The sequence below is a fragment of the Dioscorea cayenensis genome, chromosome 3, assembly GCF_009730915.1.
Source record: "Dioscorea cayenensis subsp. rotundata cultivar TDr96_F1 chromosome 3, TDr96_F1_v2_PseudoChromosome.rev07_lg8_w22 25.fasta, whole genome shotgun sequence".
NCBI lineage: Eukaryota > Viridiplantae > Streptophyta > Magnoliopsida > Dioscoreales > Dioscoreaceae > Dioscorea > Dioscorea cayenensis.
Genome location: NC_052473.1, coordinates 17,033,999 through 17,163,152, shown reverse-complemented (window position 1 = coordinate 17,163,152; position 129,154 = coordinate 17,033,999). Strand labels below are relative to the sequence as shown.

The 129,154-nt window shown below is 35.2% G+C and overlaps 14 protein-coding genes, 2 long non-coding RNA genes and 1 pseudogene across 25 annotated transcripts in view; 7 read left to right on the top strand and 10 right to left on the bottom strand.

Moving 5' to 3' along the window:
* Positions 1-19,423: 19,423 nt before the first annotated feature.
* On the bottom strand, positions 19,424-21,244 carry LOC120251094. Its single transcript, XM_039259637.1, has one exon. It carries the CDS (start codon positions 21,242-21,244, stop codon positions 19,424-19,426), a length of 1,821 nt encoding a protein of 606 aa, XP_039115571.1.
* A 75-nt stretch (positions 21,245-21,319) lies between these two features.
* Positions 21,320-22,040, bottom strand: LOC120282503. Its single transcript, XR_005542976.1, has 2 exons — positions 21,951-22,040; positions 21,320-21,777 (listed from the first exon to the last, which is right to left on the bottom strand). It is a non-coding gene; the product is annotated as an uncharacterized LOC120282503 (long non-coding RNA).
* Positions 22,041-26,859: 4,819 nt separating this feature from the next.
* On the bottom strand, positions 26,860-28,060 carry LOC120252194. Its single transcript, XM_039260635.1, has 3 exons — positions 27,640-28,060; positions 27,399-27,554; positions 26,860-27,324 (listed from the first exon to the last, which is right to left on the bottom strand). Exons 1-3 carry the CDS (start codon positions 27,985-27,987, stop codon positions 27,046-27,048), a joined length of 783 nt encoding a protein of 260 aa, XP_039116569.1. The 5' UTR covers positions 27,988-28,060; the 3' UTR covers positions 26,860-27,045.
* A 650-nt stretch (positions 28,061-28,710) lies between these two features.
* LOC120252210 lies at positions 28,711-36,938 on the bottom strand. Of its 6 annotated transcripts, none has more exons than XR_005533761.1 (6): positions 35,458-36,938; positions 34,845-35,383; positions 31,179-32,259; positions 30,984-31,109; positions 30,797-30,906; positions 28,711-28,774 (listed from the first exon to the last, which is right to left on the bottom strand). It is a non-coding gene; the product is annotated as an uncharacterized LOC120252210 (long non-coding RNA). The 6 variants fall into 6 exon arrangements; XR_005533767.1 differs by lacking the exon at positions 28,711-28,774 and adding an exon at positions 34,715-34,844 and having other exon boundaries at positions 30,516-30,906; positions 35,031-35,383; XR_005533773.1 differs by lacking the exon at positions 28,711-28,774 and having other exon boundaries at positions 30,518-30,906; positions 35,458-36,677; positions 36,797-36,818.
* A 1,094-nt stretch (positions 36,939-38,032) lies between these two features.
* On the top strand, positions 38,033-39,061 carry LOC120251084 (proline-rich receptor-like protein kinase PERK2). The gene is made up of 2 exons (XM_039259627.1): positions 38,033-38,676; positions 39,055-39,061. The coding sequence occupies exons 1-2, from the start codon at positions 38,033-38,035 to the stop codon at positions 39,059-39,061; spliced, it is 651 nt and encodes a 216-aa protein (XP_039115561.1).
* A 1,657-nt stretch (positions 39,062-40,718) lies between these two features.
* On the top strand, positions 40,719-46,828 carry LOC120256828 (putative leucine-rich repeat receptor-like serine/threonine-protein kinase At2g24130). Of its 2 annotated transcripts, XM_039264508.1 has the most exons (3): positions 40,719-43,155; positions 43,846-45,069; positions 46,222-46,828. In XM_039264508.1, the coding sequence occupies exons 1-3, from the start codon at positions 42,894-42,896 to the stop codon at positions 46,641-46,643; spliced, it is 1,908 nt and encodes a 635-aa protein (XP_039120442.1). In that variant the 5' UTR covers positions 40,719-42,893; the 3' UTR covers positions 46,644-46,828. The 2 variants fall into 2 exon arrangements, with proteins under 2 accessions (XP_039120442.1, XP_039120433.1); XM_039264499.1 differs by having other exon boundaries at positions 40,719-45,069.
* A 232-nt stretch (positions 46,829-47,060) lies between these two features.
* LOC120256813 (putative leucine-rich repeat receptor-like serine/threonine-protein kinase At2g24130) lies at positions 47,061-52,758 on the top strand. 2 transcript variants are annotated; one of them, XM_039264489.1, is made up of 3 exons: positions 47,061-49,779; positions 49,858-50,799; positions 52,232-52,758. In XM_039264489.1, the coding sequence occupies exons 1-3, from the start codon at positions 48,243-48,245 to the stop codon at positions 52,642-52,644; spliced, it is 2,892 nt and encodes a 963-aa protein (XP_039120423.1). In that variant the 5' UTR covers positions 47,061-48,242; the 3' UTR covers positions 52,645-52,758. The 2 variants fall into 2 exon arrangements, with proteins under 2 accessions (XP_039120423.1, XP_039120416.1); XM_039264482.1 differs by having other exon boundaries at positions 47,061-50,799.
* A 6,033-nt stretch (positions 52,759-58,791) lies between these two features.
* LOC120256330 lies at positions 58,792-62,859 on the bottom strand (annotated as a pseudogene).
* Positions 62,860-64,168: 1,309 nt separating this feature from the next.
* LOC120283734 (AUGMIN subunit 8-like) lies at positions 64,169-70,240 on the top strand. 2 transcript variants are annotated; one of them, XM_039290462.1, is made up of 7 exons: positions 64,169-64,323; positions 65,582-66,951; positions 68,062-68,181; positions 68,771-68,887; positions 69,024-69,113; positions 69,462-69,569; positions 70,015-70,240. In XM_039290462.1, exons 2-7 carry the CDS (start codon positions 65,647-65,649, stop codon positions 70,081-70,083), a joined length of 1,809 nt encoding a protein of 602 aa, XP_039146396.1. In that variant the 5' UTR covers positions 64,169-64,323; positions 65,582-65,646; the 3' UTR covers positions 70,084-70,240. The 2 variants fall into 2 exon arrangements, with proteins under 2 accessions (XP_039146396.1, XP_039146404.1); XM_039290470.1 differs by lacking the exon at positions 64,169-64,323 and adding an exon at positions 65,121-65,460.
* A 953-nt stretch (positions 70,241-71,193) lies between these two features.
* LOC120283866 (pentatricopeptide repeat-containing protein At4g30700-like) lies at positions 71,194-73,764 on the top strand. Its single transcript, XM_039290637.1, is given in 2 exon segments — positions 71,194-71,757; positions 71,759-73,764. Coding segments are annotated over 2 exon segments (2,337 nt in total). The 5' UTR covers positions 71,194-71,298; the 3' UTR covers positions 73,637-73,764.
* A 132-nt stretch (positions 73,765-73,896) lies between these two features.
* On the bottom strand, positions 73,897-79,297 carry LOC120253706 (translation initiation factor IF3-2, chloroplastic-like). Its single transcript, XM_039261976.1, has 10 exons — positions 78,903-79,297; positions 77,838-77,877; positions 77,690-77,749; positions 76,502-76,563; positions 75,818-75,873; positions 75,660-75,693; positions 75,081-75,153; positions 74,876-74,968; positions 74,410-74,583; positions 73,897-74,185 (listed from the first exon to the last, which is right to left on the bottom strand). Exons 1-9 carry the CDS (start codon positions 79,151-79,153, stop codon positions 74,449-74,451), a joined length of 804 nt encoding a protein of 267 aa, XP_039117910.1. The 5' UTR covers positions 79,154-79,297; the 3' UTR covers positions 73,897-74,185; positions 74,410-74,448.
* Positions 79,298-81,059: 1,762 nt separating this feature from the next.
* Positions 81,060-84,159, bottom strand: LOC120251073 (protein MULTIPOLAR SPINDLE 1). The gene is made up of 10 exons (XM_039259619.1): positions 84,015-84,159; positions 83,885-83,942; positions 83,651-83,800; positions 83,494-83,553; positions 83,325-83,401; positions 83,192-83,249; positions 82,756-82,866; positions 81,901-82,093; positions 81,743-81,813; positions 81,060-81,244 (listed from the first exon to the last, which is right to left on the bottom strand). The coding sequence occupies exons 1-10, from the start codon at positions 84,147-84,149 to the stop codon at positions 81,060-81,062; spliced, it is 1,098 nt and encodes a 365-aa protein (XP_039115553.1). The 5' UTR covers positions 84,150-84,159.
* Positions 84,160-89,875: 5,716 nt separating this feature from the next.
* Positions 89,876-98,120, top strand: LOC120251063. The gene is made up of 4 exons (XM_039259608.1): positions 89,876-90,556; positions 97,294-97,344; positions 97,422-97,474; positions 98,045-98,120. Exons 1-4 carry the CDS (start codon positions 89,876-89,878, stop codon positions 98,118-98,120), a joined length of 861 nt encoding a protein of 286 aa, XP_039115542.1.
* An 18,224-nt stretch (positions 98,121-116,344) lies between these two features.
* LOC120254347 (shikimate O-hydroxycinnamoyltransferase-like) lies at positions 116,345-121,058 on the top strand. Its single transcript, XM_039262467.1, has 3 exons — positions 116,345-116,792; positions 118,316-118,410; positions 120,142-121,058. The coding sequence occupies exons 1-3, from the start codon at positions 116,355-116,357 to the stop codon at positions 120,914-120,916; spliced, it is 1,308 nt and encodes a 435-aa protein (XP_039118401.1). The 5' UTR covers positions 116,345-116,354; the 3' UTR covers positions 120,917-121,058.
* On the bottom strand, positions 120,694-122,918 carry LOC120254357 (probable acetate kinase). The gene is made up of 3 exons (XM_039262471.1): positions 122,509-122,918; positions 121,409-121,836; positions 120,694-120,827 (listed from the first exon to the last, which is right to left on the bottom strand). The coding sequence occupies exon 1, from the start codon at positions 122,916-122,918 to the stop codon at positions 122,550-122,552; it is 369 nt and encodes a 122-aa protein (XP_039118405.1). The 3' UTR covers positions 120,694-120,827; positions 121,409-121,836; positions 122,509-122,549.
* Positions 122,919-124,309: 1,391 nt separating this feature from the next.
* On the bottom strand, positions 124,310-126,733 carry LOC120283302 (hydrophobic protein OSR8-like). Of its 2 annotated transcripts, none has more exons than XM_039289948.1 (3): positions 126,568-126,733; positions 126,302-126,453; positions 124,310-124,619 (listed from the first exon to the last, which is right to left on the bottom strand). In XM_039289948.1, exons 1-2 carry the CDS (start codon positions 126,655-126,657, stop codon positions 126,316-126,318), a joined length of 228 nt encoding a protein of 75 aa, XP_039145882.1. In that variant the 5' UTR covers positions 126,658-126,733; the 3' UTR covers positions 124,310-124,619; positions 126,302-126,315. The 2 variants fall into 2 exon arrangements, with proteins under 2 accessions (XP_039145882.1, XP_039145889.1); XM_039289955.1 differs by having other exon boundaries at positions 124,310-124,613.
* A 1,969-nt stretch (positions 126,734-128,702) lies between these two features.
* Positions 128,703-129,154, bottom strand: part of LOC120251053 — a 5,993-nt gene continuing 5,541 nt past the window's right edge. The window contains exon 8 of the mRNA XM_039259597.1: positions 128,703-129,078. Coding sequence (XP_039115531.1) covers positions 128,884-129,078 — 195 coding nt within the window. The 3' untranslated portion in view covers positions 128,703-128,883. The remainder of the gene's footprint in view (positions 129,079-129,154) is intronic.

Here is a 129,154-nt window from a genome sequence, read left to right as displayed (position 1 = left end):
CATTTGCAAACCAAACTTTAAACAGTTGTGCATGCCATTTCAATCGGAATCAACTCAATAAAAGAAACAATAAAGTCAAAACCCACAATTCTTTGAACAACAGCATCAAAGCTCGTTTCCTCATTTCAAAATTGACAATTGCGAAGACACTACCAAACATTGCTGTGCTCAAAGCACACATCAACTAAAAGTGACAAAGTCATCAATTCCCACCAATTCAAATGTGATTCACACTACTTTTAATCAACATAAACATTAAAAAAAAAAAAAAAAAACAAAACAAAAGTCTATCTTTCAGCTCAAACAGTGTCTCAACTCAATAAAAAGACGCAAGTGCAACTTGGGTTTGGATCTTACCCTTCTCCAGCAAATCAGCCTCGAGATGAAGAAAAAGGAAGATTAAGAATCAAAAGAGGAAACAAAAACTTGGGTCCTCGCCGTCTGATGTCCCGCGGAGGAGCATAAGCTTCTTTTTATCCATTAACAACGGATACTTTGACCCACATTTGGGATCAGCTTGTAGTGACATGGCCCAACCCGACATTAATATTTTTCACTTTTTATTATTTCTATTTAATAATTTGGAAAAAAATTTAAGATAAATTAATCTTCTTAAACTACATATTTATCATTTAATTTATTACAATTTATGTTTTAACTTCTGGTCAAAAATATTTGCATAGATAAAAGCTCAAAACATTAATTAAATTTTTAGTATCTTATTAATCAAAGATGAATGGTACGTTCTTGTGAATATTTCTTACGTTTTCTTTACTTTATGTTGGTCCCCTCTCGCACTTACGTATTACTTCATTATATTTATATTCTCCGATTTTACTTAGTTATGACTGACGGTATAAAATTAAAGTTGTCGTTCATCGTTTTATCAAATTTTATTATATATTTATTTGTGAGCCAAAAAGTAAAATTCGATTAAACGTATGAGTCGATGATTTCACCCAAAAAGCGAGATATATTAAAAAGAGGAAAATTACATGACCCCATTCGTAATTTTCAGCTTGAAACCCTCCTAGTTGGTGTTTGAGACGTACTACATTTAGTGTTGCTTCGACTTTGCTGCATATAATTGACTGCAGATGGGTCGATGTTGTAAAATCGTTTTAGCGTCGAAATAATGGTGAGAAAGGAAAAGCGTGAATCGCGTCGTGTTCGGCGCTATTTTGAAGGGCTTTACGCACTTGGTTTAACGTTTAAATATTTCGCTAACATGTTTAATCAGGTATCGATATCGTGTAACTGTCTTACAAATCTGCGTTTAACGTTGTCTACACGTGTATAACTGATCGTATTAACGTGTAGTCTGAGTCTCTGGCTGTCGAGCGGTGACCTATAAATCGTTGTCGAATTCTTTGGCGATGTAGGCGTGGCGAGTCGCGAGGACTATGGTATCCGTGCGTCATGGGAATTAATAGCGGCATTAAAATTTATGCTCGCGGTAACATAATCTCAAGACTTTACGATCGTTCTCGTCGATCGATGTCGACATTTTGTCACGTAAGTTCTTTTTCTCGGAGGATGAAGCAGTCGAGCTTTGCTTGTGGAATTCGCACGTAAAATAGCACCGGAAAAGAACCCTCCCAGATCAGACGCCAAACCGCTCATGGGTAGGTGCTCACATCATCCCGCACACATCCTCAGTATGCTCCTCTCGTCACTCCCTCTTTCCCATGGACGACCACTCTCTCACGAGAAAGGATGTTTAGAGTAGAACCTTAACTTCCTTATCTTGAGAATCGTGAGCCATGAGCGATGTGACGATGAGTTAAACTATCTTTTCTGCTTGGTCGAAATGCTCTCATAATTGCACGAATCGCGAGAGGTTCTTCGGCGATGATGGATGACGAGGCTGACGATTAAGCGAGCGTAGGCCGGGTAAGAAGAGGGTACCGGCGTGTTCGTTGATTGCTGGAGGATTCCCTGCAGAGGGAGATCGGAGGCTTATGCTAGGCCGGAGTTGATGTTTGTCGCGAGACTTTTCTGTGCATTTAAGAACATTACGTCGAGTGTCTGACTAATGCGTTACGTGTTTAACTATTGGTATCTTACGTTTAAGTCGGGCCGCGACTCGTTACGTGATAGTCGTTTTCATGAATGTGTGTTGTTTAACCTAATGTTGTCACGTTATGCGGGTTCAAAGATGATGCGCGTGTTGCGGCCATTGTGGCGTTGAGATGTGCGAGACCAGCTTTGTTTTGGTTATCACGGTCGAGTCGTGAGGTCAGTCCCAGTCAGAGGCGGACGTTGTAAATGTTGTAAATGTTGTGAATCTTTTACTCTAGATACAGCGAAAGCGAGCTTATTTGCGTGTGAACCCGACGAAATTTGAAACATGGGCGCTGGTAAAACAAGAAACAGCGATGGGAAACGAAAAGAGCGTCGTTGTAAAGCGATATCGATAAATATGTTTAAGCGGCGACAACGATTGTTTTAAGAGAGAGAGATTACTCATCGAAACAATGACAACGATTGTGATTAAGCAAATAGAAAAGAGTTAAAACACTACTCAAGTTACTCTTTTCAAGCAGTAATGGCGGTGTTTAGAGAAAATACGTAAAGATGTTTAAACGATGACCGAGGAGATGCCGTCTTCATTGTGATGTCGTTGAAAGCGTTGATTTAAGCGACAACATATTATTTAAAGTGATGCTGGAGCTTTAGTTAAACAAATTAACCATAAACACTATATGTATCTGATTTAAACGTAGCAGCGTTTACTCGAGGACTACACGTGTTGAGATGAGAACTTTCGTTCGAGACGATGTGTCAATCACGTCTTCCTCGTGACAGTGACATATATTTCACTTTTTGCCCTTGGGATGGAGGAAAAATACTGTGATCACATCGGACGTCTAGTCCCAACCTCTGCTCATCTGTTGTCTGGCACTTTTGTTTCACCTTTCTGACTGTACATTTGTTCACTTTACATCTTCTACTTCTTCTTCTTACTGCTTCTTCTTTTGTTCTTCGTTTCATTTGGTTATGCTCTGATTTTGGTTTTCGACCGATATATTATGGAAGTTTTTGTGGTATTGCTAGATTGACGGGGAGGGAAGGTGCTTGTATTCACTGCTCCGGACTTCTTGGGAGTTGGTGTTGTTGAGATATGTGTGGCGATAGAGATGCCGAAGTTTCTCTTCCCTCGAGAGTTAGAAGTTCCTCGCACCCAGAGATGGATATAAGCAGTTTGCCCATGATCGAAAGCTTGATGTTGACTTCGGCAGGATGTGTCGTGCGTCGGTCCAAAGTGCGAGATGTCTTGTAGTTGATGCTTGTCGTCGGCGCAGAAATGTGCCGTGCTTACGAATCCTAATGAAAGCGAGGTTTACTGCGTGAGCCAGTTCCCTTACTCTTTTAATTATTCGGGTGTCCGCAGGGGTGCGTTATTGTTTAATATAGTCATTTGGTTACACATGATGCCGAGTCCCTTTACGTTTATTAGTTAATTGCTTGAAAGTATTTAATTTTAACGTTTAACTATTGTAATTATCGCTTAAGCGTTATACTCTCTAAAGCAACGTATTGATCTTTCGTTTGGTGAAGTGTTGGCGAATTGAGGATTACTGCGAGTGCTCGAACTACGTCCCGGCCCAGGTGACCGCAGCGGTGTGGGATGTCTTCGCTTTCCTCGTCGGGATCGTACGATGTCAGCATCGTTGGATATTGGACAACGCGTTTGTGCCAGTGTCGAACATTTTGCGAGATGTGCCGAGTCGATGCGATTCAAAAGGAATTTTGACTTGAGTCGTAAAAACGAAAAACATCGGGTGGTAGTCGTGGAATCTTGTTGCCGATGGTTGTCGATTGACGCGCTCAGCGTCGAGAGTATAACAAGAAGTACACTGTAGTCGAGACCAATCAACTCGCGTCGCACGCTCGCGGTGGTGCGCGTGGGTTATTGCGTCGCGTCAAAGCGTCGATGGGTTAGCGCGAGAGTGATTCGAGTCGAGACGATCCCTATGCCGAGGCCGTCGACGTTCGAGAAGGACATGTTGCGGGGAACATGGTGTGCACGTACGCGTGGCGAGGCTTGTTGGGAGAAAGAAGCGTGCACGAGGTGGTCCTCGGCCAGCGGTGGCGTCTCCAGTATATGTTGTTTGCTTTTGGTATGTGGATTAAAGGTGGCTGACGAGGATCCGAATCGAGCGGTGCGATGGTGGAGAGAGCGGTGATGGTTTTAAAGCGTCGTTCATTCTTCTTTTAGCGTGGCGTGTATTGTGCTGGGATCAGAGGGCTTGCGAGGGCGGCTATGCTTTTCTCGATGATACCACTCATCGCTTGAAAAATATCGAGTACTGCTCTTTGGGTGCAGCGAGGGAAAAGATAATGCGATGGTCCGTTGCGGCGAGTACATAGTCGACGACGAGGCCGATGCGATTGGACTTGGTTCAGTATCTAAGTTAAGGCGATGCCTTGTCAGAGGGTGGAGATTATCGTGGAGATAATTACCGCCGTGTCGGACAGGTCCGAAGGGCCTTGTATTGTGATTCAGTCTTCCACTTCTTAGCATCACGCTCTCTTGTCTTACATTTGGAGGCGATTTGTGAAAGCTTGATAATCGAGACTTGGGAAGCGTTGAGGGAGGTCTTTGCAGTACATGATAACTTCCGCGTGCAGTGAGGCGTCGTGACTAAAGATTTGGAAGTATCTGAGTAGATATTGCAGGCCATTGTATCACTGGCTCATTCATTTGGTTGATTAATAAATCCCGGATTATGTGCACATTGGGCCAGATTATACTGTTCGGAGGTGATCGTTGGGGTGAGATGTATTCGAGCGGCGGCGAAGATCGTTGATGCTTGGATCGAGGAAGCTGCGTGGATTCTGGGTGGCCGAAAATGGGTCCGACTCCGTAAGAGGCTGCGCGAATGTTGGTTTTTACGCTTAACGTTTAGTGTACCCTTTAAGCGTTCTCGATCTTTGTTTCGTTACGACATGCGACTTTAAATGTGATCAGTTTTCGTTTAAATAATTACTGATAATGTTTCAAACATGTTGTGCCGAATGTTGACTCGTGAGCTGTCTTTGTTTAACATTAGTTTGCAGTTTACGAGTTGATGCGCGTGTATATGGCACAGGCGTGTGATGACGGCCAAAATGGGAGAGCTTCTTGCGCGGTCATACGTTCGAGAGTTAGAGATCGTTGTTGAGGGCGTGAAAGTCTTACGTGTTGGTACGTTGTGTCGATGCTGGTTGACAGTAATCGACGATCTGCAATGACGCTACGTGGATCTACGCCCGCCGAACTGATGCCGTGTCGGAAGTCATTGGCAGGTTGTGGTATCCCTTCTGGCTTGTGCTTTAGCAGCGGCAAATAATGCAGCATGGGGCTGACAGCGTACGTGATTTATTAGCGGGTACTTCGCTGTCGACAATTACAAGCTGGCGTCTAGGAGGCTATATTCCCAGTACCCGACGATGAGCCAGAGACGCGTATAATCGTGAGCTTACGTTTGCTGACCGCGTTTGTAGAAGGCACTCGAGGCGGCTTTGAGCGAAAAGAGGATCGCGTCATAGCGTTTGCATATCCGTGAGGTTACATTGCGAGGCGCAGGATCCGGTCGCTTGTCCGACGATCTATCTTGATGGCTGCCATGCGACTAGGCATTGTTAGTCGTAAAGCGATGACGGAAACATTAGTGTATCGATGGGAACCTTTCCATTTAAACTCTTACTCTTCATAAACCAGAATTGAATGCTATTTACACAGGAGACATTGTTATTTTAAAGCGGATACAGTGTAATTTGAAAATATTTCAGCGATGTTTAAACAATGAGTCGTTTATTTAAGCAGAGGCGAGTGTTATTTTAACACGGTACACCGTATTTTGAAATATTTAAAGCGATGTTTAAAGCTGATATATAGTATATTTAAACAGATGAAAGTGAAATGTACACAATTCGACGTAGATTAAATAAAGAAATAAAACCGGAAATTACTTTTGCTACAATTCAAAACAAAACAAAATTTACATTAAGATATACTAAGTCATGTTCTTTGAACACGAAAACAATGTGAATTGAATTTGTCCGGATTTACATTTGATTGACGATCGGATATACAGACATGTTATTAAAAACAAAATTTAACTTAGACTTGACCCACCGCTCATGGACGTACGCGCCCTCCCTCCTGAAATATCACGGGTAGCATCACAGTGGTGATCGAGGTAAGGAACGTCATCTACGGTAGCGTAGCTTCTCACACGGAATGCGTCGATAAACGCATGGCGTGAGCGGCTGATCGGCGCTTCCTTGTTTTTAGGCGTGGGGTTTACGTAGCGTCGCAGTGAGGGTGCCTTTGCTCATGCGACTACGGCAGAACTCCGTATCGGCACGAAAGGTGGCATCAGGATTCCTTACTCGAGATATGCAATCGAGATTAGAATACCGATTTAAATACCAAACAGATATTAACGGACGTAATTAAAGAACTTACCATGTCGATAGCGTCCTCGCTGTTTCGGACATGAAGAATATCGCATGTATTCTTGTTTATCATTGTCAGACGACGGCATCGGAAGGTGGCCATTCATGATTATCGGGAGGATGACGATTTGAACTTCATCGAGTTGCTGCGTGACAGTCCCCGATCATAACCCATGGTAGTGTTAATACAGTCGTCACGCTTTGGCATAAGCAGCTGTGAGCTCGCCCTAGTGACGGAGGCGCCTCTTGCTCAGGATGTGGCTCTTTTGCTCAGCGACTTTTGTATGATGCATGCGAGCGTCATCACATCATCGTGCCGATCTCGCTGCCCCTCCGGCGGCGTGTATAATGTCGCGTGCGTTGTCGTTCTTCTACGCGGCAAACGGTCTTGCGGTTAGCGATATGATATAATAAAGCACTATATTGTAAGTATTTAAATGATATTATCACAATTGTTACATGATATTATATATAATTAAAGCGATAAGTAGAAAACTTAAATGATAACATAAAAGGTATTAAACACTATTAGGAAATAGTTAAACACTATAAAAACCCTTTAAACAATAACATAAAAAAGCGTTAAACACGCTTACAGCGGCGAGTTGAGGGAAGATCCTCGTCAACTCACTCTCGTATTTGTTAAAGACGACTCGAGCCAACCCATTTCTTCTTCTTGAATAAAAGCTTTCCGATGACACTGCGTCCGATTTTTGATTGGCCTTGATCATCTCTCGTTGCTCGAGTACGGGGGTCTTCAGTCGACATCTTCCTTGATGCGGGGGACGATGGCCGACGGCGATCAACTGCGAGACATCCTTATGGATGTTGTTGTTGCTGGATTGATGTCCCGGGCTTGGCGATGCTTGTCGACGCGCGCGACGCGGCACGCAGCAGCCGGATTCGACGATCTTCTAATGGTGGCTGTGACAACGAGCATCGTTGGAGATACACAACGTTGTCCCGATCTTGAGGATTGTGTCCATCTTTGATGCCGCGATCTCGTGCCCGATCTCACCGGTCGACGACTTTCGTCGAGAAAGTCGGCGACGCTTCTCAGCAGCGGCGAAGCATGTCTGATATCCTCACGCGTCGTATCCGTACTATCGTCAGCGGCCGGACTGCGATATGACGATCGGTGGCGAGATAGTGTTCTTTATTGTTTCATCGTCGGCCCGTGGTGGAGCGATGATTGTTCTCTCTTTTTCGCAAGTCTCTTGAATGTGGGCCGCCTTGGAATGACCTTCCGGATGATGTCGTCGTCGTCAATTCGACGCCTATCAGTTCAAATCCAAGTGCTTGAGTTTCTTTTCGAGGATGGCGCATGGTACGGTTGTGAACGTCCTTCCAGCGCCTCCGCACCTGACGACAATGCCGAGAAACTCGGTCCGTCAATATCTGCGCGCCTGCATAAGAGTTGCGGTGACATCTTTCGCCCAATGTCACCCGGTGGGTCCTGCGACGGTCGGAGGGGGCTGCCATGGTCGAGGGGCTCCCGTCGTCGTGGTGGTGAGGGTTGTTGATCCGCTGCGGGTAGGGGAGGGCTTCTCCTGCTCGAGGAATCGTGCGCGTGGTGGGCTGGAAGTAGGAGAACGGCGTCCAGCGCGCACGATAGAGGCTGCCCTCTCATCCTGCCTTCGAGCAAGTGGTTCCGGAGCAATGGCATCCATCCGTCGGTTGGCCCCAACAAATATTTCTTCTTCAGCATTCGCCGGAACCAGCTCAGGAAACTAACATATGTAAACCAAACAATTTCAGCGAGATCATTCATTTTAAACTATAAAAACTATATTTAAACAGAGTGTTTATATATTTAAACGTTATAGAATATAATTAAACGGAGAACAAAATATTTAAACCGGTATGAATAATAGTTAAACGGTAAATACTAAAGTTAAACGCTAAATAAAATGTTTAAACATTAAAGACTTATGTTAAACATTGTCCATGATTTATTACCTCTTTTCCATCGAGCGATGACAAGCTCGTTTCTACCGTCGCTTGCTTCCGTAAGTACTTTCACCGTAGACATCCTTGCGGATCTTGCCGAAAAGCGGATTCTTCCCGTTCCGGTCGACCAGTAAACCAGACGTTAAGCGCGACCGAGCAACCCTTTAATGTACCATGTGTGGATCTTCTTCCCGGCGCGATCTATCTTGCAGCTCGGGTGACGCTTGTGGAATATCCTCCATAAGCACGCGGCGTCGCTGCGCCCATGCGTGACGCTCCCATGGCCGGTAGATCATCGACGTAATCAGCGATCCAGTTCGGAGCGAAAGCATGATGTATTTGGGAAGAGGATCGTCCCCATGAGGTACACCATCGAGAGTTTGACAAAAAGTATCTTCTTCTCCCTCCGTCGAACAAGTTGCACCGAGTGCTCTTGATGGAGTCTCCGTGTGTCTCGTAGGTCTTTGATAGATACCGCCTTGAACGTCGACCTGGGTTTTCTTCTAGAAGACCAGCTGCGTCAGCCATCGCAGACGCAGACCAAGAACGAGGGCCAGCATCTTGAGGTCTGAAAACTCAGCAGCTTTCCCGATCCCGAATTTATTAGCGCGACCGTCGACTTTGCTACGAGAGAATCGAGAAGGGCCTCTCTTGGTATATGGCTTCAGCTCAGGTGAGCAGCGCAAACGGTGTCCTTCGAATAATCTCCCAGTGTCGAGGGGTCGTGTTAACTTTCAATTCAGCTAAGGTCTCACTGACCGGTGTCAAATAGCAACGTCCATTAACTAGGTTGACCGCCATAATCACAAGCCTGCACATGATAATAACAACATTCAACATGCGAGTGATTGACAAAAGTTTAAGCGGAAATATAAGGTTTTTAAGCGGTAAACTCTCGGTTATTAAGCAGAGATATAAAATGTTAAGCAGAGACCCATTTTCATAAAGCAGAGGCGAGAATACTTTAAAGCAGAGACAACAAATGTTAAAAGCAGTAACATCTCATTTCTTAGCGTCAACCCTCATTTGTAAAAGCTGCAACCATATCAAAGCGAAGCGGGAAATGTACATTATAAATATTACACAAATCATAACAATCGAAAAACTATTTCGATAGTGTATACATCGAAAATGGCAAAATAAAAACAAAACCCTAACTCGATAAATCTCCTGCAGACTAACAAAACCCCACTCGAGAAATCCCTCACGGATTTCAAATATCTTCCAACAAAAAGCGGAGCACAAAACAAAACCGAAAAATCTTTCTTTGAATGTAGCAGCGTTAACATAAAACCATACTCAATACATAGATTGCAGAAAGCTCGATGAAATGCCAACTAGTTCTTGTGGGGGACTTCTCCTTCGAGATACCCAGAGTGGAAAGGGAAAAAGTCGATGAAATGCCAATTCCGGAGGCTTAGCGTGAGAGACAACTTTGAGATGCCGAAATGGAAAAAGTCGAAGGCGTGAGTTGAGAAAAAGCAATTAGAGCTCCAATAAATTCGTCTCTCGGGGTTACCCTACGGGAAAACCGCCCCACTTCCTCTCAAATCGGCCAGAGATGGGCGCCACGACTCCCCATGCAAGGGCATTGGTCCCAAAAATTTGAAACTCACTCCGTTCACATCCGATTCTGGGGTTTGGGGTTTGAAAAACATAGACTTTAAAAAGGAGGGTTTTGGGATTGCAAAAACTAACGAGGTGTTTTTGGCGATTCTGCAAACTTAAAAAGGTTTTTAGCAATTTCACTATATTAACAATGCATAAAAAAGTCATATAAAAAAAACTAAACTTCAAAAATTCCATAAATTTTTGCCCCAAAAAAATAAAAATAGATGAAAAATGATATGGACAAATGTGAAAAAAAAGATAACAATAGAGACTATATATTAAATATTTTTTAACAGGCGGAACAATAATTTGTCTTACAACCTTGCAAGAAAACAGTCATCAATAATTTCATTAATAATATTAAACATTAATGGAATGGAATAATATCCCAGCAGAGTGGAGGTACCACTCACAATTGTATAAATTTTCAAAGGAACAAAATCATAACTAGCTCCCTCAACCCACAATTTCTTTTCTTATTTTCAAATACAACATTTACTGAAAAATGAGAAGAAACCATTAATGAGAGTTTATTCATAGATGTGATCACAAGAAAACAAAGTGTCAATATATGGATTATACAGAGTTATATATGTGAAAGAAAGAAACAACTTTAAAATATGCAAATCAAGATGATCCAAATAACATTATATATCATGTATTCACAATAGAAATAAAAAATAGTGAATTGGAGAGATAAAAATGTAACATTGCTCACCTTGAATATTTGCTCTGAAAGATGGAGAATGAAATAACGTATTGGAAAGATATCCAATAAATTTAATTATGACTTCTTTTCATTTAAACTTTTAAAAAATTTGGTATTTGCATAACATAATGTAGTAATTCTTTCTTATCACTTCAACATATATATATCACTAGTCTCTGCAAGGGGTATCTCTATATTTAATTATACTTATCAAACCTTCTTTTGAACACATACAAACCTTTAACTAAACACATTTGTCCATATACACATATTCACCGAAATTAACTTCCTTATTTACATTTTTGATTTGACTCTTAGCACAAAACTTCTATAAATATTTAACTAATTTTTTCTATTTTTAGCTTATGGACAAGACAATTTGGAAGTTAGCTTCTGATGATACCTTAGCTCTTGTGGATGGTTAATTGATGGTGGATTAGATTTTTTGGAGATTTTGGATGTGTTTAATTTCACCCAAAAGCCATACATTTATATATTTTATAAACCCTTCATGTTAGTCAATTTTATTTTTTTTTTATTTTTTGGGATTTAAGACTATAGACAGGATTTAGAACTATTTTTTCTAAAGGTATTCTTGAGTTTAGTTATATCAACAAAAATAAACAATAAAAATAGAAGGTTGATATATGTAGAAATTAACCTTGTTTTTACGTATGTGAGTCTTACAATATCTATTATTATTATTATTATTATTATTATTATTATTATTTACACAATTTTCTCAAACTTTCAATAGTTTTTTTTATTTTTATTTTTATTTTTTTAATCATGAATCAGTGTTACTTGGGCATAAATGGAAGAGTTAATTCTTTGAAAGCTATAATCTAATCCCATTTGAGAAGATTGTCTTTTTAAAAAAGTGTTTCACAGAAGTGGAGCAATTGATAAAATGGAGCACTTTTCTTTAGCTTTGTTTTATAAAAATTCAAGATTTATCATACTTGGGCCAATAATTAAATATTTTTAAGTTTCATATTCCTTATAATCAACTCATAAAAAAAAAAAGAATATATTGATAATGTGATTCAACATATCAAAGATATTCCACAAGTAAATGTTTTAGGTATTTCAAATTTTAGACTCATGTTACTAACTAATAATGTCCATATATGCAAAAGAAAATTTATGAGTACATTTAAAATTATATTATTCAATGAGCAACCAAATATAACTTTTTGTGGGGTATATATGCATTTTCTCAAATATTTTTATAAATATTAATTTTTGATGAAAGTATAAATTGGATTTTATATAATTTAGTAATATCATTTAAACTTCCAAGAACATATGCACAAAATTCTTCTTTTAACTATATTTTTTTATAACTTAAACATTTTCCCAACAGAACTTTTGTTAAATTTTATGCTTTGCAATATTTAAAGGCTCAATAGACAACTCAATTTATATATCTCCTAATGACAAAAGAAAAAAGTTTCAAGCTAATATCCAATCAAAGATCATTCATAAGGTATTAATGTTTTAATTTATCTTGAATAAATTATAATGAAAAACAATGCTTTAATTAAAAAACAAATTTGTACAATATCTAACAAATCAGAGAGAAAACTTTTCAAGTCATCACATTAAAAATCTATAAAAAAAAAATTAATGAGTAAGAAAAGACATGCAGCTTCACAATTTCATCCCAACAACTAAAAAATATGACAAGTTTAAACAATATTCAAGAAAATGCATCACAGTAAAAAACTAAACAACGTTAATAGTTTTTTATTACAGTCAATGGAAAAAGTTTGAAAGATTTTAAACTACCTGATAATTCATTTCAGAACATAAGTGATTGCAACTTGACTAAATGATTTCTTCAACTCATATAGCTTTTGGTAAGTTCCGGCCGACTTCGTCAATGGATTATTCCTTGCTCGTATCGGCATCTTTTTTAGCATCGGAGATGCAGCAAGTATGAACGACAAAAATGAAAACTCATTTTCAGTACCCAAAAAATCATCGAGCTTCACAGTGAGAAGTTGATCAAGGATAAATTTTGAATTCCTGCTCATGGCATGTTTCCAAATGTTTGGGCAATCTGTCTGCAATGACAATGTCTATAAAAAAAAATACACAGGTTAATAGAGTTGTGATTAACTTGGTATTCTTATAAGCAAGAAGATTTCATATACCCTTATTTCAAGAGATTGTATAGCTTTGGCCTTCTCCATGTAACAGAAGAGTGCATATTCACTTTTCAGGTCCCCGAACATTACACTAAAAGATAAATTCATCAAGTGATCGAATGTCGAAGTAGGGGTAAGACTTGTGCATAAATTTGCCACTATCTATGACAAAGAACAAAAAGAAACATGAGCCCAATGCCATGAAAATTTGCAAATAATAATGAAGTTATGCATCGGTATATATTCACCTCTAGGTTTTCAAAATCCTTCTCTATCTTTTTGTAAAAAGATCTGGCCACGCTACAACTTTTTTGACAACTAAGTAAATTGAAAGATGCATCATGAAGTAGAGGGGCAACCAAATGGACATGTTTGAAATTACTTATCTCCAAACATTGGAGGCTGTTTGACTGAATCTTGAGAGTATCAGGGCCATGCTTTATAGCCATCAACATCAACAACTCATTTAACTGAGTGCAATTCAGAATCAAGTTCTCGAGTTCATCCGGTGAAAACATTACATCATAAAGTTCAAGAGTCTTCAACTTGTCCAAGCCTTGGAAATTTTGAGGCACAATAAGCTCACCGTCACAAATTTTTATTTGCACAATAAACTGACCTACTAGCAAATTAGTTGGAAGATTAGCAGAGCCGGCAGTTAAGTTTATGTCTTTATCAATCGGATCATAATTTGCCAAAATGGAGAAGGAGGAAAACTCAGATATTGTTAATTTTTTCGCATCTTTTCCTTCTATATCAAGACTATTACCATTCTTCATCGATACCAGGTCTAGTTGTTGCAACTGAGAGCAACTAGAAACCAAATAATTTAAATCATCCTTTGAGATTGCGATTTCATGGAGTCTAAGGGTCTTTAACTTGCCAAGACCTTTAAAGTTACGCGGCAGGGTAATGACGCAATTGACCAGCCAAAGATGCCTCAAATTATGATAAGAAAAAAGACTAGAATGGACCTTGTACATGTTATCCAATGGTCCTGATAAAACAAGTCTAAAGTTTTGGACTTCCTTTCTTGATACCACAAGAATCCACCTATCAATGGTTTCAATTGATTCAAATTTTATCATAAGATGGAACTTAAGTATCGGACCGTCATGTAATAAGAGAAATCGATCAACAAAATCAGGAAACATATCATAAACATACTGATAAGATGCAAAGTCCTTATCATCGAAAACCAAATTCTGCAATGAAGCCCATTCATATCTCCACTTGGTGGACAAAATGCTAGTCCTTACAGCATCTTTTATGGGCAAACACTCAAGAATTTTTTTTTTGATTTCAGATGGAAGATTGCTAATTCTATCTGAACTTTTAGTAGCCATTTTTTATGTCTTTAAAATGATCGTAATTTCAAATATCTTTCCACGCCTCTTGATCACCTGCAACTATTACAAAAAAAAAGAAATTTCTTAAACACAAATCCAATTCCAATCTGAAATTCTTGATAATTTATCCATTCATCTTGCAATGACAAAATACATGAAAAAAAATAACACAACCAAACAGAAATCAAAACTTCAATTCTTCTTAGTTATATATGTGTGCCCTATATATTGCCCTAGATGATGAAAGCAATTACAAATCACTGGTGAAAAAAGTTGTGAAATCTTAATAAAAAATGAAAATTTTCCTCAAAATCAAGAATAAACAAATAGTTTTATGGATCATAGTCTAGAAAAATAACACTAATTAATCAACAAAATTAATTTTATTTTTGTGAACTCTACCCATTATAATATATGTTTCCAGTTTCCCAAAAATCATATCATGATTCCAAAATAAAAATAATAAAATTCCGAAGAGAAAAATAGAGCAACCTGATCATCAAGAGTTACGGCTAGAATCTAAGATCGACTTCAAGATGAGGGAGAAGGAATGGTGACTGCAGTGGGATTTGGGAATTCAGTCACTGATGGATGGTATTTAAAGGATCTTTTTCATCTAAACCCCTAAAAAAATTTATAATTTATAATAATTATTATTTCTAAGTTATTTAAAACTTATTTTCTTATTGTATTTTCAAAATATTAATAGGGTTACATATCTGTAAAGATATATTTTTTAAAACAAAGATTGCATTAAAATAGATAATGAGAAATAAAAAAAAAAGATTCAAAAACTATATTTTTACAACTTTCTTAAGTATTGTGATGTTAACTATATTTTTACCTAATATAAACCACCCAAATTCAAAATTCATGTTAACATTATAATGGTCATATATATAAGAAACTTTACTCCAACCATCCACAAATTAAAATGAAATAAATTTAAATTATAAAGCTATTTATAAAAATGTTTATTCTTTTCTCTTTATGAGAAAAAAATATATTATATCTCCTTGAAAAACCACGTTTTGATTCTGCAAGATTAATTAACACAACATTACTAGTTCTATTTATTATCTTTTAAAAAATACTTAAGTGGTAAAATTTAGATGTCAAAACTTAGTTTTCTTGACTATTTATGAATTTTTGTTTTTATTTTGATTTCTTTGTTTTTTTTTGTCTTATTCACGTTCCTACTAGTGTTTTAAAATATATTTTCATATAACCTACAAGAGTGATTTACATCAATGTTACAAATAAAATATATACAATTATAATGCAACCAATAAAAAAATATATAAAAAAAACTTTAACTCAAGGTTAACATATTAAAAGCATTTTTCTGAAAGAAGTGCACATGCAAATATAAAAATTTCAAGGAGGTAATGAAAACATATAATAAATTTTTTATTAATTCTCTTATAATTTAATATTAATTACATCATTTTTATTGACCCAAAAAATAGAAAAAAAAAAAGTTCCATCTTCAAATTCAAAGGGGTTTTAATCTCAAACATCTAGATATTCAATATCTAAACCATTCGATTCTAAATAGGCTGCCAATGATTACACGGTCTATTGGTATACGGGTCGCCGATAGGACTCTTGCCGAGTGGTGAGAATTCAATTCTCGGTTGAGGGCACATTGCAGTGGTTGTGTGCGGATGGTCCCAGTGCCCATGTGTGTACGGACCCCGCTCCCACCTGCTCCACCGAAGCTTGTGCATGCCCTGACGATTCTAGCGGGTCCCCCGCTCCTCTTATCAAAAATCTAAATAGGCTGCCATAAGTATTAAAACATCACAAATTTTTATTTATTAGATTGGATCCATTAATTTCCTGGAAAAGGATTTTCTAAAATGACCAATAATCTCAACCATAAATGATTTAAATTTTTTTGGACAAGTTCTTAAACTTCAGTGTAATGATCTTCTAATCAAGAAACAAATCCTATAACAGCAACACCGTCTAAGAGCCGATTTAGCTCAATTCATTGCAAAGAAAAAGCATCCAAACAAAGATCAAATCAAGTTCGGGCAAACAACAAGTTAACCCCGCCCATTCAACTAGAAAAATTGATAGAGTTCCTCTCTAATCTGGATTATTAATGACAAGGTATCAAGAAACAAGAAATTATAGAACAATAACCGAACTCCGACGAGATCGCCGGCCTCTTCCCTCCTCGACGAGTCGGGCCTCTTCCTTTCCTATTTCTTTGATGATGCCCCCTGGTTCCTCACCTTCCCCTTTTATCTTTCTCCAGATCCGTGAAGACGAAATCCTTCCGAATGCATCCCTGTTCCCTCTTTCCTCTATTTTTTTCCTGGGCTTCTTCTCCACTGTTGATACCTCTTCCACCGCTTCTATCCCATCGTCCACGTGTCCTGAATTAACCAGCTCACCTTCTTGATCACGTGTCCGAAAGAACTGCGGGGTAAGTTGAATCTGAGAAGATATTGGCTGGATCCGATAAGGATACATAACATTGCCCCCGTCTTCAAGAGTGACCTTGTCCTCAAGGTCCAATTGTGGATATTGACTGTGAAGGAGAGCAATGTCTTCCCAAGAATTCTCTGACATTGGTAGCTCGCCCCATTTCACAAGGACCTGACGAATGTGCTTATTGTTTCTAATGATTGTGCGCTGCTGCAGAATCAATTCAGGCTGAATAATAGGTCCTGATTCCATAGTAACTGGTGGCAAAGGAGCAGCTTCAGTAGCCATACTAGATATAAATTTCTTCAGCAGTGAGATATGAAAAACCGGGTGGATGCGTGAACCTTCAGGCATTTCCAATTTATATGCAACTGAACCAATACGATGCAATACTTTGAAGGGACCAAAGTACTTCATGCACAGTTTATGATTCTTACGCAAGAATACAGAATGTTGCCTATATGGTTGAAGCTTCACCAATACCAAATCCCCTACAGAAAACTGAATTTCTGACCTTTTCTTATCAGCAAACCTTTTCATTCTGGCTTGAGCCTTATGCAAATTTTGCTTTAACTGTTGTAGAACTCGATCCCGCTTGGTTAGCAACTCAATTACTGAAGGAGGGTCCATGGCATCCTGTTGATAAACAATGAGTCCCGGTGGATCACGACCATACACCACCTTAAATGGTGTCATCCCAATACTAGTATGAAAAGAAGTGTTATAGGACAATTCAGCCCATGGCAAGAGCTCAGTCCAAGATTTTGGATTATCTGATACAAAGCAATGCAAATAATGCTCAATGCATTTATTAAGACTTTCAGTTTGTCCATCAGTTTCTGGATGATAGGCTGTGGACATTGATAAAGTGGTGCCCATCCGACGGAATAAATGATTCCAAAATTTGCTGGTAAATGCTTTGTCACGGTCACTGATAATCGTCTTGGGGATTCCGTGAAGTTTGGCAACATGGTGTATAAATGTCTCGGCGACCAATTGACTAGTAAATTCACACTTCAATGGAAGGAAATGGCCATATTTGGATAATCTGTCCACTATGACATAAATCACCGAACATCCTTTGGATATAGGCAACCCCGTGATAAAATCCATTGATATATCCTCCCAAATGTTCTGAGGAATTGATAATGGTTGTAATAAGCCTCCGGGGTGGGTAGTAACAGATTTAGCTCGCTGACAAATAGAACATGCCTGAACAAAAGTTTTGACATCCTGTCGCATGCCTGGCCAATAAAACTGCAACGCCAGTCGAGCATAAGTCCTCAGTTGACCTGCATGTCCCCCCAACTGAGTAGAATGAAATTCCTGTAGCAACTGGGTTTTTAATTCAGCATTGTTTGGAATCACAATGCGATTGTGCCACCATAAAAAATTCTTCTGCCAAGTATAATCAGGATGCTTAAATTCAGAAGATTGAAATTTGTGTATAATGTTGGCCAATTGAGAGTCCTGAAGTTGCAGTAATTGAATCTGATCCAAAATAGAACTCTGTGAACTAGAATAATTCATCAAAAAGCACCTTGACAAGGCATCTGCTGCCAAATTGTCTGAACCTGGCTTGTATTCAATAGTAAAGTCAAAACCCAACAGGCGAGGAAGCCACTTCTGTTGTTCAGGGGTCTGAATTACCTGTGTGCCCAGTTGCTTAAGTGCTTGATGATCAGTCTTGATCACAAATTTGTGACCAATCAAGTAATGACGAAACTTGGCTACAGCTTCTGTAAGAGCAAACAATTCTCTAGTGTAGGCTGATTGCGCTTGCATCCGAGGAGACATCTTCTTAGAAAAAAATGCTATTGGATGTTTGTTCTGGCTTAACACTGCCCCAATACCTGACCCCGAAGCATCAGTCTCAATAGTGAATGGTTGGGAGAAATCTGGAAGTGCCAACACCGGTGCTGAAGTAATTGCTGATTTTAAAGATTGAAATGCTTCAGTTGCTGCAGAAGTCCATAGAAAGCTGTCTTTCTTTAAGAGATCAGTGAGAGGCCGGGCAATGGTAGCATAATTGGAAATAAATCTGCGGTAATAACCACTGAGACCCAGGAATCCCCTGAGTTGTTTCAAAGTAGATGGAATCTCCCATTGAAGTATAGCCTGTATCTTAGAAGTATCCATCTCTACTCCATGCTTTGAGACCACATGCCCCAAATACTCAATTTTCTGGACACCAAAACTGCATTTCGAAAATTTAGCAAAAAGTTTGTGATGAGATAAAGTCTCCAACACCTGCTGTAAATGACTCATGTGATCTGTCCAATTGCAACTGTAAACCAATATGTCATCAAAAAATACTAAGACATATTTTCTCAAAGCTGGTCCAAAAACATCATTCATCAATGCTTGAAAAGTGGCCGGAGCATTCGAAAGCCCAAAGGGCATGACCAGCCACTGAAAGTGACCATGGTGAGTCCGAAAGGCGGTTTTGTATTTATCTTCCCGATCAAGTAAAAATCGATGATACCCGGACCAGTAAATCTAATTTAGAAAAAAATACTGAAGCACCATATAATTCATCAAAGATTTCATCCACTGTAGGAATTGGAAAAGAATCTTTTGATGATAATAGCATTTAAAGCCCGATAATCGAGTACAAAAACCTCCATGTGCCATCCTTTTTTTCTTTACTAACGATGCAGGGTGATGAGAATGGACTTTGGTCGTGTTCAATAATTCCATCTTGCAAAGATCCGAGCAACCATTAATTCAATCTGCTTTTTTGATCGTGTGGATAACGGTATGGTCTAACCTTCACGGTGCGAGCCGAGAAACAAAGGAATCTTATGATTGTAATTCCGATATGGAGGCAAACCACAAGGAATCTGAAAAACATCTTGATATTGCAATAACAAGTTCTGTAATTGAACTGGCATGTCTGCAGAAAATTGCAAAGTGGATGTCATCGTATTACTTACTGCAGATGAAGCTGAAGATTGAGCTGTAGCAGAATCAAGTTGTGGTGCTCTAGTCAATGTGAAACACGCTGCAATGGATTTAGTAGAATACAATCGTGACAATTGATGGACGGACGATTTGTGAGGCTTGAAGTATGTATCACCCTTCAGTGTAATGAATTCATCATTGAGGTAGAATTGTAATGTCATAGCATTATAATCGACAATATGGGGTCCAAGAGTGGCTAACCAAGACGTACCAATGATAATATCAGCTCCAACAATAGGCAGTAAAAATACTGAAAGATGTATGATATGATTTTGTACCCTAAGTGGAAGATTCTCCACTACTCCTTCCACTTGAAGAAAACTGCCATTGCCCACAAACACTTTAAAAGCTTCAGTTGGCAACACCGGAAGTTGTAAGAATTTTGCTACACGGGGTTGGATGAAATTATCATCACTACCCCCGTCTAATAGGATCTGTATCGAATAGCCATTAATATAACCCGTAAACCGTAAGGTACCCGACACCATCCGACGGTTCATGGCATGCAAAGAAAGACTCTGAAACTCTTGTTCTAGTGTGTTTGCCACCACTAAGTCATCTTCGAATTGCAATTCCTCAGGCACTTGAATATCATCATCCCATTGTAAGACTAGTAGGCGCCGATTGGCACACTTATGCTGAGGAGTAAAAATTTCATCACAATTATAGCACAGCCCTTTGGCTCTACGCAATTGCATCTCATTATAGGACATCTTTCGAAATGGAGGTGAAGCCGTTGAAGTACTAGCAGCAACTGGTGGCTTGGGCAAAGCTCCAGGAGGAGCTGGTAATGCTAATGGAGTTGGATTCCCAGTAAGTTGTGGTACTGGCTTCTTAACAGAAGCAGAATAATTTGGATAAAACCCATGTTTGATCTTACGGCCTTTGTCTCCAATAGCATGTTTCTCCTCAAATAATTTGGCCAGTGAAAAAGCTTTGGTAATGGAATCAGGTTGCCAGGGAATTACCTCACACTGTAACTCTGTCTGCAATCCACTTAGGAAACAATCTAGCATAGCATCATTAGAAAGACCCTCTACACGGTTAGCCAAAGCAGTAAATGTGTCATAATATTCGGCAACTGTACCCTCCTGCATTAATTTGAAAAGAGAAGATCTAGGGCAAGCAAACAAAGAAGGACCATAAGTGCTTTCAATTGCTTTAGCTAGAACACTCCATGAAGTGATTGTGCCAGACTTCTGTAACATCTGAAACCATGGAACAACAGGGCCGTCAAAGTGAATGGAAGCCATTTTCAGCCTATAAGCATCAGAGACATCATAATAATCAAAAAATTGTTCGGCCTGGTAAATCCACTGCAGAGCATTACTACCATTAAACCTTGGAAAATCCATCTTAACAGATCGCATATGTGCTGTTGGAACCAACTGATGATCTGATCCAGAAGGAAATTCAGTAGGAATATGTGTAGACTGAGATGATGAAGGTTGAAATGCCTGAATCTGTAGAGCTTCCATACATCGTGCAATCGATGCTAGTGATTGTTCAATCAAAGAAATCCTTTCCTCCTTTGCACGATCCTTTTCCTCCTTTTGATCCAAGACTGCTAAGACGGTCTCCATCTTCGCTGATAGCTCTTTCATACGGGTGTTCTCTGCCATTGCACAAGAGTTCGAGAACGAAAGCACCAAATGTAATGATCTTCTAATCAAGAAACAAATCCTATAACAGCAACACCGTCTAAGAGCCGATTTAGCTCAATTCATTGCAAAGAAAAGCATCCAAACAAAGATCAAATCAAGTTCTGGGCAAACAACAAGTTAACCTGCCCATTCAACTAGAAAATTGATAGAGTTCCTCTCTAATCTGGATTATTAACAGCAAGGTATCAAGAAACAAGAAATTATAGAACAATAACCAGAACTCCGACGAGATCGCCGGCCTCTTCCCTCCTCGACGAGTCGGGCCTCTTCCTTTCCTATTTCTTTGATGATGCCCCTGGTTCCTCACCTTCCCCTTTTATCTTTCTCCAGTCCGTGAAGACGAAATCCTTCCAGAATGCATCCTGTTCCCTCTTTCCTCTATTTTTCCTGGGCTTCTTCTCCACCGTTGATACCTCTTCCACCGCTTCTATCCCATCGTCCACGTGTCCTGAATTAACCAACTCACCTTCTTCAGTCACGTGTCCAGCAACCTGCGGGGTAAGTTGAATCTGAGAAGATATTGGCTGGATCCGATAAGGATACATAACATTCAGCAACTTATTAGAGATTTCAATACTACCCTTTTTATCAAGTATTTTCAATTCTGTAAGCAATGGTGCAATACTGAGTATGAAATCCAAAATTGAAAGTTCAGTATCATAACCTGGAATGCTGTCAAACTTCAACACAAGAAGGTTATCAAATCTAAATTCCAAACGTGCACTTCGGATAATCCCAAATGTTTGTAGAAGAGCGTTCTTCCAATGAATATGCCTATAAAGAAAATACATGGATTAAGAAATTTGAGGTTAGTCAAATGGCCTGAATGCAAGAGTGACAATTTCATGTACCTTTAATTTCATGTTCTAGTGCAACATTAGCTTTTCCAAATACACAGAAATTTAAGCTGTAAAAAAGGATTCAACAAGTGATTGAATTTATAAGGAATGTAACTTTTGTAAGTAAGTTTTCCAATACCTATGAGAAATGAAAAGAAAAAAAAATAACGCACATGAGTTCAATGGCATACAGAAATGAATTTGCCAAAATAATTTTGCAAGTTCACCTTCAGAAGTCGATTATTTTTCTCTCGAATTCATGACGGTCAATATGTTGATGGATGCATCATTAAGTAGAGGAGTTACCAAATGAAGATGATTGACAATATTCATGATCCTTAAAACATCGAAGAGTTTTTGAGTGAATACTGAAACCAGTGTAATCTCACAATAAACATATTTCTATGTCCTTTAACGGACAACTGCTTGAAATCGAATTCTAAGTCCTGTTATCCAGCTTCTCAAAATCAAATTCTTGTATTCATCCAGCAAAAGCAATGCATCAGCAAGGTGAAGGCTCTGCAACTTTTTAGAGCCTCAGAAATTTTGAGGTAGTGTAAGCTCACTGTCATAAAGTTTCAGATGCACCAAATCATGGCATGAAAACAAGTTAGCAAAAAAATTATATGCGTCGGTGATCTTAAGTTTATGCTTGCATCCAGTGGATGAAAATTTGTCGAAAAGAACTCAAATAACCCAAAGGTAGTCTATTTTTATTGTTTTGTCCCTTTGCTATCAAGACATGCAGAATCACACAGATATATCGCTGTCTGTTTCTGTAACTGAGTGATCAGAAACTTTAAATCAGCATAAGATCATTTTATGATGTTATTGAGTACAAGTGCCTTCAACTTATTGAAAACCTTTAAAGTTTTGTGGCGAAGTACAAAATTGCAGAGCTGAAGATGCCTCTGTTCAAGAACCCATATTTTTACAAGCACATCATAAGAAATTAACAGATGTGCAAGGGGGAGGCATCAATTAGCAGACATGGTAAAAAAAAAAAAATGAGTAATTTGTAAATGAAATTTAATCCATACAGGCAGGACACAGAAATCTTCAACCAGAAAATAGTTCACCCTGCGGCAAAGTACAAAGAATTGAGGAAAATAAAATAAAGATTGTATTTGAAGTTATTTTGATGATGCATCATAAATATCTAAATCTCTCACTAACACTAGCTTTGAAATAGTAGTGACAAATCGAAGTCAACCAAACTTTTTCCCTGGTAATTATCTCAGAAGCGGGTCGTTAACAGGAAAACTTATATATGAATTAAACAAGAGCGTAATATACTCAACTGATTTGCAGGAACCATTATAAAAAAAGACCCAATAAGACTATTTCAATGAAGCAATTTAAAAATGACTGAATAATCAGAGAAAGATTTCAATGTGAATATTTTTTAGTAGAGTGGATAACACCACTGCTTATACATGCTTTTAATCAAACTAATTATCATACACAGAACCAATATAATCCAATTTTCTTGAAAATATAACACTTGTGATGAGTTAGAGCACTAAATAGCAGAAGAAGTTCTCGAAAAAGCCTATATTCATATGGTATTGCATATGAACACACACTCATGTTATATTTAATGTAAGCTGAGAATTACTAGTCAACCTTAAGCCCATCACAAACTGCAATATCAGTGACCAGCTAGCAATTTTATGACCAGTTTCATTTGTGATGCAACTAAAAGAAAATTGCTAGGCTCATTTGTAAGCTCATTTGTAATCAGCCTAGCAATTTACTTTAAAGCAAACATCATTTATTTAGATGCTGATGTGATGCAACTAAATTTATCCAAACTCTTATAACCAGTCTCTCAATTCAATTCTTGTTGTACACACAACGAAACCAATTTCTTACAAGTTACAACCCTCAATGCACCAACAAGTTCACAAAACAAATTAATACCCTGAACAAATTGACAGACTAGACTGTTTCAGTTTTACAACGACATTGCAAACCAAACCTTAAACAGTTATTGCTTCCATTTTTCAATCAGAATCAATTCAGTAAAGAAACAATAAGATCAAAACCCACAAATTCACAGACAACAGCATCAAAACTCACATTTTTCTCATTTCCAAAATTGACAATTGCTGAAGACACTACCAAACATTGTGCTCAAAACCACACATCAACTAAAAGTGACAAAGTCATCAATTCCCACCAATTCAAATGTGATTCACACTACTTTAATCAACATAAACATCAAAACTAAAAACCAAAAAAAGATCCATCTTTCAGCTCAGAAACAATGTCTCAACTCAATAAAAAACAGAAAGAATGCAAGTAGGGTTTGGATCTTATCCTTCTCCAGCGAATCAGCTACTCGAGATGATGAAAAAGGGGAAGAAGAGATCAAAAGTAGTGATAAATCCGGGAAAGCATGCCACAAGGTTCGCAGTCTGATGTCCCGCGGAGGAGCATAACCTTCTTTTGTCCTTTAACAACGGATATTTTTGACCCACATTAGTAACGAAGCCGGATTGTCTCAGCCCATTTTGTGGGCCGAATTTTGCGGTGTGAGTTAAGATTTTCAGATTTTATTAAAATATTTTAATAATACTTAAAAAAAAAACCATAATATTCATAGCCCAATCGCATTGGCCTCCGTCTCACTACAAAAAAACATCAGTGTGAACTGTGAAGATTTAAGAGCCCTGAGTTTAAATCCCGTTAGATACAGTGGTGGTAATGAATCCCTAATTGTGAGTCCATGTTTACAATTTAAATTCTATGTCATCAAATGAGAGGGGACAGGCTAGATTGACAAATTCCTTGTTCATGCACATGCTATAACTGTATATACACTTGTATGTTATGGTAAAATCTATATATTTGAGTGGGCCCTCTAAATGACCCGTGGAACATTAGAAAGATTAAATCCACAAAATATACTTTATTAAATGGGTTAGAAATCTAAATAACAACCCGAACTTGAATTAAAACCTTACTAAATACAAAGTGTGTGATTAATTAACTTGTATTTATGATTTGATTAATATAAAAATAAATTATATATAGTTAGTTTTGCAATTAAAGAGCTATATAATAGAACACAAAGGATAATAAAAATTATTAAAAAAAATTAATTATAGCAATATGAATTGTAATGAAGGGCACTTAAAGTGTTGAAGGTGTTTAGTTTTCTTGAATGCTTTGTCACATCGTAGTTCAAGAACTTACTAGAAGTTTGATTAAGAGTTCAGTTCTATCTTGTTTTTATTACTGGTTTGGAAAATGAAGCAAACATACATATAAAGCAGTAATTATTAAAGCTTCTTATTGCCAATCAAAATATTTCCCGGAAAAAAGTTTAAAAATTAATTAAAATTGAAAAAAAAAGTTCTAATTCAATGCATCTTGAAATATCTAAAAATTGTATGCTAAAACCACCAGGCTCAAGTGGCTAGCAATACTAAACTAAATACCTTAGGAAAAATTGTATGCGCCACTAGAGACTAGTCCCATTGTCAATTTATATATATATATATATATATATATATATATATAAATAAATGAAACAATTGTCTGTGGGCAAATATGGAAAAATTCAAAATTTGTCACTTCATAATTTAGGATTGGTGAGCTACTTGCTTTCTATTCACCACTGGTGAGTTGCATTTGGCCCCTTATGATACTTGTCCGATTGTTTTTTTTTTCTTATTATTATGATTTTTTATATCCTCCAGTTTATAACTTCTGATAAAATTATAATTTATCAATATTTATAATAATCATAATAATATATCCTTTTATATATATATATATATATATGAAAGAAAACCAAAAGCAAAATACAATTAAACATAACATTGCAATAGGAAGTAATGATCACCCCCAAAGCCAAATATATGGAAAAACAATTAATAATGCATAAAAAAATATTAAAAGAAAAATCTAGACTTTAATATTCCTTGCATTTTGCAATAAAATAGGAATAAATTTGTTTTGCCTTTTTTTTAATAGGCAAAAGTGAAGAAGATAACCATAGAGACTACATGTTAAAATATTAAATATTTTGGATCATGCTGAACAATAAGTTGTCCAACTATTCACTCACCTCAATTTGCATCTCTCTTTCAAATATCTAAGATTTGACAACTTCTTCACTTAAGAAATTGTAATTAGCAAAACACAGGCTTACATTGGCATTCTTCAATAAAAAGGATTTTTCCTCGGTAAAATCTACTCATTTGACTCTCATACGGAAACTTGAGTATTTGATATTCTCCCAATGCATGTTTATGGCATAAATAAAGTGTGTGAGATGGCTTCTCCGTGTTATTTAAAAAAAAAAATCTGATCCTGATCTCGCCAAAATAATTCAATTGTTTCAGCATAACTGCTACTCAAACACAACATTTACTGAACAATGAGAAGAAACCATTAATGAGAGTTTATTCATAAATGTGATCCAAAGAAAACAGAATATATGGATTTTATAGGGGTATGTATGTAAAAGAAAGAAACAAGGAATAGGCACCACTAAAACATCCAACTCTAAAATCTAAAATGGTCTAATATGAAAACAAGCCATCAGTGTCCAGTGACCAATGAAAATTGATAGTTAGTGAGAATTCTCAAGCAGAGCCTTTCATTGGACAATCTCTAGCAACCAAAAAGAAAACTTTTCAAGTCATCACATTAAGGATCTATAAAAAAAATATATATATAATTAATGAGTAAGAAAAGATCTGCAACTTCACAATTTCATCCCAAAAGTAAGAATTAAATGGTCTAATTCAAACAATTCAAAGATAAATGTCGAAATATGACAAGTATAACAACATTCAAGCAAATACATCACAGAGACCTGTTTGTTGGTCCAAAACTCAACAACATCAATAGTTTTTTTATTACAGAAAGGGAAAAAGTTTGAAAGATTTTAAAATACCTGATAATTTATCTTGGAACAAAAGCGATTCTTGCTTGACTAGATAGTTTCTTCAACTCGAGCAGCTTTTGGTAAGCTTTGGTTGACTTCACCAATTGTTCTTTCAATATTGTCATCTTTTTTAGATTCGGGGACGCAGCCAAGATGAACGACAAAAATGAAAGCTCATTTTCAGTACCCGAAAAACCATCAAGCCTCACAGTGAGAAGTTGATCAAAGATAAATTTTGAATTCCTGCCCATGCCATCTTTCCAAATGTTTGGGCAATTTATCTGAAATGAGATTGTCTGTAAAGAAAATACACAGGTTAATAGAGTTGTAATTAATTTGGTATTCTCGTAAGCAAGAAAATTTCATGTACCCTTATTTCAAGAGATTCTACAGCTTTGGCCTTCTCCATGAAACAGAAGAGTGCATATTCACTTATCAGGTCCCCGAACATTACGGTCAAACATAGCTTCGCCAAGTGATCAAATGTTGAAGTAGGGGTAAGTTTTGTACAAAACTTTGCCACTATCTATGAAAAAGAACAAAATGAAACATGAGCTCAATGGCATTAAATTTGCAAATAATAAAGGAGATATGCGGAAGTATATATTCACCTCCAAGGCCTGAACATTCTTCTCTATCTTTCTGTATAAAGATCTGCCGCTGCCCCATCTTTCTTGACAACTAAATAGATGGAAAGATGCATCATGCAGTACAGGAGCAACCAAATGGAGCCGTTTGAAATTATTTATCTTCAAACATTGGAGGCTGTCTGAATGAATCTTGAGCATCTCGATGTCATGCTTAATAAACATCGACAACTCATTTAACTGAGTGAAACTCAAAATCAAATTCTCAAGTTCATCAGGTGAAAACATTACATCATTAAGTTCAAGAGTCTTCAACTTGTCCAAGCCTTGGAAATTTTGAGGTACAATAAGCTCACCGCCACAAGCTTTCATTTGCACAATAAACTGACCTACTAGCAAATTAGTTGGAAGATCGACAGAGCCGGTAGTAAAGTTTATGTCTTCATCAATTGGATCAGAAATTTGCAAAAATGGAGATGGAAGAAAACTTAGATATTGTTAACTTTTGCGCTTCTTTTCCTTCTATATCAAGAGTATTACCATTCTTCAACGATACCAGTTCTAGTTGTTGTAATTGAGTGCAGCTTGAAACCAAATAACTTAAATCACTCTTTGAGATTACAATTTCATGGAGTCTAAGGGTCTTTAACTTGCCAAGACCTTTGAAGTTACGCGGTAGGGTAATGACGCAATTGGCCAGCTTAAGATGCCTCAACTCATGACAAGAGAAAAGGCTAGAATGGACCTTGTACATGTCATCCAACGGTCCTGATACAACAAGTCTAAAATTTTGGACTTCCTTTCTTGATACCACAAGAATCCACCTATCGATGGTTTTGGATGAATCAAATTTCATCATAAGATGTAACTTAAGTATTGGACCGTCATGTAATAAGAGAAATCGATCAACAAAGTCCTCATTAGATATAAATTCCTTATCATCGAAAACTAAGTTCCTCAATGAAGCCCACGCATATCTCCACTTAGTGGATAAAATCCTAGTCCTCGCAGCGTCTTTTATAGGCAAACGCTCTAGAATTTTTTCTTTAATTTCAAATGGAAGATTGCTAATAAAATCTAAACTTTCAGCCATCATTTTGTTTGTCTTTAAAATGATGGTAACTTCAAATATCTTTCCACACCTCTTTATCACCTGTGGCTATTAGAAAAAAAAGCAATTTCTAAAACAAATGAATTCCAATATCAAATCATTCATATTGCAATGACAAAATTCATTAAAGAAAACACAAAACCAAACCAAAATCAAAACTTCAATTCTTCTTAGTTATATATATGTGCCCTATATATTGCCATAAAAACAATTACAAATCCCCGGTGAAAAAAGTTGAGAAACCTTAAGAAAAAAAATGAAAATTTATCCCTAAAATCAAGAATAAGCAAATTGTTCTGTGGATCACAAAAAATAACACTGATTAATCAAGAAAATTAATCAATTTTGTGAACTCTAATGTAATATATGCTTACAGTTTCCCAAAAAAATCATATCATGATTCCAAAAAATAAACAATAAAATCCCCATGATAAATATGTATTGCCATAAAAACAATTACAAATCACCGGTGAAAAAAAGTAGCGAAATCTTAACAAAAAAATGAAAATTTATCCCCAAAATCAAGAATAAGCAAATAGTTCTATGGATCACAAAATATAACACTGATTAATCAAGAAAATTAATCAATTTTGTGAACTCTACGCATGCTTACAGTTTCCCAAAAAAATCATATCATGATTCCCAAAAAATGAACAATAAAATCCACAAGATAAATATGTATTGCCATAAAAACACTTACAAATCACCGGTGAAAAAAGTTGCGAAATCTTAACAAAAAATGAAAATTTATCCCCAAAATCAAGAATAAGCAAATAATTTATATGGATCACAAAAACTAACATTGGTTAATCAAGAAAATTAATCAATTTTGTGAACTCTACACAACATAATTTATGTTTACAGTTTCCCAAAAAATTCATATCATAATTCCCAAAAATAAACAATAAAATCTGCAAAACAAATATAGAGTATACCTAATGGCCAAAAAATACGGCTAGAATCTAGGATCAACTTCAAGATGAGAGGAAAGGAATGGCGGCGGCGACGGGATTTGAGAATTCGAGCAAAGGGTGGTATTTAAAGGATCTTTCGAGTTAAACCCTAAAAAAATAAAACTTATAATTTGTAATAATTATTATTTATAAGTTATTTAAAACTCATTTTCTTATTGTATTTTCAAAATTTAAATAGGGTTACATATTTGTAAAGAAATATGTTTTTAAACAAAGATTGCATTAAAATAGAAAATAAGAAACAAATAACAATAAAAAATAAGATTCAAAACTATATTTTTACAACTACTTAACATCTAATCCAAACCATCCAAATTCAAAATTCTTGTTAACATCATGATGCTTACTAGATCAATCCGCAAAATAAAATGAAATAAATTTAATAATAAAGCTATTAATAAAAATATTCATTCTTCTCTCTTTATGAGAAAAGATATTTTATATCTCTCTCTAAAAAACACATTTCACATTGTGCAAGATCATTTACCACAACATTACTAGTTTTATTTATTATCTTTTGAAAAATGCTTAAGTGGCAAAATTTAGATGTCAAAAACTTTGTTTTCTTAACTTACTTTGATGAATTTTAATTTTTCTTCTGAATTCTTCTTTGTATTTTTCTATTTTTTTCATCATCCTACTAATGTTTTAAAATATATTTTCATATAACCTACAAGAGTGATTTACATCAATTCTATAAAGAAAATATATAAAATTATAATACTACCAATGAAAAATTATATATAAAAAATTATAACTCAAGGTTAACAAAAACAATTTTTCTTCAAGAAGCGCACATGCAAATATAAAAATTTCAAGGAGGTAATGAAAACATATAATAAATCTTTTTTATCAAAACCCAGCAATATTAGAAGTTTTGATTATAAGACTGGATTCATTAATTTCCTAGACAAGGATATTCTAAATGACCAATAAGCTCAGCCATAAATGATATAAATTTTTTTGGTCAATCTCTTAAACTTCAGCAGGTTATTAGAGATTTCAATACTTCCCTTTTTATCAAATATTTTCAGTTCTGTAAGCAATGGTGCAATACTGAGTATGAAATCCAAAATTGAAAGTTCAGTATCATAACCTGGAATGCTGTCAAACTTCAACACAAGAAGGTGATCAAATCTAAATTCCAAATGTGCACTTTGAATATTCCCAAATGTTTGTAGAAGAGCGTTCTTCCAATGAATGTGCCTATAAAGAAAATACACGGATTAAGAAATTTGAAGTTAGTCATACGGCTTGAATGCAAGAGTGGCAATTTCACGTACCTTTATTTTAAGTTCTAGTACAACATTAGCTTTTTCAAATAAGCAGAAATCCAATCTTCAAAAAAGGATTCACCAAATGATTGAATTTATAGGGAATGTATCTTTTGTATGTAACTTTTCCAATACCTATGAGAAATTACACATGAGTTCAATGGCATACATAAAGAATTTGCCAAAATAATTTAGCAAGTTCACCTTATGAAGTCGATTACTTTGCTCTCGAATTCCATGACGATCAATATATAATAGGTTGATGGATGCATCACTAAGTAGAGGAGTTACCAAATGGAGATGATTGACAATATGCATGATCCTTGAACATCGGAGAGTTTTTAAGTGAATACTGAAACCAGTGCAATCTCACAATAAACATATTTCTAAGTCCTTTAACCGACGGCTGCTCAAAATCGAATTCTAAGTCCTGTTAACTGACAGCTTCTAAAAATCAAATTCTTGACTCCATCCAGCAAAAGCAATGCATCAGGGAGGTGAAGAATCTGCAACTTTTAAAAGCCTTGGAAATTTTGAGGCCGTGCAAGGTCACTGTCATAAAGTTTCAGACGCACCAAAGCATGGCATAATAACAACTTAGCAAAAAAATTATGTGTGTCTGACCTTAAGTTCGTGCTTGCATCCAGTGGATGATAATATGTCGAAAAGAACTCAAACAAACCAAAAGTAGTCAAGTTTTATTGTTTTGTCCCTTTGTTATCAAGACATGCAGAATCACACAGATACATCAGTGTCGGTTTCTGTAACTGAGTGCTCGGAAACTTTAAATCGGCATAAGATAAGTTTATGATGTTATCGAGTACAAGTGCCTTCAACTTATTGAAACCTTTGAAGTTTTGCGGTGAAGTACAAAATTGCAGAGCTGAAGATGCCTCAGCTAAAGAAAAAGAGAAGAGACTCGAATGGATCTTATAGCCAATTTACCTTTCAAGTTTGATGTGTTGGATTTTCTTTATTGATGCCATAAGGATCCACTTATGCATGGTTTCAGATCTTTGAACCTCCATCACAAGATAGATCCGATAAATTTGCCCATCATGTAATGTGAGAACTTGATCAACAAAATTAGAAAACTTTATATTACTCTCCTCAGACGGAAAATCATCTCCATCAATTACTAGTCCTGAAGTCCACACATATCTCAATTTAGTGATAAAATCCTTTCCCAACAGCATCTTATCAGGAAAAATAGTAGAATTTTTTCTTTGATTTCTGCTGCCAGATTGGTGATAATGTTTGAAATTGGAGGCCATTTTCACTCCATCTAGAAACGATTCAAATTTCCAACAAACAAATCAAATATCAATAAGAACCACGACAAACAAACACCTTAAATTCATCACATGATTCACATAATGACAACTATACAGCATGAGATGGTTAATATCACTATAATTCTATAATCAAAAGCAAATACTTCAAACACTAACATGACAAATTCTTCAAACGAAAGTTATCTATCTATAAACCATGCCCATAGTATAAGTTCATAGTTTACAAAACATCCCACAATAAGTCCACAATTAAGATAAAAGAACTGACCTTGATAAAAACTTTGGCTTCCAAGTTCATATGTGAGAGAGAGAGAACATTGTATGGGATAAAGAACATATACAGTATGTAAATAGATAGACAGCTATTGACCTATTGTCTTAGTGTGAACAGACCTACTCATCAACGTTGCCACCTCATTCATGTAATAACCTCAGCACAAATGTCCAGCAGGCATATTTGGAAATTTCATTATTTTCCATATATAAACCCCACAAAATCTTGTATATCATGTAAATTCCATAGCTTTGACATACACATACTTTGCGGAGGTAAATATACAAATAACACTAACTGAATTTGTATTTGTTTTTCATACATAATGTACTTCTGCAGTAATTATTGACCAAAAACCATGTTATGCTTGATCCAAATTCAAGCTGTTTAATAAAAAAAAGAAATTCACTTGATCAGTGTACAATTTTTTTTTAATTTAACTTTTATATTGTAATATGACTGATTTTAAGTATTTAATCCATTGATTTATATAGTCTTCTTTGTCATGTATACCAATATATAATATACATATTTCAAGCAAGTTTGTGTTTCAGACAAGTTGGTGGGTGGGCAAATGATCAAATAAAATTTTTCAACTCAATAAAGAGGTTGACTCGAACCATCAAGTATAACCAAGATACATTTATACCTAACCAAACTCACTTAAATTGTCTCTGGTATGTCAGATGCCCAAATGAAAGGGATATATTAAAAAAACCATTTCATTTATACATTTGTAATTAAGAAAAAGAGATTTTTTCATCTAAATCCAAAAGAAACTACAGATTGTTCTCACTGTATGTCAATTTGTACATGTCAAATGTAATGGAGCAAAAGTTAACATTTGTCATAAAAGAATATCAGTGGGGCAAATATATATATATATATATATATATATATATATACACACACATATATATATGTCTCATTTATTTTGTTTCGAAATATTCAACATTTTTGGGAATGATTTCAAGGTTTCGATTTTAGTATACTTTATCTTATATAATTTCTTTTGTCCAAATAGTTATTTTGGATTTTCATTTTTATGTTTCATTTTTCTTCCATGTTAACTGACACTATAACTTTAAAAAAAAATTTCCGTGGGCTGTGTTATAACAACATTTTAGCTATTAAAGATTTCTCATGTGGAATACCCAATTATCCATGCCTAACCTTTTAATTTATGTCATGCCACTAGACTAATTTATTGAGTGAAATTCAAAAATATTATTCTAATATATATTTTAAAATAATATGTAATATATATTCAAATTTATATATTTTTTCAATTCCACTAAGCAAAACCAGCCACATGAATTGGGGGCAAATCAATAGCATGTTCTTTCATATGAGAATTTTAGTCACACATGCAATGTCAGGCTTTCTGCAGGCATATAAGCAATGTCATGATTCACTTGGGTTATACATGCAGTTCAAAGTTATGCGCATATAAACTAAAATTTTCAGTGGTGTACATGAAAGTATGCAAATTTCAAAGTAAAATATGTAAAACTAACAATATCTCATCTCTTGGGAGGAATAGTTTGCCTAAACATTAATTCTTCTATCAATCCAACAAGCTAATCTTTAACATTCAAGATTTAACAAACTCTTTTTAATTGTCAAACAGAAAACTAAAAAAGAAAAAAATCCATTATTCTCATTACTTGTTGCTCCTTTCTGAGGTAAAACTGAAGATTCTAACTCTCACAATATGAACCACTAAAACTGAAGATCATGATTTCAAACATCTGGAAATTCAACATGATAATAAATACTCTGACTCCAAATAAGATGAGACATATCAGTCATTTAGGCAAAATGGTTCAAAAACTCTCGAAAATGATTTCAACTTGTTTCCACAACCATTTGAACTTCAACAGCTTTACCAAGATTTTAGTTTCACAAATGAATCTACCAAGTAAATTATTTTCACTTTTTCAAGCAAAGCTGTAGTATGATCTCCAAAAATGACACTTCAGTTTTAGCACCCGATAAAAGATTAAACTGCAGAATGGCAAGGTGTCAAATCTAAACTCTGAAACTGACTACTTTAGCTATTCCCAAATGTTCAAATAACACTTACCTACTGAATGAGCCTATAAAGGGAAAAAATTAAGCGAGTCAAATTTAATCATTTGTCATTACACAAGTGTAAGGATTTCATGTACCTTAATGTTCATTTGTGGAAAGCAATGGAAATGCAGAAAGCAGCATACTCACTGATCATATCTCCGAATGTTACAACCAAAGAGAAATTAAAAGCAGGAATATAACTTTTGAAAATGAATTTGCCAATACCTGGTGAAAAAAGAACAGAACATGAGTTCAGCAATGCAAAAAATTTTGCAAAAATCAAGAAGCATGACAGTATGAACTGAGTTGATTATTCATCTTCATTGAATTTCACAATGAAGTTTGGCATGTTTGTATCTGTTACAAGATAGTAGATCAAGAGATACATCATTCATTCAGTAACGGGGCTACCAAATGGAGATGCTTGAAACCACGCAAGCTCCTTAAACATTGAAGGCTTTTACAGTCAATACTCAGATCATTGAAATCTTCCCAAGCTTGAAGTTGTAACTCCTTCAACTGAGGGTAGCTAGAAATAAAATTGACACAAGAAGAGTTTCAGATGCACCAAAGATTGCCATACTTCAAGAATTGATATCTGTTACATTTTCTTTTGCACATTTTATTTAGAATATAGAAGCATAGCAATGCACTTCCGGGTCTTGTAACTGAGTCCTCGTTGAAACAAAGAGCATAATTCACCGTCTGAGATTGTGAAACGAAAGAGTTGAAGAGTTTTCAACTTGTCAAAACCTTTGAAATTTCTGAGCAAAGTAACAGTGCAGTCACATAGATGAAGATGCTAGAGTTCATGAAAAGAGAAGAGAAAAGAACGGACCTTGTAGCATGGTGGTTGAAATATTTCAAGTCTGAATTCTTGGATTGTCATTCTTGATACCATAAGGCTCCACTTAGGAGTGAATTTATATCATTTTTTAGACACTATTCTCCGATGGAATTTATGTATCCAACCATTGGGCAACAAGAGGACATAATTGACAACACCAGAAATCTGATATAACTAGGTTCAAACAAGAAGTAATATTAATCGTAAACCGAGATCATCAATGAACCTGCTAGTAAATAGTACAAGCTGTCTTTATAGTTTAAGTTTCCACCCTTGTTCCCGGAAAGCTTGGAAGGCATCATCCATGAGGGAATTTTGTACATTGGACATGACTAACATGGAAGTTGAGGCTTGATCCACCAAAATTTCATCATTAAAAGAAACTTTTAAAATTTGAGGAACTTTTTCTAAACTGACAACCCTCTCATATACCTGCAGACAGCTACTCGACATAGACGAGTATTGGCAGCCAGCCACCCTCATAACGTTCCGTGTTTGAACAATATCACTGTCATCCCCATGCCTGGCATGCAAGTTGGATATCATGTAGATATTTGAAAAGTTTGGTTTAAATCATGATCTCTTGAGTTGAGTTCCACATAATATTGCACAACCTCTATAATAGTTAGCTCTACCGAAACCTTCGGTCATGGACCTACATGTCGTTTTAGCAGGCTTCAGAATCACATTCTTCAAGTCACACTTGATAGCCTTCATTTCACTTCACATAAAATTTTAGTTGGATGATTTACAAATGAGCCCAGCAATTTTATTTTAAGTAAACATCCTCTATTTAGATGCTGATGTGATGCAACTAAATTTATCCAAACTCTTATGACCAGTATCTCAATTCAATTCCTGTTGTACACACAATGAAACCAATTTCTTACAACCCTCAATGCACCAACAAGTTCACAAAACAAATCAATACCCTGAACAAATTGACAGACTGGACTGTTTCAGGTTTAGGACGACATTGCAAAGCAAACTTTAAACAGTTGCTGCTTCCATATTTCAATCAAAATCAATTCAGTAAATAAACAATGAGGTCAAAACCCACAAAGTCACAGACAACAGCATCAAAACTCACATTTTTTTCTCATTTCCAAAACTGGCAATTGCTGAAGACACTACCAAACATTGTGCTCAAAACCACACATCAACTAAAGTGACAACGTCATCAATTCCCACCAACTCAAATGTGATTCACACTACTTCAATCAACATAAACATTAAAAACAAAAAAACAAAAGAATCCATCTTTCAGCTCAGAAACAATGCCTCAACTCAAATAAAAACAGAAAGAATGTAAGTAGGGTTTGGATCTTACCCTTCTACAGCGAATCAGCTACTCCAGATGATGGAAAAAAGGGGGAGAAAAGATCAAAAGCAGTGATAAATCCGGGAAAGAATGCCACATAATTCGCAGTCTGATGTCTCGCGGAGGAGCATAAACTTCTTTTGTCCGTTAACAACGGATATTTTTGACCCGCATTAGTAACCAAGCATGGCCCAGCCCATTTAGTGGCCCGAATTTTGTAGTATAAGTTAAGGTTTTAACATTTTATCATAATACTTTAATAAATTGAAAAAAAAAAGAAGCACTAGTCTCAATGTAAAAGACATTGATGTGAAGATTCAAGATTTGAGTTTAAATCCGCAGTAGTGGTAATAAATCCCCGACTCCGATTGTTGAATCAGTGCTTATAGTTTGATACGAAAAAAAAATGACGGACAGTACAACACAAATTTTTTTGCTCCTTGTTGGTTTTGTAAATAGGCATGAAGTACAGCACAAAAAGTTGGTTGAGTACAACATAAATTGTTAAAAATCTTGTCCCACCAAAACCACCGTATAACTTTTTAAGTGTGGTACAACACAACCAAAAAGACAATTTTGTCCCTAGTTAAAATTAAAAAATTACAACACCTGACCTCAACCCAATAAAAAAATTTTGAAAATAAAAAATTATATTTGGTAAAAAAATATTAATTATTTTATTTTAGAAATTAAATAAATATACCCTAATAATTATATTTTAGAAATTTAAAAATATATATAATTGCACCCTAATAATTTTATAAATTATAAAAAAAATAAGTGATTACTATTAAAAATAGAACAAATTTCAAAATATTTTGTCATGTTAATTTTTTTTCCAAAACAACAAAATATTATACAAAGGGTATTATAATAATTTTATAATTTTTAGTACAGTACTTATGTAAGTCAAACTAAAAAACAGTACAAAATTGTTTGTGATGTCCACTAAATATCAAATAAAGAACAATACAAGCATTTGTGTTGCACTTAGATATTTGTATTGTGTTGTACTCCTTGTGTTGTACTCTACGCTCAAATCAAATGGACCCCAAGGACTCACTTTGTTGAATGTATAAATTTTTTATGTGCCTTTAATTGTATATGTGCTTGTATGTTGGTATGTTACTATAAAATCTATGAGTAATGCTATATAGAACGAACAGATCACACGAAACCCGAAACCAGCCACATGAATGATGTGGCTGGTGACGTGTGATCTGCTTTTTTAAATTAAAAAGAGAAATGATCACACGTGATCTCTCTCTCTTGTTTGAGTGTGTGCTCCCTATTGCCCTTGGTCTTCCCGCCTCCAGCCGCTGCTCTGCCTCCACTGCCTCCCGGCCGTCTGCTCTCTCCCACTCCTCGGCCGTCTGCCTCCCCACTCCCGGCCGCGCTGCCTTTCTGCCTGCTCGCTCTGCTCTCCCCCATTTTCGGCCCCTGTCCCGTCTCCTCTGCTTTCACTCGCCTCTGCCCGTCCCTCGCCTCCCGGCCCCGTTGTATCTCCCGCCTCCGGCCACATCCTTGCCGCTGCCTGCGTTTCCACCGCCTCCCCGCCTCATCCTTGCCACTGCTCTGCTCTCCACCGCTCCCTGCCCCTATCCTTGGCCACTGCTCTGCTCTCACCACTCCCTGGCTGCCCTGCCTCCCACTCCTGCTGCTGCCCCTGTTCCGCTGTCTCGAGTCTCTACTTCCTCGGCCTGCCTGCCTCCTGCCCCGCGCCTGGCCTCGCCTCTCACTCCTGGGCTGCTGCTCCCGGCTCGCCCTGCTCCCTCGCCTCCCGGCCGTCTGCCCTCCCGCCTCCTGCCGCTGCTCGTCCTCTGCCTCCCTGCCCCTGCTCGCCTCACCGCTTCTCAGCCGCCGTCTGCCTCCCCACTCGCCGCCATCTCGTTCCCCCGCCTCCCGGGATGGGAGCACACACTCAAACGAGAGAGAGAGAGAGAGAGAGAGAGAGATCATACAAAAGAGAGAAGAGAGATCATACAGGAGAGAGAGGGAAATCATACGAGAGAGAGAGAAGAGAGATCACGTGTGATCTGATCTCTTTTTATTTTATTTTTAATTTACGGGATGTAGCTGGTTTCGTGTGATCTGTTCGTTCTATATAGCATTACTCAAAATCTATATGTTTGAGTGACCCTTCAAGTGACCCGTGAGATGCTAGGAGGAGCAAATCTCACATTGGCTCAAAATCTAAATTAGAACCCAGACTTGAATTAAAACTTTATTGAGTGTTGAAGTGTTGAATAATTAACTTGTATATGTAGGATTTGATTAATATTAAATTAAATTATATATAGTTATTTTGCAATTAAAGAGCTATATAATGAATTGTAAAAAATTATTTAAAAAATAATAATTTTAGTAATATGAATTGTAATGAAGGCCACTGAAGCGTTGAATGTGTTAAGATTTTTTTTTATTAATTTTTTTAATTATTTTTTTACAAATAGATGACAAGTGTGCTCTATTTAAAATAGTCAAAGACTCGTATATTTGTTGAACAAATTGAAAAACCATGTCATTGGTTCTTTAATGCTTTGTTGCATCAAAATTGAAGAACTCAATGAAAGTTTAAATTAAAGAGTTCAGTTTTATCATTTTCGTATCACTAGTTACAAAAATAAAGCAAACATGCATATAAATCACTGTTGAAATTACAATTATACAATCTTTGAGACTATCATGAGTGTAGAATTGATATATATATATATATGCACACTCGTTTGAGTCAAGTAGCTACTAATTTTTATTTAAAAATAAAAATATAATTTGCAACTAATTATTTTACTTCCAATCAAAATGTTTGTGTTAATAAAGTTCAAAAGTTAATTAAATTTCAGTATCTTATTACAAAAACATGTTTTATTCAATGAATCAATATAATATCTATAAAGAACTATATACAAATAACTCCCTCACAGTTGTATTTCTCTTTTTCCAAGTTCTTAGACCAGTCCATCTTTAATAACAAGCCTTCCCTGGTTACTCTGTTTTCCACCTCTGTATTATGTTCCTCTATTTATATATTATGGTTTATCCATTTAAAAAAAAAATTCTCAAATTTAGGATGAATGATCCACATGGACAGATATGTAACAATTCAAAATTTCTCACTGCTGTGAATATTATTTGGCCCCCCTATCATACTGTTCGATTGAGTTAATTTTCTTATTATTGCTATTTCTTATCTTCTTTTATTACCTATGATAAAATTATGATTTATTTATTTTTATAAAAAATTAATAATAATAATAATAATAAAATTATATCTTTATATGTGTGAAAGAAAACCAAAAGTAAAGTACAATTAAACACAGCATTACACTACAAGGTAAATGACCAACCCAAAGCCAAACACAAGAAAAAACAATTAATAATACATAAAAAGTAGTTAAAAAAACTAGACTTTGATATTCCTTGAATTTCGCAATAACATAAAAATAAATTTATTTAGTTTTTTCAAATGATAAGGACAAATGTGAAAAAAAAACAAGAAGATAACCATAGAGACTACATATTAAAATATTAAATACTTTTGAACAAGCGGAACACTAATTTGTCCCACAACCTTGCAAGAAAACATACATCAATCATTTCATTAATGATATTAAACATTAATGGGATGGCATAATATCTCAACCCAAGCATAGTTCCACTTCCTTAGTGGAGTGTAAGTGCCACTTTCAATTGTACAAAATTTTCAAAGGAACACAATCATAACCAGCTCTCTAAACCCACCATTTCTTATCTCATTATCATCATAAACTATTCACTCTCCTCTATTTGCATCTCTTCTTCAAATATCTAAGATTGTAAAATAAAAAAATTAGAGAGCTAGTTATGAAAGGATTTTTTATTTTCTTTTTTCTGTTTAAAACTGCAACTCAAACACAACATTTACTAAAAGATGAGAAAAAACCAATAATGAGAGTTTATTCATAGATGTGATCACAAGAAAACAAAGTGTGAATATATGGATTTTATAGGGGTATACAAGTAAAAGAAAGAAACAAGGAATAGGACCACTAAAACATCCAACTCTAAAATCTCAAAATGGTCTGATATGAAAACAAGCCATCAGTGTCTGGTGACCAATGAAAATTGAAAGTTAGTGAGAATTCTCAAGCAGAGCCTTTCATTTAAAGAAATACAATACACTTGCAAACTGTTCATAAAAAAAATATATAAAGAGATACCTTCAAAAATGTTGCACAAAACTGCAAGAGAAGTAGGACCAGTGATACAAGTGGATGAACAAAATTCCTTCTTTTTACCCGTATCTCATGAATGTTTGATGATAACACCACCATTGAGAGTGCTGCAGTGAAGACCTTCAATCCAAATGAGAAAAAGTCATTAGCACTACAAGGGTTGGAATTGAGTCAGATTCAGATATACATGAATGTTAAGCAATTGGCTGTGGCATAAAGTGATGTTCACCTGTTGCTTGTGAATCATGCCAAACTAAATGCGTTTTAGAGTGAAACTCTAATTCTCAAACATTTACTTAAATATAAAGCGAAAAAGTCACAGATACTTCAAAGGATGATGCAACAGAAAAATTTACAATCAAGTTAGCAGTGGGTTGTGGAATAAAATGATGTTCTCCTGCGGTTTGTGGCACTACTGCTGCTATCACAAATCATGTCAAGATAATGTGCTCAATATAGTTAGAACTGTAAAAGTTCAAAATAACAAAGACTGGATGAATTCAAATTCTACGTCGTCTTGAAGATTTTCTACTGTATATGCAAACAAGAGAAAGCTGCGGATACTTCAAAGGATGATGCAAACCACCAATAAAAGGCATGTGACAGATGGCAATTTGAAAGGATAGTAATATGGAATATGTTCATGAAATGTATGTAGAACTTACTAAACACAATAATCCATCACATATTAAGAAAAAAAAATGCAAATTAATTCCTTCCTTCACGGTCGAATCTTTAACTAGAATTCACAGTATCTGCCAGAGAGGTAGTCATCAAATCATAATGTAAATTTCAAAGATCCACATTATTGTATACTATCTATGTAGCAAAAATAGAAAAGGATAACTAATAAACAATTCAGAAAAAGTAAAAGCACTATAATCAAATTAACCAAAGGCACTCATTCAGAATCCTACAATAAAATTAGCAAAAGTTAATGACCGGATAAGTTCACCATTTTCTATTGCACTACAGATAAAACAGCAATTATCTTATAATCTATTTAAAACATCCACTTTTTGACATCACAAGCAGAGAAAGAAATCAATAGATCATGATTGTGCAGCATGAAATGGACAGGAAATTTGGAAAAGAAAAACACCCTCCTAAAGTTTTTGTGTCCCAATGAATGCCGTCAGTGTTTAATAGAAGAGGCTAAAATTTCTTTACTGCAATCATTCAACTATGCTTATATAGAAACTTCTGGGTCATGGTTTAAAGAAATGGAGTTCCCATTTGGCGCACTAGGCTCAGCCTCCACTGAGCAGGTCTTCTTCTAGCTGCTTTTGTTTTCCAACTTAAAACAGAGACATCCAAATGCATCTGAGGCAGCAGCAATCCACCTTAGATTCCAAGGAAGAGTTTCTCAGTACCAAAGACTGTATTGATGTTTCTTTCTTTATTTGGAAGTCAATTTCTCTGACTCAGTCCATGCTTTTTAGTGCCAATATGATTTTGGAGCCTCGTGTACATCCATTGCATCATACCTCACAAAGCAGTTGCAAAACACAATGACAAAAAATTTGTCATAATGGATCCTTGTGCTCTTGTGTTGGCTATGCTTCTTCTCCTCTTCCTCCCTTCTCTTTCTCTTCCAATCCAAGAGAGCAATGAGATTAACCTAGAGCGATCGGCACTTTTGGCATTCAAGAAAGGAATAGTTAGCGATCCGAAAGATGCTCTCGGCAACTGGACTGAGTCAACTGATGTCTGCACATGGAATGGCATTATCTGTGACAACAATAGTAGAGTAAGCAGAGCTTAGTCTCACACGTCAAGATCTAAAAGGAACTATCTCGCCATTTCTCTCAAATCTTTCTCAAATTCTAAGCATTGACTTGTCTGAAAACTCACTTCACGGGCCAATTCCTGAGGAGTTTGGAGCTCTGTCTATGTTACAGATTTTCAATATTAGACTAAATGAGGTCCAACAACAAGTTCCACGTAGTTTGGGCATGCTAAAAGATCTATTCTATATTGACCTCAGCAACAATGAGCTTCATGGAACCCTTCCGACAAGTCTCCTGTACAATTGCACTAATCTAATTTCTGTAGACCTCTCTAACAATTCATTTACAGGTTTGATCCCTCCAGAGATAGGAAACCACCTCCCTTATTTGGGGACCCTAAATCTTTATTTCAACCAATTGTCAGGTACTATTCCTGCTTCCCTTTGCAATTCAACCAATTTGATAACAATAGATCTTGGCAACAACTTTCTAACTGGTACATTACCATCAGAAACCATCATGTGTTTAACTTCTTTGTTGCATTTGCATTTGGCATTCAATTATTTCACTAGTGATGACAATAATAAAAATCTACACCCATTCTTCAGTGCCCTGTCAAATTTGACGCATTTGGAGAGCCTTGAGTTAGAAAAGAACAACATCGGAGGCACTCTGCCTGAAACTATTGGCCTTCTCAGTCAAAATCTTAGTAATATGAATCTAAGAGCCAACCTTATTCATGGAATGATTCCACTAAGTATATCAAATCTTTCCAATCTATCATCACTGAACCTGTCAAATAATTACCTGAATGGAACCATTCCCTTGAACCTATTTCTGCTACCCAGGTTACAAAGACTCTGGCTTTCTGACAACAAGCTAGAAGGAGAAATTCCTTCTCCTCCTCATGAACTAAATCGTCTGGGACTTATAGATCTATCTGGAAACAACCTCTCAGGTTCCATTCCAGCCAATCTAGCCAGTATAAAGTATCTCAGAAATCTAATTCTTAGCAAAAATTCGCTGTCTGGGTCCATACCTTCAAGCCTTGGAAGATTAAACCTAGAACTTTTGGACTTGTCTCACAACAATCTTACAGGACTTCTTCCTGCAGAAGTGGCAGCCATGAACACAATTTCTGCTTACTTCAATCTGTCTGACAACGCTTTGGAGGGACCAATTCCGATGGAGCTGAGCCATATGGATAAGGTCCAAGAAATCGATCTCTCATCGAATAAATTCACAGGAAAAATTCCATCTACTTTAGAAACCTGTGTAGAAGTTCAGCTTGTAAACCTATCCCACAATCATCTTCAAGGTACAATTCCTCCAACCTTGGGCAAACTCAGAAGCATCAAAATATTGGACCTCTCTTCCAATTCATTCTCCGGTGAAGTGCCATCATCACTTGCATTTAGCACTAGTCTCCAGCAACTCAACCTCTCATGTAACAACCTCAGTGGCCCACTACCCCAAGGCGGTGTTTTTGCTAATTTGACAGGCGAATCCCTCATGGGCAATCATTTCTGTGGATCATCATTGGGGCTTCCTAGTTGCAACTCCAACAAAGGCAGGAAGCATTCTAAGATATTTCTGCTGTTACTTGTATGTATTGTCTCTGTGTTGGCATTCCTCACCACATTACTGTCTGTAGTGTGTTACAGAAGAATTAGGAGAATTGTAGTATCTCACAGGGGTGAAACTGATCTGAACACACCAGCTCAAGACTTGTCATCATCTTATCCAAGGATAACCTACAGAGAGCTTGTTGAGGCTACCGGAGGATTCGATCTGAGCAGCCTGATAGGCAGTGGTAGCTATGGGCATGTTTACAGAGGGGTGCTGAGCGATGGAACTGTAGTTGCAATAAAAGTTCTGCAATTCCAAGCCAGTAACTCTACCAGGAGTTTCAACAGAGAATGCCAAGTTCTGAAGAGGATTCGGCATAGGAACCTGATGAGAATCATTACTGCATGCAGTCTGCCAGATTTCAAGGCTTTGGTGCTGCCTTTCATGATTAACGGGAGCCTTGAGAGCCATCTCTACCCACAAGCACCAGGGACTGGTACCTCACAGCTGAGCTTAGTTGAGCGGGTGAATATTTGCTGTGATATTGCCGAGGGAATGGCATACCTGCACCACCACTCCCCTGTGCAGGTCATCCATTGTGACTTGAAGCCAAGCAACATCCTGCTCAATGATGACATGACCGCCATTGTATCAGATTTTGGAATCGCTAGGCTGGTCATGAGGGTTACTGAGAGAAATCTGATTGCTGAAAATGCGGCGAACTCAACAGCAAATTTGCTTTTTGGTTCAGTTGGATACATTCCACCAGGTACCATTTCTTTCCTCTCAAGGGGTTCAAATATCTAAGTTTAAAGAAGAATATATCTTGCCTACCTTAGATGGTAATTTGGCTGTCTGTGCTAATTATTTACTTAGAACTTGTATCATTTAACTGTTTCAGAATGACCATCTTCATCGAAATTTCTCATCATTGTCATCAACACATTGAACTTTATTTATTCACTTTACTTTTAGTTATATAAATAGAATTTATGGATTTAGCTACTTGCTTTCACAATGAAATTCTAATGAAAATAATCAGTGCCTATTTTCCATAGACTGCATCAATATCTTTCTAAATTCTCCAATCATACCGTAATTAATCATTTCTGATCAGGAAATTTTCATTAATCGCAACTTGTATATCTCATTCTGCCACCAAGTTCTTTTTATCAAGTACTTTACCTTTTTAACTGGTAGTCCAAGAAGCCAACACTGTCAGCTTTGTATCCCAAAATATGTGCCATTAGTTCGGTAATTTCCTAACATCCACCTTGTGATTTAAAGTACACAGTTCTACACATCTTATTGACTTCAAAACCATTCCTTAAATGGTAGAGGTGTAGAGGTAAGAGCTAATAAGCACCATAAAAGAATGTGGCCTTAGTGCTAACAATTAGAAAGTCATTACTGCGAATTCAATTGCTTTACCACAATTCTTGATGCAAAGCGCTGATAATGTGAAAATATTACCTTAAACTTCAATCTAGGATCTGTTCTGATGAATTCCATCATGCAGGTCTAAGTTAGAATCTAACAAGAGTAATATCAACAGTTTTTAAACTCTCAAAGAGAAAATCTCAATCATGCATTAGTTTTGCTTTTTACAAATTTAGTTGAATTAAAAAGAATTCAATAACAACATGGGCATTTCTATCAATAATTGAGACAAAGGATTATTCAAATACTTATTCAAATAATTGGAATAAGCAATTACAGCAGGGAGCCTTTGCATCTAAGAATGACAAATAACCTTTTCAAATAGCCTTTCACTAAGATAATATTACCAGCTACATATAAATCTCCTAGCTAGTAGCAACTGTATCTTTCATGCTTGTAAAGCTGCTTTCAGTGTGTATCACAAAATCATGTGTTCATAAATGGCCTAATTAAGTTTGTTTGATGCACCTGAGTCTCTTAGAGTATGGGTATGGAAGAAATGCATCAACAAAAGGAGATGTCTACAGCTTTGGCATTATAGTGTTGGAACTGGTTACCAGAAAGAGGCCTACAGATGACATGTTTGGTGAGGGCCAAAGCTTGCAAAAATGGGTGAAGAACCACTACCGAGGCCAACTTGAGAATATAATCGACTCTTTCCTATTACAAGAAGTAGAAGCTCAAAACCCAGAGATTAGGAATGTTTGGAAAGTCGCCATTATTGAACTTCTTGATGTAGGTCTTATATGCACTCAAGAAGCACCTTCAACCAGACCATCAATGATTGATGCTGCAGATGATCTGGAAAGACTAAAACGCTATCTTGGTGGTGATACAACTGCCACAGTAAGTTCATCATATGGGATGTCATCATCTACAATCACTGGGGGTGATTTCTGGTAAAAATGTAAAGGTTTTTCTTGCAAACTGTTATAGCAGAGTTTAAACATCTAATTGTCCAAAAGAAAGCATCAAGTCTGTAATTTTGTTATAGGCATCAACTTACTTTTGTAAATCCATCAGCATTAGGATTGCCACACCAAGGAGAATGATTTTTTCTATGTGAATAAAAAGGATTTTTACCTGTAGACTGAAGAAATACTTGGAGTTTGGACTTCATATAGGTAGGTCATCAATAAAATTTGAAGTGATTAAACTTGAAATCAAATAACATACTAACAATCCAAACCGAAATAACTGAGCTTAATACCATGAGTTCATTTTCCAGTTTAGCCAAAATTTCAGTAGATTCAATTAAAAATATAAAAACCGAAAAATCTCAGTTTTATTAATATAAAATCTAATGAACATTCCAGACCTCATCTTCCTGCCATGCTGCCCAACCACCATAACTGGAGTGTTAGACCAAATGCTTGTGCGTTACTGTTGTTGCTGCGGCACTACCACTGCTCTGGCAAATCATGCCATTATAAAGTGTTCAGTAAATTGTGAAAAATTAGGCATTAGAAACTATTTCCATAACTGAAAAAGTTCAAAACAACAGAGACAGTAAATTCAAATTCTACAACATGCTTGAGATTTTCTACAGCAATGTATATACATACAACAAAAAGGCATGCAACAGAGAAAAATTTGAAAAGATGGTGATATGGTACATGTTTATAAAATGTTTGTAGAACTTGCTTGACTCACAATAGTACACCTAAGTTCAGAATATATATATATATATATATATATATATATTCTTAACTAGGATTCACAGTACAAATCAGAGAGGAAGTTTCAAGTCATAATCCACGCTATTTTATAGAATCTATATAGCATAAGTATATATGGATAACTCATTAATAATTCAAAAAGGTAATAGCACTATAACCAAATTAACCTATAGCGCACATTTAGAATCTAAAAATATATATAAAAAAAAAGAAACAAAAGTCAATGATGACCAAATAATCTCATCATTTTCTTTTACATTACAGATAAAATGCAAATTAGCTTGTAATCTATTTGAAACATCCATTTTTGGCATCACAAGTAGAGAAAGAAAATAAGCAGACAACGGGCGTGCGCCACAAAAGTTACTCAAAAGAATCATGAAATGGACTGGGAAAAGGTAAAAAGAAATATCAACCCCTAAAGTTTTTATGTCCCGAGGAATGCAGTTAGTATTTAGTGGAAGTGACTAAAATTTCTATGCTGAAATCATTATATCATGATCATAGAGAAGCTTCTGCACCACAATTTAAAGAAATGGACTTCCCAGGTGGCGCACTAGGTCCAGCTGCCACTAAGCAGGTCTTCTTCTAGCTACTATAAAGTTTCCAACATAAAACAGAGGCATCCAGTTACATTTGGGGCAGCAGTAGTATACCCTAAGTACCAAGGAAGGGTTTGTCATCACCAAAGATAGTCTGATATTTCTTTATTTATTTGGATGTCAATTTCTCCACCTCATTTCCTGTTTTTTTTTCCTGTGGATATGATTTTGGAGCCTGATGTACCTTCATCGCAACAATCAATGATGTAAAATTGGTTAAAATGGATCCTCCTACCTTTGTCTTAACTATTCTTCTTCTCCTCTTCTTCCCTTCTCCTTCACTTCATATCCAAAAGGGCAATCAGATTAGCATAGAGCGATTGGCACTTTTAGCATTCAAGAAGGGCATATTTGACGATCCAAAAGGTGCTCTCAGTAACTGGACTGAGTCAACTGATTTCTGCAAGTGGAATGGCATTACTTGCTGGCAGGGTAGAGTAAGCAAGCTCAAACAGGGTAGAGTAAGCCAGCTCAATCTCAAAGGTCAAGATCTAAAAGGAACCATCTCGCCATTTCTCTCAAATCTCTCTCAAATTCTATTGATAGATTTGTCTGAAAACGCACTTCATGGGCCAATTCCTGAGGAGTTTGGAGCTCTGTCTATGTTACAGAATTTCAGTATCCAACAAAATGGAGTACAACGACAAGTTCCACATAGCTTAGGCATGCTAAAACATCTAATATATATTGACCTCAGCAGCAATGAGCTTCATGGAACACTTCCGACAAGTCTCCTGTACAATTGCACTGACCTATTTTATGTAGACCTCTCTAACAATTCATTTACAGGTTTGATCCCTCCGGAGATAGGAAACCACCTCCCTCAATTGGGGATCCTAAATCTTTATCTCAACCAATTGACAGGTACCATTCCTGCTTCCCTTTGCAATTCAACCAATTTGATGACAATAGATCTCGGCAACAACCTTCTAACTGGTACATTACCATCAGAAACCATCATGTGTTTAACTTCTTTGTTGCATCTGCATTTGGCATTCAATTATTTCACGAGTGATGACAAAAATACCAATCTCTTCCCATTCTTCAGTGCCCTTTCAAATATGACACATTTGCAGAGCCTTGAGTTGGAAAACAACTACATTGGAGGCTCTTTGCCTAAAACTATTGGCCTTCTCAGTCAAAATCTTAGTAATATGAATCTAGGAGCCAACCTTATTCATGGAATGATTCCACTAAGTATATCAAATCTTTCCAATCTATCACTGCTGACCCTATCAAATAATTATTTGAACGGAACCATTCCCTTAAAACTATTTCTCCTACCCAGGTTACAATCACTCTGGCTTGCTGACAACTTGCTAGCAGGAGAAATTCCTTCTCCTCCTTGTGAGCTAAATAATCTTCAACAAATAGACTTATCTGGAAACAACCTCTCAGGTTCCATTCCAGCCAATATAGCCAGTATAAAGCCACTTACAGATCTAATTCTCAGCAAAAATTTGCTATCTGGGTCCATACCTTCAGGCCTGGGAAGATTAAACCTAGGACTTCTGGACCTGTCTCACAACAATCTCACAGGACCTCTTCCTAAAGAAGTGGCAGCCATGAAGACAATTTATGCATACTTCAATCTGTCAGACAACGCTTTGGAGGGACCAATTCCGATGGAGCTGAGCCAAATGGATAAGGTCCAAGTAATCGATCTCTCATCGAATAAACTCACTAGCGAAATTCCATCTGCTTTGCAAGCCTGTGTAGAAGTTCAGCTTGTAAACCTATCCCACAATCATCTTCAAGGTACAATTCCTCAGGCCTTGGGCAAACTTATAAGCATCCAAATATTGGACCTCTCTTACAATTCACTCTCCGGTGAAGTTCCATCGTCACTTGCAACTAGCACTAGTCTCCGCCAACTCGACCTCTCATTTAACAACCTCAGTGGCCCACTACCCCAAGGTGGTGTCTTTGCTTATTTGACAAGCCAATCACTCATGGGCAATCATTTCTGTGGATCATCATTGGGGCTTCCTAGTTGCAACTCCAACAAAGGCAGGAAGCATTCTAAGATATTTCTGCTGTTACTTGTATGTATTGTCTCTGTGTTGGCATTCCTCACCACAATACTGTCTGTGGTGTGTTACAGAAGAATCAGGAGAATTGTAGTATCTCACAGGAGTGAAACTGATCTGAACACACCAGCTCAAGACTTGTCATCATCTTATCCAAGGATAACCTACAGAGAGCTTGTTGAGGCTACCGGAGGATTCGATCTGAGCAGATTGATAGGTAGTGGTAGCTATGGGCACGTTTACAGAGGGGTGCTGAGTGATGGAACTGTAGTTGCAATAAAAGTTCTGCAATTCCAAGCCAGTAACTCTACCAGGAGTTTCAACAGAGAATGCCAAGTTCTGAAGAGGATTCGGCATAGGAACCTGATGAGAATCATTACTGCATGCAGTCTGCCAGATTTCAAGGCTTTGGTACTGCCTTTCATGGTTAACGGGAGCCTTGAGAGCCATCTCTACCCACAAGCACCAGGAACAGGTACCGCACAGCTGAGCTTAGTTGAGCGGGTGAATATTTGCTGTGATATTGCCGAGGGAATGGCATACCTGCACCACCACTCCCCTGTGCAGGTCATCCATTGTGACTTGAAGCCAAGTAACATCCTGCTCAATGATGACATGACCGCCATTGTATCAGATTTTGGAATCGCTAGGCTGGTCATGACAGTCACTGAGAGAAACCTGATTTCTGAAAATGTGCCCAACTCAACCGCAAACTTGCTTTTTGGTTCAGTTGGATACATTCCACCAGGTACCATTTCTTTCCTCTCAAGGAGTTCATATATCTCAGTTTAAAGAATAAATATATAAATTAGATGGTTATTTTGGCTCTACATGCTAATCATGTCATAAATAATTAGTACTTGCGTACCATCTTCACCAAAACATTTTATCATCGTCATCAATACTGAGAATTTTATTTATTCACTTGACTTATAGTCTGATAAATAGTTACCACCCTGTTTTCAAAATAAAATTCCAAGGAAAATGATCAAGGCCTATTTTACCTTGACTATGTCAATATCTTTCGAACTTCCTTAAACATACAGTAATTAATCATTTCTGATCATGAATTTTTCTGATAGCCACAACTTGTATACCTCATTTTGACACCAATTTCCTTTTTCATGTACTTTTCTTTTTTAACTGGTTGTTCAAGCTGCCAACACAGTCGGCTTTATATTCCAAACCATCTGCAATCTAATTCTGCAATTTCCTCTCATCCACCATGTGAGTCACAAGTGAACAATTCAATACATCTTATTGATTTCAAAACCTTTGTTTTCTAGATCTTCTCTTATCTGAAATATAATATCTATGGCACCATTCTTTAAATAGTAGAGGCGGAGCAGTTTAGTGATCATAACCACTACAAAAGCATGTGACTTAAGTGCTAACAATAAGAAAGTCATTATAGGCAATTCAGATATTGTTTGACCACAAATAGTTATAGGACAGATTGAAGTACTCTGACAAGTAGTTTAAGACATAAAAACTTACACAAAGATTTTAAGTGTATTGCCATTTCAGAAAAACCCATAATGCTTTCTTGAAGTTGGCTTCAGAGGGAGAATGGACTATTTTCCTCTGAGCATTGACTTAGTTGTCTAAGGAAGAACCTCCTCAATGCTGAATTATTTGACACAAAGTACCCACAATGAGGAAATCTTATCTTAAACTTGAACCTACTATCTTTTCTGACAAACTCCATTATGTCGATCTAAAATACAACCTGACAAGATAATGTCAACTATTTTTGTTTTTTAAACTCCCATCTTGGCTGTTACCTGTTCCAGTCAAACCACTTCCTAATTTCATGATCTTATTTAATTGATAGAGCAAATCATCACGAAATTAAATGGTTGATTAAAAAAACTTTTCAGTTTTCAATAACAATGCGAACTTTTCTATCAATAATTTAAGATAAAGGATTATTTAAAACCTTATTCTAACAACTTGAATAACTATTGACAGTAAAGAACTCTTTGCACTTAAGAACGATAAATAAACTTATTCATTCCATTGAGGTAATGCTGCAAGCTACTCATAAATTACCTATAGTTATCAATAACTGTTAATCCATTGTTCTCATATATGCAAAGTTGCTTTTGATGTATATAAGAAACTTATGTCTCCATAAATAAGCTAATTCAGTTTGTTTGATGGACCTGAGTCTCTTACAGAGTATGGATATGGAAGAAATGCATCAACAGAGGGAGATGTCTACAGCTTTGGCATTATAGTGTTGGAACTGGTCACCAGAAAGAGGCCTACAGATGACATGTTTGGTGAGGGCCAAAGCTTGCAAAAATGGGTGAAGAACCACTACCGAGGCCAACTTGAGAATATAATTGACTCTTTCCTATTACAAGAACTAGAAGCTCAAAACCCAGAGATTAGGAATGTTTGGAAAGTCGCCATTATTGAACTTCTTGATCTAGGTCTTATATGCACTCAAGAGGCACCTTCAACCAGACCAACAATGATTGATGCTGCAGATGATCTGGAAAGACTAAAACGCTATCTTGGTGGTGATACAACTGCAACCTTAAGTTCATCATATGGGATGTCATCATCTAGGGGTGATTTTTGGTAAATATGTAAAGGTTTTGCTTGCAAACAGTTATTTCAAAGATGACACGCTTTAACTGTCCAAAAGAAAGCAACATGTCAATGCAATTTTATTTAAAGCATCAACTTTCTTTCTAAATCCATCTGCGTCAGTGTTGCCACCGGAAGGAGAGGAGTTTCAAAATAGACTGAACAGAGAACTTGAGGTTTGGACTTTACATGGGTCATTAATAAAACTTGAGGTAATTAAACTGGAAATAAAATCAATAAATCATGTACCCCTAATATGCTTTAATGTGTTCTTACAAAACAAATTAGACAAAAACTAATAAATAAATTAAATTATAAATGATCCTGAATTAAAGAATAATATACCTGGAAGAACAAGATCGTTGGCAGGAAGAAATTCACAACATCCCAAGCATGATAGATGAGAAGCCTGGTAGAGAATTTTCAACAATAGCACAACTAGAAAAGCTTGAAAATGATATTTTAAAAAAATCTTGAGCTGATAGAGGCAAGAGCTGATTAGGTCAGGATTTCCTTATCATATCATCCCAATCTAGGATTTTGTGACAAGTACATATTCAACAGATTAGCACCATCAAATAAGTAGTTGGATATTTGAGTGGCAAAATTGAGTTGTCCCTCCACATCAAATTATCATTTAAACACTAACAAAAAATAAAAAGAGTACCAAACCACACCAAGATCTCAAAACTCAGAACTGTTAAAGAGCCCATTACTATATAGCCCATTTTAGCCTTTTACTTCTTGTGTCTATATATACTTGTATACATCACAACATGAATCTTATTCTTCCTCTCTTCATCTCATTCTTCCTCTCTTCATTCTCTCTATATTCCATATAGCCTTATTCTAACATGGTATCAGAGAGGGTTTAGAAATTTTAACTCTGGTCATCTTCGCCGGTCATCATCGTCATCTTCTCCGGTCATCTCCGCCGGCCTCCGTCAAGTCGTCGGTATTTTCCCATCCTAAAGTTGTCGGCCTCCCTCAAGACGCCGATCTTCTTTCTCAAGTCGCCGCCGGTCTTCTCCTTCCTCAAGTTGCCGCCGGTCCTCTTCTCCTTCTTCAAAGCACCGACATACAGTGACAGCGCACAGTGATGTGCACAGTACCGACACACAGTGACAGCGCACAGTGATGTGCACAGTACCGACATACAGTACATGGCACAGTAACATAAAACAGTAATGGTGCGCAGTGTTTAAAAAAATGTCGATCCCAGTTCAGTCCTCTGACCCGGTTATTGGCAGTGGTGCTTTTCCTCACATCGACATTAGACTTAACGGTCAAAATTATCGTGAGTGGGCATTTTCGGTACGCATGCTCTTGCGATCAATTGGTCTAGCCTCTCATCTACTTGACGATCCTCCTGATGAGGCGACGACTGCTGCAGCTGGTGTCAAGGCTTGGCGGGTTGCAAATGATCGTGTCATGGCTATCTTGTGCATGAGTACTGATGTTTCCATCAGGATGAGCTTTATTGATCATTTATCAGCAAAAGAAATTTGGGACTATCTTCAACAACATTATCTACACACCAGTGAGGCACTCCGGTTCTCCCTACTACAAAACCTGCATAGTCTTCAACAACAGGATCTATCAGTGGAGGAATTCTACACGGTATTCACTCGTGTATCTGGTCAATTGGATGCTATGGTGCCAAAGGGATGCTCTGGTTGCAAAAAATTGTGCTGCAAAAGAAAAACATGAGCAACAAAACCTCATGTTTTAGTTTGTAATGCGCCTCCGCTCCGACTTTGAGCCCTCAGACGTTCGACTTCTTGGACGTAATCCTCTTCCGACCTCTGTCAAGCGCTGCCGCCTTGATTGCTCGAGGAGACACGCTCTTCGTGCTCTTGCTACTACTCCAGTGACCTCACACACTGTTTTGGCAGCTTCTCATCGGCCTGCGGTGATTAAGGGTCCTTCTGTTGACTCTATCACCTGCACCCATTGCAAGAAGACAGGTCATCGTGCTTTCAAGATCGCCTCAAGTTGCATCCCTCGAGCGACTTTGTTGAGTTTCGAATCGGGTGCTCCTCCGGATCTCGCTGCGGAGTTGCTCCCCGGGCTTCTTCCGATCCTCCCGTCCAGTACATCCGGATCCGCTGCCTCAATGTCAGCCTCAGGTACTACTACTTCCTCTTGGGTTTTAGACTCGGGGGCTTCTTTTTCACATGACCTCCGATGATTCTCGCCTTTCATCCCGCAAACCCCGCCTCCCCGATGAGTACGTATATTCGCATCACCGATGGAACTTCTTGTTCTGTCTCACATCAAGGGATTCTTTCTACTTCTCGATTCTGCTCCCTCGATGTGTCCCTCGCTCCTCACTGCCTATGAATCTTATGTCCGCTGGTCACCACCGACCTTCACCTGCTTTTGTTGGGTTTGATGATTCTTTCTTTGCTATGCGCGGGACCGCTCGGACCAAAGTCGTGATTGGTACTCGCCATCGCCGTAGTGGTTCTTCGCGGACTCTACGTTCTAGATCGCCTTCTCTTCCTCTTCCTTCTACCATGCCCACGCCTATCCACGTGATCCCCGCCTCTACGATCCATGTTCAGTGATCCGCTTTTTCCCCGCTCGCTACCTTTCCACAGATGGGCATCATCGCCCTAGGTCATCTATGTGGCTCACGTCTTGTCCTCCTTAGTTCATCAAGGTGTCCCGGGTCCCTGTGTCTATTGATGTTGGTTTTTCATTGTTCGGGTTGTAAGCTTGGCAAGCAAGTACATCCGCCATATTCTCGCAAGCATCTCTAAGTCTAGTCGCTCTTTTGATTTAGTTCATTCCGATGTTTGGGGTCCCGCGCCTTTTTACTTCCAAAGGTGGTCACAAGTGTTATGTCATTTTCATTGATGATTACTCTAGATACACCTGGGTCTACTTCATGAAACATCGAACTCAATTGTTATCCATCTATCAGTCATTTGCTAGCATGGTTCACACTCAGTTTTCTACTACCATTCGTATTTTTTCGCTCGATTCCGGGGAGTATCCGTCTCACCGTTTTTCGTCAATTTCTCTCATCCGAGGGTACTCTTCCTCAACTTTTTTTGTCCCGGTGTTCATCGCTAGAATGGGATTCTCGAACGTAAAACATCGCCACATGATCGAGACCGCTCGGACTCTCCCTAATTTCGTGATTTTGTTCTTGCTCATTTCGGGTCGAGGCGCTTTCCACGCTAGCTTTATCTCATTAACATGCAACCATCTTCTCTTCAGGGTAAATGTCCTGGAGAAATCTTGTTTGGCTCTCTTTCTCATTATAATCATCTTCGGGTCTTTGGTTGTGTCTGTTATGTCTTAGTTGCACCTCGTGAACGTACTAAGTTAACAGCTCAATCGATTGAGTGTGTCTTTCTTGGGTATAGTCTTGAACATAAGGGTTATCGTTGCTATGACCCTTCTGCTCGTCGCATTCGCATATCTCGTGATGTCACTTTTGACGAGAGTCATCCTTATTTCTACTCTTTAGCTACTCGACCTCCCTTTTCCTCTCCTTTCCCAGAGTCTATTTCGTTTCTTCGACTTTCTCCTTTGGACTTAGTTCCTACTATAGAGTCTCCTGTTGTTCCTTCTTCATCTCTTGTTCCACCTTCATATCCATCTTCCGCTTTACCGTCATCCCCGCCTCCCCGACACCTTTCCTTTTCACTCATCGTCAGTAGGCCTAAAGTTCCCCAAGATCCTCAACTCCCTATTCCCTGCTCCCTTCCGATACTCCGCCGAGTACCATCGATGCGATGCTCGATGGTCTTTTACCTGCCTCAACGTCTCGGTATGACCTTCGTGATCGTAGTACTATTACTGCACTTGACAGATATGGCTTTCCTATTGTTGGTGCGGTATATGAGCCCAAAGACTTATCGAGGCAGCCCAAGATCCATGAGTGGCGCTGACTATGTCCCGAGGAGCTTTCAGCTCTGGAAAAGACGGGCACTTGGGATCTTGTTCCTCTACCGCTCACGCCCATTCCAATTACATGCAAGTGGGTGTACAAGGTCAAGACAAAAGTCCGATGGTTCGATGGAACGCTATAAGGCTCGCCTCGTGGCTCGTGTTTTTTTCGACAGGCACATGGTCGTGATTATGATGAGACTTTTTGCTCCCGTGGCTCATCCGACTACGACTCGCACTCGATTCTCGCTGGGTCGTTGTTCGCTCTTGGACTATCTCTCAGATGGATGTTAAGAATGCTTTTCTTCACGGTGATTTACACGAGGAGGTATACATGCACCCACCCCCTGGCATTGAGACATCTAAAGGTTATGTTTGTCGCCTTCGTCGAGCTCTCTATGGTCTCAAGCAAGCTCCACGTGCTTGGTTTGAGCGATTTAGTTCTGTGGTGCGTGCAACTGGTTTCTTGCCCAGTGATCATGATCCTGCATTATTCATCCATACCTCTCGCAGTGGTCGCACTTTGCTTTTTGCTTTATGTTGATGATATGTTGATTCATCGGTGATGATATGGAGTATATTGTTTTTGTGAAGCAAACGTCTCGACCAGCAGTTTATGATGTCTGATTTAGGACCTCTCAGCTATTTTCTGGGGATTGAGGTGACTTCTACAGATAATGGTTACTATATTTCTCAACATCGATATATTCAGGACCTCATTATACGCTCTGGCCTTCATCGATTCACCTGACCGCCACACCCTATGGAGCTTCATGTTCGACTCGACCTACGGATGGCACACACCACTAGAGGATCCTTCTCGTTATCGTCATATTGTGGGCAGCCTTGTCTATCTTACCGTTACCAGGCCGGATATTGCTCATGCTGTTCATGTGCTGAGCCAGTTCGTTAGTACTCCTACTTCCGTCCACTATGCCATTTACTTCGCGTGTTGCGTTATCTAAGGGGGACAACATCACGACGTCTGTTTTATGCTCATTCTAGTCCGCTTCAGCTTCACGCTTACTCGGATTCCACTTGGGCGAGTGACCCTCGCCGATCGCCGGTCCATCATCGGTTATTGCATATTTCTTGGCACTTCTTCTTGCATGGAAGTCCAAGAAATGCATCGCATGTCACGCTTTCTAACACCGAGGCGTAACTTCGGGCACTTGCTACTACCACATCCGAAATTGTATAGCTTCGTTGGTTCTTTGGGTCGACTTTTGGTGTCTCATGTGATACTCCCACTCCTCTTCTTTGTGACAACATCGGTGCTATACTGATTGCCAATGACCCCGTGAAGCATGAATTAACCAAGCATATTGGTGTTGATGCATTTTTTTCACACGTTCACATTATCGAGAATCGACCATTGCTCTTCAAGTATGTGCTCGTCCCGAGTCTCAAGTTGTTGATTTCTTCACCAAGGCCCAAACTCGAGAACAACATCGATTCCATCTTCTCAAACTCTGTGTCTCAGATCATCCTAATCCACCTTGAGTTTGAAGGGGGGTGTTAAAGAGCCCATTACTATATAGCCCATTTTAGCCTTTTACTTCTTGTGTCTATATATACTTGTATACATCACTACATGAATATCACTCTTCATATCATTCTTCCTCTCTTCATCTCATTCTTCCTCTCTTCATTCTCTCTATATTCCATATAGCCTTATTCTAACAAGAACTACTAGAACAGAAAATTTTCATCCAAGATAATACATTGCCCAAAACCAGGCATTAAGCATCCCTTAGCAATAAACAAACAAGAATTCATCTTGAATGAATTTTGTGTGTAGTCATGATAATTAGAAAATCCATGTGCTCACAAACTCCTATTCAACATTATCTCCACCCTACCAATCAATGAAAATTGTTTTAGTTCTTTGTATAAGTTCTCTACATTTTGCAAGCACTAGTTTCTAAACTTTTCTCTTCTTCATCCTCTTTAACCAATCAGCCTGGAAGAAAGCACAGATTTGGACCAATCAACCTGGAAGAAAGTACAGATTTGAACCCACTTATCACAGCATAGGCTATTATTTCTCAGAGAAAGCCACCAGTTTGTATTAGATAGCACAAATTAAATAGCACAACAAAGGTAGCACAAGGCCACCACTTCCAGACCAGGTGGATCCCTGATAATGATCTAAACAACAGTCATTATCAACTAAGAGCACATAATGTTAACTAGACAGTGATCTACCTTATTGTATTTGCTATAATCCAAAAGAATAGAAAAAAAATGTCTACTTTCCCGACTTGACAGGAAAAAAGCGACATAGTTTACCGAAGGCTTCATCAGAAATCTGAAATCAGATTCAACCTCCAAAAGTAGTTCAAAGCAGACAGACAGATAACTGAAACAACTTTTATTCTAATACTTTGTGCATACAGCAAAGGGAGATAGAAAATAGACAAGCCAACTGGTTGCATATACAAGGCAGAATATCCCCCTATCTTAAAATTTTGCATGCCATATTATCAAAGTTGATCACACTAAATTCTGTATTTACATCTTCTGTTGTGCCACTCAAGTACTCTACACTGCAAGGAGCTTCCTGATATCTTTCTGCAGAAAGAAATAAACAATGTGAGAAGCAGAAACTACAAGATTAACAAGTGCAACAAGCCAAGAATATTAAAATAATGCTAGCAACTAGATCACCCAAAAGACTCATATAACCACTCCTCAGAAGGTTAACCACTATGATGCAAGTGCAACAGGGGCACATGAAGTTATAAACATGTGAGATGAAAGATTTAATTAGCATCCAGATAGAAATTGAGCCTTCACATACTTCTGGCAGCAATCAGCAGCTAAAATATATCGCTGCAATGGTTAGGAGTATCCTTCCAGGAGGAACCTCACTTACCCTCTGTAAAAGACTGATAATAACATGAAATGCCATCTCCTAGTTGCATGCATACCTCAATTTGAAATGGCGACGTTGTTGGTGGGTATCTCTCAATAACCTTACGTTTTTATCTAACAAGAACTTCTCAAAGTTCCACTTAATAACATCACCAAGAAACCCTCCAGCATTGGACTTAAGAAACTGATAAACAGGAGCTGTGTTTGGTCCATTCACATCAATCTGCCCATTTAAAGAATTTCATACTTTATACAAGTTCTGAGATTCTGATTGGGTGCAGGCACAGGAATATTTACCTTGTCAAATATTGGGAATTCTGCTTTGAACCTTGTGCATGCAAACTGCTTAATTTGTGCATTAGATCCAGGTTCTTGAAATCCAAATTGATTGCAAGGGAAAGCCAATATTTCAAATCCTGGATTAAGACAGAGAATAATTAGGGTAACAATGCATTTCCAAACTGGTTTCTTGCAAGCTGCAAGCCCAACCCATTCTAAGTCCTATTCAAGTTAGATACTAATGCTACTTCAATAAACACTATGACAAAAAATTTTGCAAATCGCAAGTTTATGCGTTCCATTACTCAAACTAGCCTAAAACCAATCTCAGCTTGTCAGAATATAGCCCCATGTGTGTCTAAGAATATATTTGTACTTGAATCTCAAAAGTGGAGTTTAATTAGAAAAAAATATATTTTACAATTTGAATTTGTATCGGAGAGAAAATTTCTATCCGAAGTTAATCCACCTTTGACTCGATTGTTACTAATTAAAATAAATATATTTAATTAAAATTATATTATTACAATAAATAATCAACATTTATCCATCAAATGATATCTTGGTATTCATAAATTATTATTTTTATTGAATTAAACAAACAGTTAGGATTAGCCAAGTTATCCCAAGTTATTGCCCCACAAAACACACCCAAAGAGATTACAGAATTTTTCTCATCTCTTGCCTATCACTAGTCCTAGGATTTATTGGCTTCCGAAGAAAGATATCATATTCAAATTTCAATAGAGCATAACAGCAAATGATTAATAGAAACAAGACAACAAGTTTCATGGCAATATATACGCTTCCAACAATAGCCATAGAAATACTCCTATCCAAGGAGAGATCGTATTGTTTATTTATTTCTTTTGAAAAACTAAGGATCGAAGTCTATATCCAAGGAGAGTATGTTAGTTTCAATGGGAGCAAAAGCTATGGTTCCTGGTTGTGAGATTGAGAGAAGACTGTTACTTCATGCAGGAATTTTAGTTGAAAATGATGCTAAGCATATAATTTCTGAAGCATTCTCTTAAGACAAAGCAAGAAAACTAACTTAGTGCAAATCATTCAGTAAAAATCAAACCATGCTTTATGGGTGATCAATTTTAAAGTACACAACCAACTTCTATTACACGTTAATACAACCAACTTCTATCACGCGTTAAAAACAATTAAACATATTGTTCCTTTCTTGCCATTTTCCTCCACTAAAATGGGATTTTCATATGATCTTATCTAAATTTTTTGTAAGCCTAATTGCTAACGAAGCCTTTTATTGGGTTGAGATTACAAAAGAAAATAAAAGGTCACAATACATAATTCAAAATTGTGAAAATATACCATGGTCATGAGTTGTAAACAGCATCGATACAAGGCGAAATCCCATGAAGCCGTCAAACATATTATCCACAAGTATGCATGTTAAACACATCAAAACCATATCGTAAGGCTTAAAATTTATAATGAGTCATAACTCAAACAATAGAAATGAAACTAGAATTTCAGCAGATTTTTGGCAGTCATGTCAGCAAGTTGGTCCTTAGTAGAGATCAGCGTAATCAATACCAGTACAGTTGGAACCGATATGGAAGATTAGCCAGTATATGTGAGAGAAGATGATTAACTTTAAAATATTTGAAAATGGTTACAATCCAAGAAGTTTTAAGAAAGGATACAAAATATCACGACAGATGAACTTAAACTGTAGAAAGTCCAACAAAAATAAGTTGAATAACCAAATGAAAAGCAAGAATAAAAACTTTTAACCAATAAAGTATTTTAAAAATATAACACTAGAAAATATATCCATTATCAATGTAATATTTGTCTGAAGAGTTATGCTTGTGCAATCTATGGCCCAAAGCAAGAATAATGCGCCCAAGACAGCTCTAGCATACAATTGACAACAAAGCATTTAAAAAAATAAAATAAAATAAAATAACCATGAAAAGAAAAGAATAGGTGAAGTTACGCAAAACATAATATGTGACTTAAGCAAAACATGCACAACCTATGTTCAAACAAGAAGGTAAATGTGGCGTTTTGTTTTCTCTTTCCAAAGTTTGACTCAAAAAAGGTAAACACAAAAAACATGGACAACCAACAAAATTTGATGATATCCATAGTAAAGACAGTCTTCAGGGGAAAGACATAATGCAAACTAACGTAAGAAAGTAAAATATCTGCAAAAATTATGATAATTATAACAAGAAGAATGATGCTATCTTATAATTGAAATTACCTTGTGCCTTATATTTCTCGTATACATGGGACAATTCCGTGTAGTTAGATGTTGTTAACCCACTGACAGCCAAAATGAAGTGATCTCAGAGGTGAATCAAAACTACAACCATGAACTAGAAACTTACAAGACTACGTCCTAGCTTTCTAGTGATAAGTATCAAACACAAAAATTTGAATAGTTTGAATCACCATCTGGAAGCAACATTGACAATCAATAGAACTTTGCCCTTGAATTTGTTAAGAGAAAAGTCTTTCCCATCAATATCCTGCAATAAATTGCTCAACATTAGCAAAACCTTGACCAAAAGAAAAACCCCACAATTTCAGCCTTTTCTCTAATAAATAAATTAATGGTCTCACTTGTGAATGCTTTTCATAATCCCAAACACATTAAAACCCAATAAGACCTAGAAACCATCATTTCCACCAAAAAAAAATCAAGATTCCAGTCTATGAACATACAATCAAATCCTAAACCTATTGCATCAAACTCCACATCCTTTTGCCAAAATAACTAAATAAAAACAGTGATCAAATCAAAGATTTTTCTCCACCTACTCCACGCCCATCACATACAAGCCAAAGAAAAGGTCCCCACCTTCACAGTGAAATCATGGATGCTCTTCTCAGTGGCAGCACTAGCAGAAACAAACCCACCAGTTCTCAATCTCCTCGATCCAAAGCCCCCAGAGTTCTCAGAAGAGGACCTACGAACCGAAAACAGAGAACTCGGAAACCCAGTTGCGAATCTCCCGGATAGATGGAAACAGCCCATTTGAGGAACAAATCCATTCCAAGGGCTCCGAGCCGCACAGAGAGCGGAGGAGAAGGCCATGTGAGCCATGAAACTAGGGTTTCAAGGATTTCTTCAAAACTTTGGGGATTGATTTGCCGGGCGAGAACGAGAGAGACGATGAAAGGAGGGGTTTTGTAGCTTGGACGCGGGAATGCCACGTGTTCATTTGATCAAGACCGTCCAATGAACCTCGCGATGGATCGCACACGACTCTCGAACATTACAGTGGCTATAAGTGCTCCACGCGTTATGATTGAAAGCGCGGGGTTTGCTGTTTGAGGGGAATTGCGCGGGTTCCAAACTTGCCATCTTGACCGTTGATAATGCATCGTCACAACTATGCACGAATCTTAAAGCTTATTTGAATTTTCAAATTATATATTTTAAAAGTTCGAAGAATCCCGGATCACCTGATCATAACCATTCAATGAGTCTCGTGATTAGCAATGACCGATTCATATGACTTTGATTGAGTGAGAAATGTGATTACATCGAACTTTCTATCTAAGGGTATATACAGTTGTGTGAGAGTGAGAAATAGGGGTGTAAATGAAATGAAAATTTCTTTCAGTGAAATTTACTCGAAATCAACGTGCATCGATCTCGATTCGATTCAATTTTTTTCAGTGAGTCGGTAGAGCTCGAACATGCTCGTTTATGTTAACAGTCGAGCTCAAACCTAAAAATACTCAATTTCAGTGAGGGCTCATGAGCTTAAACGAGACTTTTTATATATAAAATATTAAATTATTTATATATAAATTACAAAAGTACATAATTATATAAACTATATAAAATTACAAAATTACTTATGTATACAAGCTAATCGAGCTTAAACGAGCCGAGCTCGAGCCTGGTGATACTTGGCTCGACTCAGCTCGTTTACAACTCTAGTGAGAAAGTGATGAAAAGTGATATCACTTATAGCAATTTTGATGTTCATTTGTCAAGAAATAATAGTGGAACTAGAGAATTTAGGTGTTAAGTGAAGTTCTATAAATTTAAAAAGATTGTAAAAGTGTGAAGAGGTGAGTTTTTATAGATTATCTCATTTCCCCGTTTCAATTGAAAAAAGTATTGAAATGAATTTAGTTGAAATTTCACTTAAAAAACCAAAGTGAGAAAAAGATCACTTTCAACCTTTTAAAACAAATGAACATTAGTTGTGAGTAAATCATATACTTTCCCTCACTTTTCCTTTCTTCAATTAAAATGAACAGGCCATCCGTCCATTTTGCCTCGAGATGGCCAATATGAATTTTTTGAATTATAGTAATACATACTTCGTTTCCATATTGTGAAACGGATTCACATGTTCGGTTTGCCGTTTCCCATGGGAAACGAGCCCGTGGGAAACGAAAGAAACGCGGGGAAAAACCGCGGGACAGAAGCGGAGGAGCACAAGCGCTGCAAAGCTTTGAATGAATTTCTAGGGTTTTTTTTTTCTCTCTCTTGTTTTTGGTTCAAGATCCGAGCATTTGTTAGGGTTTCGTGTAGATGCTTGTACGGTTGATCTTATTGCTGTTTTGAGATTTGCGTGCGTCGCTTGTTTGCAGGGACGAGGCGATCCCCGAGGTGAGATTCGTTTCCGAATCTTTGTATATTTTAGTATTTTTGTGGATTTTTTTAGTTCCATTCAGTGTTTTTTTGGTGTTTAATTTGTGATTATTGGATCGAATTTGTGATGAGTTTGAGGTTTTGTTGTTTTTATAATCAGCATTTCTCTTTTTTATGTTGTTTAATTGCTCTATGGTTTCCATATCTAGGAAATTTGAGAATTATGGTTGTTTTTTTCAATGAATGTTTGTTTGTAGTTGTAATGAATGAAATTAAAGATACCTAGTAATGAACTCATCTAGTACCATTTGAGATCAATGTCTGCATGAGATTTACTTGGTGATTTTCTGCAATTGTACGACTTTAGTTGGATTTTCATGTCCTATTGTTTGGATTTAGTACCTTTGACAGTCCTTTTGCCAAAATCCAAAACCCTAGACTCAAAATCCATGCCCTAAATCAATAGAAAAATCCCTCATTTTTATCATTTGCTGTAATGATTTCATTAAACAAAAGAACTCTCCTGTCTCAGTGACGTGGATCTCCATGCCACTTCCCAAACCCTAGAAATCCCAATTAATGTCCTTGAATCAGAGGCCAATTAATGGATCCCCATGTAAAAGTAGCTCCTTTCTTGGTTTTTCACCTTTCCCTCATCTTTTACCAATTTACCATGATTTTTTAATAGCGGAAGAGAAAATCAGGTATGCATCCTATTTGACTCCCAACCTCCTCCATTAAATCGCTTGCCTTTTTGCCTTTTTACCTTTTTATAGTAAAGATGCTTCCAGGTGACCCCTCCAACCATGGCTCTCCTCGTGAGGAGGACAGCAAACAATCCAAAAACAAAATTCAGATATTTAGAACAAACCGCTGTGAATTCATTAAACAAAAGGACTAGAGTTCAGAGAGTCATCCTTTGTTTGACGTGCCCACTTTGTTAATTCCTTCATTTTCTTTTCCTCCTGAAAGCCTTCGCAGAGTCTCCCTGCTCCTCTTTGTCCTCATGCAAAACCGCCTACCTGAGATTCTTGGCCTGATGTTCTCATGTTTATTTTATTTTTTGGTTTTTTGAAGCAAACTTTTTGTGTTTGATTCTTGCATCAGCTGAATGTCCCATTTGTGGATCTCCTTGCTCCTTCACATTCATCATGGGTCTGTTGGAATGGTTTTCTTCATGTTCTTTTACATTTTTTTTCTTTTGGTCATTTTGTTCTTGTTAAGCATTGCAGAAATATGCTCAGTTTATAGACTGTTTAGTATCTAATTTTGGCAGGTCCAAAGTGTTGGTATGTCTATGAATAACATGTTTAATGTGGTTTGATTTGGAGGGAGTTGTGGATGGATATGAGTAGCTTAGAACCCTTAGGGATGGTGGCACAGCAGAAGGCCCTGCTGAAAGACAATATTCCCTGGCATCCGCTGGTCTCTTCAGAAAAGAACAATGCCGTCCTGCATTCTCGCAAGTCCCAGGTGCAGGAGATTGGACCAAGATACAAGTCTACTATTTCATCAACTGTTGTATCCACTCTGCCTGCACGCAAGCGATGCCCATCTCCCAATGCTGAAAAGTTGTCTCCTGCTTCTGGGGTGTTGCTTACTAGACGATCCCAATCTGCAGAGAGGAGGTGTCCGTCCACTTTTACTTCGAAGAATTCTGCAGCATCATCACTGTCTTCCAGGCCCTCCATAACATACAGCCCGTCTTCCATGTCAACAACTCCCATCCGTGATTCAATGCCGGAGGTGCATAATACTTCACGTAGGTTATTGTCTAACAGAACACATGATGGACTGTGGCCTTCAATGCGGAGCTTGACAACTTCTTTCCAATCTGAGTCAGTATCAAGTCCTGCTGGTAGGAAGGTAAAGCCAGTCAGAGATTCATCTCCAGATCATTCATTAAAGTCCTTAGTCAATGTGGATTCTGAAAGGAAAAGGACTCCCCTGAGAAGGCTGAATGCCACAGACCAATCAGAAAATTTTCAGCCTGCCGAGAACCCTCATTTGAGGGTGGTGGAACAACATCGGTGGCCTCGAATCAGTGGCAGTAAGTTGCCTGCTAATACCCCATCAAGAATCATGGATCTGAATGAGAAGGTTAACAGATCCAACTCTTTGCCAGATGTAGCACGAGTAGTTTCACCAAGGAGACTTTTAGCATCTAATTGTTCTGGAAACAGACTCCGACAATCAGGAAGTGAGGTGTTAAGATCAGTGCATTCTTGTAGAAGTGTGGATATTAAACATGAAATAAGTGCTGCTGTAAATATTTCTCCTGATTGGTCAGGCATGGTTACATCTGTGACACGATCGAATAGGACTCAGTCTTTCTCATCCAGTAGTCTGCATCGGCCTTTATCACCAAAAAAAACATTGGCATCATCCACCACCTCTAGGGGCATGCAAAGTCCCTCAAAAACACGGTCATCATCCCCTTTTTCTTCCTCCAGCACTGCAACTGGTCAAGCTGCTGCTATGTCTTCATTTCTTGACTATATTGTGGATGCAAGGAAAGGAAAGAAGAATGCAAATCAGATAGAAGATACTTATCATCTGCGACTGCTTTACAACAGGAACTTACAATGGCGCTTCCTTAATGCTATATCAGTTGCAGCATCAGTTATTCAGAAAGTAGCTACTGAGGTAACGATCTTGTATGTTTATGTTAAGAAATTGATATTACCTTGACATTAAGTTCTCATATCTTAGATTTAATTCTAAAACCATTTTTCTTGCGTTTTCTTTTAATTACGTGTTATGTATGATCCTGCTTACTATCTGGAACAATACAAACCATACTGACAAGTTGTATGCACTATTTTTTTTGTTAATTTATTACCAGAAAGTGCAGAACATATATCTAGATTCAATCATGGTGATGGAGAGTGCATGTCCTACCTAAGCAGTATTTAGCTGCTGGAAGTTAAGTGTATTAAAAATATGAATCATGGCAAGTGATTTTCTCATCAGGACTGAGATCTTCATAAATATTTGATGCAAGGAGCTCATGCCTAGTTTTGATGTTGCAGAGCAAACCTCATTTTGTTAATGAATCCACAGACTAAATTTTCTGTGAGGAATTTTTCTTGCATGCTCCTCTTTTACTCCACCACGTCTTTGGGCATTGCGAAGATGTCATAATCTAGGTATTGACAGGCACTAGTGTGATAAGGGTCATCTGTGCTTGCCCTTTTGGTAATTGGAATAACAAAGTAATGTGTTGTGGGACTAGAATCACAAAGAGCAGAGGAATATTGCTTATGTAGTTGTGTGCTGGGAAGAATTCATAGCTGTTAAACAACTGTGCGCTTAGGTAAAATATCTTAGTGCTTGACAGTAGAGTCCAGTTTATTGGCCACATCTACCATTTCTATCTTTACCCTTTGCTAATTCTTTGGCAGGCATTGCTTGATAGTTGATGTGCTTTTGTTTTATTAATTTGGCCTATGCTCATGATTAAATTTTTTTTAGTTTAGATAAGATAATTTATCTACATGCTATTGTTTTACTTTCTGGTATTCAAACGTTAATTCTTATGACTTTGATGAATGTTTTGAACAAATGATATATCAGATATTAATGAATGCCTGAAAACTTATGGAACGGAAACCTATTCTTGTTTGACTTCCAGGATTTTATCTATGCTTTCAGTGTATTGTGCGGTTCCGGCTTTGTTTCTTAATGAGTCTTGACGTTTGTTACAATAAAAATTTTCTATTAGCATGATGATATAGTACGTGAACTCATGAACAGGATGCCCTTTGTGGTGTGTGGAATACAACATCAGAATTGCGTGACTCTGTCAACTTGAAAAGGGTTAATTTGCTATGCCTGAAAGAAGAGACGAAATTGGATGTAATTTTGAGAGAACAGGTGAGTTGCATTTAAGAAATTTCCTTTCATAATTGATTAATTATGGTGAATATGAAAGTTACCTGTGTCCACATTTGATAACTGTGTACTTTTTGTTTAGCATATTCTATGATATCAATCTCCAGTGTAGCACATTTCTGAAAGAATGGTCTGCCACCATGTTTCCATGCCACATTGATTTTATGGTGTCACAATCTGAAGAATATGAAATTAGCTCAACATACAGTGATGATTTATTTTTCTATGCAATATGCATACAAAGGCTTGGCATGATCAGGCCATCAAGAGGCAGAAATATCGCCATATATATATGCTAGATGAGATGCAGCATTTCGTAACCTTCTGTGTTTACATTATAACTCCTCCCATCCTGATGGATTTTCACATGTCCTACTTTTTCCTGTTTAAAAAATCTTTAGTTCATTTATGTAGAGTTTATTGGACAAGTTGCCTTCTTTTATTTAGGTTGAAGTATTCTTTCCTCTCATTTCACACATTTCTTTACCCATATATATATAATTAGCTAATCGCACATATTTCCTGGTGTCATGTAACATGAATAAATGCATGAAACCTTATCTCAATGCAGCTGGCATACCTTGAAGACTGGGCTGCATTGGAAAAAGAACATTCTGGTTCGTTGTCAGCAGCAACTGAAGCTCTGAAAGCCAGCACACTGTGTCTTCCAGTTTCAGGTGGATCCAAGGTACGTGAATGAGCGGAATGATAATTTTGTGCATGATTAGGTTTGTTAAACATAATGATCTGGATGCATGCTTGAGATGATCTGAAAATGGATTTGAGATTTTTGTAATGTTTTGTTTGCCTTTTTTCTATGATAGGTGGACATTCGTGCTATCAAGAATGCGATTAGTTCTGCAGTTGATACTATGCAAAAAATCGGTTCCTCTGTTTGTTATTCACTATCCAAGGTAAATAGTGTCTAAATTTCAATGTGCAGTACTAACCCTCTTACTGTTTTGATCCTTCAAAATGCTCTTTTTCTGCGAAAGCAAACATGCTGATAATTTTCATCATTATCTGTACACTCGAGGCTCTTGTCAATGTTACAGATGTCTTCATTGGAGGATCTTGGGAGAGACATTGTTGTGCATTTTCTCACTTATTAAGTTAAAATTTTTGTCAACTTAGAAATGATTAGCCTTGTCTAATCCAAGCCTGATTTTTCCTTCTGACTGTTAAATTGCTTTTCATATGAAGTAAATTAAGATTATATTGTTTGAACCCATTTTACGACAAAGGATATATATGGTGTGCAGGTGGTGAATATGAATCATCTGGCTACTGAACTTTCTGATGCTGCAATGATAGAGATGGCCATGATTGATGAATGTGGAGATTTACTAGCCTCAGCAGCAGCTATGCAGGTAAAGTTTTGGCTATTCTCTTTATCTGCATGCATAATTTTGCAGATGCCAAGAACAACTTAACTAATTGCATGCCTGCAATGATATTTGAAGAATAAACTCAATTGAAAACAACACTTAACACTTTAAAAAAAAAATAATTATATCATGAAGTCATGAAGACAGCAGCATGAGTTAAGGACAAATCTTTGTAAACCAATAAAGCACAAACCTATCTACTCTTCCAATTGGAGCTATGCATTTGAGTGAAAACCAATCCGATTTTTCTTTCTCGTTTATCGTTTTCAAGCATGTTTAAATTTCTCTCTTCTACTCAGATGTGCTTCCATTGTGAATCTGTGCATCAACTAATTAACTTCCTGCGTGCTCTAATCATTGCTGCTTGCTCACATGCATTCAGACATAACTTTCACCGAAAAAATTTAGCTGATATTTTGGTGAACAGATGCAGGAGTTCAGCCTCAAAACACAGCTCATGCAGCTGAGGCTGGAGAATGTTCATAAGATGCAGTAGCCATTCAAAGCAGCTCATACTCACCTTGCTAACTGACACAATAGCTAGAGATAATGAAAGCCTACATTTACGGCACTTGTGGTACACCATTAACCCTTCCTATTTTCTACTATTTTTCTGCTTTTCACCTTCCAAGCTGCAGAGGCTGTAACTTTTTTTATTTTTACCTTCATGGGAGGTAAGAGAAATGTGGAAGTTTTAATGGAAAGTGCAGCACATTGAATGGAGCATGACTTTTGTTGTGTTGGCTAACTACTGAAGGCATGAAATTAGAGAGCAAGATTAATGGTATTAGCAAATTTTTGCCACACTAATATATAAGTCCCTTGCTCCTATTGCAATGCTCTTTTCACCCACGTATATCTATTATATGATTAAATTATTCACTGTATCTTTTAGTTAATATACACCTATGTCACGGTTAAAATCAAAATAGCCCACTAAATAGAACCAGCGAGTTTGTGGTTTGACTAAAAAAACGGTTATTTTAGTTATTATACAATAACAATAACCTTATGGTAAAGTACTTAACTTCCATGTGGTAGGTTGACTCTCTCCCAGTCATGAGACTTAATAATAATAAAAATAGTGTATGTGTGGAGATGGTTAGTTCGCATTGTAAAAAAATAATAATAATAATTTCAAATCAACCAAATTAATCAAAACAAACTGAAAACAAGGTACACTCAATTTATCCTAGCAAACTTAAGATTTCAATTGTGTATATATAAAATCACCTATAGTCACCAATAAAGATTAATTAAGTAATAGAGATTCAAGTTATTTACCAGGAAATATCTATTTATTATAAGACTTTTAGTAAATTTTTTTATAAAGTTGACCCAAAAAAAATATATATATAAAATTGCACCAATTATTGTAATTTGACTGAACTCTTAAGAATAAACCTTCAGCATGCAATCTTGAAAAGAAAAACAAGAGAATCATACAACCCATAAAAAAATGAATTATAATATAAAATAACTTGAAACCTCTCAATTACAACCACAGTCATATACCAGTGGACTAGCCCACAATTCTTTACTTTCTGGACACCACTGACTCAACACACAAAAATAAGCTAAACTAAACTAAAATAAAATAAAATAAAATAATCAAAAACAACAACAGAACAAACAACCCAAATCACATCTTCCCGCCACACCACAAACAACCACCACCATAATAAACCCAACCCAGAAAGTGTTCGACGAAATGCCCAACCGATCCCACTCCTTCTACTCCTACCTCTCCCTCATCTCCCGCTCCACCACCCCACTCCATCTCCTCCAAATCCTCTCCCACTCCATCATCTCCGGCCACCACCCCAATCTCCTCCTCTCCACCCACCTCATCTCCCACCTCTCCTCCTCCCACCACCACTCTCTCTCCCTCCTCCTCTTCTCCTCCATTCCCAACCCTGACCTTTTCCTCTTCAACACTCTCCTCCGTTCCACTCCTTCCCCTTCTCTCTCCCTCTCCCTTTTCTCCTCTCTCCCCCACCTCCATCTCCATCCCAACCCCTTCACCTTCTCCTTTGCCATCTCCTCCTCCTCCTCCTTCCCCTCCCCTTTCCCCGGCCGCTCTCTCCACGCTCGCTCCATCCTTTCCGGCTTCTCCTCTGACCCTTTCATTGGCTCCGCCCTCACCAATTTCTACCTCAACTTCGCTGATCTCACTTTCTGCACACAAAGTGTTTGATAGAATTCCCCAACCAGACACTGTCTCTTGGAATTCTCTCTTGTCTGGTCTTATTAAGAACAATGCTTTCTCTCAGTCTTTGATTGTTTTTAACCGAATGTTTAGCTCCGGCACGTCTTTTGATCCGACAACCTTTGCGGTTATCCTCCCGGCTATTGCCGAGTCTCAGGACTTGAACTTGGGTTTGGAAGTGCATTGTTTGGCGGTGAAGTCGGGGATGGCGTCGCGTTCTCATGTTGTTACCGGCTTGATTTCGATGTATTCAAAATGTGGTGAGGTTTCCATGGCGAGGTTTTTGTTTAATGACATTGAGAGACCGGATTTGGTTGCTCGCAATGCTATGATTTCCGGGTATTCGGTGAATCAAGACGTTGGTCTTTCGGTGAGTTTGTTCAGGGATTTGATGGCTATTGGCGGAAAGCCGAGCTCGAGCACTTTGGTTGGGATGATCCCTGTGTTTAGTCCTTTCGGCCATGGATTTCTCAGTCGGTGTATTCATGGGTTTGTGATCAAGTGTGGATTTGATTCGAATTCACCAGTTTTGACTGCGATCATGACGGTTTATTCAAGGCTGAATGACTTAGATTCAGCTCAGAAAGTTTTTTATGAAATGCCGGAGAAGAGCCTTGCGTCATGGAATGCCATGATATCGGCATATGCTCAGAATGGCCTGACTGAAATGGCTATCAGTTTGTTTCAAGACATGCAAGCTCTTAATGTCCGTCCGAATCCAGTAACTGTAACGAGCACCCTTTCAGCCTGTGCACAACTCGGAGCTCTCAGTATTGGAAAATGGGTTCATCGGATAATCACAGAAGAGGATCTCGAGCTCAATGTCTTTGTTTCAACAGCTTTAATCGACATGTATGCAAAATGTGGCAACATAAAAGAAGCTCGAAAGGTCTTTGATTCGACGAAAGACAAGAATGTTGTATCATGGAATGCAATGATTTCAGGCTACGGACTTCACGGTGATGGTCACCAAGCTCTGAAACTATACTCAGAAATGTTGACTGCTCGTATAGCTCCGACCAGCGTCACATTATTATCAGTCTTGTATGCTTGTAGCCATGGAGGATTGGTTGAAGAAGGCGAAGCAGTGTTTGAATCAATGGCTAGTGAACATGAAGTGAATCCAGGACCTGAACACTATGCTTGCATGGTAGACCTTCTTGGCAGGGCTGGGAAACTCAAACAAGCATTGGAATTCATCGAAACAGTTGCAGTTGATGCCGGTGCTGGTGTGTGGGCTGCATTGCTTGGTGCCTGCATGAAACACAAGGAAACAAGTGTTGCTCAAATAGCATCAAATAAGTTGTTTGAATTGGAGCCGGAGAACTCCGGTTACTATGTTCTCATGTCGAATATATACTCAGCCAACAGGGAATTTCCACAGGCAGCAATGGTGAGAGAGACGGCGAAGAGTCGGAATTTGGCAAAAACGCCCGGATGTACTCTGATCGAGATCGGGGAGAAGCAGCATGTGTTTACATCTGGTGATCGGTGTCATCCACAAACGGAAGCAATATGCGCAAAGCTTGAAGAGTTGACGGCGAAGATGATTGAGGCTGGTTATCGGGTAGAGACCGATGCAGCATTGTATGATGTTGAGGAGGAGGAGAAGGAGCATATGGTTAAGGTTCATAGTGAGAAGCTTGCTATTGCTTTTGGTCTCATAAACACTGAACCAGGGACTGAGATAAGGATCATTAAGAACCTCAGGGTGTGTTTGGACTGTCATAATGCAACCAAGTTCATCTCCAAAGTCACTGAAAGATTAATTGTGGTGAGAGATGCTACCAGGTTTCATCACTTCAGGGATGGGCTGTGTTCATGTGGGGATTATTGGTGATAGATAACTAGAGAATAATTTTGGTCAACACCAAAATGGTTAAATAGAAAAAGAAAATATTAAAATCATTGGCAATCCTTGTATTTAAATCATTGTCAATAGGTTTATTTTATACATGAATTATAAGAATTGACGTAGAGTAATTAGAATGAATAAATTCGTGTAATTTATGAGTCAATATATATATATTTTATTTAAAGATTATACAAAAAATGACCTCAAACTTTCACTGCCCAAGTGACTATTCCAAGAGGAAAAAATACAAGAAACTCGGAGAATTATTATGATAAAAAAGATAACTCTAGTAAAGGTGATAAACATGGCACAATGTACAGCACTGGGAATTGAAATAGTTCTACATTCTAAAACCAAGAAATACAACATTTTGCACTACTATTTAATTCAAAGAAAGAGTATAAATTGAGCACCATAATTCTTTTCACTACTTCTTGAAGCATAGAAACAGAGTTACAGTTTCATATCTGTAATTGTTCTGGAGCATTGGTGAAAAGAAGAGCATCCAGCATCTCGATCCCTAGCTCATCAAGCCTGTCAAATATTTCATCAGCAAAACAAGGAACAAGGAATATAATCTGGTCAGAATGTCATCGTATATCGCTAGAACAACCATACTTGCAAGAACGGGATGAGTTCAAATGATAAGATTCAATGGTTTAAAACTAGGGGAAATCTTGAGCTATGGAAATAATATGACTTCCAGCAAGAGTTTGAAAACACAAGTCAAATAAAAACTAAATTCATAAATCACTCACCTTGCTGTAATGAGATCCAACAATCACTCCATCAAAACATCAGACATTGGCCGAAACTTCTGAGACTGGTGTTTCCTTTTTCTTCGCCTCCTCCTTCTGAATAACTGCTTTGTTAGGCACCAAAACGATGAAGATGTTCCTGTCACGTAAATTCTGGCTCTCCTCGGTGGCCAGCTGGACAAGGAGTGTAAACAGGAGAAAATTAAATTTTTAATCCAAGCAAAACAGGATCATTCTATTTTCAAGGATGCACACACTAACTTTGCGTATTTTAAATGGGCTTAAATTCCTTGTATTTGTCATGAAAGGGTCGATCAAATGGAAAATTTAAGCTCATCAGAGAATAAGTAATATAACATGCACTTGTAGGGAGTGAGTGACAAAATGCTGCTCAGACTGAAGCAATGTTCTTGTCATGCTGTTGCATTTTACTTATGAAACACCTGTAAGTTGCTAGCACCATTACCTCGCCAATATCATTTTGGAAACGCTTTATAAGTTCAATAGCAATGTTCCTAAATTCATTTTCCCTGCCTTTCAAGTTCACAATGACCTTAACCTGCAGATGACATCAAAAAAATAAATTTCTCAGTATTCTGAAAAAAAGATGAAGTTCATTCAGTTAATAAATCTTCCATCCTGCTTCTGATACAAAATGATGTTGCAATTACCTTATCACCATCTTTTAGAATCCTTTGGGCAGCCCTCAGCCTTACAGAATAATCATGGGAATCAATGTTATACCTGTCATTAGGCAGAGAACTGTTAGCCAATTCAGTAAAAGGGTGAGCTAGAAAAATTGTTGCTAAAATATCTGACACAAATGCATGCACATTTACACATTGGAATCAACAGACAATAAGAAACCAAGCCACTAGATTTTACTGTTCTTTTAAGATATATACAGTTCATATTGAAGAAACCAATCTGGGAGTCTCCGCCTATCTATCAACGTAATCTAAAATGAAGGTATCTAACACTTTCAATTAGCCATTATTAATAAACCCAGACAAATTATTTGCATGCTGAAGCATAAAATTATAAAGATATACAAAGATATATAACGTAGACCTAACAGACTAGCCCTCATGATATGTTATTAAGCAAGAATAAGAAGCTATATCTAAAAACATCAAGACACATAAGTAGATCATATGTAATCAAAATCGGTAGACCAAAGTACCGAATACAATCCTACAAGATTTTTAAATGGCTTAAAGTGCATAGCACTCAGAAACAAAGTGCATCACCCCATTTTGAGCTCCTTGAGATCCATACGATTAGCTGCAACAAAAAAGTGTACAGGTTGAATTGTTGACATCGGAAGCCAATATTAATAGTGAAAGATAAAAAACATCTGAAAACAGTGAGACAGTGCAATGAAAACCTCAAGGGAGGAGGCAATCACCAGCAGATCTTTTTTGTTGCACTCTTTTCTTTTTTTGTTGTCCATACTTGTATTTTCTGTGAAAATTCAACTTATTCATCAAAAATAGGCAATGATTTGAACTAAGAGCTTATTGTACATAAAAATGACTAAAGGAAGACATAAATATTATTGATATTAGCTCTCACAGAAAGTACTGCTACAACATGATAAACAAATTAGTTTCAGGATGCATGGGAAAACTTAAAACCACTTTTTCTAGCTAAATTTCTCTGCATGACAACAATTCAATAGTTGTACTGAAGACAATATAATAAAAAGGACTTGTCTGAATGGTTAAGAGGTAAAAGTTTCTAAAACTTGTTCCTTAAGGCAGTATGTGACTTATTTATTTCATTCATACAAGAAGCCACATCAAATAGGGAAAAAATTATATATTAATCAAAATAAAGCATGCAAAAAAAGGAACTAAACATTGCATGGAGATGACTACTGACTATGTGAGTGCAATATAGAACAGCACAAAGAAATCAAGACCAGCTTCTTTAAAGATTAGAATGTATAAAAATACAATTAATCTTACATCTGAAGAAGAAAAGATTTGAAACAATACCTGTCACCCACTCATGAGAAAGAAAACAAATTTCCATTGGATATGACATGGTTTAAAGTACAAACTGTTATACAAAAAGATGCGGTTCATACTTGTAATCCAAGACATCAAAAAGTCTGAGGACAGGAGGATCTGCATCAGCAGACAATATGGCCTGAATTGAGAATTAATGAGTAAACATTAGATTTAAATTTCTCATTTCTGTAGTCATTGCATTATTTTGAATCGCATCTAGGAATGAATAGTGGCAAAACAATAAGCACTAATTAATGCAAAATAATACAACCCTAATCTAGAAAGTAGATTAGATAGAACAATATTGTAGAAAAGTTGCTTGTCAAAATCTTCCATCAAGAAACACATCTCAAAAAACTTCTACTAGACAACACAAACGAAGGTCAACATTTCCTTCAACATAGAAACCTTAGTATCGCCTACTAAACTCGTCCCTATATCCTAAAACTTCTAACATACTTGTGTCAAACTAGATAGTCACAGCTGAGGCAAAGCATTCAGCCTAAGTTATGCTTTTGGTTTCAAATAAATCATTGATCTACATTATCTCTATCTTAAAACAGAAGGTTAAGCTTTTCTAATCTAAATATATACTATCAAAAATCAGAAGTGGCTCTTTCAGGATATAATTCCCAAGTGACAACAACAAGAATTTCTTTGACAAATGATGATGAAGGGTATCCCTTTCATGTCATACATTTAAGAATTGAGAGAGTTTGATGTTCATGGGCCACATGAGCTGGATCCACAGGCCAGTCTTAGCTGTCTGAGCCACAAACCGTTCCTAGGCCTCTAGCAATGCATGGTCAAGATGTCAATTGCAAGAGTTTGGCTTATATAATCGTCTTCTATTAATTCTCTTCTTTTAAATATTACAATGACAGCACACTATAAGTCCAAAACAAGTGCTGGTCAAGAGGCTCAACCAAAAGGACAACTATTTGGCAACAGGACAGCAGGTTTTAGTATTCATGGCAGCTCAAATCAACAATCATACTGATAACTACAGACAATTTGTATCTGATTATCTCATGACTACATATAGATATAAAATAAATGGATGAAATTATATATAAAATAAAACATGACCTCTCAAGCATTAGACAAATAAATGAATGAAATTACATATAAAATATGTTCGCTCAGGCATTAAAAGCATTTATTAACCTCGATTACCTTTATTTTGATTTTCATAGTGGTTTATATTTACGCAAATATCCATTACAAATCAACCAAAAATCCTATTAAAAAGCAAAAAAATGTACCAGGACAAGCTCAGAATTGTTTGCCATCCGAATGGCTTCACTTTTAGACACCACCCCTACCTGTAGTAAAGCAAAAAAACACAGGACTTCAAATTAAAGTTTGAGACGTAGAGCAGAAAAAAGTATAAAGCCATGGCATCTCACTTACCATGTTTTGTTCTTCATCTAGTAACCTCACAGAAGTTGATCTGGGAAAAAAGGCATTAAAAGTTGGTGCACTAGTTAACTTCATCTAGCAAGACCCACACATTCAAAGTCAAAAGCAGGCAGACAAATGTCTCATGCAGTGGTCTAACATGTAAAGGAAACAAACACAAACAATGTCATTGGACTTTAACAACTAACCATGTTGTCCACATGAAAAAAGATGACTGACAACAATCAACCTCCAATAGTTTGAGAATGAAGACTAACTCAGCTTAGTTTGTTCCTATATTGTGCATGGAATTTTTTGTTCCAATCAATTAGGTTTGCAACAAAAGAACTCCCATATTGATAGCATATGGTTATGCATTAACCAAAGTAAACACCATCAAGAAGAATGATTAGCAGGCTAATAGGGCCAGCTACCTCGCCAAATTTCATATTTAAAAACATCACCATATAGGTAGCTATTAATGCAAAAAGTCATACTCATCAAAAGTGCAAAAGGACTTACGAGTTATGACAGAAGCAAGAAAGTTTGCAAATTTTCATATCAACAGAAATTCAAGTTTTCATTTAAAATAGCATTTACCTCAATTTATATTTGCTCATATTCATTTAGCAAAAAAGATTATCATTGTTCCTCACTCAACATCACCTTAAAAATTATGATTTGCAAAAAAAATTGTTAAAAGAAATAAAAGCAGGAAGCCTCCCACAAGATACGTGCATATGAACATTATCAGAAACAACTCCATTTGTTATCACAAATTGAAGCAGGAACCTCAGTTGCAATTTCCTTATAATCATTTACCACAAAAGCTATTCATCATTCAACACTAAACATCACCCTAAAAAAATTATTTTTGGAAAAAAAAAAAAACACTAGAGGTGATATACAAATATGAAAATCATCACAAAGCAACTCCATTTCTTATCACGAAGATGTTGCCCTAAAATTCCACATCAAATTACTAACAACAAAAAACCAGAGAAAACGAAAGAAACCCACAAAAACAACGATCAATAACAAGAGAATATGCAAAGAAAACAAAAAGAGAAGCCTTACTGGATCCGGTCGAGATCGAGGGCGGGGTCGTAGTCAACATCAGGGGAGCGGACGTCGGGGAAAGATCTCCGGGAACCACCACCGTACCTGGCGACCGCTATCAAGCTAGTAGAACGAAAGCGAACCCTAGAACTCGATTTCCTAGGAAAATAGATAGTGAATGGAAGCTTGGAGATAGAAATCCTCGCTGGTTTTCCAGGGAACGAAGTAGGGCAGGAGGGATTGAGCGAGACGCACGCCATTGTCGCCATGGCGAACACGACGACTCTCGATCTCAATCTCTGGTGAATGGTCTGAAGGTGTTCGATGAAAGGTCAAAGAGAAGGAGGGAAGGAGAAGAAAGCCATCGAAAGAGAGCTTAGCTCGCTGATGATAGTGTGAAGATCTTTTTTTCGATTTTTCTGGAGGCTTCTCATGCCTTATCCACAACCCACCATAGATTTAAATCGCTTTTTTTCTTTTTAAAAAAATATATAACCATGAAAATAGATTTATTAATAACTGTGATAGGAAAATAATAATAATATTATTAATGGAAGTCCATAACTTAGTTGCACCAAAGTAAAATATTCAGTACAGTAATTTGTCAAATTATATGATTTATCTACTTAATAAATTGTTTTTTATTCAATAAAAATGTTTAAAAAATTGAAGCTAAAATATTTATGTAACAACAATTATATTTATATTTTTAGTTTTAGTATTTTAGTTCACAGTTTTTAAGAGAGAGATACTAGGTCTTAAAAGAGATGGGACCCTCATAGCATATGTGTTTTACATATATAAAAATTTAAATTCAAAACTGCTTTTTTAAGTGACTTGAATATAAATGTTTAAACCTTAAATCTTGTATAAATCAAGGTCTTAAAAAGTGATAGAACCCTCCCAGAAGATAATTTTAACTTAATATTGTATGAATTTTAAAATCAAACTAGAAACTTAAAGCTTAAATAAATCAAGGTCTTAACTTAACATGCTAGACACCGACCTGGACCTAAAAGCCTTGAACATCAAGATAAATTTTGGATAAAAGGGGAAAACCATATGTTAGGGACGGACACATGGAAAAAATTGAGTTTTACAACACCAGTACCTTCTGCTTGTTTGAGCTAAAGTTTGAATCAACCTTAGCAAGACGAAGACCTTATGCAAGGACTTGATGCCAATAGACTAAACAGCCGTTGGCAAATATCAAGTACATTGCCTAAAAATCACATTATATATATTTTAACCTAGTTGCTAGAGTAAAAACCGGAATACATGAACTTTAAATCTTACCAAATGAATACCTCTAATACGGAGGCAAAGTATAAATAACTGCTGAACAGTCAAAAATTGGAAGAACCGAAGATCATTATATTATTCTTCATATTGAAAATTGAACTCACAGAATAATAAAAATAAAAGGAGAAAAAGAGAAGAACTACATACAAGATTTCTGCGATTCAGAACAACAGTGTCTCATCGGTACATCCACAAATAAAAGAGGCTTATGGTGTTTTTCTACTGAGCAATCTATGGTGCAGAACAAAGAAACAACCCTAAAAAAATCACACATAAACCCTAACCCACCTGAGGAAAAGAGTAAACCCAAAATAACTCAAAACAGGTCAAATTTACAATTAGGTTCAAATCATACAATCGGGTCAGCCAGAAATTTAAACACACTCAACACTTGCATGATGGGATTATCACAATTAGAAGAACAGCAAGTAATCCTAGATGGTGATGTTGATTTTCCACAGAAACAAGGCATGTGAATATAGAGAGATTCTTTAGTACTTATCAAACACAAATTGGCATCTAACAATCAGATTGATCATCTTCCAGGAATCTTAACAACTTCTAATAAAATGAATCATCTTCCAAGGAAAACTAATCAGAAAAAAACAGAGGAGGAGCAGTCTGGGTTTAATCTGAGAGACTAGTTGATTAGTTGTTGCAGATGTTCGAGGGAAAGATGATACCTGAAAGTACATGAAGGACTTGATTGAAATTTTATTCATATCAAGCATAATGTCCTAGTAATGGTTGTCTTCAGAAGAATAATGCAGCAATCTTATCAGTTCGGTTGTTTTTGTGTTAGCAAGTGCTTGAAGATTTTGAATTTTCAGAGTGAAATTGGGAAATAGAAAGAGGTAGAGAAAAACCAGTGTGTTAGAAATGTAGGTTGGACAGGATGTCCAGGTTGAGCTTCCCTTGTTGTTGAAGTGGACCCAATTGTTTTCCAATTTCTCTAATAACTCGTTCAATGAAGAGAACATATAGACCGTTCCTGCTCTCCAGAAGTACCAGGGCATTGCGGGCCTGTAGGACTGATCTCGTCCACTCCTCAAGCAACCCTGCGTTTAAGGGTGAGGAAAAACCAGCAACCATACTATCTCAGTATGAAAGCCAACATAACTATTTTATCTACAAAAATCAAATGGAAATGATGAAAAAAATTTCATTCTTAACAGAATTGATTTCTTATATCTGAGTTTGAGGAGTGAATGCTTCATAGGAAAAAAGAATCATATTAGGAATTTTCTACAGAGAAATGAAAATAATGCTAATACTTTAAATTTTGACTTCACATGTAGAACTGATCTAAAATCTTATGAGAAACATAAAGCTCTTATTGGTGGATGAACAAAAGGATGCCTAAGGTATCCTAAACAAGAACATGATCAAAGCATGGTTATTTAGCTACACAGTTTTGAAAAGGAATGAGTCCATATTTATGTTCCATCAGTAATTATCTAGTTGTTAAGCCATTCATTCTGACATCGAAGGATAGTTCAAAATTTCAAATCCTGACATTAAACAGAAATTAATGTTATTATTAGAGAGATACTCACTCCAATCAAAATCTTCATTGGCTGTCCATATGGACAAATAATCTGATATCAAGAACTCAATAAGTTGAATCCTGTTTTGCAACAAGAACACATGCAATGGTTTTATAAGTGAAATCACTCAACAAAGCATAATTATAAGATCCATTTTAAAAACTCACATCAAAAACATGCTGTCATTTGCACCAAGGTAAGCATCATCAAATGGATCTGTTAAGAGCAGGCTATCTACTTGAATACAAATTTTTTGAGAGACTGCAAGGACTACACGTTGACCAATAAAAGGCTCATCTCCAAGCTTTCGTATCAGGTGTTGTACACAGAAGTCAGCATCAGTAGCAGAAGCAAGTGATTCTGAACAAGAAAACAACAAAAGGAAAGAAGCAAACGCAAAAGCATGGAGATCTAGCTACTTACCCATAGTAGTATAAGATAGCAGTGAGACTAATTATTTGGCAAGAAACCTACATATTTCTGAATAAATAACAATATAAATTTACAAGATTATGGACATTAAACAGGTTACCACACAAATTTACACAAACTGAAATTCAGGTAATTGCAGTAAAGAAGAAGGATAAACAGTAATAACTCATCCAAATTGATTGTATGTAGAGCGTGCCTTTTTTTCCATATCATAATGCAATTCATAAGTTAAACCCCAATAACATTAGAACTTTTATGCTTATAAACCCGCTTTTTGTGTAATAGAACTCTTGCCCTTCTGAAGATTGCAATAATTTATATGAAAGTATAACACCAAGAGTAATATTCAAATTTAACCAACAATAAGATAGCCTCAAGGGGAAGATTCAATATTTCAAGGGCATTATTCTAAGGTTATTTTTGGTTATTTTTACACAACACTCAACCACATGGAAGGTGAATAACAGAAAAGGAAGAAAAATAAATCAGTTACTTGTTCAGGCTTGAAAGGACTAACAGTTAAAATATTTGGACGTGAGCACAAATAATTGGGGATATTCTCCCATATCATGTGCAAATCAAAATACTACCTTCATTTGTGGCGGTGCACATTCTTTGAGTCATATTCAAAATCAACCCAGTTATCATTTCTTCAATGACCTCACTCTCCTTCTCCAAGGACAACAAATTCCTCAACGAGGCTTCAAAGAACGAAGTTAGAAATAACGAATTTGGCCCAAAAAACAGTGTGAGCAAGAAAGGTTAAATCAAGAAAGTTTATATTTTGGCATCACAAAGGCACAATGTTCAAAAATGACTTCCCGCAATACAACAATGGCAACGTAAACCCTGTACATAAGAGAAATTTAAAACTTCTACTTTCCTTTTATTTTCCAACTAAAAAATAAGATAGCCTTCCCTTAGAAGTATTCACAAAATGTAAATGTTACATCCAAATAGCATGTATTCATGGTTCAGCATAACCAGACATGCATCATATTTGCATAAACAGAATGTGTAAGTTACCTAAAATGAAGTCCACAGCTTGATGAGAGAGTGCTCTGAATGAAAAATCATTTTCGACCTACAATAAGGAAAATGGAATATAACACAATCCTTTTTGGAAACAAATCATATTGTAAATGCAGTTGGCTTTTACAAATTTGCCATTGCTGAGTTCCACTAAGAAATCAATTGATGTGTTGAGTTTTCCAATCTCATCTTCGCTATTTAACTCTGCAGCAAAAAGCAAAGAATATCAATAACTTAAACAAAGGGCTGTGATAACAAACCATTTACAAACAACAATTGACCATTATCCTATTTACCAATAAAATGCCTTTTCCGAACGGAGTCATCCAACTTTCTCCTCCTCTCCTTCCATCGCACTGGCAACCACACACACCATTCCAACTCACTTCAACAACCCTAATTAAAATTTTTTTTAAAAAGTATATTAAAAAATATAAAATAAGAACATTATACTGAGTCTCAAGAATCTCCTCCTCAGGACCTCATCGATCCAGAGACCCTCACGCCCAATCTGCCCCGATCTAGGGCTCAGCTTTCCACAATCATCAAAGAAATGGCATCTACAAGCAGCGATCTGAGGCACAACCTCCGCTCTAATACCATCTAAAAAAACCAGATTAAAATCAAAAATCAAAACCACAATGTCCTCCTCCAAGAAAACAGAGCAAATCAGCGAGAAATCAAAACCTTCAAGCTGCTTGAACTCCTCTCGCAATCGCTGGATCTCCCGTTTCCGTTCTTTCGCCTGGATAAGACAACGAGATCAGAATTTCGGACAAGTGTTTGCGATGAAGAGAAATGGAGATTGGGGAAATACCTTTTGCCTCCAGCGCTGGGCGTCGGAATGGGATGAAGAGAAGTTGAGGTTCTTGGAGCGGAGCAAGGCGATGGCAATGGCGAGCTTCAGGGAGGAAGGATCGGAGGTGGAGCTCGAGCTAGGGTTGAAATCCATGGCGCAAAGAGACAGGGATTGTGAGCGAGTGGAGAGGGCGCGGGAACGAGAGCATTTGGATTTTGGACTAGAGATATTTATAGTGGTGTGAGAAAACGAAGAAAGATGTCACGGATCAGCTGTGCATTTCCGAACAGCATTCAGCAATTTAGCACTATTAGCTGACATGGATGTATCTATATTTTTTATTTTAAAAATTAATTATTTTAAAAAGTTTTTTTTTTCATATTCATAGAAAAATCATGTTAATAAAAACAATGTGATATTGTTTTTTAAAAATTAAATAAGATCTATAATCTAATGAAAATAATAAAAATTAAAATTAAATCAGCTGTGTTTTGGTTGGATAGATAGGTTGAGGGCAACGTGCCCAAAGATATCTGACTTGACCTCTTTTTCATCTGTGACTACACCCTGAGATCACTGTTCATGAGTTTTTTTACTACCGCTATGCCATTCAATTATGTTGATCTCACGGTTTTTTGCATAGTCTTCTTCCCAATTTATTGACCGATTGTTCAAATACTAGGGTCTAGCAGTAGGATAAGAATGAGTTGTTTACAATTAAATCCTTTTATAATTTTTTGAATGATGGGGGTACGCATTGTTGGTTAAGCAGAACTATGGGAGGGTGTCTGCTTAATCTAGCGAGTCTTAACGGTCTTCTCATCAGAGCAATTTGCTGAAATTTATGGATCAAAAGAAATAATCACAATTTTCTCATGCATATCTTCTTCTTATCTTTCGTTAATTTGCAAAATTAGTGATATACTAATTGCATGGATTAATGCAATCTCGGTGGACAAAAAAAAAAGATAAATTGTAAGAAACCATCCCGTTATTTGACATAGCCTCAGTTTTGCTAGGCCTGAGCTTCCACTGTACAATAGATATCCTTAGTCTAGTTTTTGTGTCTTCTTCTTTAGTGATGTATTTTGCTGTACTCTTGCAATTTTAGTGGATCTTTGTTTGTTTTGTTTAGGTTATTTTTGTCTATATCCATTTTATTGTGTTTTTTTATCATATTTTTATTTTAATAAATTATGATTTATCTATATATATATATATATATAAATACAAGTCTTTCACATGATAATTGAAACATATGCCATTCAAAACTTACCCTATAAACACTGCATAGCAATCATATAATCTTACAAAATTAAATTATGTAGAGCCATTTTTAAAAAGTAATATTGTTAAAAATAAATCAATAATGATTAAAATAGCACTCGGTATGAAATTTTTATGAGAATAATGTTATAGCTCTGGCATGAACCTATATAACCTTTCCTGTTATTCTTTATCTACCTTTGTCTGATGATGTCCATTAGCTTATGTGACCCATTCATCTTATTTATATTTGTTTTTAAAAAAAATTAATAATTGTCATTTGTATATATATTATTCTTCCATTTCTTGTTACCATTGCGCCTCCCTCTCACTCTTACATCAAGTTAAACTGTGACTAAAACAATGTTGGAGTGGCTACTCATCTCCAAGGACACTCGTTCTTGTCTTTTGATGCTAACAAAAGTTAAAGCTTAAAATTAATGAGGTGATCATTGTAATTTACTAGAAACACTTGATACTTATAATAATTGAAGGGGCTTAAATCATGGGTAGATGAAAGAAAATTAAAAAAAAAAAATAGTATCTTGGTCTTAGTAATTCTAGTAGGAGAAATGCTAATCATTACAAATAGCTTTCAAAAAAATCTAACATGAATACTAACCCCAAAACTGGAGTTAACATTCCCAGCTCTGGGATTAGTAACCCTAGTTCTGAAGTTAGTATTCGTGTGATTTTTTGTGCAAACTATTCGTGATGAATAACATTACTTTTCTAGTAAAGATTTAGTAAAATTCATGTATTTGTTGTTTTATAAAATTAATAAAACTTTTTTTTAATTTTATCTCTCCTTTGTATTTATTCTTAATCATAAGTTCCCCTAGTAAAATCTGAAATAATTAACGAGATACTTACCCTAATGAAATTCATAAACCTGCGAGCACTTAAAAACATGAGTAATTAAAAATTAATTTATGGTTCATTTTTATATATGTAAAAAAATCTTGGTGAGAAAACCTTATCCTCTAGCACAAGTTACTAATACACATAAACATAAAATACCTTCGAATTTAGTCAATCCACAAAATCATGTACTTTATTGTCTATTAAAAAGGACCTAATCCTTAAACGTTTCTTCATTTGCCAAATATTTGATAGTTAACATTATATGAGTTGAATAATGGCAGTGAATGAATTAAAGAGGTATAGAGTTAGTTTTATGAATATATTTTAGGCAAAGAGTTTTTTTTAATAATTATTTATTTTAATAATACTATTTTCAAAATTACTTTAAATATATATAATATATATCATATTATTATAATCAGTTCAGTTCATTTTTGAGCCAACTTTATGTAATAACCATAAAATCCGAATTTTTGAATATTTGACTTAAATTAGACCATATCGTTCAGACGTTCGGTTAACCAAATTTTTTAGTTCGGTATTTTGATTTTCAGTTTTTAATGCCCACTTCTATTTAAAAATTTTTATTTTTCAAAAATTTGGTTTTTCAAAATTGGGTATGAACTAGAAAGACACATTGATAACATTTCAGTAAAAATATATATTATATATTACTGTCGTAAAAATCATATTTATTTATATATTTTTTAAAAATAAATAATAGCTAATATATTCTTATAAAAATTATATTTATTTATACAGTTTACAAGTCATTTGCTTTCATCCATCAATCTACTAAATTTTTTCTCCATTTATAAATAAAAAATCAAGATATTTTTAAATAAAGTCAATATATCACGTCACTTAGTTATTTCTAGGATTAAATTAATTTAATATTTATCAATCATAAAGTAATTGTGTAGGATGCGATAGTAAACCCTTTTTTTTATTTATTTTAATAAATATAAATAAGTTATGTGTCAAAAATGAATACACAAAAGAAACTAAGTTTTACAACACTTGCGTACTCTACCTATGTCAGATAAGTTTTGAACCAACCTTCATGTGTCAATAAACCAAACGGCTATAATTTTTTTAAAATTTTTTGTAGATTTTCATATAAAATTTTTAAAAATAGTGATGTATGCACAAATAATTTTTTTTAGATTAAATTAATTTATTGTTCACCCATTACAAAATAATCATCTACCATGCAATAGTGAGCCCTCCTTTATTTTATTTTTTTTATAAAGAAGTTTATTCTAGAATTTCACATAAAATTTTTAAAAATAATAGTACATAAGCAAATAAAAAAATTTAATAGTTATGCTTAATTTTTTTTTTACAAAGGCGACAAGTGTCGCCGCATGATGGGGTGTCAAGGGACAGACAGGTACAGAGTGCACTAGTTCCGGTGAGCTTAACGACTCTTTATAGATTTATTAACTTGGCCAGAAGCACATGGGGCAATTAGATTTCTACCATGTGCATGCCCATGAACAGTATCGCTACTGTATTTTTCTATACTGTATTCAGCATATGCACAATACTATAACAGTACTGCTGACCTAGGAATTCGATCCCGAGTCAACCCATTCACTATCCAAGTAACATATTACCAATGTTTTAAAAATCAGATCGTTTATCGACCCGGTTAAGTAACCAGTTCATGGTCCAACCGGTTGAATAGTTGTGCTGGACGGTTCAACCGGATTTAATATTTTTCAAATAAATAAAATTTTAAAATTCTTAAAATTTTTAAAATAAGTAAAAAATAATTTAAAAAATAAGGAAAAAATTTAAAAATTACAAAATACATATTACAAAGTTATATTGCCTTTATAAGGTCACAAAGTGTCAATTCTATATAATATTGAATTTTTCAAAGTACAAATATACAAGATACAACCATACAATAAATATTCAAAAATAAAAAGTTAAATAAAATATAAGAATACAACAACAACAAAAACAACGATAAAAAATGAGAAATAAAATAAAATACAACTATATAATATCTTGCTTTTTGTTTTTGGAACCGGATTTAATTTTAAAATTTTAAAATTTTAGAATTTTAAAAGAAATAAAAGAACCATCCGTTCCGATTTAACTGGTTGAACCAGCCGGTCTGATCTGGTTTATAAAACATTGCATACCACTACGTTAAGTAGTGGTTTTTAAAATTTTATTAAATCTCAACAAAATGTTTCAAGATTTTTAACCATTGATATAGTGCGTAACTGTTCCATGTCTTTGAAATTGAACTTAATCTTCAATTATATGCCCTTAATCATAAAAAACAACCCAATTAAGATTGGACCAATGGGATTTCTTTTCCTCAAATCTAGAATTTTGAAATAAATAACTAAATATATATATATATATATACATATATAACTTTTGAGAATAAATATATGATAATTTTCACAACAAATTTCAAAAAGAGAGAGAGAGAGAGAGAGAGAGAGAGAGAGAGAATCATAATTTTGCTCCCTTGCCTCATGGTGATTTCAGTTTTGCAGATCAGCTTCAAATATCAATATATATATATTAAATATCCACAAGTAAAATAAACATGAAAATATATATTAGAAAAATTATTAAGAAAATACACTTAAAAAATTGTTACAAAAAGTGGATTAATTAGTTACATGAGAAGCTAAAATTTAGGATCAAGAGGTTAAGGAAGGTTGTTAGAAGAATCAACTCATCCTCTGTCTCCTTGGCTTAAAGATAAGGTTATGAAAAATTAAATTTTGAAATATATACATGTAATAAATAATACTGCAATTAATTTATTTACAAAAAAAGTAAAATTGTGTTATTAAATGACATAACAGAAGTCCAAATATTTAGGAGAGTTAAAAGGAAATGGTTTTAATATCATGGGAATTTGCTTGATTTTGGGAACTAGTCTTTCCTTTTTAAATGCATGCTGTGCCCCTTGGCTTCTCAGTTCAATGTACAAAGACCACTCTCTTGCCCTAACCCTAACTCAAATCCTAACTTTTTTATCTCTTTCCATGTAACTAATTATTACTATCCTCTTGCTCTATTTACATGTCCACTTGTCTGCTCTAACCAATTCAAGCAGATTAAAAAAATCAGTTAAACTTAGTTAGTAATATCAAACTAATAAAAATTTGTATAGCTTTCTAAAATTACCCCTTATTAAAAATCCATCAATATTTCATTAGTTTCCTATTCTATTTTAATTATTATCTTTTATTTGATATATTACGTTTCCCAAAAAATATTTCCTCATTCATTGCTCATTAAAAAGGTATAAAATTACATTAAATATTACGAGTCAATTTTAAAAAAAAATTTTAATACTTCACAAATTTTTATTAATAGCCATATAAAAAAACATGAAAAACTTGTGTAAGAGTATATGTAAATAAGACCGGGGATCAATGGTATTAATTAAACTTAAACACATTTTTTTTTTCACTCTCTATCTTTTTTTTTGTTTTTAATAAGGAAGAAGTTTTTCATTTAATTAACTATCAAAACAAAATCTTTTGAAAAACTAACCAACTCCCTCACTCCCTATCCAAGAAACCCTCACTCTATACATGATCTTCTATATATCTCCTCTTTGTCTCTCCCTATATATCTTGTCTTCTCTCCTTCTCCCTTTCTTGATAAACCTCACCTTCCCTCCTCCATCTCCTCTAAACAAACCCATCTTCTTCTTCTCCATTCTTCTTCTTCATTTTCTTCTATCATCATCATCATCATCATCAATGGCCAACAACAACAACGTTGATGACAAAGGTGACCCTGATCTTGCCTTATCTCTCTCCCTTCCAACTCCCCATACCAATGCCTCTTCCTCCACTACTCCTTCTCCTTCTCCTACTATTACTACCGTTACTCCTCTCCATCTCAATCAAGAAACTCCCCGTTCTCATTCTCGCCGTAACAACACTCCTTCATCTCCACCATCCACCATTGAACCTCCCTATCCATGGTCCACCAATCTCCGTGCCACCATTCACCCTCTCTCCTTCCTCATCTCCAACAACCGCACCACCATCTCTGACACCATGCAATGCCGCCACTGCAACACTCACCACCCTATCACCTACCAACTTCAACCCTGTTTCCAAGAACTCTCCACCTTCATACGTGACAACAAACATGCCATGCATGACCGTGCTCCCCATGCATGGTTAAACCCTCCTTACCTTACGTGCCCTTCTTGCTCTCAACCCAAGTCCCTTAAACCTTGTATCAGCCCTAAGAAACGCAGCATCAACTGGCTCTCCTTGCTTCTTGGTCAAAACCTTGGTTTTTGCACTTTGGAGCAACTCAAATACTTCTGCAAGCACACCAGGAATCACCGCACTGGCGCTAAGGACCGAGTCCTTTATCTCACTTATCTTGCTCTCTGCAAACAGTTGGATCCTTCCGGCCCTTATAATGTCTGATCATATATGTCTAAGTTTCATATATTTCAGTTTTATGTCTAGCTAGTCATTAATTGTTAGTAGGAATTTCAGTTGTTTGGACATTATTGCCTTTTGCATGCATGCACTAGAGTGCTGTGAATATATTTAATATTTATTTGTCTGGTTTTTCATGTGTTTGAACTTTGGATCAATGGAAGAAGGATTTCTGATCTTTTCTTTCATGCATAAAGTTATTATTGTGTTTGTGTTTCAGGATTAATTAATTATGTGCTTGTCTTCTACCCATGCATGAATGTAGTGTTCTTGGATTTTGTTTCTTTCAAGACTTATTAATTGTGTTTGTGTGTTTAGGTTTGTTAATGTGTAATTTGAGATATTTTGGTGTCACATGTTATTTGTACCAAATGGTTTTATTGGAGTGATTGTTTAAATACTATCTCAATGACGACTATGCCGAACATCAAGAGTTTGACTCTCTTCTAATGTCTAAGATGTAAATATATATGATTGTTTTAATGATTAATGATAAATTTGTGTAAAAGAAATGCTTTTGTTAGGGAGTTTGTTTGTGTATGTATGTTGAGATTGAACATCAATTTGAATAAATTAAAACTGGTGTTCATATCCTAATTAATGTAGATAATTACATACTCAATCTGAACACCAATACCCTGATTTTATTCCCTTTTTTTAACTCTATTTTTTAAAATCTTGTGTGATTGAAACAATTAAAAAATTTATGAGAAACTATTCTTTAAAAAAAATTTAATGCGACAACCATATCATAAATGATATTTTAAATTGAACATTATCACAAATCATGAAATTTGTGTTTACCAAATAGGATATTTTTTTTTTGGTGCCGATGTACCTCAAAGAAATGAATAATTACTATTATGGCCGTTTAAAAGAGAGTTATAGTGTTTTAGTGGCATGAGTTGATATATTGATCCAAGCCACACAAATTTACGTCAAGTTTCTAGATCATTCGAATTATGATGATATATACTTTGAAAACAATACATGCATGTGCCTGTATATATATATATATATATAATATGTATATACTCTGCAACTTTTGAAGAAATCAAAACAAGCAATTTCAATCGGGTTTCTGTTAAAGGTTCTTGCAAGCTAAATACCGGAACCAAATCACACGTTTTATTTTTAAAATTTTAAATAAAAATTATATTACATATAATATAATAATATATAATTTATTTTGATATCCTTTAATTTATCATAACTGAACTAGAATTGGAACCACCGCTATTGTTAAAAACAATGTTTTCAGACCCGGACCGGATTGATCCGGACCCGGGCTTTCAAACCGTCCCGTCCAATATATAAACCCGGATTTTATTAAAACCGGGATTAAACCGGTAACCCGGCCGGTTGGACCGGTGACCCGGTGACCCGGCCGGGTCACCAACCCGGGTTTTTCCAATTTTTTTAATTTTTTATTATATGTTATAATATATTAATATTTCGGGGGTTTAAATGTAAAAGTGTAAACAAAAGGTATTCAATTATAGATTATTTAATTGTTTATAATTATGGATTATTTAGTTGTTTATTTCATAGTTATATTTTGATTTATGGAGATTTGAACCAGTTTATATTTATAGTATTTGATGTATTTGAATTTATGAAGTTTGAATATTTTTATGTTTTTTTTATAGATTTCTTAGTTGTTTATTTCGTAGTTGATTATTTTTATGTTTTTCAATTAATTTTGTACTAGTTTATTTTTATGTTATTTGGTGTATAAGTGTATAAGTGTATTTCACATTTTGAATGTGGTGTACTTTAATATTTATTTATATAGAATACTTGCTTAAAGTTTTAAAAGTTATGTTTTTAATTTTTTTATTTTTTTTATTTTTTAATATTTGATTTTTTAATCATGTATAACTAAAATTTAAATTATTTTTAATAATAATTGTTGATTCTGGTTGAACCCTGGTTAAACCCAGTTGAACCCCTCGACCCCTGACCCCTAATCTTTTCCCGATCGATGCCCAGTCCGGGTCTGAAAATCTTGGTTAAAAATTTGAATTGTAGATTCAAAAGTAGAACTAAATCGAAATTAATCTAGATTGATTCAGAGTGTTTGTCGTCTACTATAAAAAAATATATATAAATATGTAAGTAAAATATAGAAAGAGAGATAATATCCCAGCCACATAACTGTGGCAAGTTTCTAGATCATATTAATTCTGTGTCATGTCTTTGTTGAATTTAGTTGATATGACAAGTATGTACTTTACAAATTAGGAAACAATTAACTCAACCGGTCCCCAAATATATCAAAACTAAAATATTGGAAATTTTTTTTGACAGTTTTATATATATATCGGGAAAAAAAAGTGTTTGTTTGATTGGTGCGAGGTTAAAAACAAAACCACACTAGCCAAGTTTAGGGAATTGGAATTTATATATATTTTGGAAAGAAATGTTTATTTTGTACAGTTTAAAACAATGACTATTTGCTAATAGCCTAATATTAAGATTTTTATAAAAAATAAATAAATAAATGATTTATTTAACTTGTAAATTTTTGGATAAAAAATTAATTTTTGTTATGGGTGTTTGTAGAGTAGTGAGAATGTTGAGGTGAATGTAATTTATTAGTAGAAAAAAATCATCAAGTAATGAATTTATTCAAAATTTGGAAGTGATATATGCAAGTTAAAAGAGAATTATATGTAAATATCTTTTATGGACGAATTTAATATTTATATATATATGGGGCCAACTGTTGAGATTAAATTTTTATAAAAATACTTTTACAATGTAAAAATTAAATTATTTTTTTATTTTGTCCCGTATTATAATATTGTTTATATAGGTACAAATGATTCATAAAAAACTGTAGAGTTATAATTGAAAAAACCATAAGTTTATGTGGCTAAATGCAAACTAAGTGTTACAAATATCTGGTTATAAATGAATGACTACTAGAGTTTAGATTCGATAACAAATAACTTAGCCCTGACTAGCTAGCTCTATACTCGCACAGGTGATCTAATAGGGTCATACTCATGCAACTGCAACATAATTCAGTTAGTCGATAGTGGGTCAATAATTTCAAATAATTTCATATGGCATATATAAAATATATTAGGATCAATTTCTCAAATAATTTCCAAACTTCCCAATTACAAAAATTTCGGCAAAATACAACTTTTAAGAGCTTTTAAAACATAAATTTATTACGAATCATCATCAAATCAATTTTCCAAGGAATATAATTTTGTGAGAGACTGCCCTCTTAAGAGCGACAACTGGGTTTCGTCCTCTCATCACAATCTAAAATAACATGTAAAGTAAAACCATCCTCAATTCATTGGCCTAAAAATACTCCCCAACTTAGCCGCAGTCGCGACTAGGTTGAGAGCCATCAAGGTCTTCATAACCCTGACATTGGGTATTGAGATCCCCGTGTGGTTACCACGGGTCTCTCACATAAAAGACACCCCTGTCAATGGTTCCGTACACCTCTTGGCCAGGGTAAACTCATGGTTAACCACGCCGCCTCTTATTAGGCCGGACCGTGGAACCCGAAAATACATTATCGGATTAAAGTCCGTAGTCACTATCAAAATCCAATGCAACAATGGAATTCTTTCCAATTTCCAACTCGAGAAAATCATCACACATACATGTCCAAATCCAGAACACCATTCTTATACCAGGAATGCAAACCAAATCCACTAGTATCGACAGTAAAACATTTTAATATGCCCACATGGTTTTCACAAATCAATCAAAGTCAAAGCATACATGTATTTTTTAACATTACACATAATTAAATATAATAAAATGAAATAACTAAACACAAATTTCAAAATACTAGCTATTAAATACTTATTTCAAAATAATAACAATTAACCAATTATCCAAAATAATAGCCACTACCAACTCACCTGGTCTCCCTTGGATTTCCCGCTAGACCTGAAACTTCCTCCCAAGTCTAAATAACACCTAACAAGAGAACGGACCCAAAAGAAAAATACAAAAAACCAATAACTGACTCTCTAATTGTACCAACTCACTTCAATCGGTTCAAATCCGACCTTGCATAATCAAACTAGTCTCCAATTTCACTTAAACCAACTCAATTTGGGCTACAACATTCTAAACCAATCTGAACCAACCTCAATTTCACCGAACCAAGTTCAATTTCACCAACCAGCATTGAACCAATTTCAATCGTTATACAAAATCTCTTGAACCAGGTTGGTTCAACTGAACCCAATTCTCCTTAAATTCGTTTACCACAAAGTCAACCCAACTCAACCTCAACTAACTTAACTTGAATTCAACCCAACTCAATTACACATTGAGTCCAAACCAAATCAATCCTTAATTGGTTGCACCAAACCTATTCTTTACTCTCATTTAAACCCAAATGAACCCAATCTACTCGAACTTGGCTAGCCAAACCCAACTCCAACCCAATTGAATGAACTTGACTCAATCAAATCAAGCCCACTTCAGTTGATTTGATCAAGCCCAACTTAACCGCTTTGGCTAAGCTTAATCACTTGATCTCCACCCAATATCATCACCATATTAATCATCATTATCCACTTAATTAATCAAATCAAAGCAACTTGAATCACTTATCATCTACAACACTAAACCATGCTTTTGCCACTCAAAACCAAGCCAAATCTCATAAAAACAAGATACAATTCTAGCATGCTTGCCCAAGTTCTTTAACCATACATCATTCATCATTCAAACCAAGATAACTCTTACCAAGTACTCCGGCAAACTCCCTCCGACCATCTCCAAGCCCCCTCTCCTTTTAATTCCTTTCTTCTCATCTTATCTTCTTTTTTTCCTCAAAGAACACTATTGCAACCCTTGAAGAAGAAGAAGGAGATGAAAGCCAACACAAAAGCCAGCCATTACCACACCATATCTCTTAACTTAAAATTCTGCCAAAATGCAATGACAGTCCCTGAAAATAAAATTTCTTACAAAAAGGTATCTGAAAAGTCACCAATAGTCACTACATCATTTTTGGGTTTTAGAGGCATTTAAATAGAAGGGTTTTAAAAAACCCCCTCTATAATAAAATAGAATATTTTTTTCCATGTTTTTAGAGCCGGTTTAGTTAAACCCCTCTATATTAATTTTGTTTTAAAAATAATTAAAACCTCTCTCTCTCTCTCTCACGCTGCGCCCTAATTCCCGGATTTCTCTGATGAAGCTTGTGCGCTCTCACTCACGCTTGTGCGCCCTAATTCCCGGATTTCTCTCAAGAGAGCGTGTGTGCCCTAACTCCCGACAAACCTCACTCCTGCAGCCACCACCCCCCGCCGTGCCGCTAACTCTCGACAAACCCAGCATCCCAACGCAATTTCTCTCAAGAGAGCGATCCCCTTGCGACTCCGCAGCCATTACCCACTTCTCCACTCGTTGCTCCGCCGAGGAGGTCTCGTTTCTCTTCTCCTCCCCATTCTTCTTACTCTTCTCTCAAGGAGGTCTCGTTATCCTTTGATGTAGGTTCTTCCGGTTCTCACGAGTTCCTTGGAGGAGAATCACGCCAGCGATCAGTGCGGAGATCCAATTTTGATGGATTGATTTGAATTTTTTTTTTCTTATGATTGGATTGGACCCAGATTGTGATTAATCTAATGGAATCGGGGGCTTTTTGTAGCGGATCTCGGATCAAGCGAGGAGAGGAGATCTCATCAAGCAGTGGATCGTAGATTGAGTGATGAACGATTTCATCAAATTGATGCGCTTTCTACTCAAAGCCTTTGTGTGCGCTTAAACACACTATATGTGAGTTACCTTTGCAAAGCGATTGTTTTTATTGTTTAGTCTTGAAGAAATCATTTTTGCAAAATTATAAACTCATGTTGTTACGATTCTCTTGGTTCCCCTATCATTAGTCTTGAGGAAAGAAATGAGAATAACTGTGTATTTCTTGTAAAATGTACTATATTTCATATTCATTGTTTATTGGCTACATGTATAAGTAGCGCCCAACTTAACTAGAACATATTTCTATTTGTTGTATCTGTTAATTTAATTTGGTTATCATGCATTATAATGTAAATACTTCCTCAGGCCAGTTACAATGTTTGGAATGAGCCGTCATGTATTATTTAAGAATTGATTGCCATAATACATAATTCTAGACCATCAACTGAGGCATTCACGCTTGTAAAAATCAAATGAATAAGAATTAGTTCGACTTGAAAAAGAATTTGTAAAATGTATGGTATTAGTATAAGGATACTTAATAGGTGTATGTCTGGCTTGTATGGACAAAAGCTTTTGTTAACTCATGGATTTGAACAACAAACTCATGCTTTGTGGATCTATACGAGGAAGGGGGTAAATTGTCTATCTGAGGTTACGCAATTAGTTATCATCTTGGAAATACTTGTAAGACATGATTGGATGGTTATGTATGTTCATTAGCTTTTGATACTTAACGGTACTTTTGTCATTCTGTAGTATGCTATTACTCATCTAAGTAAGCTGGAAGACAGCATTCATGAGCGATGGATAAGGAAAAAATATGAGAATAAAAGCTACTCCTCTGACTCTTGGACAAGAGTTTAGTGGGTATCTTGCTTTCGGGTACTCATTTTTTTAAATTACACCATTCGCTGATTCTTTGGCCTCTTGCTTCTTTGTGTATTTCTTGTGTCACTGTAATTGTTTTGAAGCACAAAGATATCTCGCTGAACTTTGGCTTGTTGAAACATTTCTTTTTGCAGGTGAAATATGGGATTGATAGAGTGTTGGATACACTTCCTCGCATGTATCAAGTAAGACAACTACTTTTTGTGTATCTGTTCACAGTTGCATTTTGGACTGTCCCTTACTAAGAGTGTGCTTTGAGTAGCTTGCACAAGGTGGTACTGCTTTGTTGGGACCTGGAGTGAACACAAAGAAGGGGTATGTTTTACTTCAGATGACTTATTTTTATTTTATGGCTTCTGTAATTGTACATGTTCCACAATAGTACAATTCATATGCTTCACCATATTGAGATGAGTATTTACTACTATTGGATTTTGCTTTGGTATCTCGAGCCTTTCATAATTTCTAATATAGCACTCTTTTTACATTTTTCTTTTTATTTTTCTATTAGTCATCTAGCGCCTTGAGTCAAATGTTTTTAGTTTAAGTTGAAAGCATTTCAAGTCCAACTTGATCAATAGCTTAATAAAAAAATATAACCACACAAAAGTGAAAGTAATTGCTTTGTTCACTTTGTTGTTTCATTAGGTTAATTGATGTTATCATGTATAATGTGCCCTTTTTTTATTTACGCGGGACGAAGTGCCTTTGTTGATCTTCGAAGGACATGCTTATCAAGCTGTGTGGATTCCACAAATCAACCCAGACCATTTTAGTAGTTCTCTTGGGAGTCATATCTTTATTTGCTTTATTTTTTAAAAACAATTATCCCATTACTTGTAGTATTATACAATAAGTTTTTGTTTTTCATGCATAAATATTCAGGTTTGATGTTAAAGTTCTTTGCTGCGATGGTGAGGAGACCAAGCTGCCATTTTGTTCTGCGAGAAAACAAATTTGAAGCCCTAGTTAGTATCTATATCCTTCAAAGACTCTCTTCTATTTGCTTGCAACCAAATCTGACTTTCCATTTTCATTTTCTTCTTCCAATTTATTGGTAATATATATTTTTGGTTGCCTGAATCTTGGGTGATATTGTTCAACTCGTAGAACTAAGTAAGCAATTTTTAGTTGTGAGAAATAAAATGCCCTAATATACGAAACGAGAACAATGCATATTGGATGGGCTCTTCTCCTGGACAAACTCATATATTCATGTCCATTTGTTGAGATAAAGTGGCAACTATCTTTGGCCGGGTTTGCGAGTTTAAACTTGACCTGTTGTGAAGAAACTTATGTGATTGTTACAAGGTAAGCATTCTTAAAATAGTACTCTTTAATATTCATGGTTATTTATGTGTTTATTAAATAACCACGAATATTTAACAATGCTACTTTAACGAGCATATCAGCTGGATAACCTGCTCAAGCTATTTTTTTTTCCTATTACGTTGTGCATAGGGTTCACGATTACAGCGAGATAATATTATCGGTTTGCAAAAATCGAAGGAAATAATGAGATTCAATGCTATAAATAGGGAAAGATGAAAATTTAAGTTAATCTAATATTCCATGAGCGAAAAGTTGATAAATTCTAATTTTTTGCAACATATTTCTTTTACTTAGGTACATTGTAGAATCTAATGTTCATAAATGCCTACTTGCATTTGACAGAGTATGATATGGTTGATGGCCATTGCCAGCTGTTCAATCAGGAACTTGCAGAAATTCTCTCATGGCCTGATTTGCAGGCTAAACTAAAACTTATCTTCTTTGAACCCTGTGTAACTAATGACATCAACCTTATCACATCCTCTCAAAGTACAAGCGTTTATGTGAATATATATTTTTCGAGCATAAGTTGTTACCCATAATGCAAATTGGGTTCCAAATTACAACCATTTTTACTGTGACCATTCAATATATTCAGAATGTAGTTTCTCACTTTGGAAAGTGGAGATAGCTTTTCACTTTTACATGTTTAACAACAAAAGGCTACTTTTACTGTCAATATATATTTTTCGAGCATAAAGCTGTTACCCATAATGGAAAATCACTTTCAAGTTTATTTCCATTCTTTTTTTTTATTCATTATGATTGTATTTTGTAGGTTTTAGTGCTTTCTATTATTCATATTCGCTTCCTTTGGGACATTTTTTTGTAGCGATTTCTTGTTAAAAAAAAGTGAACTTATGGAGTAAAAAGTAGCAGTCATTTCTTTGTATTAGTCACTGTATTCAAAAATCTCATCGAGATCATCTTACGTGCAGGCGGCACATGATGCTTTTTATCGAGACTAGCGGGGCCTTGAATACGAGTTTCTGTTTCTCTTCCTAAGATTGCAAATGACATCCGACTTCTTGGGAGGTACCTAGTGACTATTTTGGTTTCACTTGTGTATTACAGATAATATGTTCTGTTAACTTCAGAATTTCTCCTTTAGAGCGGTTCACATTGTGGGCTAGGCGAATTAATTCTTCCCGAAAATGAGCCAGGCAGCAGTATCATGCCTGTAAATGCCTTGAACTATTTGCTTGGTTCCATTTAAGTTTTTAAAGTTTAACCATAATTGTTGTCATTTATCAATTTGTACATAGCAAAATTCTTTAATGTTTATCTAAATGCCATGCTTTCTGTATTTACTCATTGTTCTTACTGGTGATATTGATTTCTTTTTTGCTCAGGGAAAGGTTAATCCTACACAGTGTGAGGCTCTTACCATGGTTTTGTGCCCGAGTCTGTTTCTTATATTCAAATGTCCACTTAACATTTCTTTCACGGCATTATACGTTAGTTTTACAATCTAGGGTGAGAAGCATGTCGGAATATAGACTATGTACAATTATTCACTGGATTCATCTTAATGATAATGCATATATTTAGTAATTGTTTGTTTGATCATCATTTTCATGAGACGGATGCACAAGCTAATTTGCTACGAGATATAAACCTATGCATACTAATTCGATTTACATGGTATAGACATGTAGTAGAAGCATATTAATGATTCTTTGCTTGATTATAAATCTTTGTGAATTATAGGTTGATGTATAGCGAGACCGGAGTACTTATTGTGCAAAAAGTACATAGTGGCCTTCTTTGAAAAGTTTAATGTTAGATGTATCCAAGGTTCCGGATATCGACTTCAGTATGATGTTAATATTTACTTTTTGCTTTTATTTTTCCAGGTCTTTGAGGTTGCTTGGGGATGCTTCCATTTCTTTCGAGAAGAACTGTGTGAGAGGAATTCAAGCAAACCAAGAGAGGATTTCAAAATTACTCCATGAGGTAAAACTTAGCTCATTTGAATTGCATATCCTTGTTTACTATATTCACTACTACTAGAAAAAGGAAACTAACATGTCACTTTGTTTTGAAATACTCCTGCAGTCTATGATGCTTGTTACATCATTGAACCCTGTAAGTTTATGGGATCCTTTATTCCGTGTTTTGCTGAGTTATATTATGTTGGATAAACTTCATGAAATTCACATCAATATTATTGGTGTCAATTTTGATTATGATTGGATTTTTGTTTAATGTTTTTTTGCAGATTTTGGAGAATTCATGGTTAAAAGATCAAGAGGGTTGAGGATGAGGATACATGAAGCTTTTTACTTTTGTGTAATTAACTCATATTTTTGTAATGAAAGTACACAAATGGTGTAAAACTCTTACAATTTTTGCTAGTACTCAAAAATACATTACACTTTAATTCATAACATGTCAATAAAGTTCAATGAAATTAAATTTAGTATATTTTTGAATGTAATGAAAATTTATATTTTTCGAGTTTACTGAGGTTAAACAAATTTATTTATTATTAATAGGGATAAAATTCAATTTAATTAAATGAATAAATTTAGAGGTGGTCATAACCACCTCTAAAAAGTATGAATATGCAGAAATTATAAACTATAGAAGTTATAACCGCCTCTACCACTTATAATTTTTAGAGATGGTTATAACCACCTTTAAAACTATTGAGGATTAATGAAAATTTAATATTTATTGAGGAGTGTTATAACCGCCTCTACTACAATAAATTTTTAGAGGCGGTTATATCGCCTCTAAAACTATTAAATAGTAATAAAAACTAATAGCAATAGATGGCGGTTATAACGCTTCAAAAACTATGACGTTTGATGAAAAACTTAGTAGTTATAGAGGCGGTTATAATCATGAAAACTAACCTATAACCTATGAGGCGGTTATAACCGCCTCATAGGAAAGCAACCGCCTCAAAAACTCTTTTTGTGTGGTGAGTCCTCGAATCATAAAAATAGTATTTTCAAAAGGTCCTACCCTAACTTACCTTTCGATTCCTTGGTTTTCAGGAAAAGGTTCAAAGTCAAACCTTTTTATGTACTTGTGAGCAAAAATTTACTATAAACTTTGCCAGCTTAGAGTGCTTTATTCTTGCACTGGGTTTCTCCGATAAAACTCTCTAGAGGAAAATGCTTACTACAATGTAATAATACGTAAATATATTTTTAAAAGCGGATGTACAAAAGTAGGGATATTACAAAACCCAGTAAATAATTAGGGAGTAAGGGGGACGAGGATAGATTACTAAGAGGGAAAATTTTATGAGTTACAAACTCTCTCTAATAACAAAGGAAAAACTAGTACTCTTTTTTTATACTAGGAGAATAGACAAACTCTGTTAAAATATTTTCTCACTCTTCTTCTTTCTTTCTCTCTAATTCACTCTCACTTTTCTTCTTCAATTGGTTGCGTGTTAAATCAGCTTCAACTAATGCCCTTTTATAGGCTATTGATTCACCAACCCAGCCATTAGTTAATTTCAATCAATAGGCACCTGTTGATTTATACCATTGTTTGAGCAAATAGATTTACTTTAAGCTGATGATTTTTTGAGGAGTTGATAAGCCATCGTTTGAGTGAGCCATTAATTTGGGCTAACATAAAACTAAGGACGGAGATGACGATTTTTTCCTGTGTGATCAAATAAAAAAGAATTTAATATCCAATCTTTATAAAAACTAATTTAATCCAATTACACCGATAGTTGATCTATTAGACATATTAATTATAATTTATAAATAATAAAAAAAAGAATTTATAAATACATATAAAAAAAGTACATGTTTTTATTTATAAATACAAATTAAAAAAGTATATATAAACCTTACAAAATAAAATAATTTTTTTGTATTTGGTCAAATAAAAAAAACTTTTGCTGGTCAAAGTCACAATTCAGTGCTAAGAGAAGTTAAAAGTTTTAAATAGATGATTTATTTATTTATTTATTTATTTTTGAAGTTATAATGAAACTAATAAAAGTCAATTAAATAATAGATTTTTATAAATATTTTTTTTAAAAAATTATAACAATGTTTTTTTGGGTTGATCCTATTTTTAAACTTATTTAAGCTTATACCAAACATTGTCAAAATGGTTTGTCCAATAGAAAATGAGGTTAACATCCAGCGCATGTGTCACGTAGACTCCATCTTCAAATGCATTGTCATCGATCTTGTTGTTGAGACAGATGATGTGCCATTGTCGTATCCTACTGAAAACGATTTCTTCTCGTTGTAAAATTCTTCTCTTTTATGTTTATCTAGTTGTAGAAGTTAATTATTGTTTAATTATCCTAGTTTCTGTTTAAATATATCAAGTTTCCATTTAAAAATTGTCTTCTTTGATTAAATTATTTTGTTTCTGTTTAAATATTTGTTTTAACGTTTAAATTTTCTAGTTATCGTTTAAAAATGTTATGTTTCTGCTTAAAATATTGATCGTTTTTGTTTAAACTAAAGTGTTGGCAGGAATTCAGATTCTGTGAGCGCTTCCGTTCTAACTCATGGCGACCCTGAAAGTGTGGCACGCCTTCTTTCCTTGTTAGATCAATCTGAAGTGTTGTCGTTGGATATCAGACAACATTTTCAAGGCGTTGAACATTTGAGAGACACACTTTGAAATTTTGCAATTAAACAGAATTTTTAATTCAAATTCCTAAGGAACGAAAAACACCGGGTGACTAAGGAATGTGTTGCCGATGGTTATCAATGGCGCTTCATGCATCAAAGGAATATAACAAAAATACTTTCAGAATCAAGACAATACACCCGCCACACACTTGCGGTGGTGTTATTGGATCTGTGTCACATCCGAAAGTGTCCAAAATATGGGTAAGCGCACGAGTGATTCAGAAGCTCAAGGACCGGCCCTTGTACAAGGCCATCGACATTCCAAAGGAAATGTTGTGGGAACATGGTGTCCACATTCCATACAAGTAAGCTTGGTTGGGAAAAGAGCATGCCAGGGTGATCCTCGACGATAGTGACATCTCCAGTTATGATTTGTTGCTTTGGTAGGTGGATAAGGTGGTTGAGACAAACCGCGGCAGTATTTCGATTGTGGAAAGAGACAGTGAGCGTTTTAAACGTCCATTCTTTCTTTTCAGTACATGTATCATGGGATTTAAGAGGGCTTGCAGGCCACTGCTGTTTCTCGATGGAACACACATTCTTGGAAAGTATCGTGGTACTCTATTGGGTGCCACAGGCAAAGATGGAAACAATAATTTTTTCCACATCGCCTTCGGTATTGTTGACAACGATACTGACGCCAATTTGACGTGGTTCATTTCCAAGTTAGATGATGCTTTATATGATGATGGAGACTATGAAGAGATAATTACATTTGTGTCGGACAGGTCCAACGGCCTTATGAACGCCATTGCACGGGTCTTCCCTTTTTCCCCACATGCATACTGTCTTTGACATTTAGAGGCCAATGGTAGACTTGGGAAGGCATTGAGGGAGGAGTACTGGTCTATATACTTTAGTCAAATGAACTGCAAACCACATCAACTGAAGCCTATCAGTGGTTGATTGATAAATCGGATATGTCACATTAGTCGAATTATTTGTTCAAATGTGAACGCTGAAGTGAGATGTATTCAAATGTCGCGGAGTCGTTCAATGCGTAGATCAAAGAAACTCGGTATTTACCGGTGACGAAAATGGTCGACTCCATAAGGTATAAGAATGTTGATTTTATTTAACGTTTAAAATTTGTTCTTATCCTTTAAAATGTCTTCCTTACAATATAAAAATCATTGTCTGTGTTTAACTACCTGGCTCTTCATTTAATTTCGTATCCTACAGTTTAAAAATATTTGTTTCTGTTTAAATATCAATGTCTTTGCTTAACCTTGTTTAAGTGTTCGTGTTCTACATTGTATAGGTTCAAGTTGATGCGCATGTTATGCAACCGCCGTGAGTAAGCGAACAAATGGAGGACCTACTTATACCCAGACATAAATTCGAAGGTAGAAATACTTGTTGCGTTGATGATCGTTATTAAGTGATTCACCAGTGCGGCAACTCTGTAGATCTTGTCAATAGAACATGCTCATGTCGCAGATGGCAAGTTTATGGTATCTAGTGCAAATATGGCTGGCTGCAATAATGCAGACATACACTAACGTTCATTGATTTATTAGCGGCTACTTCACAGTCGACAATTACAAATTGGCTTATAAAGAAGCTATTTTCCCCATACCCGATAATGAGAAGCCTACGGACGAAAATCATGAATTTCGTTTGCGACCTCCTGTGGCGAGAAGACAACCTTGGAGTCCTAGACGAAAGAGGATCGAGTCGGAAATGTCCGACATCCGTGAGTTACGTTGCAACCGCTGCCACGCGTCCGGTCACAATTGTAGATCTTGTAATAAAACTGTTGTAAATAAACAAATATTTAAAAAGAAACAAACTTATTTGAGTGTCAACTTTTGATATTTTAACAGAGATATTGTCTCTTAAATGGTTTACTTAAATATTTTGAGAAACAAAAACGACATTGTAAATAAACAAAAAGTTAAACATAAACTCTTAGAATATAAACAGAGACAATGATATTTAAACAAAAAAATGATATTTAAATAGGGCAATAATGTTATTTATACGATAACTCTGAAAGATAAACAGAGCCCTCCGATTACGGTAGCCATAGCTTTTCACCGTCGAGTAAATGTTCGATAAACCGCATGACATAGACTACACAGTCGACACTTCCTCGTTTATGTCTTGGGGTGTCAGTGTCATGAACAAGGGGGTACGTTAGACTCACCGACTCGCCGAGGTCCGTATCGACACAATAGTTAAATAGTCTCTGCTGTCAAGATTTAAAATTTGATGTTAGAATCCCGAAATAGTTTGTGCAGTCGATACTATTCACAAAACTCTAGTTATCAAAGCATTTATCATCTCTCCAGCGTTTCTATTATACTCCTCACTTTCAGCAAAAGTATAGTGCCTGTATTCTTGCTTATCGTTACCAAGAACGACTAAATGGAAGTGACCATTCATTATCATTGGCAGGATGACTATGTCAACATCATGTACGTTATGCGCGGCATCTCCCATCATAGTGAGAGCCGTCGGTAACGTAAATATTTAAATGGAAACTAACATAGTTAAACGATAATTCATAAAGTTAAATGATTTAATATATATATTTAAAGTATAACGAAAATACTTGATATCCATCCAGCAATTCAGGAAAATCTTTAATAACTCTTGCTCGAACACGTTGATGCGCCCCTGTTCGGGCATCTTTTTTTCTTCGGTCGAAAATCCATCCGCACTTGTTTGTATTATTGGTTGGCGATGACAATACTGTCAACCGCAACACCTGTCGTTATTTTTTTCACAGACTTTTCCTTACCCCTCATCAGCAGCATCTTTTGGTTCATCACTAGTTGCTGTTGTTGACGGTTGTAGGAGAGTTTCTTCCTTCAATGCGACGGTGTCGTCCGCCGATTCAAACGAGACAGGTCTTTCGTTGACAATGCTATCAAGGATCTTGTCAATCATGGGTATGACGACAGGATCAACTAGAGACACAATCTTTGCTAGTTCTTGGTGTTGAGAGATTGTGTATATCTTCGACATGGCACTATCGTCCGCTAGTTCCACCGAGATGGGGATCTCTCTAGCTATCATATCGACTACAGCTGTAGCTTCTTTCAAAGCAATTTCCTCAGACGTTGCCATTGTAGCCGGCCGATTAACCGCTGGTATTGCTTCTATTGTTTCATCATCGGCCGGTGGAGGGAGAGACATTACTGTTTTCTTCTTTTGGCGATTCTCTTCAAACGTAGCCCTCTTCGAACGGCCAGCCAAATGACGTCATCGTCATCAAAATCCGACGTCATCCCACTCATGTCCTCGACAATCGCTGGGGTTACCTCAGCTGCATCCATGTTTTTCCGGGTGGTGTCCTTGCCGGATGCTTCATTTGTTTGTTGGGATGGCGCGTTTGATTATGCCCGTTCTTCTAATGCCTCCACCTGAGTAACAAGCCGAGGGAACTCGGTCATCAGTACCTGGAACGCCTATAGTAGACTTGCGCTGACATCGTCGCCAAGGGGGGCCGTAGCTGTGAGGGGGGTTGTTGCGATCGGGGGGATGTTCCGATATGAGAGGATGTTGCCGTTTGGAGAGGGAGTGTTTCGGTCAGGCGGTGTAGGCCGGGGCTCCTCCGGTGCCGAGGAATTCGTACGCGTGTTAGGCTATCATCAGATGAACATCGTCGAGTGTTCCTTGAAGAGGATGGGCTCCCATCCTGCCTTCATGCCAGTGATTTAGGAGTAATAGCATCCCCCCCGACGAATGGCCCGAACGAAGATTTGTTTATCTACATTCGCTGCGACCAGCTCAGGAAACTAACCTAATTAAACAACACAATGTTAGTGAAAGCATTCAATTTAGACACTAACAAATGGTTTAAACAATTAACTCAATTATTTAAACAGTTTACTTAGGTTCTAAACGATATCGCAAATATTTAAACAAAAAACCGCTATTTTAAACACTAAATAATATTTTTAAAAAGAAACGTTTGATATTTAAATAAAAACTCATGATTTATAACCTCATTTTTTTAGAGCGATAACAACATGATTTCTATCGACGCTTGCTTCCAGTAACTATTTATACCGTAGCACAACATCCTTGGGGTCTTGCTAAATTGCACCTTCTTTACGGTACTAGTCAGCTTATAAAATCAGATTTTCAGTATGACCAAGCAACCTTTGACGTACCCCGTGTTAGTCTTCTTCCCTGCGCATCTCGCTTGCACTCAAGCGGCCACTTGTGGGACGTCCTCCATCAGCCACTTGTGCATCTCTTGGGCCTATGCATATCGTCCTATGCTAGGTAGGGCATCGATATGGTCAATGATCTAATTCAAAATCGAGTAGGATGTGTTTGGGAAGAGGATTGTACCCATAAGGTACAGCATCATGAGTTTGACAAAATTTTTTTCTTCTTCTTCTTCCCTTTGCTAAACATGCTACTCAAAAGTTCTCTTGATGGAGTCTCTGTGTCTCTCGTAGGTTTTGGAAGAAAAATATCTATCTACAAAAGCTGAGCGTGCTTTCTTCTTCTTTTGAAATATGACTGCATCTCCATCGCAACGCAGTCAAAGAACGAGAGCCACATCTTCGGGCCTGAAACTTACCAAGCTTTCCCCGATCCTGAATTTGTTGGTGCGACCATCATATCTCTACAGCAAAGAATCATGAAGGGCCCTCTGTTGGAACACAGCTTCAATCTCGGTGAATGCTGCAAACGGTGTTCTCCGGATTATCTCCCAGTGTCGTCCACTCATGTGAACTTTCAACTCAACCACAATTTCCACTACCGGTGTCATGTAACATCGCCCATTAACTAGGTTGACCACCATAATCACAAGCCTACGACAATAACCATACATTAAACAGTATTTAGATAAATTTAAGCAGAAAGTAAAGCTTTTTAAATGGTAACCTAAATTCTTAAACGGAAACAAAATGTTTAAATAAAATCTCATTACTTAAACGGAAACCTCATTTCCAAAACTGCAACTATATCAAAGTAAAAAGGAAACATATATTATAAACATTACTCAGCATAACAATCGAAAAATCTCTTTCGATCGTGTACATAGACGAAGATCAAAAACAGAACAAAACCCTAAAAAATAACCCCAGGCAGAGACAACTTTAGAAATAGAAAAACTGAAGAGGCGAAGAGAGGGAAAAAGTATAATCAGGGGCAGTAATGATTGTCTTTAGGGATTACCCAAAAAAATAACCCCCGCTTCCTCTCAAACCGGAAACATGATTGCACTGCCACAACTTCCCATGCAAGGGGCAATTTCATCCATAAAATTCAAAAGTAACTCTGTTAACGCAGGTTACAACCTTTGGGGGTTTGAAAATCATTGGCTTTAAAAGAAAGGTGTTTTTAGGGATACACAAATTAAGGGGTTGTTTTTCTGCATATTGCAAAGTTAGGGGCTGTTGTTGGCAATTTCCACTTATTATTATTATTATTATTATTATTATTATTATCTTGTTAAAAATTGAATTTGAAACCTTGGTTTTTTTTATTTTGAAGATAATAAATTTAAATTTTATTTTTTTATAAATTTATAGTATCTTAATTTTCTTTAAAGATTAAGATAGTTTTAAATAACATTTAATTATTATTTTATAAGTAATTAATGGAATGGTTTTTAAGTTGGTTAATAAAACTTATTTTATTTTGTAATAATACCAATCACTATTAATAATCTATCCCAATTTCTTTGCTTCTTTTTTGTCATGCTATCTTGCTTTTTTTTGTGATTTTTTTATTAATAAAATTATGATTTATTCAACTTCATAAAAAAAAAAATCATTGCATATCTAACTTTATTCATAAAAAATTCCAAAATATATATTAAGCGTTTTTTACAATTTTGAAGAATTATTGAATTTGTAATTTGGGTTTTATTTTTTTATAATTTTGAAAATTTGGTCTATATATATACATATATGTTTACTAACTATATGATTTAGGTTTTTCTAATAATGCATGGAGGAGGCAGCTGTAGACTTAAACACCGAACCTGAGATAAATCAATACCTAATGTAAACATTAACATTGAAAGGACTTCAATATCAATATTATTACTTGCCATCTTTTTTTTGTTTGTAAGTGACTAATATTGTTGTTTGTAATTACAAAATCGGTCATAAATCCGAAATGTACTCAGCATATGATGCACATCAAATGAAATGTGTAATAGGAAAAATACAGACAATACACAAGATATTTTGTTGGCATACACACACCGATACCATTTGACAATGAAGTTTTTACATAACAATGCACATACATGTCTGTTTGCATGCTCACAGCACATGCATGCTTGCTTGGTAGGCCATGTACTTCCCATCTTTTGCAAGAGCAACCCGAAATTGGAGGTTGACTGTACTGTTGTGGTTGTCAACGACTTCATACTTGTCATTAGCGGATCGGCCCATCCTCAAGAAATGACTGTCCTCAATAATTTGTTCAACATTCTTAAGTATCTCAGGGCAGAGGTGTGTATCCCGCCTGCTTGATTGTTCGTGTTTGTCAGCAAGTATATTCATAAGTTTAAACTTGCGGATGAATATAATACACACCAAATTTATTACACAGTAATGCATATCATACACAAGAACAAAATATGTTACATAGAAACGTTAAAAAAGTACATGCAAACACATATAAATACACAGTAATAAATGACACATTAAAATTTATAGAGCAATTTCACCAAATTTTGTTTTAAGATATATGAATAGTTTTATTTATTTATTTATTCTTAAATATTTTCATGGTTAAATATGAACTCATGCCTACCCCTCTTAATTAAATAATGCCAAACAGAACAAAGTGTCTACATTAGCCCGCTCACAAACTTTGAAGATGACCATTTTAATGAGAACCTTCCATGGATCCCTTATTAGAGAAATTTAATAAGTATTGAACATCTTCAGTAGGTTTTATTCCATTGGTGCCCTGGTATAGTTCCATGCAACGTGGCCATCTCTCAATCAATAAGCACCCCACCTTTCTTCTTTGTTATATACCATAATAATAAAGTAAACAAATATCACACATACAATCGCAGTCAATGTTTGGTATCGGCTTAAATAAGTTTAAAAATAGATCAACCCAAAAACATTGTTATAATTTTTCTCAAAAAATATTTATAAAAATCTATTATTTAGTTGACTTTTATTAGTTTCATTATAACTTCAAAGATAAATAAACTAATTAATAATTCATCTATTTAAACTTTTGATCTCCATTAGCACTGAATTGTGATCGTACTTTCACCAACATCTTATTTACTGTCAAAAGTTATTTTTTATTTGACCAAATACTAAAAAATTATTTTATTTATTTTTTATTTATATATTTTTTTAACTTGCATTTATAATTGAAAACATGTAATTTTTTATATGTATTTGTAAATTATTTTGTTTTTTTATTTGCAAATTGTGATTAATTGTTCCAATAGATCAACTATTGATGCAATTGGATTAAATTAGTTTTTGTAAAGATGGGATATTAAATTCTTTTTTATTTGGTCATACGGGAAAAAAGTGTTATCTCCCTCCTTGGTTTAATCTAGTTCTTGTAGTAAATACAAAACAAGTCATTAGCCTCAATTATTTGTAGTAATTTTATGAATCCTTTCCCTAAAGGACCAAAAATCTAAATAAAATACATATCATTTCATAAAGCTTCTATTAAAATTTTTTTAAATATACTCTTTTCTTGTTTTACGACTCTCTAGTTAAAGAACTTTCACATTTTTTTTATGAGGGCATCTACCAATTGTTCAAGGACATCAAGGGTATATCCTGAAATTTATTTTAATTGGAACAAACATATTTTTTTTTAAGATAATTATTTTTTTGCCTATAATGACAAAATTACAAGAAATATAGTAAAAAGGTAACTAGAGGTTTATAATTGCTCTCAATGCGATTTTATATTTTGGAAGCGTTGCAAAATCTTTTCATTGGCAATCATAATAAAAAAAAAGTTTATAGTTGCTATCTATGTGATTTTGATAAACTTGTAAAAAAAAAAAATAAAAGGAAGAAAAAAGAGATGAGACTGAAGTGAATATTAAAATAAGTTACACATTATTTTTTTTATCGAATCTAAACTCTAATGGACATTCGTATATAACTAGATATTTGTAACCCCCGGTTTGTATTTAGCTGTAAAAATTTTTGGTTTTTCAATTATAACTCTACAATTTTTATGAATCATTTGTACATATATAAATAATATTACAATATGGCAATAAAAATAAAAAAATAATTAAATATTTACATTGTAAATGTAACTTTTTAAAAATCTAGTTTGAGTATTATCTTTTAACTTGTATGCATCACTTCTAATTTTCAAATAAATTCACTACTTGATTCTTTCTGCTAACATTTGACATTTATCTCAACATTCTCACTACTACACAAACACCGATAATAAAAATTAATTTTTTATCCAAAAATTTACAAGTTAAATAAATCATTTATTTGTTTTTTCATAAAATCTTAATATTAGGTTATTGGTAAATACTCATTGTTTTAAATTGTACAAAATAAATATTACTTTCCGAAATATATATAAATTCCAATTCCGTAAACATGCCTACTGTGGTTTTGCTTTTAACTAGCACCAATCAAACACTGTATGAGGTTTTTTTTCGACATCTATATATATAAACTATCAAAATTTTATCCAATATTTTAGTTTTGATATATTTGGGATTGAGTTAATTGTTTCTTAATTTGGAAAGTTCATACTTGTCATGATCAATTAGTTCAACAAAGACATGAAGGACTCCATTAAATTAATTAGTTCAACAAAGACATGAAGGACTCCATTAAATTAACTTGACACGTAGCCATTACTCTGTTTGTCTATATTTCATTAACCTTATTTTCCCACCTTTATATATGTATATATATATATATATAAGAATATGTTAACTGCGGGCATTCTTAAACACAGTAACATTTTTGGAGCTACAATCGGTACTAATGAGGGTTTAGTTGGATCGATTAGTTTAAGTTTTGTTTTTTACTTCCATAGATTTTGATCCCAAGAACGTTCGTAGATGATGGATGCTATCTATATATATATACTTACCATCTTTCTTGTCTTGGATTAATGTAGTTCATAATTTCTATTAATAGTAATATTAAATATGTCATGCATGTAGTTTAAAGTACATTGGACATATCAATTGAACTTATTGAAAAAAAATTATATTTTAAATTGATCATATGTCGTTTGACATAATTAGAGAACAAAGGCATAACCCATGGCATCGATCATGATTTGTGTTTGAGGTGGCTCGAACAATTCATAATGTATAGGGTCTCTTATGAAAAATTTTATTTCCCCTTCAGAATTGCATAAGCCTCTTAATTTATAGTGTATAGAATCTCCTGTAAGAATTAAGTGTGAAGAGTTTTTTTTCTTTTTTAGGGGGCATGATAAAAATGATTTATTTTTAGTAGGTTTGTAAATCACTATAAGCAATGCATCTCTATATCAGTCCATCTATTCGTGATTGTTGTTTTTGGAAAAAAAAAAGACAACACAATTTAAAAGCGAGAAAGCAAAAAGTAATGATAAAGAAAACAATATTTATTATTCGATTCAATCAAGAAGGCGCAATTTGATGGGGATCAGTTTGATGAGATTGTAAATGGTCCTTTTATTATACATTTTAATGAGATTGACCTGTCATATTCAGTCATTCCATTTTTCTCTCGGCTTCCTTCCATTCAACGTTTAATTCTCTTAATCAACACCCTTAATTTTTCATTTACTTCCTCCGTTCATTTTTATCTTCTCCGTTCATTTTTAACCAAATCTCACATATTAAAAAACTTAATTATTTCATAAAATTTTATAAAACATGAGTTATCTTTTCAAAATTATCCTTAATTTATATTTTCATATTTCTCTCCCATAATTCCAAGAAGAGAATTGAATAGAGTGTTATGGGTAATTTTAAAATAATAATAATAATAAATACTTTTTGATGTTAGAAAATGACAGATAAAAAAACATGGATTTGTGACAGATAAAAAGAAACGAAAGGAGTATCATCTTCCAAGTATTTTTTTCAGAGTATATATCATCAAAATTCAACGTACATATAGAATTAATATGATCTAGAAACTTGCCACAATTGTGTTGCTTGGATATTTATTTTGATAGTGTGGTTTGGATATTACTATCTCTCTGTATATATTTTATATATATATATATATATATATATATTCAAAATATAAATCATCAAGGTATAAAGCTAGGTATATATAATTCTTTGTAAATATGGATAATTTTTTATATATTATATGAAATAATATTTCCTTTTATCCCTATTGAATTAGGTCAAATAAAAAAAATATGGAAGTTATTTTTTATTTTTTATTTTATTTTTACGTAAAAGATCAGGAGTCAATAAACTAGAAAGGTCATTGGTCATTAAAAGTTATTTTTCAAAAATATACTCATAACTCATTTACGGTGAAAGACCTCCAACTTTATAAATATACATACTTATTAATGAAAAGGTCTATTAAAAATAAAAATAAAATGATAATTTAATTAAAATACAAAAAAATTCTAAAAAATAGAAAAGAATAGGAAAAGTCAAATGATTTACAAGGTATGTTAAAAGCCTGAGAACGACCTTCGGATGTTTTTCAATTATTACTTTGATGAATGTGATGTTTCAATTATTAATACAATGAATGATACAAAAAAAAATTACGTCCACTAGATGGTCTTTTTTTTTTAAAATCCTTGTCTTATTATTTCTGTCTTTGTTATTTCGTACTTGTCATTTTTTTTCAATAAATTATGATTTATTTATTTATATTAATAAAATTATTAACATGATGCAAATATTTAAAAATATCATATAACATACCTTGCAAATCCTCTAATTAATCGTAAAACCAACATTATGTTTGTTTTAATATTAAAAAAACAAATTAAACATCCATAAAAAATTACTTTTTTTTTATTAATTTACCAAAACGATATATTTCAAAACCAAATTAAAATTTATTTTAAAAATAAAAAAAATATATTGTATATCTAATATTCGTATTATACTTATTGACAGCATCCCATATATTAATAAATGTTAGTTTGTAATTTAAATATAATTTTATTATCACTATTCGGTGAAATAAAAAGTCTAACTTCATAGCATGGCCAAGGAACAACCACGCCATGGTGCATGGACAATATAGATCATCATCATCATCTAGGTCTCTTCTTTTCCACCTAGCCAACATATTTTCAATTTTCTTAACATTAATGTTTGTACTTTGTTCGCTTGTTTGTTGGCTTTAAAAAATTCAAAACAAGTGGTTGGTGCATGGTTGGTTGGTTTTAATTATTTTTTTTTGGTAGGTGAGCATTGTAAGTCTCAGTGTTTTCCGATCCGGACCGGACTGGGCAGTCAAACTGAATTGACCAAGACCCAGCCTTAAAACTGGTCCGGTTCAATATATAAAACCGAAGCTACGGTTCAATATACAAAACATGTTATTTTCATCATTTCAACCGGTTGACAATATGGGAAAAGCTACGGTTTCATGTGTCTAAAATCAAGGGTATTGTTGTAATTTTCTACCACATAACTTCTCCATTACCTCCGTTAAGTACAAATGAAATAAAAAAATAAATGAAACAAAAAAGAGGGACCTATAAGGAAACCCAATAGTTTCAGGGATTTATTGGGATTATATAACATGTGGAAGGATTTTTTTGATACTTCATTGAAAAATTTATATAATTTCTAATATTATGAATTATTTTAGTTATTTTTTATTCACTCCAGTAATTTATTTGGCAATTATACTTCTTTAGCATGAGACCAATTTTAATTTTAAAAATTATTTCTGTATTTTACTCTAAAATTCAAAGTCATTATTTTATTTGTCATATATCTAATGTTTAATTTATAATTTTTTAAGAAAATCTTTTTTATATATATAAATGCCACAAGTGATGGGGATGGATCAAAAATTAGGCGTGTGCTCTCAAAGAATGATACAGGACTTAGGTTGTAAGTCTAGACCTACAACCAGAAAATTATTATTGCCACTACATTTAGTCATGCCTCATTTCGTAACATTTTGAATATTCTACACCAATATTTTTCATAATGGGTTGATAGCATTTAACTGTGAATCCTTTGGTTTTTTTATTTTTATATTTGATCTATCAATTTCATAAGGTGATGTACTAGATGCCCTATAATGAGTTAAATATCATTTATTAAATTAAATGATTTGAGCATTTACCACTGACAACCACTTTATCTATTAGTACCATATTTTCTACACATGGTGTTCGTATTTTGTTGAAAATATGAGTTTAATCTAACTCATGTATGGTGAGAACACATGTATATTGATAATGAATACATTTCACACGTGTATTTCATTAACACATGGTTTGTCCATATTTACCAATTTCATCAGTATTTTTTTAATTTTCATGACAAATCATTTTTCATACCATAAAATTATTGTCTTTTTTTTTCAAATGAAAGCGATAAGCGCCGCCCCACAAGAAGGTGTCAAAAAGACAATGATACATCAGTTATGATGGCTAACAACTACCAAAAATTTACTATGTAGGGTTGGGCTAACACGTGGAATAATTAGGGCCTGCCACATGCGCTAAAAATGATATCTTAATGATCATAACCCTATACTGATAAATCCCTCTTGTTTTACAACCTAAGAAGGGTTAAATCCCTCTTGTTTTGCAACTTAGGAAGGGTGAAGAATACGGCTCTGCCACAAAGACTTTGTGATCAAAGTGGATGCATACATCTACAGTATCTCTATTTTTTATATTTTTACGAACCTAATAATATATATATATATATATAATGAGTAACTGTGTATCTATGATGAACATATATACATTTAGTTCGTTTATTTTCTTATTATTCCTAAAAATAAATTTTCATATTCACTTCCCCAAGACGCCCACAAGTTGCACCTGCAACTCATGTCGCACAAGCCAGCATTCTAGAACACATTAACATAAAAAGAAAGAAATATAATATATATCTATCTCTCTCTCTATATATATAAAGCAAAAAAAAAAATATATTCCATCACGTGCATGTCACGTGATCACCTCCTCCATGTGCATTATTATAAATAGTGTGTATGGTGCCGCAGCAACACTTATCCACAGAAATCCAAATCACTTCCAAATCCCAAAACTGAGATCTCCAAAATATATATATATATATATATATTATTATTTTTTTAAAAAGAAAGAGAGAAATGGGTATGTTGAAGGTGAAGGTGGTGAGTTCAAGCTTAGTAAAACCAGAAGCAGAGACTGGAAACCAAAAAAGCAGCATTTGGTTACCAACACTAGACCTTTTCCAAGTGAGAAAGCACTTGCCAACCATTTACTTTTACCAGCCAAATGGAGACCATGGTTTCTTCTCACCGGAGACTCTCCGGCGAGCTCTAAGTAAAGCTCTTGTGCCTTTCTATCCTCTCGCCGGAAGGCTTTGTTACTCCGGTGAGGGTGGTAGACTAGAGCTTAAGTGTTCTGGTGATGGTGTTCTCTTTGTTCAAGCTGAGTCTGGCCTTGCCATGGATGAGCTTGGTGGCTTTGGCCCTTCGCCGGAGAAGAGGAAGCTTCTCATCCCCACCGTTATATCCGCCGCCGGCGACGGTGACGTCACTGATATCCCTTTAGTTCTTCTTCAGGTTCTCTCTCCACCACTCACTCTTTTTTTATATATTACCATGTTTTTTTGTGTTGTTTTTTTCTCATATGATTTATTTATTAAGTGTTTTATCCTCCCAATAAAATTTAATATTATTTATATTTTTTTAAAAATTTTATTATTATTTTGTTATTTTATATTAATGTCAAATTTTTTAACCAAATTTGCATTTTGATGGAGTGGTGTCAAACGGGCCGTGCTTGGCCCAAGCACGATGCTACAGTACTGTGCCTGGGACTAGGCATGATCCAAACCCTGGGCCGTGTTGGGCTAGGGGTTTTGCGACCCATGTAGCCCGACTGACCCGACATGTCCCGACGCAAACTGCAAAGTCTGATTTTTTTTTTTTTAAATTTTTTGGCATATTTTTTGTTTTTTTAGTCAATAAGGTTTCTAGTTCTATGTTTTTAAATTTTAGGATATTTTTTTATATTTTTTTAACAAATTTAGGATATTTTTATATTTTTGGGTTTAAAAAAATAAAAAATATAAATATAATATAACCGGGTTAGGCCACGTGCTGGGATGACCTTGGTGGTTGGCGGGTCGTGCCAGCCTGACACGATTTTTAGATGGGCCGTACCAACCCGAGCACATATAGTGCGGAAATCGTATGAGCCGGGGTCGTGCCGAGCTGGCCCGTTTGACACCACTTATCTCAAGTTTTTCCTTTCCATTTTTGTGTACTTGAAAAAGCATGTTGTACTTGTTTTAATAAAAGTAGGTTTATTTTTCACTTATTTATTGTTCAAATTTATATGGTCCCCCTTCTTTTTTTATTGGCAAAAACTTAAATGTTTCACTAAATTATTTTTTTTTTTTTATCAATCCAAGGTTGTCATATCATGTGTAGTCTAAATCATTTGTAAAAACCTACCAAAGCTTTAATTTAGTTAATATTTACTGATTTGAGATAAAAATAAATATTAATTTATTTTTTTATTTTATATTTATATTAATAAAACATATTGAATTTAACTCTAATTATAATATAATAGTTTTAAAATATTAGGTTAACAAACCTAAATGATTTTTAAATAATATATATTTTAGTAATATAAATAAAAATAACAAAAAAATAAATTCAAATATTATTTTATACATAATATTAAATTATCAAAACTCAAATCACAACGTCAAAATTCATAAAAAAAAAATAATTTATTTTAATGAAACTTTCCAAAAAAACAGTCACATCATCACGTGACTGTGACAAAAAGCTTTTGTCGCTGTACCACCACTTGTTCCCAAGTTTCTACTGTATAAATACTATTTAATATATATATATTTTTTTATTTTTAAAATATTTTAAAAGTTTAATATTAATAAAAAAATATTATTATTATTATTATTTTGAGAAATAAAAATGTGTAAATAATTAATTTTTATCAGTACAAAAAATCTCAAATAAAATTATTTCCTCCTCGCTAATATATTTTTAATTTAAAGAAAAAATTATTTTTTAATATCAAAATCCCATATTATGATTATTTTTTATGGCAGGTTACGACGTTCAAATGCGGCGGCGTTTGCCTCGGCGTCGGCATCCACCACACCGTCTCCGACGGAGCTTCCTCCCTTCACTTCATCAACACATGGTAATCATATTTTTTTAATTTTTATTATAAACATATTTATTTTTTTATCAATATTAAATAAAAATTGATTGAAAAACAGTCTTTTAATCTAAGATAAAAAGTCAGTTAACCCTTCATGATAAAATTGACATGTTTCCTATTTTTAACATCTATTACATTCAACTAGTCAGACTTGATAGGGTGTAATCGAGCCAGGCAGGGCTTCGAAATGTTTGAGCTCGACTCGACAAAATTAGCTCCAAGTGTGAGCTTGGTTCAAGCCCAAACTTGTAAGCTCGAATTTGACTTGAGATATTAAAATGCTTGAAAATTATAAATCGTAATGACTATTATCAATAAATTGTTTTTAATACATGAATCCATTCATAATTAAGAGAAAATTCATATTTACTAAGCACGTTCAGCATGTTTGTGATTAATAGGTTCATCATTAGGCTTATTTAATATATTTGTTAGCAAGCTCGTCTAGCATGCTCACAAACAAACTCACGAGTCTTAATAAACTAAGCAACATGTGACTTGAGCTTATCTCATTTGATAATTCGAGTTCAAAAGTTAAGCTCAAGCGCGGTTCATTAACTTAGGGGTTGTTTAGCATCATTTCTGTTTTTTCTTTTTTGTTTTTGTTTCGCTTTTGTTTTGTTTTTGTTTTGTTTTCAATTTTTTTAAAATAAAAACATATTTGGATACACTAATTGTTGTGTATTTTAAAAAATAAAAACAAAAATAGGTTTGGTTAGTACAAAGTTTGCTTCTTTATCGTCTTTTCAAATTCATATTTTTTAAATTTCTTTTATAAAACTTTATTTTTTATATTAGTTTACTTGATTGTACTTTTAAATAAAATTAATAACATAGACTGATATTTTATGGGTAAAATATCTCATAAAAATTGTACCATTTGAAACTAAAAAATATTTTGGAGTTTGTCTTAATATATATATATATATATATAAATTGCATGTTTATCCTAGTTTTTAAAAATTAGGGTAAAACAATAATTTTCATAAATACATTATAAAAATATAATTTTTTATACCATAAAAATTAATTTATATAATATCAAGTCTAAATAATAAATTTTTATAAATATTTTTCTGAAAATATATTTTTTAAAATTATTAGTAGTGATTTGTAAAAAAAATGATATTTTAAAAAAATAAAATAAAATAATAAAGGGAATTAAAAACGAAAAAGGGAGAGAGAGAGAGAGAGAGTAGACGAGGAAGAGTTTCATAATTGAAGTAAGAATATTGAAAACGTTTCCAAAAAGTTGAAAACATAAAAATCTGGATTCTTAATTTTTTGGAAACATAAAAATATTGTTGCCAAAATTTTTGAAAACAAAAACAAAGTACCAAACATATTTTCTTAATTTTGTTTCCAAAATATAAAATTGAAAACAAAAAACAAGAATTGACAACAATGCCAAATGACCCCATAATAACCAAGTTTTCTCTAAGCCGAGCTTCGAGTAACTTGTGAACTACTTGGTTCATTTACCACCCAAATCTTCACATGGTATAACAGTAAAATTTTCTTACATTTGAATTATATTGTACAAGTCTTAATATTATTATTATCATTATTATTACAAAACAAAATAGCAAACTCTATGTTTATACCTGAGAATCTGTATACAATTATATTCTCGCAGCATATATGAGTATACATAGTTTCTTGTATAATTTTCCTCGCTATCTTTATCTTGAATACGAGAATGTCTTACAGGTCGGACATCGCCCGCGGACTCGACATTGCTATTCCGCCTTTACTCGACCGCAGCCTTGTCCGTGCTCGATCACCTCCATCGGTAGAATTCGACCACCCGGAGTTCAAGCCTAATCCCCCGCCCTCACCCAACACCGTCGAAAAACCAGTCACCGTTGCCGTTCTTGAACTGTCGAGCTCCAACCTCAACAAGATAAAATCTTACTGCAACATGAAACTCAAATACACTACCTACGAAATCGTCGCCGCGCATGTTTGGCATTGTGCTTGCAAAGCTAGATGTCTTGCCACCAATGCAACAACAAGAGCATTCATCACCGTCGATGGAAGAACACGTCTGCGGCCCCCTCTTCCGCCTGGTTACATCGGAAATGTGATTTTTCCAGCTGTTGTTACCGCCATCTCCGGCGAAGTTGTATCAGAAAATTTAGAGGCAGTTGCAGCAAGGTTTCATAATACTATAAGCAGACTTGACGACAAGCATCTTCGATCAGCTATTGATTGGTTGGAGTTGCAAGAAGACGTGACAAAGATCGGAAGGTGGGTTGGAGAGTTTCCGAGGACCGATTTGTCTATAACGAGCTGGACAAGGTTACCATTATACGGTGCGGACTTTGGTTGGGGGCCGCCGGTGTACATGGGTCCGGCAATGCTGTTATATGCAGGGTTGTGTTATATAATGCCACCTGCAAACAAGGCGGATGGCATTATGGTTGCAGTGTCTTTGGAGGAGGAATACATGGAGGACTTCAAGAAGTTGTTCTTTGACTTCTAAGAGTCAATGACCTTGTTGTCTTCGACTTTGAGTTTGTGCATTTGATGTGAGGATTTTGTGTGATCCGTTGCATTTCACATTTTCAATAAATGTGTATTTCCTATTTGTTCTATTTCAATGAAATGATATGCAATTTGTAACACATGAAGCCAATTTGATCAGTAATAAATGAGTTTCACTCTAACAAACTAATCCAAAGAGACTCAAAGCAACTCACAATCACATAAATACCAGTGAGAATTGGATTGATGCCATAATCTAGGGAAAGTGTATACAAAGATGACCAGCTCAACAAGAACTAAGACCATCACAAAAAACTAAAAACAAGTTATATGCTCTCCCCAACAAGTTTGCAAGTAAAACAAAAGCAGAGATTGAGATATTTCTCTGCACTTGGCATCATATCTCAAATCTAAAATTCCAGTATATTGCAAGATTCCAGATGCATATATACATACTGAAAATGCATTAAAAAAAAAAAAAAAAATTCACCTGGAGTGAGAGCTGACAGCAATGCGAATTACCGAGCTTGCATTTGCAGATCTAGCAGATAAGCAATAATATGATCGCAGAAGGCAGCCTTTGTCAATTTCATCAATCTAATTTGTCATGTTATCCAGCAATCTTTTAAATAGTCTCTGCTGCAATTTCCTCACAATGATAACCTTCAGCAATGCTTTTAAAATGATTGAATAATCCTCATCATGCGCAGGTAACAACAACGGTATTCTAACTATTCTCTAATCTCATAGGCAGTTAAATTGTTGCATTATGACTTCAAAATAACGAAAGAAGATTACCTGCTTTTGCAACTCATTTTACAAAGCTAATGCCGTGTCAAGTTTTATGTTGCAGAATCAGCACAGATAAACCAAGAACCTGAATAATAGAAACAGATTCCTTACTTCCTTCTGCAACTGCTGCATTATGTGCAAATGATACAAGTTCTCAATCATTGAGGCAACTAAATAACTGGTTGAATAATTCTCATCTAGTGCAACAACAACAGTATTCTCTAATCTAGAATGAAGCAACTCTGCAAGTATTGGCAACTTCAAGAAAAATTCATAGGCAGTGTACTTATCGTGTTATCAATTTAAAATAATGAAAGAACATTACCTCTGCCCGACATCATCAAACAGAAGAAGATCAGTGTATTTCAACAAGCACTTCAATTTTGTTCATCATTTTCTTCGTTAAAGACGCTTTCTAAAAGCATCAAATTGAATATGAATATGAATATGAATAGGAATACAAATATTTTACCAAGCATTGATATCTGACAATTATGGATTCAAATTCACTGTTTATTAATATATTTTTCCCATAAAAGTATGAATATACTACACAACTACTACTACAAATTCCAAATTTGAACTATAAATCTAACTAAGCCAATCAAACTATATATATATATATATATATAATTTTTAATCAAGACTTTCAATAAATTTGCAGAAAAATAGGATACGATTTGCTGAAATTTTCACAAAATTTCCAAAAAATTACAACTTTTATAGTCTGCAAAATCCAGGAACAATTGATAAACATAAAAAAAAGGAAAAAAGAGAACAAAAAAATAAACACCTTACTGGAATTTCTAGGGTTTTCATTATCGGATCCAAATGGGGATCTAAACGAGGGAGAGGGCACGATCGGGGGCAAGAGGAAGTGGGGAAGGGCGGAACCGGCGGAGTACGGCGAGAAAGAGGGAAGCGAGAAGAACACCGAGGAGGTCAGCGGCGGCATCACGGGCGGAGGCGCCGGAGGAGGCCCAAAGGCCGAGTTCATCACAAGCCTCCTTGGCGGCGCCGGCGATGAGAGCGGCGATAGATCCAATGCCGGCGTTGTGGCGGTGGAGCAACGGGAGGCGGCTCCGACCGGCGAGGAAAGCGACGGCGAGGGTTATGAGAAGGCAAGCGACGACGTGCTCGAGCTTATCGGGCGCGAACCATGGATCCGGATCCGGATCCGGATTCGGATTCGGATTCGGATCCTCCATTTGCCGCCAAACTACTTTTCGGAGCTCCGTTGACGCGCTAATCAGACTTATATAATTAACGGCCTCTCCAAATCCGGATCCTCCATTTGCCGACAAAGCTAGTTTTCGGAGCTCCGTTAAGGCTCAAATCGGACTCATCTAATTAACATACTGTTTGAATGGTTTCCTCTTATCGGAGCTCCGTTAACCGTTCATAACATGCATATTCCAGTAAAATAATATATGAGATTTATAATAACTTATATAAAGATTTTGATCAATTTGCATATTTACCCTATGAGATGCAAATTTATACATTTACTGTGCACTTCTGTGGTAGAAAAAAAATCAATAATTAGGAAAATATTGTATTTTCACAATATATATATATACACATAAATATATGTGCAAATATTATTGTATTTTAGGGTATGTTGACAAAAATGATTTTCACATAAGCTTATACATAATTTCCCTTTAGTCCAAATACTGTACTTTTAGTCCAAATATTGTCTAGGACAGTGAAAAGGCATGTGAACATGAGTGGGAAGGAGAAGGGTTAAATTTCTCCAGCATCAGTAATAGTATTGTGTAATATTGTGAAATACCGCACAGTTCTTTTTAGGCCAAACACTGTCTGGTGCAATGAAAAGGCATGTAGACGTGAATGGGAAAGAGGGTCAAATTTCTTCACCATCAATACTATATCAATATTATGTAATATTGTAAAAATATTATACACTATTATTCCCTGAGTGCATATGTATAAAGTCTTCATTGCTTTACATATAAATCTGCCTCACATGAAAAATCTCTAAAGGATTATTAAGTGGGATGTAACTGATACACCTTCGTATCATTTGCCTGTGAAAGATGCTTGTTATCTTTATCCAAAAAATATATATATTATTTTGCACTTTAATCGGTTTGTCCATCATTATCTATAATAACCCGGTGACTAATTACTGAAGGAAAAATTTGAGAACTTTTAATAAAATATTCAATCTTTTTGAAATATATAATGCTTAAAAGAATATTATTAAAAGAATGGCTAAACAATATATGTACTTATGTTACAGAATCCAAGCAATAAATTTATTATATAGATCTCAAATTTTTTGTGTCATGGGATTTATTTTACTTATATATTCTGTGTATATATGCCAATGTCAAATAGTTCAAAAATCATAATTACATATAAACCTATTCACCAATGTCTACCACACAAAATATTGCCCATCAATTTAGATTTTCAAAAGGAAAAATAATGAAAAATGGAGAAGAAAAAAATAATAATAATAACTGACATCATATGGATATTAATGTCAATATGTATTATTTAATTTTCAAGTACTTGTACATCAATGTCATGCTTAATAAAACTTGAAATTAGAGAAGTATGTGACTGCTGATTAAAACATCAATAAGTTGCTATTATTGGATTTAAAGGGGAAAAGTATACATCTAAACACAAACTCAATTTCAAATAAGACATGTACAAATACATAGATAAGTTGGTAAGTCACAAAACAAAAACTTTAAAAGGAATACATCCTAAATTAACATTGTAACACAAGCAAAGATGAACCAGGGAACAGAGTGATTTGATGATGTATTATGCTTCAGAACATGCCCTGCCTTTGGAGAAAGCCATACATAGAAATATCACCGAATGAGCCGGCACGCAGCTAAGAATTCACACAAGATCATAGAGACCTGCATCTGATATTAAATTGCTAGTAAGACTAGGATAATATGGCAAATGCACAATGAAAGGCAAATGAGTTTTAGGTGTCATGGTAATTCTAGTATATGGAGAATGACATGAATGTGTATCAAATTTTAAATTGGCATTAGAACCCAGATATAATACGTCAAACTCCAATTTGATCAAACTTCTTACAAACTTGAGAGCGAGGCCATTGGTTAGATACAAAAAAGTTCGATAAAATGAGAACTTTTATAGAGGAGGAAAACTTACGAGAACACATAACCTCACTTTCTAATCTTTTACTCAAATGGCATCTGGAATTTGTCAAGCAAAGTACACACAGGTGACAACATGATAGGAATGCATAATATTGTGTACAGAGAAAATGGAGCTATAGTGAGTATCTTAACAACATCAGGGAATAAAATGGCAAGATATACCGTTGAGTGAATCATTTGATTGTACAAGGCTAAGTTTAAGTACCCCACAGGCATCACAAAGGTAATTCCATTATTAAACCTAGAGTACCAAATGCGTACTTTTGTGTTCTCACCTAGTTAAAAAATGATCATATCCCCAGCAAGTAACATCAAATATAATTAAAGTGAATTGGATGGACAGCTTCAGATGACAGAGAAGCATCATCAAAAGCTAGGGAAAAAAAGGGATATCCTTTGAGAACCCATTATGCAGTTTCAGTCAATAATGTCCAGTTGTCACAAAAAAGATCCTTGCTAGCATTGATGGAACTTTAATGTTCAACAATTAACAAAACAAAACAAATCAAAACAGTTTAATTGCATGCCTAAGAGATTGTGTATACATGTACTATAAAGCTTCTTCATCCCAATCCTCTAGCCTTCAATCAATGCCATAGCACACCCTTGCTTTCTCTTTCTCGTTAGATAATCACACATGTATATCAGAAACAATCATACTTCAATATTTATTATTTATCAACTTTAAGTAGTATAAGACTTGATCCAAAAACAAAAGAAATAATTCAAAACCATATCTTTTCCCTTCCTTATGAGACCTACATCTTTTCATTGACCATTATGATCAGCTACCGTCTTGTTTATCTGTTAAGACTACACTGCTATTTGCCTCTTAGCTAGTCATCTGGTTATGCATACATGCTCAATCACAACAGTCAATGCCAAAATGAATGATAGGATCTCACTATTAACAATTAAAAACTACTATTGCTCTTTTAATCTCCAAAAAAAGCTTTTCTCTCATTGAAAACATAGTCTTTTGGTATTTCTACAAAAAGAATTTTCAAAAGAAAAAAAACTGGGGAAAAAAAGCAGGATCAAACAGAGCTTTACTGAAAGCTCATTTCAAAAGCTCTTGAATTTAACAGAGCTTTTCCAAAGCAAGATCAAACATACCCCAAAGGCTTTCATTAAAATATCACAGATGACAGAAGTATCTTTAATCAATCAAACTACAGCAAATCTAGATCAAGAAAAAAAGAAAAGAAAAAGAAAAATCAATCCACCTCCAACCAATCACCAAATCATAAATGTAGAGATTCAGTCAAAAAAGAGAACAAAAAGCGAAATTTTCATATAATATTATTTCATTTCCTTCTCCAACACAAGAAAAACAAATTCCAGTCTTTTTGAATCTCCAATACGCTAAAACCACATATCAACAATCAAGAACAGGGATTGAAAAATTTCCATACCTAAAAACAAAACGCTAAGCCACCTCATTGACGGAATGGTAATAATCATGGCGGTGGCGCTCTGGTTCGACGGCGACGATGACGTAGAGGGCGTAGAGGATTCCGGGGAGGTAGCCAAGGATGGTGAGAGCCAAGCAGATGCAGAACTCCAACTGATAATCAATAAACACACACACATAAAAAAAAATTTAAAAAAAAACAGGGATTAGGGTTTAGGGATGGATCAAGAAGGAAGTCAAGAAGAAAGAGGAAGGGAGAGAGCTCACAGAGCAGCAGCCATGGCGGAGGCACACGCCAAGGGGAGGGAGGAGAATGGCGATAAGGATCTCCAAGCATTTGCAGCAAAGATCCGCCATTGTTGTCGATTTCGATCTCTTTTTCTTGCTTGGTTTTGAATCAGAGAAAAACAGAGTACTCTTTTTCAATGTGTTTTTTTTTTTTTTAATTATTATTTTCAAGGTTTCATATTAATAAAAATCCCTATGTACAGTTGTTTGAAGTACACGTGGCAGTCTGAGAGGAGTTCTATTGAAAAAATTCATAAATTGAAAGTTTTTTTTTTTCTTTCTTTTTTTTTTTTAAAAAAAACTTCCGCTGTGAAAATCTTGATATTATTTTTTAATATATATATATATAGAAGTTGCTTGTACGCATATTCTGATTTTGTAGTTATATTAATAATTATTGAAGATAAACTGTGAAGTGTGAACCTTGTACAATGAACAAGTTGAAGTAAATATATTTATTTATTTAAAAATAATAATAAATATTGTTAAGAGAGTAGTAGAAATGAAGATGCACTAATTACGGTGTATTATAAAAATTCTGTTAATAAATCTCTCCACAATATAATAAATCTCTAGTGTAAATGTCAAAATAGTCCCTCTATTTTTTTTTTTGTCTTTTTGGTCCCTCTAATATAAAATTCACCCTTTTGGTCCTTATATTTGCACATTTTTGTGCTTTAGTTGTAAAATCCGCTCTTTTGGTCCTTGTGTTTACACATTTTCATCTTTTTAGTCCCTCTAATTCATCAAACCAAAAGGGCAGATCCATCAATTAGAGGGACCAAAAAGACAAAAATGTGAAAATATGAGAACCAAAAAAACAGATTTTATATTAGAGAGATAAAGGGATGAAAAACACAAAATAGAAAGACCATTTTGATATTTTGACCTAAATCTCTTTACTATAATTCTGAAAAAACGATACAATACCAATTAGTGGTTATTAAATATACTTACGTAATTTAGGATGTAAGGGAATAATATTTTAAGTTCATGAACAGAAATGAACATTTGGGATTGAATTGTTTCAAAATTAAGATTATATGTATATATATTTTAAATCACTTTGAATATTACAGTAGGACCTTTGTACTATTTATATAAAATAAATTGTTACTAGATGTATATAGTAATAAGGATGCTAATGAAAAACATTGGCTTTTCTTTTAAATGACAATAGATTAGCGCATGTAAATTCATTAAAAGACATACATGGAAAAAATTGTGATTAATTCTTTATTAACTTATACTAAAATCAAATTTCCTTGCTTCTTAAAAAATAAAACATTAAAACAATTGTTTGAAAAGTTGCTAATAAATCAAATAAATATGATTTTTTTTTCCTTTGCATAATAAAAAATGTCAAAGCAGGAATACTTTTCAAAATCCAACCATTATTAGTTAGGCTTGATGCACCAACCTTGTACTATGCATGTTCATTGAAATAAGGATTCATTGGTGAGCAACCAACTTGTTCAGAATAAAAAGAAATAAAACAACCACTGAATTACAAACAAGCTCTTCCCACCTGCTTGAAGAACAGTTGAATTATCATACAAATATATAAATGTCGGTTTATATCGCTTTTACATCAAGAAAGTTGATATTTCATTTCTCTCTCAAGAATTCCATCCGGAAAAAAATATCGGTTGGTAATCCATCCAATATGTGTCAACACAATATTTCCATAATAAGAAGCAAACCGATGACCCGAAAGACTTGATTCATTGGTTTGTTTGCAATGTAAAAATAAACAAGCACAAACTCACAAATAAGTAAATGAATTAGGGTTAAAGATTCGAAACAAAACAATAAACTTCAAGAAAGTTAATATTTCATCTCTCTCTCAACTCAGATATTTGAAAATTCCATCCAGAAAAAATTTCGGTTGGTAATCCATCCAATATGTGTCAATGCAATATTTCCATAACAAGAAGCAAACCGATGACCCGAAAGACTTGATTCATTGGTTTGTTTGCAATGTAAAAATAAACAAGCACAAACTCACAAATAAGTAAATGAATTAGGGTTAAAGATTTGAAACAAAACAATAAACTCACCATAGCAGAACAATTCAATACTATATCACCAACATCAAATAAGCAAATTCGACATCATATAATATGGCCTGCACTTAATCTTGAGAAAGAACTTCCTTTCATCACAGAGTCAACAAAAGCTACAATTTCTATGAAGTTTTGGGTATGACAGGGATATACTCATTTTTTTCTGTTACTATGTACAACACAAAAACATCGAAAAGGTGCAATTCATTGCTAAATGCAATCACAAAGTTCAAACTCTCAAAGCTACCTGATCTTGCCAGGAGATTTTCCTTTTGCCAATAGGGTTTGAGCTTGTACCTACATCTCTACACACCGAGAGCTTAAGATCATTCGCCACAGCGTCCCCTTCCATTGAGCTTCTCTTCGGTTTCTCCATCTTCGGTTGATCCTGCTCCATTTGAAACTCCTCCATCTCTTCACCATTCTAAAATATGCACACGAAACAAATTTAAATATAAGGCGATGCTCAATAGGTGATGTGATTAATAGATTGCATTCGA

What these genes read in the sequence shown, in the direction of transcription:
- LOC120251073 (XM_039259619.1), bottom strand. Translation starts at nt 84,149, where the DNA reads ATGGATTTCAACCCTAGCTCGAGCTCCACCTCCGATCCTTCCTCCCTG. An exon ending in CCCAGCGCTGGAGGCAAAAG is followed by an intron (nt 83,943 to 84,014) that starts GTATTTCCCCAA and finishes TGTCTTATCCAG; the next exon opens with GCGAAAGAACGGAAACGGGA. An exon ending in AATGACAGCATGTTTTTGAT is followed by an intron (nt 81,814 to 81,900) that starts GTGAGTTTTTAA and finishes GTTGCAAAACAG; the next exon opens with GATTCAACTTATTGAGTTCT.
- LOC120254347 (XM_039262467.1), top strand. Translation starts at nt 116,355, where the DNA reads ATGGGTATGTTGAAGGTGAAGGTGGTGAGTTCAAGCTTAGTAAAACCA. An exon ending in TCCCTTTAGTTCTTCTTCAG is followed by an intron (nt 116,793 to 118,315) that starts GTTCTCTCTCCA and finishes TTTTTATGGCAG; the next exon opens with GTTACGACGTTCAAATGCGG. An exon ending in CTTCACTTCATCAACACATG is followed by an intron (nt 118,411 to 120,141) that starts GTAATCATATTT and finishes AATGTCTTACAG; the next exon opens with GTCGGACATCGCCCGCGGAC.
- LOC120283302 (XM_039289948.1), bottom strand. Translation starts at nt 126,657, where the DNA reads ATGGCGGATCTTTGCTGCAAATGCTTGGAGATCCTTATCGCCATTCTC. An exon ending in TCCGCCATGGCTGCTGCTCT is followed by an intron (nt 126,454 to 126,567) that starts GTGAGCTCTCTC and finishes ATTGATTATCAG; the next exon opens with TTGGAGTTCTGCATCTGCTT.
- LOC120251094 (XM_039259637.1), bottom strand. Translation starts at nt 21,244, where the DNA reads ATGGCAGAGAACACCCGTATGAAAGAGCTATCAGCGAAGATGGAGACC.
- LOC120256828 (XM_039264499.1), top strand. Translation starts at nt 42,894, where the DNA reads ATGTTACAGATTTTCAATATTAGACTAAATGAGGTCCAACAACAAGTT. An exon ending in AGTTGGATACATTCCACCAG is followed by an intron (nt 45,070 to 46,221) that starts GTACCATTTCTT and finishes TGAGTCTCTTAG; the next exon opens with AGTATGGGTATGGAAGAAAT.
- LOC120251084 (XM_039259627.1), top strand. Translation starts at nt 38,033, where the DNA reads ATGATCACACGTGATCTCTCTCTCTTGTTTGAGTGTGTGCTCCCTATT.
- LOC120283734 (XM_039290462.1), top strand. Translation starts at nt 65,647, where the DNA reads ATGGATATGAGTAGCTTAGAACCCTTAGGGATGGTGGCACAGCAGAAG. An exon ending in TTCAGAAAGTAGCTACTGAG is followed by an intron (nt 66,952 to 68,061) that starts GTAACGATCTTG and finishes ACTCATGAACAG; the next exon opens with GATGCCCTTTGTGGTGTGTG. An exon ending in CCTCAGCAGCAGCTATGCAG is followed by an intron (nt 69,570 to 70,014) that starts GTAAAGTTTTGG and finishes TTTGGTGAACAG; the next exon opens with ATGCAGGAGTTCAGCCTCAA.
- LOC120254357 (XM_039262471.1), bottom strand. Translation starts at nt 122,918, where the DNA reads ATGGAGGATCCGAATCCGAATCCGAATCCGGATCCGGATCCGGATCCA.
- LOC120251063 (XM_039259608.1), top strand. Translation starts at nt 89,876, where the DNA reads ATGGCCAACAACAACAACGTTGATGACAAAGGTGACCCTGATCTTGCC. An exon ending in ATCCTTCCGGCCCTTATAAT is followed by an intron (nt 90,557 to 97,293) that starts GTCTGATCATAT and finishes TTCTTTTTGCAG; the next exon opens with GTGAAATATGGGATTGATAG. An exon ending in CACTTCCTCGCATGTATCAA is followed by an intron (nt 97,345 to 97,421) that starts GTAAGACAACTA and finishes TGCTTTGAGTAG; the next exon opens with CTTGCACAAGGTGGTACTGC.
- LOC120252194 (XM_039260635.1), bottom strand. Translation starts at nt 27,987, where the DNA reads ATGAAAGCTTGTGGCGGTGAGCTTATTGTACCTCAAAATTTCCAAGGC. An exon ending in AGAATGTTCAGGCCTTGGAG is followed by an intron (nt 27,555 to 27,639) that starts GTGAATATATAC and finishes TCTTTTTCATAG; the next exon opens with ATAGTGGCAAAGTTTTGTAC. An exon ending in TAGAATCTCTTGAAATAAGG is followed by an intron (nt 27,325 to 27,398) that starts GTACATGAAATT and finishes TTTTCTTTACAG; the next exon opens with ACAATCTCATTTCAGATAAA.
- LOC120256813 (XM_039264482.1), top strand. Translation starts at nt 48,243, where the DNA reads ATGGATCCTCCTACCTTTGTCTTAACTATTCTTCTTCTCCTCTTCTTC. An exon ending in AGTTGGATACATTCCACCAG is followed by an intron (nt 50,800 to 52,231) that starts GTACCATTTCTT and finishes AGTCTCTTACAG; the next exon opens with AGTATGGATATGGAAGAAAT.
- LOC120253706 (XM_039261976.1), bottom strand. Translation starts at nt 79,153, where the DNA reads ATGGCGACAATGGCGTGCGTCTCGCTCAATCCCTCCTGCCCTACTTCG. An exon ending in GCAACAAAAAAGATCTGCTG is followed by an intron (nt 75,694 to 75,817) that starts GTGATTGCCTCC and finishes TTTTTGTTGCAG; the next exon opens with CTAATCGTATGGATCTCAAG. An exon ending in CTCAAGGAGCTCAAAATGGG is followed by an intron (nt 75,154 to 75,659) that starts GTGATGCACTTT and finishes GCCTAATGACAG; the next exon opens with GTATAACATTGATTCCCATG.